This window comes from Anguilla anguilla, chromosome 5 (assembly GCF_013347855.1).
Source record: "Anguilla anguilla isolate fAngAng1 chromosome 5, fAngAng1.pri, whole genome shotgun sequence".
NCBI classification, from domain to species: domain Eukaryota; kingdom Metazoa; phylum Chordata; class Actinopteri; order Anguilliformes; family Anguillidae; genus Anguilla; species Anguilla anguilla.
This window is the reverse complement of record NC_049205.1, coordinates 409,411-518,860: the sequence shown is the minus strand read 5'-3', so window position 1 is coordinate 518,860 and position 109,450 is coordinate 409,411. Positions and strand designations below refer to the sequence as shown.

At 48.4% G+C, this 109,450-nt stretch overlaps 4 protein-coding genes across 8 annotated transcripts in view; 1 reads left to right on the top strand and 3 right to left on the bottom strand.

Moving 5' to 3' along the window:
* Window positions 1-7,918: 7,918 nt before the first annotated feature.
* chrnb5a (cholinergic receptor, nicotinic, beta 5a) lies at window positions 7,919-26,502 on the bottom strand. Its single transcript, XM_035417110.1, has 6 exons — window positions 25,554-26,502; window positions 12,917-13,062; window positions 12,022-12,066; window positions 11,285-11,394; window positions 9,982-10,954; window positions 7,919-9,623 (listed from the first exon to the last, which is right to left on the bottom strand). The coding sequence occupies exons 1-6, from the start codon at window positions 25,603-25,605 to the stop codon at window positions 9,477-9,479; spliced, it is 1,473 nt and encodes a 490-aa protein (XP_035273001.1). The 5' UTR covers window positions 25,606-26,502; the 3' UTR covers window positions 7,919-9,476.
* Window positions 26,503-47,385: 20,883 nt separating this feature from the next.
* Window positions 47,386-70,889, bottom strand: LOC118228217 (E3 ubiquitin-protein ligase RNF38-like). Its single transcript, XM_035419562.1, has 13 exons — window positions 70,375-70,889; window positions 68,713-69,301; window positions 57,810-57,865; window positions 53,738-53,943; window positions 52,984-53,287; window positions 52,023-52,199; window positions 51,435-51,602; window positions 50,951-51,112; window positions 50,595-50,698; window positions 50,314-50,398; window positions 49,081-49,202; window positions 48,372-48,471; window positions 47,386-48,160 (listed from the first exon to the last, which is right to left on the bottom strand). Exons 2-13 carry the CDS (start codon window positions 69,248-69,250, stop codon window positions 48,098-48,100), a joined length of 2,085 nt encoding a protein of 694 aa, XP_035275453.1. The 5' UTR covers window positions 69,251-69,301; window positions 70,375-70,889; the 3' UTR covers window positions 47,386-48,097.
* A 17,881-nt stretch (window positions 70,890-88,770) lies between these two features.
* Window positions 88,771-98,919, top strand: melk (maternal embryonic leucine zipper kinase). Of its 3 annotated transcripts, XM_035417159.1 has the most exons (19): window positions 88,771-88,908; window positions 89,368-89,468; window positions 89,562-89,647; window positions 89,879-89,995; window positions 90,478-90,621; window positions 91,032-91,100; window positions 91,846-91,914; window positions 92,083-92,106; window positions 93,056-93,154; window positions 94,012-94,080; window positions 94,317-94,415; window positions 94,695-94,781; window positions 95,138-95,266; window positions 95,826-95,963; window positions 96,333-96,642; window positions 97,144-97,240; window positions 97,419-97,578; window positions 97,991-98,094; window positions 98,502-98,919. In XM_035417159.1, exons 2-19 carry the CDS (start codon window positions 89,405-89,407, stop codon window positions 98,677-98,679), a joined length of 2,043 nt encoding a protein of 680 aa, XP_035273050.1. In that variant the 5' UTR covers window positions 88,771-88,908; window positions 89,368-89,404; the 3' UTR covers window positions 98,680-98,919. The 3 variants fall into 3 exon arrangements, with proteins under 3 accessions (XP_035273050.1, XP_035273047.1, XP_035273048.1); XM_035417156.1 differs by lacking the exon at window positions 92,083-92,106 and having other exon boundaries at window positions 91,846-91,938; XM_035417157.1 differs by lacking the exon at window positions 92,083-92,106 and having other exon boundaries at window positions 88,774-88,908; window positions 89,394-89,468; window positions 91,846-91,938.
* Window positions 98,920-105,973: 7,054 nt separating this feature from the next.
* The window catches only part of LOC118227625 (paired box protein Pax-5-like), a 32,410-nt gene continuing 28,933 nt past the window's right edge, over window positions 105,974-109,450 (bottom strand). For all 3 annotated transcript variants that reach the window (XM_035418292.1, XM_035418294.1, XM_035418293.1), the window contains exons 9-10: window positions 106,647-106,733; window positions 105,974-106,060 (exon numbers count right to left, since the gene is read on the bottom strand). In XM_035418292.1, the coding sequence (XP_035274183.1) occupies window positions 105,981-106,060; window positions 106,647-106,733 (167 nt within the window). In that variant the 3' untranslated portion in view covers window positions 105,974-105,980. The remainder of the gene's footprint in view (window positions 106,061-106,646; window positions 106,734-109,450) is intronic.

The window sequence follows — 109,450 nt, the reverse complement described above, 5'->3', positions numbered from 1 at the left end:
ATGCATGCATTTACAAATATATCAGTGGGGACTGGTAAACTGGTGCCATTGTTCAGTTTGCAGGAATAGAGCTCCTGCTAGGCTGGGCCCCAGAGAGTCAGAAATTATGCAATAGTTTTTGTTTGTTTGTTTATTTTTATAAATATAAAAAGAGTAATGTTTAATTTAAATGAGATGTGTGTGTGGTCTCATGCAGCACAAGCTACATTCTCACCAGTAGCCAGTCAGGACTCTAGAATGCTCAATCCACACAACTCCATACAGCCATTATGCTAAACCCCCTCATTCTGTCCTTGTTTTTTCCTTTATGTTTTTTTTTTTCTGTCATCCGAGACTTATCATCGAGACTCAGGTGATTAGTGGCCATCGCCATGGGACCCCAGGTGCAGCGTGTCTGATTGGATGATTGGCCCTGGAAAGGCCTAAAGAAGATTCAATCAGACAAGAAGCATGAAGCATTACTCCACCAAGCTCATCTTCAGCCAGCGTTAGAGACGAAGGAGAAACTGGGCTCAGGCAGTAACAATAACACAGAGTATTACACACACATGCACACATGCACACACACACACACGTGCACGCACACATGCACACACACACACACACACACATGCGCACACACACACACACATGCACACATGCACACACACACACACATGCACACACACACACACACACACACATGCGCACACACACACACACTCTCACACACACAGCCCTCATGCTTATTAAAAAAGGAAAGGTGATGTCAGTGAACATAATGTGCCGTGGCAGTGTGGCAAGGTTAGGAAAACGGACCATGTTTCACAGAGCAGGATCACTGAGTTAGCTGGATAACTGCACTGAGTAAAACCCTGTATCACAGGATTACTGAGTTAGCTGGATAACTGCACTGAGTAAAACCCTGTATCACAGAGCAGGATTACTGAGTTAGCTGGATAACTGCACTGAGTAAAACCCTGTATCACAGGATTACTGAGTTAGCTGGATGACTGCACTGAGTAAAACCCTGTATCACAGAGCAGGGTTACTGAGTTAGCTGGATAACTGCACTGAGTAAAACCCTGTATCACAGGATTACTGAGTTAGCTGGATAACAGTACTGAGTAAAACCCGCAACCCTCCCTGACCTGGAACATGGACTGAAGTAGAAAGAGCTGTTCCGGGTTTTACTCAGTAACACAGCTAACTCAGTAATCCTACTTCATGAAATACCCCCCTGGGCTCATAATTCTGAGGTTGCAGGTTTAATTCCTGGATGGGGTATGGCTGTTTTTCCCTTCAGTAGGGTACTCAGCCTGAATTGCTTTAGTAAATATCCAGCTGTATAAATGGATTAGCTGTGCAATGCGCTCTGGGTAAAAGCATCTTCTGAAAGGCCAAACATAATGTTTAGGAAACTGGTCTCTTTGCTTGTCACTGCTTAAATGGCAAATGTAATGTAATGGTGTGAATGAGCTCATGCAGAGGAGCGGTGGCAGGAGGCTCAGATGTGGGGGGAGTGTGGAGCAGGGGTCTGTCAGGGAGCCATGGGGGGGGGGGGGGGGTGCGGATCTCTTCCTGGGGTCAGTGTGGAGTAGAGGTGTGTCAGAGGTCCTTTGGGGGGGGGGGGGGGGTGTGGGAGGGGAGGCTCTTCCTGGGGGGAGTGTGGAGCAGGGCTGTGTCAGGGGGCCTTGGGGGGCATTATTAAAAACGACCCCACCCCCCGCGGGTCAAGAGTCCCGCTGCGCTTTACACACACGCCCCCCCCCCCCCCCCCACAGGGCGGGTGATTCGGTACCGGCCCACGCTCCCGTGGCGCAGGTCTGCGGTTTCGGCGAGCACGCCGGCCTTGCGTCTCCATGGCAATAATCAGCACAGACCCAGACTGCTCCGCACAGACGCGCGCTCTGCCCACTTCCTGTCGTCCCCGAGATCGGCGTGCCGAGACCGTCGCTAAGGGTCCTCACAAACCCGCTTGAGCCCGTTTTACACCCTCTACACACCTGCAGGAGAGATAGAGAGAGAGAGAGAGAGAGAGAGAGAGAGAGAGACAAAGAGAGAGAGAGAGAGAGAGACAAAGAGAGAGAGAGAGAGAGAGACAAAGAGAGAGAGAGGGAGAGAGGGAGACGGAGAGAGGGAGAGAGAGAGGGAGACGGAGAGAGGGAGAGAGAGAGGGAGAGAGAGAGGGAGACAAAGAGAGGGAGACAGAGAGAGGGAGAGCAGCAATTAATGCGTGTGTGTGTGTGTGTGTGTGTGTGAATAAACTTTTGTAAGTTCATGTAATCAGACTTACAGCACATGGACTGCAGGTGGCAGGTCTGCTACAGTGGATCACGCTCTCCAGTAGCAAAGGACACATAATGTAGTTACAGTATCTGCTTTGTCTCCAGGGCTACCGTCTGCAGGGTAGAAGTTGTCACTGTGCAGTATATATAGCTGACATAAACGTCTGTAGACCAAAGGGAGGGGAGATTAGCATGGAGATCAGCATGGAGAAAGCAGAATCCTAGGGGTCCAGTGGGGCTGGAGTCCTGTACATTATTTATTGTATTGTCCCCTTCCCCAGGGACCCTTTGTAAAAAAGATTTCATATCTCAAGACTCCTTATCCATATATATAATATATATCCATTTATATAATCTTGGCAAGGGGTTTTATTATGCTGTTTAATATATTTAACACCCAACATTAACTTGATATAAGAACATACTTACTGGCTTGTTGTGGGTCTTTGCTTGCACATGCAGCCTCCATCAGAATGAGCTGTGATTTAACTGGGACCTGATTCAATGGCTCACGTTCAGACTGCTGCTTCTGACACACAGTCCTCCAGAGTCAGTCCTCCTGTGTCAGTCATCCAGAGTCAGTCTTTCGGTCAGTGTCCAGAATCAGTCTTTCAGAGTCAGTCCTCTAGAGTCAGTCACACAGTCAGTCCTCCGCAGTCAGTCCTTCAGAGTTAGTCCTCCAGAGTCAGTCCTTCAGAGTTAGTCCTCCAGAGTCAGTCCTCTAGAGTCAATCACCCAGAGTCAGTCCTCCAGTCTGGAAACATCTCTTTAGATACTCTTTTCCAGTCCCCATTTGGAGGGGCATGATGAATGATCTATTTAAAAAAAGGGAAACCAAAAGAAATTGAGGAATCAGAGCTCTGAGTGTTTTCTTCTTTACCGTGAGACATCTTGATATCCTTGAGATCTGCTCTTTGCTTGGACATCCTGCAGGGTCTCTCTCACACATGTTTTATTCATGGTTTTATAAAAATGCGGTGCATTGAATCGGGAAGCCATTAATGCCTCTTCATCTCCCTTCCTCTCTCAAACACTTACCATTAAAGCTTTTCCTTGCTCTGGACAGCCATTCTGTCTTCTGTCTGTCTGTTCAACAGCAGAAATATTTTCCCCAATGTCATTTTTTTTTTCGTTTTAGATTATTTAAGTCCAAAGCTACATGAGCCGCCTATGGTGAAGTACTTAGTTTCACTTGCATAACCAGTGAAATGTTCCACATGAAACAGTGACTGGCAGAGTGATAGAAGGTAACAACCCCGAAGTTCAATGTTTAAATGCCTCAATTCCTGCAAAAAATATTGTCAGGCTTCTGTCACTCAGCCAACCATTGCTACATCTGCAAAGAAAAACAGAACTAATGAGTAAGAAACTCTGGATGTTGGAGCATTAGATGAGACAATTTAGCACAGTGCCAGCACTATGTTCTGGTACGTGGAGGTTAATAAAGCTGTTGAGTTTGCATTTCCAATAAAACATTGGGGCCATCTTGGTTTTATGTGGCATCTTTGGTCAGTATGTACTATAGGCCACGATAAGGCATTCAGACAGTCTAACAGCAGTGGCCTTACTCAAAACACCGGCCATCAATTCAGAAACAGTCGACTGCAGAATGCCTCAACTGACCAATCAGAATTGAGTATTGCGCAGCGTGTAATAACAGTAGATTAATAAATCCTCTGATCATAGAGCCAGATGAGTCACCCCAGCCTGGTGTCCGAAGGCCAAAAGGAGAAAGAAGAGGAAACACAAAGGGAAAGGAGCATGTGGAGCATTAAATTAAATCAGACTCAAACGGAGCTTTGAGCCGAAGCACGGAGCATGCTGCGTTCTTCTCAAAGAATGTCGCTGGCGCACAGCGGCCAGGTGGCATGAGCTGGCATGAGCTGGCATGAGCTGGCACACTGTCTGATCATCTTTCAGCAGTAAAATAAGGACACACATTTTAGCTTTACAAGCCCACTTGTAAATTTTCAGTCATGTGGAGACAGTGAGGTTGGAGGAATTCGCTCAGACAACGGAGAGCTGGGGGCAGAAAAGAAGTTTGTTGCTTGTTACTTCAGACAGTCTCTGTCCCAAAAATGGACAGTTTAGAAGATGATTTTCTCTTCTTGGTGAAACTAATGCTGTACTCATTTCAGACTGAGGACGCGCACTCAACCTGTGTTTTGCATATTTTTTAAAGGAAAGCAGGCAGCCTGCCCTTATCATATATTTTTATACTTTTCCTTAGACAATGGGAAAGCAGAGAGGGGTGGGATATCAATACAGACATGGCTGTAGCAGGGAATCGAACCCCCAACCCTAACCAGGAGCTGGCTGCCCTGCAGACTGTGCCACACGGTGTCCCCCTTTTCAGTGTCTTTTTCAAGAGGAATGTTTGTGTAAAGTGATTCTAAGTCACATCATTTTTTCCCATAATGGATTTTTTTATGTTTAAGCTTTAGTGGTTACTAGCTTTTTACTCTCTGCTCCTGGCTTTGAGCAAATGTGAGCTGGCAAGGTGTTAAATTTAACAGGCTGCTTCTGGTCCTTGTGCTTTTTATACATATTTAAATGCTTTTTTTATAGTATTCTTCTCTGAAACTGAAATGACGTTAGTGGGAAACGACTGGTGCTGTGGGGCATGAGTGCATCTGGAATACAGAGTCTCCTTAAGCCAGCGCTATTAAAAACATTATCAGATATTACAATGCCCATTTTAACAGTCAGAATGAATGAATTTTAAAAGGTAAACCATTAACAAATTTTCTTTTTAAACAAAGGCAAGGATGAACAATGGTTGCTTCCAGGCTAAGGATAAGTTCCCTAAATCCCTAAATAGGAGCATTCGATTGCAGCTGTGTCCCTGTTTCACTGCAGCGACATCCTCCATCAGTTTAGCAGGGTGCAGATATCCATGTGACCACTCTGACATGCATGCACTCAGCTGCTTCCTATAATAATAATAATAATAATAATAATAATAATAATAATAATAATAATAATAATAATAATAATAACAACAACAACAACACTGGACTGGGAAACAGGACAGATGTTGCAGTTTTAGCAGAGGGTTCTTGTCAGCTGCAGTTTTGCTGTGGTAGGTAGCAGGCAGGTGTTGGCGACAGCGTGTTCTCCCAGCATCTCATTACACCATATCGACCGCCAGGATTAAATTATTCAATCCATGACTCTCCTTCATCTCTTTACTCACCATGGCAATCCTGTTAAATCTGACAGTGAATTCTGATACGGCAGCGGCGGGACACTGAGTCGGCCATTTTGTGTGAGATGATTCAGTTTAAGCGCGAACACGCGTGGCTGAAACACGGCCCTCTGTCTGGCCGGGTTTCTCTGCCTCCCCCTCCCTCGTCTCTTTCACGACTTCAGCTCGATGAAGACATTTCTGAGGGAGTGAAAATGAGAAATTTGTTTGTCTTAAGAGAACTTTTATGACTTCTCTCTTAGATTTCTGCTGCCAGGTTGGTGCATGGCTTCCTTATTAAGCCATGGTTTCAGCAGGGCTAATGATGGACATGAATCACTGCTAATGTAATGATCCTCATCTGAGTGAACGGGGGGAAAAAAAGAGAAAAATACATACGTAAGACCCGCCCTTCGGAGGACAGGAGCTGGTTTCAGAAGAAGGGATTCACAGCCACCACAGATGAGATCATTTAAATTGGGGGGAAGGGGTCTTTTAATAGCAGCCTACAGTGAGAATATAAACCCTAAAAATGTGTGGGTGTCTGTGCTCTCATTGGGGTCTAACTGCAAATTTTCATTGCTTTTTTTTTTCCACAATAGAAAAACTTCAGAAACATCCGAATCAGAATTTCAAACATTCAGAGGTGTAGTACAGGTGTGCAGGTGCCTATGGGACATAGAGAATCAATGTTTGAGGGATTCAATGTACCTGAGAAAAGGGGGTGAAGCATCTGGGATGTAAGAAGGTCCTGGGATGACCTCACTTTAAGCCGCACAGCCAAAGCCAAGATAACGTAACTCAGGAGAGAGAGTACTGGAGAGAGCTCGACTGAGTCAGTGGATTTGTGGCAGCATTAATTACAGCAGATGTGCTGGTTCTGGTTGGTTCTCCGCATAGGAATATTTGTGTTTTAAAAAATCTATTATCTTGTAAATCAAATGCTAAATCAAATTATGACAATAATGTGCTTATTAAAACACAAGTTATTATTAGAACCCGGCATTATGGCTCAAGCATGTCTTCACAGTTATTCACCTCCTGCTTTGCACAGAAGCGTGACACATTAATTATTTTCACGAGATTTTGAATATTACAATTGTCAATATCTTTCAAAGCAATGTCCAGTATTTCAGTGTTTTGCTGATGCATGAGAATTTGACTGTGTGTCCCTCTGCAGTGGAGATAATGGCTTCTTTGTCTGCAGCAATTAAATCTCTTGCCAGGCATCCACAAGTGCATTAAAAGCTAGAGTCTACAAACATATTTGAGCAGCATATTTAGGGTATATTTGAGCTGTATATTTATACCACCATCTGCACCGACTGCCACTGTCTGCATTCACATATTTGTGAATATGAATTGAATTTTGTTCTCGTATATGAATATGACTTTTTCATATACGGAGAGACTGCTGGAAAACACAAATAAGGGAGAAATGACAGTTGACATATTACCCAGAATGCCTCTGTACATTCCTCCTGTCATCATGGGACTACCTAATTGAAACTGATGAAGTGCATACACCTTGTTATTCATGTCCATATCTAATGCGTATTAAAGAGGTGCTCCCACGGTATGTGCATAATAAGCTCAAATGGAGGGAGGGGGTGTCTTTTCCACTGTAAGACAGATTTCATCCTAACCCCCAGCAGTCCTGCAGGGACAGGAAAGCGTGCCGTGCCAGAAAAGGATAAGCAAACATGGAGAACCGCTGGACTGACACGAGTAGACATTTCTCATGTAGACATGGAACATGGAGATTACATATCCTAGCCCCATGAGGTTCAGCCACACATAACAAATCTATTCTGAAATGTTTGCACACTCTCCTACAATCGCTATACATGGGCAGGTCTCGTTCTGCGTGAGTTTTGTAATTCCTTAAATTCAATTCCACTTTTAACACCAATTATTGTAGTTAAATATATCCTGAAAATTTTTCCCACAATTACTAGTTTTTATATCTGAAGAATATTTATTGTTTTAGACCAGGCCTGTTTGTTCAGTTCCAGATCCTCAGAATATTCCAGACCGTTTTTGACTGCTCTCCTTTCATCCCTCCTCCTGCGACACAGCCGGGGATGGGAGGCTTTGGAATGCGGTGACATCACAGACGACGTCACAGAATGAGAACAGGTTTCGTTAGGGGACTGAACAGTTTCGGGAAAGGCTCAGTGAATGCAGCCCAGGACCAGAACAGAGACGGCTAACGCTAACCATGCTAACATCAGCTCGCCACACCTGCTTTCTCTTCGTCATACATTAAGGTCTTGGCTCAGAACATAACACTTAAATGTCCCTTTGCACCTGCATACTTCAATAGCTATGCAACAATGTTCTGTAATTTAATTAAAGTTTAATTTTGATTGTTCCAAGATGCAAGTGAGCTCCTGAACATCTCAGTGTCTCAGTCTGCATCAAAGACCTTCTCAAAATAAAGGCGCCTGCTCACAAACACAAGCAAATTTATATTTTCAGCCCATTTTATTTCAATAATACAAAGGATGTCTCTTTTGTTTACAGATTATATTGTTGCTTGGAGAGTTACCTGACTTGGATAATTGATACTCCATTATTTCCATTCAAGTTTATTTGTCCAATTATGCTTCTACTTTTTTTTTTCAATTAAGGCAATTTAAAAATGTTTTACTGTTACGCACGGTACATCTATTCACAGGTATTGGCAACTGTATCAAACAATTATTTATGCTTTGATGCATAAATCATAATGAAACAAAATCTCTGTACATGAAATAAATAAAGCAATGCTTCACCAGACCTCCATTCACAATATTTAATAGTGTATTCAACCGTTTAACACCATTGCTGCATAATAAAATGTTAGTTTTTTCTTTCCCGTCTATCTTTTAGTAGACAGAGAAAACGTAACATGACAGGAAACAAAAAAAAAACAATCACGTTCTTCCAAAAAGAATATATATGACATAAAATTTGATGAGAAAAAAACAATGTTTGTGAACTTTATATTTGCTTCCCAGATAATAGTACCTCTTGCAGTAGCAGTATTAATCACAGAAGTGAAAGAGTTTGTTTTGAACAAACAATTGAGCTTCACATAAAGTACATATAAATGTTTTAAAACCCCAGTTAAGCGTAGTGTAGTTGTCCAACTCTGTGAAAATCATAATCAGTAAGAGTGGGAGGCTGTACCCACAGTGTATTGTGGGGACTGTAGTTCTCATTATTCACACGGCTACTTCCCTTGTCAAGAGAGTCTTCATCCAAATGGGCTTGGATTGTGTGCTTGTGGCTTTTATATAAAACAGGTTTATTGCTACCAGCTTCGTTAAAAATGTTTTGTGCTAGTATGTCTGAAAAAGACACAGACAAAAACTCAGTAAGGGGAAAAACAATTGTGTCTGAGTCACTAAATGAAGCCTTCCTTACATAAACTGTTTAGAAAACAGTATAGAAAATGAAAATCTCACCCATAAAATGAAATAATTCTCATTGCTTCCAAGTCCAATGAGTGACTGTCCAACTGAAACCTTCACCCTGTAAAACCATTTCCACTTCATAGCCGTTACAGTACAGCTGTCATCATTTATATAAAGCAAGATCAACTGCGCTTCATCAACTGCGCTTCATCAACTGCTAACGAAAGCAGAGAATTTTGGTCTTTACCTCCGATAGTAAATGTCACTAAAGTCAGTAGGTTTCGCCCTGGAAGACAGATCTCTTCAGATCAGATCTTGACATTGTCGTGACATCATCTTATCTTCCTGCAGAACTTTGGATTCAGCAATCATTCCAAAGCACACACCACACCTTTACCTCTCAACACCCAGAATATCTTTGACTCACATATGATCACACTATTAACTGATTTAAAACTAGGATGTGGTTCCACACTTTTTAAAGGAAACCAACAAACCCAATGGAGAAAATAAGTGGTGCCCTCAAACTGAAGTCCTGAGTTGTTTGTATGTGACCGTGTGTCTGTGCTGCAGGGCGCAGCGTCAGGCCGGGTGTTTGGGCGGACGCAGGGAGCGGATCGATCACCCGTCCTCGGCGGCGGGTGTGTTGTAGCTCTGGAAGAGCGGCTGCATGAACAGCCCAACGGTCCCCACCACGCACACCAGCACGAATATCCACAGGAACAGCCGGTCGATCACCATGGCAACGTACTTCCAGTCCTCGATTACCTGTGGCAGATGACGGGCCTTGTCAATACTTTCATATCCATTCAAATTTTGTTTGATTACCTGATTGTCATTTCTCTCATCCAGTCCTGTCTCGAGTGGACATTTTCAGTCATCACATAGATTTTCTACATCAGCTAATCTACAATTCACAAAGGTGATGGGTAAAGATGAGAGCGTGCCACCCGTCTGTCAAAGAGCCCCACTCACAGCTTAATCTGACAACTCTCACTACAAATACTCTACGGATGTTCACACTCACACTCACTCTCACACTCATACTCAAACGCTCACACACTCTCACACACACTCAGGCTCATACTCACGCCCTCATCATCATCATCCTCGCTTTCGTACTCACGCCCTCGTCGTCGTCCTCGCTCTTCATGTGCTCGGCGATGAAGCGCACCCCGTCGGTCGCCTCCTCCAGGTCGGCCTCGCGCTTGCCCCGCACCCTCCGGCGGAACTCTGTGCTCTCGGGCAGGCCGCCGGCGCGCCAGCCGTACCGCCGCGCCGAGTCCTCGCTCACGTAGAAGGCCTCGGCGTCCGCCGCCCCCGGCCCGCCCCCCGGCCCGCCCGCCGCGCCCGAGAAGGACGTCCCCCGGTGCTTCCGCCGGAAGTGCTCGCGGATGTTGGACGTGCCGGGCCGGCGCATGAAGAGGAAGGAGGGCAGCCTGTGGAGGAAGACCCTCTTCACCCAGAGCGGCATGCGGTGCGTGCTGGGGGAGCGGTGGTGCACGTTCAGCACGCACACGCTGGTCACGATGGAGAAGGTCACCAGCACCATGGTGAACATCAGGTACTTCCCGATGAGGGGCACGGCCAGCGAGGTGGGGGGCACGATTTTGGAGATGAGGAGGAGGAAGACGGTGAGGGCCAGGAGCACGGAGATGCAGAGCGTCATCTTCTCCCCGCAGTCGGACGGCAGGTAGAAGACCAGGATGGCCAGGGAGGTGATGAGCACGCAGGGGATGATCAGGTTGATGGTGTAGAAGAGCGGCTTCCTCTTGATGATGAAGTTGTAGGTGATGTCCAGGTAGGTGATGTCGTCGGGGTCCTCGTTCTTGCGTCCGGGCAGGGACACGATGTCCCACTCTCCGCTGGGCGTGAAGTCGTCCCGGCTGGCGAAGTCGCTGGTGAGCACCAGGTCGATCTCCGTGTGGTCGTAGGTCCAGGACCGGAACTTCAGCGTGCAGTTCTGCTGGTCGAAGGGGAAGTTCTTCACCTCGATCTTGCAGGCACTCTTGTAGATCGCCGGGGGCAACCAGAAGATGTCCCCGGTGTAGGACACCACAGCGTTGGAGTAGAATGACACCTCGTACGTCCCGTCAGCACTAAGAAGCAGGGGGGAAGAAAAGGTTTGTACTTTGACTATTTTTATTCAGGATATTATTGCATATAATATTTAATGAGTATGCAAACAGACAGGCATTGTTTGGAAGGGGGGGTAGCGAAAGACAAATTCAACCCAGAAATAAAAGTTTTTTCAGCAGTGTGGGAGCACTCTGCATGTCCAAATGTCCCTTTTCCCCTTCCTTAGCGCTGAGTGGCACACAGGCCAGTGTGTGTGTGCAGAGGGCAGTGTGTGTGCACACAGGGCAGTGTATGTGTGCACAGGGCAGTGTGTGTGTGCAGAGGGAAGTGTGTGTGCAGAGGGGTCTCACTTGTTGTAGAGGACGATGTCCGGCAGCCAGATGTGCTGAGAGGGGATGCGCAGCTTCTTAATGCCCTCATACTCCAGAGGGTCCCACATCAGCCGATAGTCATGCCACTCCTGAGGGGACAGAGGAGTCAGTCACACACACACGCACGCGCACACACACATACATACACACACACACACACACGCATACACACACACACACACACACATACATATACTACACACACACATACACACACATACATACACACACACACACACGCATACACACACACACACACACACATACATATACTACACACACGCATACACACACACACACATACATATACACACACACATGTACATACACACACAGTCACACACACACACACACACACACATAGACACACACACACATGCACATATACATACACACATGCACACATATATACTCACACACACACATATGCATACACACACTCTCTCACACACACAGACAGGAGTACACACTGAGGGGCAGTACAGACAGTACAGACTGAGGGGTAGTACAGACAGTACAGACTGAGGGGTAGTACAGACAGTACAGACTGAGGGGTAGTATAGACAGTACAGACTGAGGGGTAGTACAGACAGGAATACAGACTGAGGGGTAGTACAGGCAGTCCAGACTGAGGGGTAGTACAGACTGAGGGGTAGTACAGACAGTACAGACTGAGGGGTAGTACAGACAGAGATAGTACCGCATGCAGTACTGGCCTGAGTGAGCCACACATTCGTGGTCATGATCTGCTCTCTTTCATTCTGCAACACAGAGAACAGAACACTGACCAAACCTGCCCACTTTTACATCTGCACATAAAATTCATTTTATTTGATACAGTGCTTAAAATAATCACCAAAGAGACCTCCACAGATTAAAAGTATCACTTTAAATGTATATAGCCACCTGTGAGACTCTACGCAATCGATTTGCGCTTGAGAGCACATTGACCTCAGCACACATACAGCTCCCTTGGGTGGTTCAATTTATCATCAGCCGAACATTTACTAAAGCAATTCATATGAAGACCCTTTGCTCAAGGGAACAGCAGCACTGTTCCCGGGATTTGCACCTGCAACCCCTCATTACTGAGGAACAAGCTTGTTTTCTGAAGTACTGTGCCACACTCCCCCTGGATTCAACCAATACTCACCACACTGATGAGCTGATGAGGTGGGGAACCTGGATGGGGAGGGGGGGGGCGGGGCGTACTCACCACGCTGATGAGCTGGGGGGGGGGGGGCTGTATGGGGGGGTACTCACCACACTGATGAGCTGGGGGGGGGGGCTGTATGGGGGGGTACTCACCACGCTGATGAGCTGGGACAGGGACACCTGGATGGGGGGGTACTCACCACGCTGATGAGCTGGGACAGGGACACCGGGATGGGGGGGTACTCACCACGCTGATGAGCTGGGACAGGGACACCTGGATTGGGGGGGGGGGGTACTCACCACGCTGATGAGCTGGGACAGGGACACCTGGATGGGGGGGGGGTACTCACCACGCTGATGAGCTGGGACAGGGACACCTGGATGGGGAGGGGGGGGGGTACTCACCACACTGATGAGCTGGGACAGGGACACCTGGATGGGGGGAGGGGTACTCACCACGCTGATGAGCTGGGACAGGGACACCTGGATGGCGATGGTGACCTGCTGGCTCTTGTTGACGGCGGGGCGGATCAGCTTGTTGTAGCGCTCGGGCCCCAGGAGCTCGGTCACCAGCCGCTCCTCCGCATCAGCAGCCCCCCCAGCTGCAAGAGCAGCGGAGCAGGGAGCAGTTACAGCAAGGGAAGAGCAATCAGAGTAAGGGAATAACCATCAGAATGAGGGAATAACCATCAGAATGAGGGAATAACCATCAGAATGAGGGAATAACCATCAGAATGAGGGAATAACCATCAGAATGAGGGAATAACCATCAGAATGAGGGAATAACCATCAGAATGAGGGAATAACCATCAGAGTAAGGGAATAACCATCAGAATGAGGGAAAAACTATCAGAATGAGGGAAAAGCAATCAGAATAAGGGAATAACTATCAGAATGAGGGAAAAACAATCAGAATGAGGGAATATCTGAATGAGGGAAAAACAATCAGGCAGGGATCTCAAACTCAAGTCCTGGAGGGCCGCTGTGTCTGCTGGTTTTTGATGTGTTCCTGCACTTAAGTGCTTAGTTTCAGTCACTGATTGGCTAAAAGGATCTGCACACCTTGTTCCCAAGGCCATGATTGGCTGCTGATTGAAAGGAAATCATGAAAACCAGCAGAGACAGCAGCCCTCTGGGACTGGAGTTTGAGACCCCTGGAATAAGGGAATATCTATCAGAATAATGGAGATATAAAGATAGATAGAGTTTCAGATAGAGCCTACAGGCTGCTGTTATTGGAGCTGGGGAATCATGTGGGCAGATTAAATAGGGGGGGGGGTTATTAACAGGGACATGTGGGCAGATTAAATAGGGGGGGGGGTTATTAACAGGGACTCACTGCTACAGAAACACGCCCCCCCCCCCCCCCCCCCCCCCCCCCCCCCCCCCCCAGCAGGTATCAGCTTTACAGTCACCTGAACTTGACCTGCTAATTCCCCACAGCTGTCCCTAAATCGGATCAAACACTAAATCAAATCAGACGGATACAGTATGTCTGATATTAGGCAATGTCTCGTGTCTGAGGACGACAGACCGCTTTCACTCCAAAATGAAAGCGGTCTCACAGCGGCGCTGTGGAATGCCAGGGTCACAGACCGAGGGTCTCCCTCTTCGCCCGTGCGGAGGCCCAGGGCTACAGGCGGTACCCCTGCCCACATGCCCCCAGCCCGAGTGCCCACAGGAGTTCAGCAAAAGCAAATCAACTGTTCATGCATATAAAAATTAATATTTTCAGCTTTCAGTATTAATTCAGAGTTCATGGTGTGGATTAAATGCAGGCTCAGTGAGGAGAGTAATCTCCGCTCCAGAGTCTGCACTGTGGCTACGCCCCTCCAAAAGAGAGAGGATTAGCAACGGCTGATTCACAAAATGGGGCAGGTTCAACTTGGGACTTGGTACTCAAACTGAACTTTTTAAAATGGGGAAAGTGCTGCCCGCACCACAGAGCCGGCCAGAGGACGGGGAATGTGCTGCCCGGACCACAGAGCCGGCCAGAGGACGGGGACTTCCGGCAGAATTCGCAGAATTGCCAGAGACACGTGGAGATTGTGCTGTCGGACTCGCTCTGAAACACGCAGTCGACGCAGCACCTGGAGGGCCGCCGTCCGGCAGGTCTTTAAAGAGCGCTCCGAGCTGGAAAGGGTACGCCGGATCGGTCGGAAACCCAAGATGATGAGCAGATCAATGAGCTGGTTAAGACCCCGAGGAGCCCCCAGGGGCTGAGTGAAGGTCCTGAAGCAGACAGCGTCCTCTCCCCATTCCTCTGCAGCCTCACGCATCACGAGCGACTGCTGGCTGATTGGTTGAGGTTTCTGCAGTATTGATTTCACCCGTCCATGCTCTGTAGATCAGCGAATGGAAGGGAGGTCCAGGGGTCTTATAACTCAGTCCTGAGGGGGCTGCAGCATCTGCAGATTTTCATAGTTTCCTTTCAATCAGCAGCTCGTTTGGGTAACGACGTGTGTGGACTCCTCAGACGTAAATTAAGCACAGAGGCACTGAGTCCTTCCTCCTGGAGAGCCACACAGCTGACTGGTTATCATTTATACTCAGCGCTCAATTGACCAATCACATCAGTGATTCCACAGCTAACTCACATCGCACGGTCCAGGGTTCTTCATGATTGGGTTTTTATGAGTAGTACATTTATTTGAGCAACTTCTGCTTAGAAATATACTTGCAACAGACAAACAAATAAATGGGCATTCTTTTAAGGTAATGCAATAAGAGCAGTTTACATTACAGTACCAGATATGTCCACCGGGAGCAACACTGAGCACAAACCCATTTCACTGTAGCCAGTTCCGTAGAGCAGGAGATAAAAAGGAATCTTGTGTTGTTCCAAGAAAAAATGAAACCCAGGTGCGTTACTTAAATCTGCAAAACCAAGAACATATAAATCTGCCTCGATGGGTCACTGGTGCTGAAAATATTATGAAATATTCAGCTAAACACTCCCTACAATCCATTTGCATTAACCTCATTTCAACTTGTGATGTAAGCATTCACTCAATGATTATAATTATTTTTAAAATATTAACCACATATGGCACACTGAAGCTACTCAATCTTGCAGTATCATTTTTTTGGTAGAATACTGCGGTCCTGTTCTGCCACTTTAACACACTAAATATTCATGGAAAAGTTAACAAGAAACAATTACATCAGGTCCAACTTTGTAAAACATCAATATGTTATTTCTAGGGGCCATAAATATAATAAAAATAAATAAAAGCATTAAAAAGTTTTCCTGGCACACAGTCAGAATTTCTCCTTTCAGAGAAGTACACTGGCGTGGGCGTGAGCAGGATTTGGGTTCAAATGAGCACCTTAATCTGAGTAATAAAATGTGACACTTTAACTAGGCTTTCAGCTCTCTGCAAAGCCAGCTAAGAAAACACAATATTTTACTGCGGAAAGACATTAACATCAATGAAAAGCCCAGAAATACACACACACAGACATACAGCTACACATAATTTCAAGTGTCAGTCAAAACCAAACTGATTAGGTCTGCTATTTAACCATTTGAAGAGTACATTTTTTTAGAATGTTTCTTCAATGTCCTAGGTCAGTGTTCTAGAACTCCATCACTTTCAGTCTCCAGTAGTGATTGTGACACCAGCATTAGAATGTTAAGTTAAAAACATTCTAATCACATATTTGTGACCTCACACATGAAGGGGTTAAGATCTAAAACTTCATTGTGCCAGTGAGAGTTCCTTTGGATGCGCCTGCCCTTCTGGGGGGGGGGGGGGGGGGGGGGGGGTTATTCAACCCCTAAAACATCTGCCATGACCAATAGGAGACAGCGACTGGCCCTCCATTTGGAGACTGCCCAAAATTCTCTGAATGTCAGATTACCTCTTCTCACATCAAACGTCACATTCGCTGACCGTGTCCATCCCCAAATTGAACTTGAGACAAGGGCTTCGGGCCTGAACATTTAATGCATTTTTAAAAACTCCTATTACTTCTGTTATCCATGACCACCTCCTCCCAACCCTGGGCATTATGGGTAATCCCACTGCAGTAAGATACAAGTGAGGAAGAAGGAGGGGTAGCTAAGATTTTCCTGGAGAGCTTCAGTTTCGGTATTTATGCAAAATCAAATGGAAAGGAAGTCAACTGTCAACTCTCAAAAAAAATCTGTAGCTTGTGAATTGTACTGCGTTTTATTTATTAAATGTGAAGTGGTGAAACTGTATGCACAGGAGCTTCATGGAACAAATTAGCTCATTTCAATACACTACAATAACACTGATGCCAGGATTAGTAATCAAATGATGATTGAATGCCCAGGCTGAATAAATTTAAACTGTTAATGATAAAGACAGGGCCCTTTGGACACATGAACCAGACAGAAACAAACGAGTCTTTCTGACAAACAAGTGGCTCACTGTTTAGATTCAGATTCAGCTCACTGTGAATCTAGATTCCAGGCAAGTTTGAGTGTCTATAAGGGGGAACTTAACGTTAGAGCCACTACACAAACTCTTATTGATGTCACTGCAGTGCTTTACTTCACACGCGGCTTTTCAAAATGATGTTGGACCGTAAGCGGCTTCGCTTCAGATAAGCAGCATTCTCCACTCTGCAGGTCAGACAGGAGAGTCTTCTCATGATTCATTCAGATTAAAAAACATAATAATATATGAGGATTTATTTACCTGTACAGGAAACTATGGTTACTCGAAGCAACAAACAGTTTTTTTCATATTTAAACAGCATTTTAAAGAAAAGAAAAACAGTATTAATTTGAAAACTTGAAAATGAATTGGGGATGAAGTTTGGCAAGCACAGGAGGGATCGGTCCACTAGTCCCTACAAATAGCTCATTTTAAATCCAGCTACAGTTGAAAGGGAGGCGACAATTATACGCACGAACAGCCATCCCTGTGTCCATGTCAAATCCAAAAAAACAGCGAAAAATAATGTGCCTGGTTTCTGTACGACAAACAGAGGGAGAAACGGTCCAGCGATTCAGAGGGCTGAAGGTAGAAGTGCAGCACAGGTGGAGCGTTAGTCCAGCCGACTTCAGCTGCTACTGCCAACTCTAAGCCCAGGTGGAGCCATTTTTACGCCAAAACTCACTGAGCCAGCTATGAGCGGGGTGGGGGGGGGGGGGGGGGTGGGGGGGGGTGGGGCAGGGGGTTTAAACAGGCCCGCCCAGAGAGAGAAGAAAGGGTGGGGGAAGCACCGGATACCCACAAAGAGGACACACTTAGACAGGGGGGTAAAACCTCCACTCTCATACCGTGCTGAGCACCCACATAATGGACACGGTGCATTCTGGGACGGTCCGACTCGTACACTTCACCCTAGTGGTGCCCAGCAGTAATCCTGTTGTGCTTTCTGTACAACTGACAAAATTGCTCTCTAAACTTACAAATGAATGTTCAAAAGTACAATATACATCCTCAAGTCTTGTTGATTTGTTTTGTTGCTGTGACCATCAATATAGGGGCAGGGGATGGACAAGATTATACTCAAATACTCACTGAAATAAATATTCACTTGTACACTTCTGGCAGAGTTTTAAAACATCTGAATACAGAAAGCCAGTTCTGAGCCGCAGGCGTTTCCTTCACACCCCAGTAGTCAGGAAGTCTCTGCTTTCTCATGCCTGACCTCAAGCATGTCTGTCGTGTGTGTCACGGAGCAAATGACACGGCATGGCAGCAGGGCTACTGCAGAGCACTTTACAGCCACTGTGACGGGGATCCAGGGCAGTCTGATGCAGAGGAGCCAGGGCTGGATGTGATATGACAGCCTGATGCAGAGGATCTAGGGCTGGATGTGATATGGCAGCCTGATGCAGAGGATCCAGGGCTGGATGTGATATGGCAGCCTGATGCATTGCTGTTAATGGTGTAGAGGATCCAGGCAGGATGTGGGTGGTGACCATTCTAGGGGCCCACAGGTTTGAAGAGGGCAGCTAAAAAAGGGGAGCTCAGAGCAATAGTCTCTCAGGCGGCCCAGAATTCCTAGCAACGCCCCTGCCAACAGACATCGAGCCATTATAGCACTTTCAGTGCTCCCGGATTCAGCCAACGGGAAACGCAACGAATGACAAGACCGACTCTGAGTCTCGGCCTGGAGGCCACGCACATTATTTATTTTTGTAAGAAAAGTTTTCGAAAAACCAACAAAACAATTACAGGGATTTTTAAGCAGATTACATTCCATGAGAGCACATCCTGTTAAAAATCTGTCTGTTTGGATTATTCCAGAAAGTGCAATGACGAATATGCTGTTTCTGACTGGAACACAACACACGCTTCTCACAAACGAGGATTTCGAGAAAATAAAAACAGAAGCAAAAGAGGGCCATCTGGATTTGGCAAATTTTAAAAAAACCTAAATTTGATCATGGATGAATTAACTCCATAAGAATTAATATAAGCAAGTTCACTGCATCCTAAGGTGAAATGAACTGAAATACACTAGTCCTTAACTTTCAGTCGAAAAGTCAATAAAATTTACAAACACATTTCAAAGACAAAGGAGCCTCCAAAGTAAATGAATAAGTTTGGCCTGGTGTCATTATTGAGCATTTAGAGAGATAGGAGGTGTGCTGAAAGCGTGCCTCAGGCTGGGCCGGTGTGGGTAACATGTGTCTCCCGATGACTTATTCATCATCTCCGCATCAGAGCTGCACCTCACTCCCCCACGGGGTTCAGTTCTGTCCCTGTCTCTAATCTGAGCTGCAGACCCCAGCAGCCCGTGGGCCTCTCAGGGGAAACGGGGGGCCTGGGGGGGGGGGGGGGGGGGTTGAGAGGCCGGGGTGCTCGTGCACCTGTCCCACCGGCGGAGCCCCCCCCGATCCCCACACTCATACCCCACACGCCACCGCTCTGCCGCGAGCGCTTGCCCCGTAGACAGGCATATTTAACCAGACAGGCGCGCACGCCTCCAGCTACCCAAAGCCTGTACCGCGCAGCGGCGTGAGCGCGGACGCTAGCACCAATATTAGCAGCTAGCGTTCGGGCACAGCGGTGTGCGCTGATATAAAATCCTGCGGGCATCAGCATGGAGTGGGCGGCGTTGGAAGTCTGCGAAAATCGTGAAAATGCCGCAACTTCTCACCCCTCCGAACTGATCAGTTTAATTGGACAGCGATCTGTCCCATTACCGCTCGGGAGAAGAGGCCTGGATGACTCTGTCACCGCACTAATGGCGGGATTAAACCCATGTGACTCAGAGCAAGCGGTGAACTCCGCAGCTGAACCCGGTTTGAGCGCAGAGCCGTCGGGTTCAGCAGAGGGGACTGTCAATGTCCCCGCTTTCACCCATAATGCATTTCACCAGGAATGCCAGTGGGACCTCAGCGCCCTGTATTACTATGAAGAGCCGTCACTCTCAGTACTGCTGATCCATGTTCAACAATAACACCGGCTTTCATCACAAAACTTAGACGGCCCCTGAGATCACTGGAGTGATATACAATCACTCAGCCGTGTATATTAACAACAGAACACTTCCTGTGGGGCACGAGTCTATTTCCCTTATTTTACTGTGTGATTTCCCATATGTCCCATATTTTACTGTGTGATTCCCCATATTTCCCATATTTTACTGTGTGATTTCACTTTCTCAGATTCACATGCCCACAATCAATCTGAGCCCACATGACCTTGTGTTCAGTGTAAGATCATCACTGTCAGATAACTATCAGCTCAATCAAATTCATTTGGTCCCTACGGAACTCATATAAACAACACATAAAGTGTTGATTTACTACCATTTTAATATGACATTCTTATGTCAGAATCGTCATGGTAATTAGAGAGAGGGGCATTTTGGGAAATAAAAATATACTTTACATTTAGTAGGCAATTATCTACAGCAACATGCACAGCATGCTTATATTTTTAACACACGTACACAGATGGATATACGACGCATTTCAGACTAAGTACCCAGCTCAAGGGTACAACAGCAGTGCACCTCCTGGGAATTAAACCTGCAAGCTCTTGAGCTACAAGCACAGCTCCTCCACAGTAATCCTTACCTACATACGCTCCTAAAAAATGAGCAGGAGGGGATTATAAAGAGACTGAATCTGGTGGTTTAATTGCAGCCCTGTCTGATGTGACCCAAATGCATCTATTCAGCTCTGCAGATCTGCTGTGGGTTTGGCCCCGCCTCTCAGCTAGCATGCGCAGAAAACAGCATGTTTGTGTGAGATGCTAACACTGATATTCCTGCTAAGGGATGACAATATGTCAGATAAAAAGTAACAGTACTGTAGAGTCATTTTTTTTCGCCAAGAAATTGCATGCGCTTTCATGTTGTGTAGTCCTCTCTGGTCTTTTAAGCACCTGGCAGGTGATGCTGGTGCACCTGCTGAAGTTAAACAGGTAAACTATCATTGCACAGGACTGCACGGGGGTAGAGTATCAAAGCAGGGCAGGAGCTTGAACTATCAGACAGAGAGAAAGATATTAAATATTGCAAGAAAATGTTTGGCACCATGGAAATGCCCTTTCCCACCTTAAAACAATTTCAGTGTGCTGACCATCATAAAATCCCTTTGAATGAGCATATAGGTCACAATAATCTATAGCGCAGCAATAAAGCAACCGTTTCAACTTTCATAATTAACCAGTAAAATTATACAAGCAGATAAAATCAAATAAAATCGGGCATCTGTGACTTTGAGAAATTAAATTCAGTTGCAGAATCAAACTGAAAAAAATGACCCCTTAATATTAACTCAGATAATCAACACTGTTCTTCAGGCAGAATGCAAAACAGACCCTTGCATCCTCTTTTATCTGCTTTATTTCTGTTGAATCAGCAGGAAACCATCACTCTGGCTCACGATTAACAATGCCTGCGTGGCAGTACCGTGTGATCAACTTTGACCAGTTGCTGTGCAGTGAAGATAATGTCTTTGGATGTTTTACAGACAAAAGTTTTATAATTGTGACCCAGAGTGATGGTTTTCATATTTCAAAAGGTCACCTTCCATGCAAACTCCTAAATTGCCCACAATACACCTGTTTAAAGTTACGGCCTGATTCTGCAGTAGCCAAAGCTGAACTCAATCAGGGAGTATGTGCCAGAGTGGTTTCTGTCATGGTGTTAAATTAAATTAAATTCTTAACCCTTTGAAGAGCACGTTTTTCACAATGATTTCCTTTTTTTTTCAAAATTCTAAGTCAGTGTTCTAGAACTTCACTGCTTTCACCAGCAGGTGATTGTGACATCAGCATTAGAATGTTCTGTTAAGAACACTCTAATCGCTCATTTGGGACCTCACACCTTTAAAGGGTTCAGTGCTTCCACTTCCCACTGTACTCATTTTCCTCGTTTTCCGTCCTTGGATGCGATGATGCTGAGATGATGCCGTTGCCGTGGAGCCATGGCGGCCGCGGGTTCTAATCGAGGTTAATAGGGGTTAAGAATATTCATCCCGTCCGCCTTCGGGCCTCCAGGCAGTCACAGCACGGCTAAGCTTTGATGTTCAAAAGAGCCGTTCGATCGCACGCCCGGGGAAAGGGCACTATAAATTATGCGGAGTCGTGCGCCGATCTGCTGTATGCTTGACATGAGACGAGAGGAACATACAGTCAGGGGTGAGAGGCTGGCAAACACAGGCCACTGAGCCGAGCGAAACGAACAAGTGCATCAGCCCTGTGGTGGGGTAAAGGGACAGAGCTGCAGATCAGCAAAAACATTAAACCCGGGGAACGCGTTCGTTTGGACAGCAAAAATATGTAAACAGTAAAATTTGCCTCTTTTAACTATATACTGTTTCTGAAACCTAGTATGCCAAATTATGTAACCCCTAAACCCTTATATAAAATACTCTACACACGCGCACAAGACTGCTAAGAATAAAATATCACCCAGGTGCACATCTAGTCTTTAATAATTCAGCCAAAGACTGCAATTTTCTCCTCTTATCTTATCTAGACTTATACAGTCACCAGACAATAAGATCTGAATATTAAAACCTCTCTTTTCAGACAAGACAAGAGGGCTCCATTTTACACCAGAAGGTGTCGCAAACACAGAAACTCCGAGATGTGTTGAGAATCTCTTAATTTCCTCCATTTTGTACAAAAACATGCGAAACAAAGATGGCCGCCGAGCCTGCAGAAATATCCACAGTGAATTATTAAGATGGCCGCCATCTGCAGCTGCCTCCTTCCCGGCCACTGTCTTTCAAGCTTCAGATGGTTCCTCACGCCACTGCACTAACCCCTTTAAGGTGTGAGGTCACATGAATGTGCTTAGATTGTTCTTAGCTGAACATTCTAATGCTGATGTCACAGTCACTACTGGTGACTGAAAGCAGTGGAGTTCTAGAACACTGACTTAGAATTTTGAAAAAAACATTTCAAAAAAACCAATTCCTCAAAGGGTTAATTCAACAAAAGCCTTTAGCCCAGTAGCTGAGGGAAGAGATGATATGCTCCTGCTATTAGTGTGACCTCACACAGCACTCAGGAATTACCCAGAACCCTTCACTGCGGTACTGGGAGCACTTGGGTAAAAACGTGTGTACTGTATTTTCCCAACCTTGCGTCATATTCTTTCTTTTTGTGGCATACTTAAGAGGTTCACAGGCATTTATTTGTTGAGAATAAGGCCTGGTGTCATCGTAAACTCTAAATATTGATCTGCTTGCTCGTCCCCGATCATACCATCTTGCCAAAGAATAGATTAGCCTGATAACACAGTCACAGTTGAGAGTTCCGTACACACACACACACACACACACATGCACAGGCTACAGTTTGAGAGTCAGTAGTAAAAGTTGTGTTCTCTTGTTTCCAGTCCTGTAAACACACTGTAGCTGTGCAGGACATGTGAAAGAGGCTGAGCATTAAGAGGGAACAGCGCATGGATCATAAGTTCTGCTGAGCAGCTCATTAACAGGACTGCAGTAAACTCACCCAACAAAACTGGGACATGCCATCCATGACTGTATCTCCAAAGGAAATAAGAACTCTGAGCAAGCAGTAGTTTAACAGCCTCTGGTCTTTAAGAGAGGCTGCTAATGTACTAGTGCATTAAATGCACAGTAACGCTCCTGCAACGATGTGCGCGCATATCTGCGCAAAAGAGAGAGCGCAAACACCCCATGCACAGAGCAACAAAAACAGGAAGTGCCACCAAGTCAGACTGCAGCCTTCCTCATGGGAAAGCAGGGCCTTACTGTGCTACAGTGCAGTTAATGGCAGTTAATAATAGAGGGTTCCTCTATAGCAGTAGTGTACTACGCGCAGTATTGCCAGTGGTAATTAACCTGCTATGCAGTCCTGGCTAGACTGACACACTGCACATGCATGTGAGAAATATGCCTTCTCTCGCCTGCAGGATCTGCTGCGCTCCGAACTGCACATGTGGGCAGCAGTAAATCGTCCCTCCGGCACTTTGAAGCACTTTTTCATAATTGAAAAAGTGAAGGTGTAACCAGTCAGCGAGAGCAGCTGCGTGCCACACGTGTGCACACACTGCGTGTGCTGACTGTGGAGCACCTTGCACTGGAAACATCAACATCAAACTTTCAATGAGAAGTCGTTCGGAGAAACAGGTTGCGTAGTTTGCCCATGAGAAGATATAATTATTTGAAATTTTGCTCTACAGGAAATCCCATAGTTTCATTCAAAGCACTTCTTAGGTCCAGTCACTGCTTTGTAGTGGGCACAGCTTTAGCACTTTAGTCCTCCAGCGGGTGGAGCTTGGAGCAAGGAAAGGAATCAAGGAAAGGAAGCAAGGAGACAAAAATAAGGGTTTGGAATAGGCCCCTGGAAGTCAATCGAGGTCCACCATCTTTAAGAAGATTCCAATCCATGAAATGGTGTCCAATGAGGAGTGCCCATTGATGATTTCCACTCCTCTGTGCAGAAATTATCACACAGCATTAAACTGCACTTGTTTTCCCTGGCCCCTGAAGATGACATCATCAGCGCATGGCAGGATTAAGTGCCATTTCCCATTACACCCAAATGATTCTCATACAGACTATTTTATATTATTTATTTTAAAAGATGTGAGGCGTTCAGAACATTATGATACTTCAAATGATACAGGCCTCGTTATGAAGGAAAGAATCATATTCAACATTCGGTTATTATTCTTCAAAGATATAGAAGGCTGGTTACTTTGTGGAAATGACTATACAGACTTTTCATAATCTCATTTTGTCGTTTAAGGTGGAATTTAGTAGTACAGGATTGAAACGATATGGCAACTGAATAAGTTCTGGTTGGAACAAGGACGAAGGGACTGTGTGTTTCAGACTGTACGCGCATTGATATAGGCTACACTATATATTACTGCATGGCCATTTTTCCCATTACAAATTGCATTGCACTTTATTCTGCTACGGCATAAAACACGTGACTATGCAATGATGACGCAACAAAATTATTATTAATTATTTGCCGTGTTACGCCATTTCGACCCAAATGACTTTGTCATCTGCGTGACGCTGTTGTTGTTTTCTTACAACATACTTGCCACATGATTGAGTTATGCATTGACCTTTCATACAAGTTCCACATAATTACCTAACTCTATAGGTACCCTCTAAAAGGTTAAAAAAAACAGACCACGTAATCCCATTGCTTTTCTTCATTTGGGCAATGGCACCGGGTTTCGAATAAAGAATTCACTACATTCCTGCTGATATAGGATAAATATTGCACGAGCCATACAACAGCAGGTAAATGCGTCACCATGCTATTATTATTCAGTGAAATTTCGTGCTATTCAATGTGGCTGGAAATTAGAATCAAACTTGCTGCAGAGTTCAAACATTGTTTATCACCCAGATTTTTGGCACATTAACCCCCTACGAGTTCTTTGTCACAAAAAAGCAGACGTTGTACACTGTCAAGGTAATGCAACACAGATAATTCAAAGCGTCATAGGTACTTCAGTCACTACAGAACTTAATACATTTATCTTTATGCCTCAACAGCGTTATATTATTTTACGCAAACGTCACACGCATGTTCTCAACATTAAACACACGCAAGAAACGCGTTTCTGTGAAATCAAGCCAATGTAACCATGACAGCACAACACATTATATTCGATTCTTCCTGTAAAACCCTGGTGTTTTACTTACTTGCCACGGTGAGGAAGAGTAGAAACAGCGATAGAGTTACGGAGGAAGCCATCAGTTAATAGCAGCTGACGCGCGAAACTTCAAGTTCAGTCGGTTTATGTCTTTAATGTATGAAATTTTAACAGAAGGGTTAATGTAGATTCGATGGTTTCTTAAGTTCCCTTCGCCCAGGTAGTCTCAGAATTTTAACTGTAACAGGTCCTAGAAAAAGCAACCCGGCTTTCCGGGTCGATCCGAAGAGGTAAGGGATGTTCGAATTCAGCGTCCAGTTTTATGGAAACCTGAATCCAAGTTCATGCCAACCATCAAGTCAATGATGACACACAGCCGCTCATCTTTCCCGGATAACACCGCTGTATTGCCGTTTCCTCCCATGTGGAAATTGCGAGTTGGATTTAAATCAAACTAAATAAATGTCCCAATGAATACTGGAAGCGATATAATAAAAAAAAACTGCGCCGCCCGCGCCTGCGTCTTCGGAGCGGTCTCGTGTGGTCCTGCCCCAGCAGCAGTCGCCGGTGTGTAACTACACAGCCGCGGTTAGCGGAGTTGACATTTGTAGAAACAAACAATATTCAAGTTTAAATCCCAAAATCCACTACTGTCAGATAGAAAGTCTGGAGGATATTTTCTGATTCATGTCCTTTCGTCCGCACTTCATCCTTAAAATATATCAAAGGTCATATGGTAAAGAAAAACTCCTCCATTGAGGAAATAAGCGGCACTCTATATACAGGAACGGTTTTTTTTTCTTCAAACTCGGCTACTGAGTTATGTAGCCCGTGATGACTTAATCTAAACAAATGCTAAATTCTCTAAATATATTTTTACAATTTTGGTTTAAACTTTGAATTCTACTCATTTTTATAAACATGTAATTATAGGCTACTTAAAGATATTAATATTACTCTCATAAAATCTTGCCTGGATCTGTATTCGGACCTCTTCGCGGTGCTTCCCTCACCGGTGCAGTCGGGACCACGTGATCGGGGCAGGGCTGAGGAGCAGAATTCGGTCGTCTGAAAGCCGCTTTACTTTTCCCGAGTAAAATTTGGTCAATTGTTTTTGCCAGCTCTAAAAATGCGGGAATTTGCGAAGTGTGTAATGTTTCGAAAATGTAACCAGGATTGCTTCTGCTCGCTAAATCTTGGATAAGACCAGAGACCTGTCGGAGTTACTTATGGGACAGGTTCAGGTAGCTGCTCTATCCAGGTGCACTGGTTGCGTAACGAGGTCACTATTTTTTACTTTTTAAATATTATGAAATTATTCAACCGTAGTTTAAATATATTTAAATGACTTTTTTTGCATTGAGTGCAGTGCATACACATCTGCGTATGTTATTACTGAAGAGATAACTCTCGTTAAAGGGAATTTATTTATGTAAATGTCAGTTTTAGTGCATTTATGAGTGGCCCAGATGGTTTTTGTTAGTGACGAAGGACATTTTAGATAAGTACAGAAGTTTCTGACTGCGGGCTTTACGATAGCTGCTATTGGGGTGTTTGGGGATTCAGGGTCTAAGACAATAAAACACAGCTCAGGTCCAGGCTGCTTATACAGTGATCTGTATAAAATATGTATGTGTCATTGGACAGACACAGGCCTTCCCATTGGCTGAAGGGCTTGGAGCAGATTCCATATTTCACACAGATGATAGAGCACACATTTCATCTTCTCCTCCAGTAATCTCCTATCACGGCACAGGCCTGACATCATCAGCATTAGCTTCTGCTTCTACCTTGCTCAGGTCTCCACACAGTAAGATGTCCGGTGTTAATACGACTCTAACGGAGCGCATCAGGGGGCATGTGTACCGTAAGAGTGAGCAGCTAATGAGCCGTCAGTCTGAGAGGAGCTCCTGCTCTTGGCTCCTGACTCTCTGTGGGCCAAAGGCACAGGGGGGTCAGTGTGGAACCCATGGGAGTGGTCTCTCTCTCCCCCCCCCAGGTGCTCAGGTGGGGCTCAGACCAGGAGCCTCGTACGGCCCCCAGTCAGGTGACTTGTGGCTGACTGAACACCCCTGTCCTGCAGGTGAGCTCCAGGGGCAGAGTTCAAGGTGCTCAGCATAGCCAATCAGTGGAGCCGTGTGGCTGTTGCTACCCTGGGGGGTCATGTGGTCGCCGGGTGGGGCTTATCCCCACTCCACGTTGGTCACAGCCGCGAACGAGTGGCTTGACATCTTGTTGCCCTGGAGACGAAGCCTGCTCCATGCACTGCAGAATTACTCAAGCAGTATAATCATTTTTCTCTGTAAGATTGTTCTTTTTGGTTTTTTTAAAACAAATATTTAGGAAACAGAGATTTATGTTTTTAATACATTTAACATTATTAAATGAACTGCTGAAATACTTTGTATTTGAAGTTTGCAACTAGAGCACATTTGCTCAATGACTGTTGTCCTGGTTTAGTCTTTCTGTTCTGATTATTGTCCCGGATCAGATTAGCTGGTCTGTGTAATCTCCTTTATCTGTAAAGTTATATTTTTAAAAATCTAAATATGAATTCACAGCGTCATCTCCGCCTGAAGGACTCTCACACTCTGCATGTATAATGAGCCCAACAGTCACATGAACACCCAGGCAGTGAAGGACTCTCACACTCCTCATCTCTCCTGCTCTCCCCCTCTCTCTCTCCTTATCTTTGCCTCTTCGTCTTTATCAGGAACACACACACACACACACACACACCTGTGGATTGCTGGATACTGTTCACTTGACATAGCTGGAAAGATCTTTGCTAAACACCACTCCCTTTGATTTTCACAAAATACCGTATATAGATGCCATATATAGATTAAATGAAATCTGACAGCCCCTCCCACACATGTCCAGTGGATTGGATTGCGTCCAATTTCTACACTTGGAGGAAATTAAGTTTATTCTTGAAGGATAAATGGAAAATCTAATAAAGCACGACAACCTTCTCTGCCACACATCAACAGGTTCAGCCTACGGCCCAACCATATCCTTTAGGCACATGACAAAACAGAAACAGAAACGTCTCCAAATGTGAAGCATCACTGCTGTGTCCCTATCTATCCCCTTGTCCTCTCTCTGCTTGTTTTTTTTTTTTAACCACATTTCAGTTTATCCTTAAGTAAAGCTCCTTACCCAGGTCTGTCTGTCTTTACGTTCAAAAGAATATTGCATGTTGGGACACAAAGAACAAGTAAAATCTGTGCAAAAGTTAAGCAAACACAAGTAATGGGTCTCCAGAAAGGTAACAAGTGCACTGAAAAGTAAGACAGAAGAAGAGTCACAGAGGAAGCAGTTTAAATGCTACCGAAGCCTTATTTAATGTTGCAGGCTGGGACACAGCCTAAGACTCGAGAAGACCACAACTTTTGTTACACAATTTGTAAAAAGATCATGCAATTAACTTTGCGTGAACTTAATTAACCAGATTTAGACGTGGTTAACCTCTAACGGATCGCAGCAAGGACACTGCCAGTGCTCCCCGCTGTGGTTTCTCCCCCTGGACGGAAACAGAACGTTTTTAATGAAGAGGAACCCTGGAGGAACCTCCCCGTTTCCGTCTCAGTGACACGGACCCCAGACGTAAGAAACCTCACAACTCTGATCGAAGGGCTTTTAGCTCAATAGACCCGCAAACAAACACGCTGAAGACCTCGACCGCTGACTCTGACCAAAGCTACATCTCTTTAGTGAGCAGACTCATCCAGCCCTGACACCATTTTAACCCTGTCAAACTCTCCCCCTGTTCCCTCCCCCACAACCTTCAGTACAGATTCACCTCAACCTCCAACCAAGCCACCCACGCACCCAGAGACCGCTTCTGACTTTACAACCGGGGATGGGGGGGGGGGGGGGTGCGAGAACAGAGATGGGTCCGACTGCCTGACTTCATCGTTTAGCATTGCTTTCGTGGCCCTGTAAAAATAACACAGCCAAGGTGGCAAACAGGATACTGTGATGCTCCGCTGGCTGACCGTAAGCAAGCAAGAAAGTCATTGCCCCAAATCTCCAAAGTTCTGCCTCTTAATCTCCATTGCATTACAAAACATTCTGCTGCCATCATAGCCCTGTCCAGTGTGCATTTATTAATGCACAGGGTCTACAATGGAAATTATTCTCCATTGAAGTTACAGCACAGTTTTAAAGACTCAAGACTCTTTTTTAAATGGCATTTTGCTCACTCCCCTCCAGGGGCCACTGTTAGCAGTGATGTAATAAATAAGCTTTTTTTTCTTTCCCAGCTCATTAAAATAATCTCACGCAGAATCAACTGAGGGAATTTAAATAGAATCCCCTCCCATTGAAGTTCAGGGCAGCAAAAGGCTATTTAATTTATAAATCACCATGAGCATGTTTTACAGTTGTCCTTCCATATGCACTTAGTTGAAGCTTGAAATTATTTCGATCTGACCTATTTGGGGATGAGTACCAGGGAAGGTGGCACAGGACATATAAAAGAAAACAGCAGTGGACTTTTCCAGGCTTTTGTACAAAATGCCCAATCACATTGGGTGGCACAGCAAGGAGGAGGCTCCGGGTTCGAGTCTCAGGCAGCTCGCTCTGACGCTGCTCCCAACAACGGCTGGCGGTTTATTGTGCGGAACAAACAAATCGACCCACATGGCGTTTATGTAATGACCTCCAGCGACCCCAAGGGCATCCGTGCCAGAATCCCGGTGACTAAATTTGGCCCCGCCCCCCTCCGGGGTCCGGAGAGGGCGATGTGGCCCGTGTCCTAGCGGCACCGCCTGTCCCGTCACGCCAAACGCGCGTGTCACTCGCGAGTCCAGACCTCCACCCCGTGGCCCGCAGCTTCAGGCCCGAACGGAGATGCAGACGGAGCACGCAGAGCTTCATATGAGAAAGCGGGAAGAATCCCAGCGATAGAAAACACAAATATGTGCACGTCACAGCGGAGAAGCAGGGAATGATTAAAGCTGAGGATGCAGGCATATGAGTGGATGCCGTTTTAAGGGGGGGGGGCTGGTAACATGGGGGGGGTGGTAACATGGGGGGGGCTGTCAGCAAGATTTTTTAAATTCTCTTCAGAGAGAAAAATGTCTAAAAACATCAGACGTGATGAGTCACGCACTGCACAGAAGACTCCCTCCGTAGATTTGGACACAGGCTGTCAGGCTTATCATGGGAAATATTAAATGCGCTGCGTTGAAATGAGGAGCGTAATTTAAACAACTGTCAATTTCTGTTCAGACGAAATCTGAAAACATGCAATCGCGGTGTAAGTCCCTTCTGCAGTAGCAACAATGTGAAAAAATGCTGTGGTGTTTTTTCAGCAAAAGCTGAAAACCAGGACGTTTCTCTGTTTTGCTCAAACTGTCACGGCAACGGAACATTTTGTGTAAAACCATGACATGCGGTCACCCTGAGCACACACCATGTGACCGATCCAGGTGAAGCGACCAGGTGAAGCGACCAGGTGTTCTGACACTAGGTGAGGGCAAGCAGGGGAATTGTGCTGGAGCGTTTATCAGATGCCGCTCTCGAACCCCGCGCTCTCAACCGCTCTTAGAGCGTCTGCCACAGAGCAGACGAGTCAGAAACCCTCCGTGCTTAAGGAGGGGTTTGATCTGTGCCTCATCTCCAGGGGGGCCATGTCCCTGAAACGGTCTCATCACCTCACAGACACCTCACAGACACCTTACAGACACCTCACAGGCACCTCACAGACACCTCACAGGCACCTCACAGGCACCTCACAGGCACCTCACAGGCACCTCACAGGCACCTCACAGGCACCTCACAGACACCTCACAGGCACCTCACAGGCACCTCACAGACACCTCACAGACACCTCACAGGCACCTCACAGACACCTCACAGGCACCTCACAGACACCTCACAGACACCTCACAGACACCTCACAGACACCTCACAGGCACCTCACAGACACCTCACAGGCACCTCACAGGCACCTCACAGACACCTCACAGGCACCTCACAGGCACCTCACAGACACCTCACAGGCACCTCACAGGCACCTCACAGACACCTCACAGACACCTCACAGGCACCTCACAGACACCTCACAGGCACCTCACAGACACCTCACAGGCACCTCACAGACACCTCACAGACACCTCACAGACACCTCACAGGCACCTCACAGGGAAACTGAATCTAACTTCAGTTTTACTTTTTTTTTTCCCTTTCACCAAAAAAGGGCTAATTTCTTCTGACAGTATTATGTGAAAGAACTATCTTTAAAGGACCGAACCGTGTTACAGCATCGAGGAGCAGAGCCTCCAGGTGCTAAAAGCAGAGTTATGTAGCTGCGCTCAGGGAAGGAAGCTTTGCGGCTCGCTAGGATAAGAGCGCAGAGATGGGCGCACGTTCCGGTGATGCTCGGCTGACCTGTACGTGCCGCACTTTAAAAAGGGCTCGGTTTGATGCCTAACTAGTGATGGGGCTATAATTTGTTACTGCAGTCAGGCAGACACATGAATGATGAGCCATGTTGTTCTTTTTGAATGACATTTAACATTTTTGGCTTTTTACCCCAAAGGGGCTCAAATTTAAGTGCACTGAGAAAGACTTAAGTCACCCCTGATCAGGACAGTTCCAAAAAGAAAAACTTAGTGATCCCCCAGTTAGAATAGTGGTGACAACAATAATAAGGAGGAAGGAGTATATTCACGCTGTCCCTCTTTGAGGGTGAGGTGTAGGATTTTAAAGGTGTAGTTCTGTATTCTTCCCGAACTGGGGAACAGACGTGGACACGGGGCTCTGGGGGGGTGTACAGTAAACTAGAGAAATCAAAGGCAGTGACTGCCCCCCCTGCGTGTGTGCTGTCAGGACAGAAAAGGCAGAGACTGCCCCCCCTGCGTGTGTGCTGTCAGGACAGAAAAGGCAGTGACTGCCCCCCCTGCGTGTGTGTGCTGTCAGGACAGAAAAGGCAGAGACTGACCCCCCCTGTGTGTGTGCTGTCAGGACAGAAAAGGCAGTGACTGCCCCCCCCCCGCGTGTGTGCTGTCAGGACAGCACTGCAAGCAGAAATGCATTTTAAATCAAACTGCTTCCTGTTCAGCGTAGCATACGCCTTACATAACTCATCGCTTCACACCCTCTGCTCTTCTAAAGCTGGATGTCGGCTGAATCAGCCTCGGCTAAGCGCTCCAGGGTGTTGACGGCTTCGCCGGGATTTGAACATGTAAACAAGCCCGACTCCTGAGCCACTGAACCACTGAGCCACTGAACCACAGCGACTGCAGAGAAAATGGAGCGCTTGCAGTAAACAACAGCATCTCTAGGCCAGCTCCTCCCTCTGTGAGCTTCAACAGCATCTCTAGACCAGCTCCTCCCTCTGTGAGCTTCAACAGCATCTCTAGACCAGCTCCTCCCTCTGTGAGCTTCAACAGCATCTCTAGACCAGCTCCTCCCTCTGTGAGGCAGCATCTCAGGGCCAGCTCCTCCCTCTGTGAGGCAGCATCTCTAGGCCAGCACCTCCCTCTGTGAGCTTCAACAGCATCTCTAGGCCAGCTCCTCCCTCTGTGAGCTTCAACAGCATCTCTAGGCCAGCACCTCCCTCTGTGAGCTTCAACAGCATCTCTAGGCCAGCACCTCCCTCTGTGAGCTTCAACAGCATCTCTAGGCCAGCTCCTCCCTCTGTGAGCTTCAACAGCAGTTACTTATTTCTGTTGGTTACTTATTTCTATTCAAATCTTTTGGAATTGAAATAATTGTGCATTTTTGTAGTTTTAGTTATTTTGTTTCTGAGATTTAGTTTCTCTCGCTATTATGTGATAATGTTACAGGTTATTGCCTGCATCTTCACCTCCAATTAGCCCCATCTACCTGAGATCATGATTCATCAGAAGAAGAAACTGACCATCAGTTTATCGGCTAAGCACTTTCCTGGAAGTTGGGTATCAACTGTCAGGCAGATGGACTGGTGTTATCGCCTATTTATCTTCCATTTTCCAGATTCAGCCGTATTGCCGAATTGTGTTAGCGTTCTGATCCATTAGGCTGAGTGTAGCAGCTCGCACGGCTGGAGCATGTGCACTCCTCCTGCGTTAGGCTGCGTGTGCACTCCTCCGGTGCATTAGGCTGCATGTAGCGGCTGGAGCGCGTGCACTCCTCCGGTGCATTAGGCTGCGCGTGCACTCCTCCGGTGCATTAGGCTGCATGTGCACTCCTCCGGTGCATTAGGCTGCGTGTTCACTCCTCCAGTGCATTAGGCTGCGTGTGCACTCCTCCGGTGCATTAGGCTGCGTGTGCACTCCTCCGGTGCATTAGACTGCGTGTGCACTCCTCCGGTGCATTAGGCTGCGTGTAGCTGGAGCGCGTGCACTCCTCCAGTGCATTAGGCTGCGTGTGCACTCCTCCGGTGCATTAGGCTGCGCGTGCACTCCTCCAGTGCATTAGGCTGCGCGTGCACTCCTCCGGTGCATTAGGCTGCAAGCCCATAAGTGAATCGCAGAGCGAGCTGAGCCGCGTGTAACTGACGGCAGTTAGGCGGTGGGTGTTGGGCCCGGACCCAGGAAACGCTAATGCAGCGGGAGCCCCGGCTGGCTATAATTAGATAACGAGCCTAACTGAGTTTCAGACCCACGACTTCCCTTCCCTCAGCCCCTTCTCCAGCCGGCCCTCCGGGGAAGTCTGCGCTCTCCTGGTATATCGCTGTTTTAGTCTTCCCATATTGAGCTGATATTTGATCCCTTTACCGAGGCTCTGGTGTTTGTTCAGCAACCTTCCTAATGTTCCTCATATTAATCTCTGCAAAATGGCTGGCCAAGATGCCTCAATCTCTCTGTCTCAGTCTGTCTGTCTCTCACTCCCTCTCTTTATCTTTCTTTCTCTCGGCTCTCTCTCTCTCTCCCTCTCTCTCTGTCTCTCTCATTCCCCTTCTCTCCCTCTCTGTCCCGCTCCCCCCCCTCCTCTTTGTTTGGTCCTGAAATGTGTGTAAGATAGAGGCACTTAGGTTATCTCTCTTAAAGACAGTAGAGTGACCCTGGCCAGTCAAGGCTATGATTCAGGAGCAGGGTGAGATGGGAATCCTGTAATATTTAGGGCTGGCTCTCCCATCAGTCACACGGGGTTAGGGGTGAACGGCCCCTCCTGGGATCAATACTCCCAGTCCCTGTGTCATAAAACGAGAAGAATCAGAGAGTGTGGGAAAGAGGTGGGGGGCTGGGAGGGAGAGAGCTCTGACTGAACATCCCTGTTGTTCTGCTGAGTGGTTATTCAGCTCTGACACACTTCAGGATTGATAGTGATTCCACCCTGATGCACTGTCTTTAAGAGGATTTAATGTGGGGTTATATGAAGTATAAGAAAGGTGAGTCTCTCTCTTATAGTTCACCCTGTGTAAGAGAGGCCAGATATATGTTTTCCAGCCGTTTGAGACGCAGGCAGTGTGCGGGATCCCGGGAGCCTGGGATCGGGATGTAGAGCGTGTTCGTTCAGTGTGACGTGCTGCACGAATGACTAAAGCATGACTACGGACTCATCACCACTGCTGGGGCTCGATAGCATTCAGCACTCGACACCCGCCCAGGGAGAACCGGGGACATGTCCCCTACCCAGCATGCCCTGCTCCTGCCACACGGACGCCCGCTGCGTATGAAGTCACGGGAGACGTCAGCTCCGTGTAGACAGAGGCCTGGACACCATCTTCTCTCCGAGGAGCGCTACGCTGCGAGTCGCTAACTTAGCATTGTCCACTGAGCCTCCTCCCATCACCCACTGAGCCACCTCCCATCGTCCACCCTCCCCCCCCCCCCGAGGAGGCTGTTCCGCAGAGCCAGCTGGTAGGCCTCCCTCGCCTGAGCACTTTCCGTTATTCTGTGCATCTGTCGCCTAGTTTCCATATCGCCACACAACCCCTCTGCTTCTGAGGCCAGTATACTGAGATGCCTCTCGATCCTGTTTAATAGGTCAGTAGAACTTTAAATCCAAGCCTGATATATAAAATTCTGCATATTTATGAGAAAAGGTGACGAGGTTTAAGTCTGTGTTATAACCAAGGGATGAGGATATACATGCACCCATCACATGTGCACTTGTCAGAATGCTGCTGAGAAACAGCGATGGGTTTTTTTAAAGGTGGCAGAGAGAGGATCACACAGGAATCCTACCTGCTGCCTGTGACTATCCTGGACAGCCCACCACTCTTTCATTTTAAATGGAAAATGAATAAATGATTGCTCTCTATGTTTTATTGAAAATGTGCTGCTGCTGTTGCACTCAGACCCTGATAGACCCTGGATCACAGCACTCCCCACCATGTGGGCCATTTCTGTTATTCCTAAATTTTATTTTTATTTTATTTTGTCCTCTTTTAATTAGTACAGCACAATACTGCCTCAATCCAAATCCCATTTTTACCCTGGCTTGCATGGCGTGGCTGAATCATCCAAAAAATAAGGCCACTGCCATTGGATGTTTTTTTGTAGTTGTTATTTTTTTGACTAATGCCACCTCATTTGCCCTACAATTGGCTTAAAAATGTGTGTGTGTGTGTGTGTGTGTGTATACTCCCTTTCTGCTTTATGGTAGTGTGGTGTGACTTTAAAATTTTCAAATACTCCAAATAAGGCTTTAAAATGGTGTTCCATTTTAAAGCTCCTTTTAAATCCAATAAGCTCAGAGGTTTTAATAATTCCCTCTCATTGGCTTTGTTCAGTTCTTTATTTTGTATGGGTGCCATTAATTCAATTAGAGAGAGCATTTTGGGTTAAATGTGACAGTGATTGAAATCCACTGTCGATATCCTTTCCAGCAGTGAAACAAAGCGGCTTTAGCTTTTAATCCTCTAGAATGGATCCAGAGGTCATCTCTCCAGAAAATTCCTCACGATACAGAAGATGGCAGCCTGTGAGTTATGTTCAGCTAGGGATGCCAGTGTGGCAGTCTGCCACTCAACCAAGTCAGCAGGAACTCCACATCCTCGCTGCTGGGGTCAGGGAGTTTCTCCATCCCATCTCCAAACAGGAAATGACAAAAGCATTACTCCTGGAAGTGCTGAGACCCTTACACCTCTGTTGTACCTTGGCAGTGAATCGGCTCACATTTGGATCAAGAAGAGCAGCCCTGGAGCATGAAAGTGGAAGTTCTGATGAGAACATGACCTTCTACTGCTGTGCATGCTGGGATACTGGCTGACCTCTCAAAGGAATTCTTCGGTCAGGGAGGGCAGTCACAGGATTTCTCTATGCTGACCAGCTAGTCAGCTTGGTCAGCCTACCAGCGAAAGTTCTGTCTCTGTTGTTGTTGAAGCTCAAAGTGTTCAGATTTGTTGGCTCATTATGAATATTCATGAAGGTGCAGAAAAAGCATCCAAAGGTGGCACAGCAGCGCATACAGCATCAGAACCTCTGGTTACATCGGCGCAGGTCAAACTGAACACAGGAAACTGCAGAAGAGTTCAGCTGTGAAACGTCCAACCTCACACTGATGAGCTTCAGGGAGAGGGTTACTAACGTCCCTGAAGGGCTTCCGGTACACCCCGACCAGGTAAAGATGCTCCTGCTGTGTGTGTTTCTTTTTTACTCAACAGGTGTGATAAATGGGGAAACGTGGGAACCAATCAGGGAGCTGTGGTTAAAACCCACCTGTTTAAATAGCAACAGCGTTTTAAAAAGCTTTTAATTTGTACAACATGCACCCGTGTGTAAACGGCCAGTCTTGCCAAAGCCGGATGGTAACAAAGGATCTAGCAATTACTGAAGGCACAACCCCAGATCTGTGGCAGTCCATTAGAACATTCTCTTTTCCATTAGAACATTCCCTCTTTCACATTCGACTCCCACAGAGGTTATTTGCATCTCATTTCGTCGTCCGCGGCAGATCCATTAACCTGACTGTCTGATCGGCAGAAGCCGTCAGAGAAGCTCACTGGCGATGGTTCCTGGTAATCTTGTGTCCTGAATGCCATTAGATGGCTTAACCTCTTAAACTGTGGAAGGCGACCGAAAACTTCTGAATTATTTAGTGATGACCTTGAGGCGAGGGGAAGGGCGGGTATTCAGAGGGGCTGAGCGGCACAGCTGTGCGGAACATTCCAGTGACTCAGGCTGACCGCCCTGTTCTGTCCACAGCACCTCACACAGCCTCAGTCACACTAACACCAAAACAATAACAATAAAATACCTTTAAATCATCAGTATGAGCCCATGACTGGCAGCTGACACACAACACCACTGGGAGGTCACACGATGACTGACTGGGGAGTTACCTGTGGCAGGTACAGCAGGTGTGTGCATCTGTATTCATCCTCTCCATCCTCTTTGGCCGACCGCGTGCTTCCCCTGACAAGCAAGTGGACACAAAATGAGAGTTGAGTGGCAGGTGAAATTAAATATAAAACATTCTCTGATGTGACAATCAACATTACCGCAAGCATGTGTCTTTAGGGTGATTATTTCAAGTGTGACAGGGTCACATAAATCGGCCTCAAAGTGATCCTGATGGGAGAGGGCCTACTTGGTTATATCTGGAGTCTAGTCTAGAACTGCCTCCACAGTATGTGCAGTTTATACTGTTTGCATTTGCCCATGCATCTTAGCTTATCATTTGGATACATAAGGAGTTATTTTGGAAAGGTCAGGAAGGTTATCTGCTTAATCACACTTTGTGAAATAAATGCTCAGCCCGTTCGTGAGTGCCGTAGTCAACACAAATCACACAAACTACGCAGACGACACAGAAGTAAAAAAAAAACAGCCTTCAGACAGAGAACAGCTTTAACGGAGCTGGCCTAGCCCCTTCCCAGCTGGAGCATGCCTCAGTGCAGTAGGAGAACAGCGCTGGAGGAACTGACCCTGAAACAGCTCCTCCTCTAGTTACTCTGAGGCTCTGTGAGTGAGGAGGCCCTGGAGGAACTGACCTGAGATCAGTCCTGCCAGCCCACTCTGAGGCTCTGTGAGTGAGGAGGCTCTGGAGGAACTGACCTGAGATCAGTCCTGCAAGCTCACTCTGAGGCTCTGTGAGTGAGGAGGCCCTGGAGGAACTGACCTGAGATCAGTCCTACCAGCCCACTCTGAGGCTCTGTGAGTGAGGAGGCCCTGGAGGAACTGACCTGAGATCAGTCCTACCAGCCCACTCTGAGGCTCTGTGAGTGAGGAGGCCCTGGAGGAACTGACCTGAGATCAGCTCCAGCAGCCCACTCTGAGGCTCTGTGAGTGAGGAGGCTCTGGAGGAACTGACCTGAGATCAGCCCTGCCAGCCCACTCTGAGGCTGAGGACAGAGCGCCTCGTTGCAGAAGCTCCACCGAGGGGACCCGCGGCACACGGTCCGCAGATCCAGCGTTGAGTCTCGTGTTGAGTCTCGCGTTGAGTCACGCGTTGAGTCTTGTGTTAAATACGATGCGCAAGGCTGACTCGGCAATCTGCAGCCGAGGTGTCTGTCCTGCGTTTACCAGCCTTTTAGCATCTCTTTAAGCGCCTGGGGGACTGACAAAAAACACAGTGTTTGTTTTTATCTGCTCATGGCAAACTATGTTGACCCAGTTGTTCTGAAAGTCTATAAATGGTTGCCAGGGGTGACATCAGAGACAGGATACCCTCCATCTGTGGCCTTCCCTTCCTGCTCTGGGCCACAGGAAGTGCTCTCCCCCCCAGACACACTGCTGAGGAAGCTCTGAACTTTCATCTTTTTCTAAATTCTATTTTTATTCTTTTTACTGCTGAAACAAAAAATTGTCTTTCTATTTCTGAGTCATTCCGAGAGACTAGGGGGACTGTCCATTACATAGTGCCCGGGCTGCGTCCAGGTCAGGTGGCAAATGGGCTCTTCAGCTGATGTTTAATGTTTTTAAACCTGATCAATTCTCTCTCAGCCTTTCTGACTCCCGGTTTGAAAGCACTTCATTAATAACCCAGCAGATTACCTGCTGGGGACTGGCTTAGGGATCAAATGAAGTCAGACACAAATGTGTGTGTGCGCACACACACAGAAATACACATGCACATGCACAGAAAAACACACACACACACACACACACACACACAAAAGCAGTGGGGCCCACACATGGGGACCAGGTCCTTAGATTTCATCTGCAGCACCTAGTTTCCTATTTGTGCTTGTCCTGTATGTGTGTGTGTGTGTGTGTGTGTCTGTCTGTGTGACCTCTAGCCTAACACTAAACAAGCCTTTTTCTCAATACAAAACGGCTTGCCAAGTCTATTTTGGATGATGTTCTTTTTTTTATTTTTAATTGTCCGACGTATCTTATGAGGGGACGGGGGGGGGGGGGTGGCTGGGGGTCACAGTAAACAGAATTTTGGGGTGTGAGGCAGCTATGCCACAGACTACGCCAGACGGTCTTCCCAGTTTTGGGTGATTTCTGAACTTACCAAACTTTATTTTCGCAGGAAGAACGGCTTTAAAAAGCGTTTAATTGTTAGCCACAGGTAGGAATAAACGCTGATTGGATCCCCGCCCCAGAGGGTTTGTTTAACAGCGACGCACCTGGGAGAGGAGGCCCTGGGGTGTGGAATGACTTCCTCTGCAGATGATGATGCTCTTATCGGGTGTTTCCATGGCGATTCCAAAAGGAAATCGCCGAGGAGCATTTATAGCCCACAGTGTATAAACGGTATCGTGTGTGAACAGGTGCAAAAGCACAGAAGAAACTCAGTTAAAAAAGGAATACCTTGTAATTACACATGTATTATGAATGGTTTTTAGACTGCACATGTGTTATTATGCTTGTTTATGTATTGCCTATGTTCAGCATTGTAATATTATGCTAAGTGTAGTTTTTAGTAGTGTTAAGGAAACATTACTGGCTATCAAACTGTCCACCAGCTGTGACATCAAAGCAAGGCACTTAACCAGATGGCCAGTGAGTGGGGAGCAACACAAACACATTCATCACAGATATCTGTCTGAGGCGCACCTCCACACTCAATCCTATTCACAGGCTTGCAAAGGAGCCATTTAGCATGGAGCAGGAGCCAGGCTGCTGAAGACAGACGTGGCCAAGATGCCAACTCCCTCATCAGAGTTCTGACAGAGGATCTGGCGTTGGGGATGAGCCGCCAGCTTCTCGTCCAATAAGCTGCTTAGAAACCGAATGATTTATGGCTTATTTACACTAATTAGCAGGAGTTACTGCTGTTCTGAGTATAATGGGTGGCATGTTTCTCTGCTCTGTGTGAAAGTGTCGTTGGCCAGCACTCAGTTCTTCTCAGACTGGTCAGGATCTAGCGTAGTCCATCAGCAATTAGCATCCATATAATTTACAATTTCCTGAACTTTGTTCATGCGTATGCAGGAGCACAAGATCCTGACATCACAACAGGGAGCGCACCCTGACCCAGCATCCCCCCTGACCCAGCATCCTCTGCTTCATCCTTACAGCATTTCCCAGCATCCTCTGCTTCATCCTTATAGCATTTCCCAGCATCCTCTGCTTTACCTGACTGCATTTCCCAGCAGACAGCAGTCATCAGTATCCAGGCTCATTATCAGGCAGCTCCTGACCACAGGAAAGCAAAGATCATGCTGTGGTACCAAGAACAGTGACTCACGGCAGGGATGCTTAATGAACCGAACAAGCCCTAAAGTCTCGCGTTTAATCACATTTCTCAGCACCAAGCTGCCATACTCTCATCCCAAACACTCAGTGGTAAATTAACAAGCGTCCAACATTGAAGGCGGTTACTGACAGTCTCATGCTACCCTCTCATTCCTTCCCTTAGTTTAGGCCATCAGTCCAATTCCAATCTGCCCGATAAAGACACAGCTCCTCAATCACAGGAGACCATTGTAGTTCCTGTAAGTTTAAATTTAACTCCATAAAATGTTATTTTTTCAGGAATATCATAACATCAGATGCAATAAAATGACCAGCTTATTTTTTCGGTTGTTTACCAATTGAAAAAGTGTGTGTGTGTATACAGTACATATACAAAAAATATGTTGGTACAGTACATCATTATAGATTTTACTGTAGCACAAGATGGGAAAAATTAGTTTGAACACTTCATATTAAATAAGACGTTTCATATTAAAACAATATGTCTATTTAATAAGAATAAAAACATGGCTGTAGACCTGGACAACGACACACTGAAGGACGACAATCTTATCCTTTCCTCAATAAAACATTTTTCCAGTGTTTTTGGTGCATTTAAGTAAAAACCCGTGTACCTGGCAGTCCACTACACATTGATTTGTTCATGATAAGAGCACGCATTGCTTTCGCACCAGAAATGCCAGCATGCATACTCTTTTATTCCTCTAGCTTCTGCATTAACTTGATTCTCTGTGGTGTCCTTTTTCTTTTTTGTCACTTTTCTCTTTTCTTGTTTCATAGAAATATGGAGTCTTAGAACACAAATAAGCTTTTAGAAACCTGAATGGAGAAACGAACGAGGTAAGAGAAGAGCAGAGAGTGGTACCTGGTGCGGATGCGGAGAGAGAGGCAAACTGCATTATCCTCCTGAATTATTCGCACCCTGATGTGATCTGACACCCCGTCCCGGGCCAGCCTGCCTCGGCCATTACGGGGAGCACAGGAAGGGGCTCTCTCCCGCCCCTCACCTCACCCTGATATTCTCTGCATCCGCTCCTGTCAGCACCTCCACCGTGGGGCTGCGTAACTGTCCTAATGTTTCAGAGAGAAGAGGAGGGAGAGACGGAGAGAGTCAACAGGCCGTTCACCACACCTCCTGACCAGCCTCCTGTTATGAGAAAGCAGCAGATTCTTTCCTTACGCAATGAACCCAAGATCCTCTTCGGTTTAACATGAGCCGTGGGTCAATCCCATGGGTCATTTTTAAACACTTACCTATTTAGCAGAAAGGGAGAGGGGTGGCACTGCTTGAGCTGAAGGTGTTAGGATTGCTAAAATGGTCCTTTCACACCTGGCAGTCTAACTATGAACAATATCAACAACTACAACATGTCTGGGTTTCCCTCTTAAAGAATTCCATTCACCTTATCTTCCAGAAAACCAGGTCTTCACACGGGTTTCTCCCAGACGCAGTGAGCTTCTCAAAACCCACTCACCAGCACCCTCCTCGGGACGTCCCACCCCGGGTTTGGAACAGGGTGCTTAAACGGGGTGCTTGATGAACGACTCCCTTGCAGGTGTGTCCACTAGGTGCTTGTTAACTTGGTGTGGCGCCCCCTGCTGCAGGCACCATGCACCAACACAGAGTCCTTCCCAGACCGGGCCTCTCACTGTGTTACTGCAGCGTTCTGTTTGCCCCTCCGGCGCACTGGGCGAGAGCTGGGGATCGTCCTGCACACTCACAGGCAGGATGCTGTCCGCTGGCCAGGGCTGGCTGGGGTTCCATTGGCTCAGGCTGTTGCCGGGGTAACCTCAGACACCCTGGCCGGCTGGGGCACTTCCTGTAGCGGGAAGAGGCCAGCTGGGTCCCGCGGTCTCCTGGTTACGGTCTGATAAAGCTCCTGGCTGAACCCTGCCGAGCCTGGGCTACAGGCATGTGGGTGGGCGGGGCCTCTACCAGCTGCGTAGAGCGTTCAGGCGTGACTGGCGCTCTGGCGCTCTGAGTGTTGGCACAGCACAGAGGGGCACACACCAGGAGAGGGAGTGCCAAGTCACCGTGGTGACGGACCGCCGGGTAAGCTGGGTAAACAGAGCACTGCTGGATCAGCTCTGTGGATGACACTGTAAGACCAGACCTGTGCACCTCTAACTATGGTTACACATGACCGTAACATCAAGCCACCCCCACCATAAAAAAGGAAAAAGATTTACACCACATTGAGCAAGGCTAACACTATACAAAACACAATTGTATATGAACTTTTCAGCTTTTTTTTTTTAGTTGTGAGTACACTTGGCTGTGTGTCATGTTGTGAGTACACTTGGCTGTGTGTCACGTTGTGTGTACTCTTGGCTGTGTGTCATGTTGTGTGTACTCTTGGCTGTGTGTCATGTTGTGAGTACTCTTGGCTGTGTGTCACGTTGTGTGTACTCTTGGCTGTGTGTCATGTTGTGAGTACTCTTGGCTGTGTGTCATGTTGTGTTAAGGGTCAGACAATCTCTCCATCAGTCAGTCCCTCCTTCCTTTCCTCTACCCAAAGATTATATTAAATTGTTAAATAATTTAATTTATTACTTTCTTCTTTTCTTTCTCCTCATTTCCAAATTCAAGAGACTCCCACGATATTATTGGATGTATTATTATTTGATTCCAGGGAAGGAAAGTTCAATTCAGGCGTTTATTAAAATTCAGAGATCTGCCTGTAAGAGCTAATGGCACTTTCAGAACTCACTGAGTGCAGCCACTACACAAAGCCAATTCAGTTTGCTTTGTTACTTCATAAAAACTGAATGCATGTTTTTATGAAGACCTAAAACTTACTTTAAATGCTTTTTAACAGAGGAGTGTTTGTTGTGCGTTATAACTTCTGCATAATTAATCTTCAAACACTTCCCCAGAAGAGCAGAGTTGCAATTGGCTGTTAAAAACACCGTTAAACTTCTGCAGTGTTTACACAGCGCTGGGCCCCACACAGAACTACACAGCGCAGGGCCCCACGCAGAACTACACAGCGCTGGGCCCCACGCAGAACTACACAGCGCTGGGCCCCACACAGAACTACACAGCGCTGGGCCCCACACAGAACTACACAGCGCTGGGCCCCACACAGAACTACACAGCGCTGGGCCCCACGCAGAACTACACAGCGCTGGGCCCCACACAGAACTACACAGCGCTGGGCCCCACACAGAACTACACAGCGCTGGGCCCCACACAGAACTACACAGCGCTGGGCCCCACACAGAACTACACAGCGCTGGGCTCCACACAGAACTACACAGCGCTGGGCCCCACACAGAACTACACAGCACTGGGCCCCACGCAGAACTACACAGCGCTGGGCCCCATACAGCGCTGGGCCCCACGCAGAACTACACAGCGCTGGGCCCCACACAGAACTACACAGCGCTGGGCCCCACACAGAACTACACAGCGCTGGGCCCCATGCAGAACTACACAGCGCTGGGCCCCACACAGAACTACACAGCGCTGGGCCCCACACAGAACTACACAGCGCTGGGCCCCACACAGAACTACACAGCGCTGGGCCCCACGCAGAACTACACAGCGCTGGGCCCCACACAGAACTACACAGCGCTGGGCCCAATACATAACTACACAGCGCTGGGCCCCACACAGAACTACACAGCGCTGGGCCCCACACAGAACTACACAGCGCTGGGCCCCATGCAGAACTACACAGCGCTGGGCCCCACACAGAACTACACAGCGCTGGGCCCCACACAGAACTACACAGCGCTGGGCCCCATGCAGAACTACACAGCGCTGGGCCCCACGCAGAACTACACAGCGCTGGGCCCAATACATAACTACACAGCGCTGGGCCCCACACAGAACTACACAGCGCAGGGCCCCACACAGAACTACACAGCGCTGGGCCCCACGCAGAACTACACAGCGCTGGGCCCCACGCAGAACTACACAGCGCTGGGCCCCACGCAGAACTACACAGCGCTGGGCCCCACGCAGAACTACACAGCGCTGGGCCCCATACAGCGCTGGGCCCCACGCAGAACTACACAGCGCTGGGCCCCACACAGAACTACACAGCGCTGGGCCCCACACAGAACTACACAGCGCTGGGCCCAATACATAACTACACAGCGCTGGGCCCCATGCAGAACTACACAGCACTGGGCCCCATGCAGAACTACACAGCGCTGGGCCCCACACAGAACTACACAGCGCTGGGCCCCACGCAGAACTACACAGCACTGGGCCCCACACAGAACTACACAGCGCTGGAACAAAGGCCCGGTCGACTCCCAGGGAAATGTGGGGCTACGCAATAGTTACTTTTTTTTTTTTTTTAAGGATGCAACGGGGGGGGGGGGGGGGGGGGGGGACAAACAGAGAGAGAGAGAGACAGAGAAAGTCTGTCGGTTACGCTGGACACAGGAAGTCTGTTTGTTTCAGCGGTGCAAGTAGAAACCTTCGGGGAGCACAAGTATTACCAGCACTCAGAGCAGATAATGGGACACCCATCCAAATCATCTCTTCAAAATCTTGCACTGAGGCACTTTTAAGATTCATTTATCTGCCATGTGATGCATCCAAACTGAACCACGGAACGAGGCCTAAGTGCTTCTGTAATGGATACATTCATTATTCAATCACACTGGTAACTACCAGCCAGCACCCCACTGCCAGTATGAATGCAAATAAATAAATAAATATATGTACAGCACATGCTCTGAAACCACAGCCAGGGAGCCTAGGTGAGTCTGGAGTGACATCTGCTGGTGACAAGAGGCATTGCATGCAAATGGAAAGGACACTCAGAGAGCTCAAACGTCAGATCTGGGAAAGGCAGACCGTTTCAAACAGAGCCTTAGAACTTTACACACAACAGGTCTTTTATACGCACTCATAGATTAGTGGTCTTTCGTCACTTTCTATAATTTATTTTGAATCAGACTCCTGTTACGCATTTAAATGCCCGCTGTTGCACAGTCTCACCACCAGGGGGCTGTACACTCGCACTGCAAACTGCAATGGAATACAAATGAACAGGGACAACGGTGGAAGTGTACATTATACATTTATTACTGAACCACCCTCTCAAATCCAGAAAACTGGGCACAGGGATTAAAAATAAAAATTCATTGCACTACTTAGTAAAGCATTACTGGTAATAACTCTCATAAAAAATGTACAAATGTCTGTTAAAAATTTTTATATCAAGCCTTCAAATGATTTTGGTTACAGTTATCATACATGTGAACCTACAACATCATGTTAATTGATACCGTTGTGTATATTTAATAGAACAAAATAAAAATAACAACAAAAAAGAACTCAAATTCAGAAGCTCTTGTATTGGTTTAGCAAATTCTGAAAATACATAAATAGTAAAAATGAGGTAACTGCAAGTGTACCAAGCAGGGGAGGAAAAAATAAACACACCAGATAATGATCCTAAAATAAGGAGAACCCAGACGGGCCGGTGGAACCCGGGTTTTGGGACGGGTAACAGGCTCGGCTATCGCTGGAGACGAGGAGAAGGCCTCTCTTTTTAAGACACTGCAGGCTCCGGGCGGAAAAATTGTTTATTCTAGTTATTCAGCGGGAAAACGGATGGATGGGAGCAGGAGGCTGTGGGGGGGGGGGGGCAGTGGCTGTGTGTGTCAGGGGGGTTAGGGTTGGGGGGGGGGTGGGGGCAGTGGCTGTGTGTGTCGGGGGGGTTAGCGTTGGGGGTGGGGGGGTACGAGAAGAGGGATGAAAGAGAATGGGAGTCAGGCTGAAGATTTCGGGTGAAAATGTGGAACTTTGGGATTGACGCATGATTTCAGCACCCTGAACCTGAAACACAGCGGGGGGGGAGGGGGACCCCACAACTGAGACTCCCCAGTTTCAGCCAAGACCCAAATCTCTCTGCTGACCTCAGTGCACACACACAGGCACACGCACACACTCACGCACACAGGCGCACACACACAGGTACACACACGCATAGGCGCGCACACACACTCATGCATACAGACAGGCACGCACTCACACACACACGTACGTGCACGCACACATGCACGCGCACACCACACCCTCGAGCTCACTACTACAGAAACCGGTCCAAACAAAACCAAAAATACGAGTGTGTGCTTCCCTTCTACCGTAAACACAATCATCTCAGTGTGATACCGCATCACGTTTATGTGCCTTTATCTGTACAACCATTAAGAAAAATAATAATAATACACAGCTAATATTGTGCACTCAACCAAAAAGAAAAAAAGGGGACCCATTTCAGAGAGAGGCAGCCTGGGATTTCTGCATCGCCGTGGCAATGACGGTGTTGCACACACACACACACACACACACACACACACACACATCTCAGAGTACTCCAGTCCTCAAATATACCCTATAACCTTGTTTTGCATTCACCCACATTTTAATATTGATCTTGTTATCTGTACGTTTTTTTTGTCCGTTTTTGTTTTAATTCCCCCTTAAACACATGGTCAGTTTGCACAGCCACACGCAAAACTGTCTGAATACCTGGGAATGTTAGAGCACACACACACACGTGCACACACCCATGCACAAGCGCGCACACACACACGGCCATACACACGCACACACGCACACACAGAGCAAGAGTTCAAAACATGGCACAGCAGAGAAAACCATCACCAGGTGAAAACACACCATCATACTGACCGTAAGAATATTCAGAACAATAACCTTTGGAGTTACAGTCACACAGTCAGTTAAAAACAACCAACCGTGTGAATGCTTCAGTCTGTTCAGGTGCAGTTTAGAAGACTGTAACATGTCAAAGGTGCACATTAACTCCCGCAGTGCAAAAGGAAATCCTGTGTGCGAGCGTGTGTGTGTTTGTGTGTGTGCCCGTGTGTGAGTATGCGTGCGCGTGTGTGCGCGAGCATGTGTGTGTGTGTGTGTTGTAATGGAGAGAGATAAGAAAGAGGGGACGAGGTGAATGAAAAGATGAAGAAAGGAGAAACAGGACCCAGGTGAGGTTGCAGATGCAGGGCAGGGGGAGGGGCTTATATACAGGTGGGCGGGGCAGAAGGGCAGAAGGGGGGGCTGGACCCGCCCCCCTCACTCGGAGTCCCGCTGCACCTCAGACGCGTCCGCTCTGCAGATGGGGCAGGTTCTGTTGGCCTGCGGGGGGGGGCAGAGAAGACGAAAATCAGCTTCAGCTACAACGGTCAACGCGTGGGGGGGGGGGGGGGCAGCTAAAATAAACAGAGTGCAGTTCTGCTGGGCTGCAGCCTCTAAAGACACACAGTGCTGCACACTGCACACCCAATGGGCCTCTGACTGCGAAAGGACACCTGCAGTACCGAGGCAGGCCACAGGAGGGCGCACTCACCTTCAGCCACTTGTCGACACACTTGGCGTGGAACTCGTGATTACAGGGCAGGACTCGCAGCAGCTGGCGAGACTCGAAATCGCACATGCAGACCACACACCTGCAGGAGCACACACCAGCATCACATTACTGCACACACCCCAACACACACACGCACAGACCACACACCTGCAGACCACACACCTGCAGGAGCACACACCAGCATCACATTAATATATACACACACACACACACACACGCGCGCAGACCACACACCTGCAGACCACACACCTGCAGGAGCACACACCAGCATCACATTAATATATACACACACACACACACACACACGCGCGCAGACCACACACCTGCAGACCACACACCTGCAGGAGCACACACCAGCATCACATTAATATATACACACACACACACACACACACATACACACACTCACAGACCACACACACACCCCAACACACACACACACAGAACACACACCTGCAGGAGCACACACCAGCATCGCATTAATATATATACACACACACACAGACCACACACACACCCCAACACACACACACACAGACCACACACCTGCAGGAGCACACACCAGCATCACATAAATATATACACCCCAACACACACACACACACACACATACACACACTCACAGGGTGTGACCCCGCCCCCCACAGGGTGAGACCCCGCCCCACTGGCTCAGGCACATGTCACTCACAGGGTCTGCTCAGACTGGTGGTTGTTGGAGTTGAATCTGTAGGATGGAAGCTGCTCGATGTCGGCCTTGGTCAGTCCGCGCGGCTTAGCCTCCCCCAGCCTCTCCGCCAAGTTCAGCAGCGCCTGAGGAACACACACACACACACACGTCACACACACGACCAACACACACTACCACGAACACAGCTCACACACACACACAGCCCCAACACCACAAATATCCAGAAAAATGCCGCATTTGTGTGCATCTGCGAACAGGATTTCACTGTGAGCGGTTTGACATTATCACTTAACGCCTCCATCTGGAGTTTGGAATGAAGTAAACTTTCGCGTTTGAAAAAACAAACCTTTCAGAATGCGTTTGGCTGCACAAAGAACTTCCAGTGCGATTATGGGCTTTGAAAACAGTCCATTTTAAATAAAGGAAAAGCTCGATACAGCATGTCTGTCCAAACAAACGTTTTCCCTGAGGTTAACTCTCAGAGACCAGAGCTTAAACAAACACAAGAGCCACGGCGGCCATCTTCCTGTCCTAGCCCAGAGCGGCTGTGGGAGAGGTCAGGAACAGCCCAGAGAGAGAGAGAGAGAGCAGCTGTGTGAAGAACAGCCCAGAGAGAGAGCATCTGTATGAGGAACAGCCCAGAGAGAGAGCAGCTGTGTGAGGAACAGCCCAGAGAGAGAGCATCTGTATGAGGAACAGCCCAGAGAGAGAGCAGCTGTGTGAGGAACAGCCCAGAGACAGAGAGCAGCTGTGTGAGGAACAGTCCAGAGAGAGAGAGAGAGAGAGCAGCGACGAGGAGAGAAACAGCCCAGAGAGCAGCTGTATGAGGAACAGCCCAGAGAGAGAGAGAGCAGCTGTGTGAGGAACAGCCCAGAGAGAGAGAGAGCAGTTGTGTGAGGAACAGCCCAGAGAGAGAGAGAGCAGCTGTGTGAGGAACAGCCCAGAGAGAGAGAGAGCAGCTGTATGAGGAACAGCCCAGAGAGAGAGAGAGCAGCTGTGTGAGGAACAGCCCAGAGAGAGAGAGAGCAGCTGTGTGAGGAACAGCCCAGAGAGAGAGAGAGCAGCTGTATGAGGAACAGCCCAGAGAGAGAGAGAGAGCAGCTGTGTGAGGAACAGCACAGAGAGATCGAGAGAGAGCAGCTGCATGGGGACACTGATCCTGGGGCTGGGGCAGGTAGCGGACAGAACAGCTGAGAGGGGCTTGTGGGGGGGGGGGGGGGGGGGGGGTCTGACCTCGTAGTTCTCCACCTCGCCGTCGTCCACGTCCAGCTCCAGACTGATGGCGGGTCCCACAGTGGGCTGGACCGGCAGCATCGAGCTGGGGGGGGGGGGGGGGGCAGGGAGAGAGGGCACGGTCACACAATGACAACTTAAGCATTTTATTTAAATGGGACTGTAAAACTAACCCACACACGCACCAACACTCTCATTCACACAAAACAACACACTCACACAGATACTAACACAATCCCACAGACACTCACACACACGCGCACGCTACGGCACTAACTCACAGGAAGTAGGGCAGGAAGCTGGGGTGGTAGGGCGGGGGGGGCACGGCCTGCTGGGAGCGGTAGCGCCTCCCTGTGACCCTCCGAGGCATGAAGTGGGGGTACGGCTGTTTGAGAGAGACACAGAGCACCGTCACCCAAACACAGATCCATTACATTACATCCCCATGGCTAACATCTCAGCGGCTTCAATCCTTTAAGGTGTGACATCACAAATATGCGATTAGAGCGCTCCAGACTGAACATTCTAACGCTGATGTCACAGCCACTGCTGGTGACTGAAAGCAGCGGAGTTCTAGAACTCTAAACCATCCCAAGATACCCACTCTTCTAATAGCGCTGAGTGGGGAGGGCCTTACCACTCCAAAGAGCTCCTGAGGTAGAGGATCATGGGAAAGGAACTGCAGAGGCGTGGAGGGGGGCATGGCACTGGCGTGGGCCGAGTGGGGGAAGCCGAAGCCGCCGCCCACCGACAGGTGCTCCCCAAGCAGCTCCACCTCATTTTCGATTCTCTGCAGCGGCTGGGGGGGGGGGGGGGGGGTCAGTGGTGGGGCAGAAAGAGTGTGAGAATCATCTGGAACGCAGACCAGCCTCGCTGACAACTACAGCAGTGCACCATCTGCATAACAATGAGAGGACGTGCTTACAGATAAGGGCCTAGGGACCACACAGGAAGTCCGTCTTAACAAGTGCATCTTAATATCCACCACCAGCCAGTGAAACAGTCCACTGGGCAGACGGCACACTCAGCTGGCCTAATCCCTGTCAGCCAGGGCAGCCATGAGAACAATGCTGCAGCCAATCAGATGAGAGCAAGTCCACTGCCCCGCCCCCTAGACTCACCGAGCGGGACTGCTGCGTCTGGAAGGGCACAAACTGCCCCGGCGGGGGCAGGTGGGGCGGGTGGTGCGGGAGATGGGGGGGGTGCAGGAGGAACGGGGGGTCGCTGGAGAGGAGGGAGGGGAAGGCGTAGGGCACCGGCAAGTGCTGGACTGAGCAGGCCTGCAGCATCTGGGGGGGAAGAGGGCAGTTAGATTTCACATTCACCCCAAAAAACAGCCACCCCCACTCCCATTCCCCCCTCCCCACTCCCACCCGGAGGACACTGCATGCATTCTGTTAATTTACCACCATTGTTTCCACTGGTGAAAATGATTTGACCTCCTTTCTCCCCAGTTCTCTAGCCCTAACTGACTCCCCCTCCTTCTTCAGGTCCATGTTGTGCTCTCCAGAGACAGAATGTATTATTTAACAAACTGGCCACAAGGGGGCAGCAAAGGCCGCCAGGAAGTGCCGGACTATTTTCCACTCTGAAACACTGGAGGTTTACTTAATGGACAAATCACACTCAACGCAGGGGTACTCACTGGGGGGCGCACACACACACACAGATACAGACACACAGACACACACAGACACAGGGGTACTCACTGGGGGGGGCACACTGCAGACGGGGTAGTGCTGGCTGCTGAAGACCACGGAGCAGCCCGGGACCTGCTGCTGGGAGGAGCAGGCGGGGAGGTGCTGTCCCGTGCAGAGGGGGGGCGGCAGCCCGTGGGGGGGCACCGGCGAAACAGTGTACGACACCGGCACCGTGCCCTGCTGCAGCTGGGGATTATTCACAAATCCATTATTCACAAATCCTCAGAGCTAGGCCCAACCCTCACAGAGCTCCATGCAGGATACAGAACGTGCTAGCGGCCGTACGTAGCGCACACACACAGAACGTGCTAGCGGCCGTACGTCACGCACACGCAGAACGTGCTAGCGGGCGTACGCAGCGCACGCGCAGAACGTGCAAGCGGCCGTACGTAGCGCACGCACAGAACGTGCTAACGGCCGTACGTAGCGCACGCGCAGAACGTGCTAGCGGCCGTACGTCACGCACGCGCAGAACGTGCTAGCGGGCGTACGTAGCGCACGCGCAGAACGTGCTAGCGGCCGTACGTAGCGCACGCGCAGAATGTGCTAGGGGCCGTACGTAGCGCACGCGCAGAACGTGCTAACGGCCGTACGTAGCGCACACGCAGAACGTGCTAGCGGTCGTACGTAGCGCACGCGCAGAACGTGCTAGCGGCCGTACGTAGCGCACGCGCAGAACGTGCTAGCGGCCGTACGTAGCGCACAAGCAGAACGTGCTAGCGGCCTTACGTAGCGCACGCGCAGAACGTGCTAGCGGTCGTACGTAGCGCACAAGCAGAACGTGCTAGCGGTCATACGTAGCGCACAAGCAGAACGTGCTAGCGGTCATACGTAGCGCACAAGCAGAACGTGCTAGCGGCCGTACGTAGCGCACAAGCAGAACGTGCTAGCGGTCATACGTAGCGCACAAGCAGAACGTGCTAGCGGCCGTACGTAGCGCACACGCAGAACAGCGGGAACAGCGCCTCACCTGCTCGTGGAGGTCCATCACCATGCTCTGCTGCTGGGGGTGGGCTGCGGGGTGCAGCAGGCGGGGGGACAGGGTGGGGGGGTGGAAGGCCCGGGGCTCCTCCAGGCCGGGCGGGGGGGGCGGCTGGCCGTACGGGTGGGTCGGGTGCGAGTGGGGCGGGTGGGGGATGTGGTGGGCGCCGTGGTGGGGGGCGAGGTGGGGGTGGTGGTAGTTCTCGTCCTGCCCCCCCCCGGGGGAGCCGTGGTGGGCGTGGTGCTGGCGGGTCAGGCGCTCACGACGACCACGCTGACGCCTGACGGGAGGGCTGGAACACGACCATCATCATCATCATCATCATCAGAATCACCAGCCTCATCATCATCACCATCATCATCATTAACCCTGTTCCTGGATCTACCCTCCTGCTCTCAGTCCAACGCTGATTGATTTTACTAATTAGCAGCTCAGAAAGATCTCTAGCTGTAGAATGAGGTGTGCTTTGTTAGGGTCGGGGTGAAACAGGACGGTAGATCTCCAGGAGCAGGTTGGGCAGCCCTGCTCTAATCCATGACCACTGATGTTCAGAAGAGATCAGCACAGTAAAGTGAACAGTGTTAAATCAGTGTTAAATTAACTCTGTGCTCCTACTGGACTCGTGTGTGCTCTGAAGGTAGCTCTGGAATATGAGAAGTGTGGCATTACCAGGGAGGCCCAGGGGGCCCATTAATAATCAGTGTGTGTACTGAGCACTGCTAACTGCCCCCCCCCCCCTCACCTGCGGCGGCTGCGGGCCGGGGTGTGGCAGCGCTCGGGGGCGTAATGCGGGTGGGCGGGGCCGTGGGGGAGGGGGTGTGGCCTGCGGCTGTGCGGGAGCTCCCAGGGGCGCATGGGGGGCGAGGGCGTGGAGGGGGGGGCGACGGCCAGCTCCAGCACTGACTGCTGGGACAGGCGCTGACGCTTCGGGCTGGGGCAGTCCTCACTCTGGGGGGGTAAGAGGGAGAAGAGAGAGGGAGGGGGGAGAGAGATCATTTATGAGAACCTTCTGTTTAACAGTTTATCATGGCTTCCCTTTTGTGTGAACATTCACCTCATCATTACATCACTGAGCAGGAACTCTTACTCAAAGTCTTACTCAGTGCTCCTCTCCGGAATAAAACATCACCAGGAAGGCACAGGTCCTGTACAGATGTGTGTAACCGGGGCGATGGGGACTGTAGCGTCCCGTACAGATGTGTGTAACCGGGGCGATGGGGACTGTAATCCTGTTTCCCACGTCACCCCTCCCTGACTCTCAGGCTGTGGAATGTGTGAGCCGCTCGAACACGCGGAGTGAGTCAGATCCCATTCGCCCACAGGCCAGTGATGTCACAGGCTCAGGATGTGGGACCCCTGCCACACCCTAACCCACCTCCTGACCAATCACAAGCCCTGCGATCGCCCACCTCCTGACCAATCACAAGCCCTGCGATCATCCACCTCCTGACCAATCACAAGCCCTGCGATCGCCCACCTCCTGACCAATCACAAACCCTACCTGCTCCACAGTTTCCAGGGAGGGAAATGGAAAAGCCAGGAGAACTGGCATGTTAGAAAGTAAACAGGAAGCACTGTTTGATTAAACCTGTAAAGAGCAGGTCAGAATGTTTTTGGGGATTCTTTTTGGGAATTCTGTTTTCAGGAAAATTGGAATTGTTTTCAGAGAAATGGAAATTCTGTTTTCAGAAAGACGGGAATTCTGTTTTCAGAAAGACGGGAATTCTGTTTTCAGAAAGACGGGAATTCTGTTTTCAGAAAGACGGGAATTCTGTTTTCAGAAAGACGGGAATTCTGTTTTCTGTCTCTGTTCTCGGTGGTCCACCATGTTCCCATATCTTCGATGTCCAGTTGTCTGCACGGTAAGTTGTCAATATTAGTGAAAAGGCAAGATGGTGTGAAGCACAAATTACACTGAAGGTAACTTTTGTCAGAAATTAACAAGATAATTCAGACTAAAATGTATCAGCCAAATAGATTTCAAATTGTGTTTTAAGTAAATTATGTTTGAAAAGATCGACCAAATAATCCATAGTATGTGAAATGGATTCACTAAATGCACGTCTCCTCTTATTCAGGCTCAGAAAACACGGCTGGCACCGAGCTGTGTGTGACCTCAGCTGAGAGAGAGAGAGCCAGAGACCCTGTTCAACACCACAGACACACACACACACACACACACACACACTCATGACTCACTGTGTTACTCACAGGTACGCTCACTCACACACGCTCATACAGACACTCTTACTGAATATAAACACACATGTCGCCTGCTGGGAACAGGCAGAGACAGACACACACACACACACACACACGGGCTCTTAGTCATGAACACCCAGGGACATGAACTCATTCAGTCAGTCAGTCTCACAGAGCACAGCTTTAACACAAACACACACACACATACATGCAAGCATGGACGCACACGCACGCACGCACGCACGCACGCGGGCACACACGCACACGCACACTAGACAGAGAACTGCCACACCTTCCCACTAACTGTAATCACCTTTAAATCAGGGTTATGAGGTAAAGGCAGCTGTTGATTGACCATCCTGCGGCTTTACATGCAAAAAACATCATTTTAACCAACTGGCTCAGAATGAGCTGGAGACAGAGGCGGGACCACAGCCAATTAACAACACGGACACACGGCAACAAACGACTAATATGGGCTAGCCAATGAGAAAGCTTTAGAACTGAGGCTAGCCAATGAGAAAGCTTCAGAACTGAGGCTAGCCAATGAGAACGCTACAGAACTTAGGCTACGGGGAAGAAACGGAGCAGCCTGGCCTTACGGGGGCTTCATTCCGGGGGTTTTTACGGTTTCACTGGGGGGGGGGGGGGTTTCCAGGCACCTCTAAGGGCAGGCTCAGCCGCCCACACCCTCACTCTAAACACACACAGACAGGAGCGCCCATTAGCATCAAACATTCATGGGCCTGTCTGTCTGTGTGAGGGGGAGGGAGAGAGAGAGGGAGGGAGGGAGAGAGAGATGGAAGAAGGGAGGAAGGGAGAGAGAGAGGGAGGGAGGGAGGGAGAGAGAGAGATGGAAGAAGGGAGGAAGGGAGAAAGGGAGGGTGTATAGGCCAAAAGGTCAGGATGGCTGGTTTGACTCACAGCCCACAAAGAGCAGAATTAATTCATAAGCACTACATGCGTGTGCGTGCGGTGATGAGTGCTCACTGGCTGTTCAGCGTGCTCACTGGGCTGTTCAGCGTGCTCATTGGCTGTTCAGCGAGCTCACTGGGCTGTTCAGCGTGCTGATTGGCTGTTCAGCGTGCTCATTGGCTGTTCAGCGTGCTGATTGGCTGTTCAGCGTGCTGATTGGGCGTACATGCTGGTTTAATCAGGACCAGCGCTGCTAAACTTCCAGGAAGCAGTGCAGAGCAGAGCTCCGGTCTGACTGGCAGACTGAGTCACACAGGAAGTGCTGCATGTCCACCACACTCCGACTCCCAACTGCTCACACAGGACATGACCTCATATCCCAATCCCTGTGTGAGCCGTCCAGCGCTACGCACACACACTCACTCAGCAACTCACTTTAACTGGGAGTCTTTTTTCCCTTTACTAAATATTATTATCGCTACACCCTCAACATAATGACAAAACATGTAAACACACAGTTCATCCCATAAAGATCCCATATGTTAAACCTAACCCCCCTCCCCCAACGCAGGGGTACAGACCAAAATAAAGAGGTAACTCTGGAGGAGATCACACACACACTCACTCACAGGTTCAAACTCAGATTCACACACACACACACGGTCCTCAATTTCAAAAGCGGTTTTCTCCCTCTCCCTCTCTCTCTCTGTCTCTCCCCCTCCTCTCCCCCTTCCACCCACTCACACCCCCACAGCTGAGCAGAAGTCAGCTGCTGACCCCGCCCCCTCTCCCACATTCCACCCCTCCCCCTCAGCAGAGCTCAACCAGCAGCCCCTCCCCCCTGAGCCCGGCTCCAGCCAATCAGGCGGCAGGACACGCCTACCCCTCCCCCCTCCTCACAATGTAAACACGGTAGTGTGAGAGCTCGGGTCTGGGCTGCTTTTGTTATACGGGGGGAGCAAACGACACAGCAGGAACTCAAAAATAATACGACACTTAAACAGTCTGCAAAGTTTTCACCGCTAATATGAACAAACAACATGAATACATAATGATGCCTCGGACCAATAATTAAATTTACAGTTTCGCTACAGTTATCTCACAAAATTAGGGATTAGGTTTCAGGATGCAGGCCTGGGTGAGAGTGCACAAATCTCACTAAAAAACAACACTGCAACACAAACATAAAAACGACAGCCACAGATTTCAACTGACTGACTACAGTTCTTTTCAGGCCTTCTGGTATTTAAACTTACTTAATGTTGGCTAATTGCACGGTCAACTGCGTTTCAAGCAACCAATCAAACCAATGCTTATAGGAACAGCAGATTTATTTGGACTATTTTTCTCATTTACTATGCAACTCTGAAGCAGCCAAAGCAAAACCAAGTCATTATTCACAGAGAACAGCCTGCAGTCCAAAGGGCTGGACTGTGCAATACTCCAGCAAACCTGCACCCCCTCTGGACCTGCACAACTGCACCTTCCTCTATTCCATCAGCACAGCTGGGGCTAATAATGTCCCCTGCAGTGGACACTTTCCCCATGTTACATTAGCACAGCTGGGGCTAATAATGTCCCCTGCAGTGGACACTTTCCCCATGTTACATTAGCACAGCTGGGGCTGATAATGTCCACTGCAGGGGACACTCACATTCACTTCACACAGCAGAGCAGAAGCTAACAGGCAGACTCACCTTGTCACTCTCTTCTCCATAGGCAGGGTCCGGGTGGCAGTGGAAGGCGATTCCTCCTATAGGGAGACAGAGAGGGCGGTTACCTCATACAGCATTCTTAACCCTTTAAGGTGTGAGGTCACAAACATGTGATTAGAACTGAACATTCTACTGCTGATGTCACAATCACTGCTGGTGACTGAAAGCAGTGGAGTTCTAGAACACTGCTTTTGAATAAACATTCCAAAAAAAACAAAAAAAACCTGCTCTTCAAAACTGTCATACTTTATTTCCTCATAAGCACACAAGGTACCCATTATAACCGGGGCAAGGTTTTTTATTTTTATAATGACTGCACAGCCTGCGTAGGCAAATTCAAACAAATTAATTACTGCTTGGGCCTATCGATTTTCCTAATACTAACAGAGAACGAACACCGTTCTGTAGTAAACCCTCAGCCTGCCGAATGGTTTCACATTAACCCTACTATGGAATGTGCGTGGGCAGACGTGTACTTTTTAGCCTTTTTGCCATGATACTGCAATAACATTCTCAGACAATTCTACACTGCAATGCCACAACTAAGCCCATCACAATGCATGTGCCAAATACACACACACACGCACGCACACACACACACACACGCACACACACGAGCAGTAACACACTGAACAGAAACTGCCCACAGACACCAGCTTATCACGCTGCCAGTAACTGAGCCAGCAGAGAGGCCTGCAGACTCACACAGTGCATGAGCTCCCGTCAGCGAGCTGCTGAGCCTGACTGTTAGACCTACTTCAGCCTCCAGGCCTGGGGGGGGGGAGCAGAGGGAAGGCCAAATAATCTTCCCCAGAAAAACACCAAAGAACAAAAACAAAAACAACACCCTTTAATGTGAGTGTTTTCTGTGAGGGGAGAGCATGAGGAACGTAAGCAGTAATCCAGGATTAAGGCCTTCCCGGATGCTGATGCTGTCCTTGTTGTTGTTTGTCATTTTTTACTCTGTCTTTTCCGAGAGCGTTTTTGACAAACCCGCCCATCCGACGCAGCGAGGAGCCGTCCCAAAGCCCCCCCCCCCCCCAGTGATGATGAAACCTGGTGAAAAACACCCAGCCAACCCGCCACTCTTCCCACTGTGGCTCCAGCTCTCTCCCGTGTCTGTCTGTCTGCCTGTCAGTCTGTCAGTCTGTCAGTCAGGAATAAAGGGGCTCTCTAGCCCCATGAGCTCCAGTGAGGCCGGCTCACAGGCACAGCCAGCGACAGCTCCACAGGAGACCGCGGCTCGTGTCACTTCCTGCCGCGGCTCGTGTCACTTCCTGCCACTCTCTCGCAGCCGACACACAGGGTGCTGTATCGGGGACTGCACTCTCTTCCCTCTGTCCCTCCATCCCCCTCTCCCTCTCTGACCATCCCTTTTATTTACCCCGGTCAACTGACACCAAAATCGAATCGGGCAGCTCCCCCAGCCCCCCCCCACGCTGGTCAGGAGGGGTCAGAAGCTACAGCTCTCTCTGTACAGGGCTGATCAGAAACAGGGTTTCATTCCAGTCGGGATTCAGACTAAACAAAAATATATAAGCTGTATTCTGCTCACAGCAGGCTGAGTGAGAACAGCTGAAATGCTGAACTGCACCAGAGCAAGTGTGCACGAGAGTAGTACACTGCACTGCACTAGAATAGTACACTGGTAGTATACTCTGGTGAGCTGTAGTGTGAGCTGCAGTACAGACTGGTTGCCGTGGGGGATGGGAGGTGTTTCTGCAGCCAGATGAGTAGTGAAGGGGAGAGCTGGGGGGAGGGGGGCTGTGTGGCGGCGATGGGGGACGAGACACGGGGGGGTGGGGGTTGGGGTGGGGGTGGGGGGGTCATGGCTTACCCTCTTTACTGCTATTGATTCTCTAAGCAGCATGCAGAAGCCATTTCTGCACATTTCCTTCCAGCCCCCAGCCCCCCTGCTCTCCCTCTGCAGTCCATCCTCTACATCCCTCCATCTTAACCCCAGTCACTGACCTGCAGTCTCTCCATCCCTCTCATTCATCACTGTTCACCCTGCCCCTTCTCTCTCTCCCCCTCTCATTCCTCCCCTTCTCTCTCTCTCCGTCTACCCCCCATCATGGTGGTGACCGTTAATCTTGCAGTCCCTGTTCCTTTAAACACCACACACATGTGCAGCATCATCTCACTGGACCCAAATTTCAAAGACGGTGCAACACAGCCCAACACAGCATAACACAGAGCGCTCTGATCTACACTGATCCACAGACGGACGGTAGGCCCCTTATCACAGACGGAAGGTAGGCCCCTTATCACAGACGGACGGTAGGCCCCTTATCACAGACGGAAGGTAGGGCCCTTTCCACAGACGGAAGGTAGGGCCCCTTCCACAGACGGAAGGTAGGCCCCTTTCCACAGACGAAAGGTAGGCCCCTTCCACAGACGGAAGGTAGGCCCCTTTCCACAGACGGAAGGTAGGGCCCTTTCCACAGACGGAAGGTAGGGCCCTTTCCACAGACGGAAGGTAGGGCCCTTTCCACAGACGGAAGGTAGGGCCCTTTCCACAGACGGAAGGTAGGGCCCTTTCCACAGACGGAAGGTAGGGCCCTTTCCACAGACGGAGGGTAGGCCCCTTTCCACAGAAAGAGCAGGAGACCCCCGGGCGAATGGGGCCCGCCGGTCTGCAGGCAGACACTGTGCTGGAACCCGGACGTCCCGTCAAGAGATGCGCACAGTTTGGGGTGCATAAGGAGAACACAAAACCCAGTAGCGCCCTGTAAACAAGGACTGTCCCGCATGCAGGATGCCCCCTCCCGCATTAGGAACTCTCCCATCAGGGCTAAAGCAGCGGGACTGTCAGTCATGAGACTGACCACGTCCCGTTCTCTAGAAGCTTCCATCGGGCGAGCGGAGCTCTTTACGATAGGGACCCACCGGATGAACGAGGAGCTGTCTGTCTGCACCCAGAGCAGTCCGCCTGCGAGCGCTAACGGGCTAACGGGCTCCACATCGCCAGCTCTGCCTGAGCACGCATTAATAAGCTTAAATGCACATGCATTTAGCAAGTCAACTATGCCCAGGAAGTACAAGTGGATCGAAAGATGTCAACTCTTACAAGAGTTAAAGGAGGACTATCCCATGTTTCCACTGAGCGTATTGATCGAGAGACTATTCTCGTGCCACTAATGGAAACAGTAATAGCTACCGTCATAAACACAGTCAATGCCACCTCCAGGGTATTCCTGGCTTTAAATATTTCTTTTTAAAGAGGGTTTCCATTTACAAGCCTAAAATGAACCAAAAAAACCTCAAAACCCGCATTGATATCATTCTGGTGAACATGTGAAGTGCTGGCTCCTGAAATGAAGCAGGCAGATCTGTGAAGCTCTTGACCTCACAGGCTGGAGGATCATTCAGTAGGAGCAGCAGTAAAATGGCCGAAAAGCTGCTCTGTGCTCGTTTCCCTGCGACCGTGAGCAGGGCGGGGGGGGGGGGGGGGGGGGGGGGCACAGCCCAACAGGAAACGGTAGGTGCCGGAAAGAGAGGGAAATGAAAAAGGAGAAAGAGGAGGATCAGGAGGGATAAAGGGAGGAACGGGAGGGGAGGATTCCAGATGTGCATCCACCAGCAGCTGGGCCCCGGGGTCATGGAGGTCATTCACCCTCTCCAGCAGATTCCCTCCATCCCCTGCGGCCTACAGTCTGATCTACACACCACGCCCCTCAGCATACGGGCTGCCAGGTGCACGCAAAGTCCCCACAGAACACCTAACCTTAACCCCCCCTCCCATCGTCCGACACTCCTACACAAACGCAAACCCAAAGCTTCCTTTTAAAATCCCTTATTCTGCCAATGACTCCCATATGCATTCACACCAAAGCTTCCTCCCCCGTACATTTTTCACAAATCCCCACGCACCCCCCCCAACCAGGCGCCCCAGCGGAACGTAAGCCAGTGCTCGTGAGGGGGGAGAGGGACAGGAAGTGGTTTCAGAGGAAGTGAGGGGAGGGGAGAGTGGGAGGACACGGGACCGAGCTCCTCCTGATCCCTTTGGGGAGAACAGCAGGCAGGGGGCCGATAATCAGCACACTGCCTCCCGTCCTTCCTGTCTGAGCACAGGCCCCCAGCAGATCCCATTGGCTGCGGGGGAGCACATGACCTCCGTGTCACTGGGCGGGTGTGTAAGTCTCAGACGCATGTGTGGAGCTGCACAGTCCAGCAGAAGAGGCCGGACATGTTCCTTTCCCAGGCGTGTGAGGAGAGCCTTTATGTGGATCACCACCGCTCAGCACACGGGTCAAAGGGACAGCACTTAAAGCAGGACAGCCAGACGGCAAGAGGAACTGTTACCCACAATGCCACAGCACCGCCATCACACTTCCTCAAACATCACCGCAAATCTCACCAGGGCACCTGACTTACTAGTTTACCGCACAGGGCCGGCCGAAGTGGAGCCGGATCAGAGCCAAAGCAGAGAAGAGGGAAGGAGGGAGGGAGGGAGAGAAGAGGGAGGGAGAGAAGAGGGAAGGAGGGAGGGAGGGAGGGAGAGGGAGTGCTGAGGGAGGGAGTGCTGAGGGAGGGAGTACTGAGGGAGGGAGGGAGGGAGTGCTGAGGGAGGGAGTACTGAGGGAAGGAGGGAGGGAGTACTGAGGGAAGGAGGGAGGGAGAGAAGAGGGAAGGAGGGAGGGAGAGAAGAGGGAGGGAGGGAGGGAGTGAAGAGGGAGAGGTTGAGCCGCCAGCGGCTGTGTTTGGCTCAGCAGCCTCATGGGTTCAGCTCGTCTCAGAGCTCCAGAACGCACGCCAAGAACCGCCACGGCCTCCCTCCCTCTCTCCCTCTCTCCCTCTCTCCCTCCCTTTAACCCACCTTCTCTCCCCCTCTCCATCCCACCCTCCCTCCTTTTAACCCACCTTCTCTCCCTCTCTCCCTCATCCACCCTTCACTCTCCGCCTCTAGGCGAACACGTTTTGTTTTGTTTGAGGAGTCTCACGCTCCAGCTCAACCTCCCCATCCAGCTCTCCTGCTCATTTACCCCTCCCTCTTCCTCCCTCTTCCTCCCTCTCTCCCTCCCTCCCTCCCACAGCTCACAGTCACAGAGCTCGAGCGGGGTTCTGTGAGTTCCAGCAGACGGCCATGCGGCTCACGTTTCTCCGGGGGGAGGGATTCCACAGGCGACTGTAACTCTATCAGGAGCGACCGGCCCCATTTCGGCTCTGCGCAGACCCAGCTCCACCTGCGCACTTGACCACTGGACTCTTTTACCATCTCCGGACAAAATGAGCTCCAAACAGGCAGTTCCCCGGTTCAATAGCGGAGTCCCGGGACAGATGCGCTCCCTTTCTGTGCCTTTGTGTTCGCCTGAGTGCGCTCGCAGGTGGAGAGCCGCCGCCGCCGCCGCCGCCCCCGAGCCGCCCCAGCACCGCGGCGCCCGGGGAGCGAGTTGGGGGGTGAAAGCAGCGCCCCCTTCTCTCCGGGCGGCGGACGTGTGGGGGGGGGGGGGGGGGGGGGGCTGCTCGCCTCTTCAAACGCTCTTCAGACGGGTGTGAGAGGAGCACGCTGTGGGACGGGGGGGCATTCAGGAGCGATACGGGGCGGGGTCCTGACCTGGGGGAGCGGCGTGTGTTTGGGGGGTTTGAGTGCCACATCCCCGCGCCTCCATTCCACCCCCGAGGGCCCTTCTGGCCCCACCTGGACCTGGGGGGGCGGGGGGGGCAGCCGCCGGGGCCCACGGGCCTGACAATGCTGAGTGCCGCCAGCCGCAGAGGCCGCCATTGTCCCGCCCCGCGCCCTAATTGGGAGCGGCCCTTTAGACCCCCCAGGGCTGGATGAGCCCAGGACAGCACACACAGCGCACACAGCACAGACAGCGCAGACAGCGCAGACAGCACAGACAGCACACACAGCGCAGACAGCGCAGACAGCACACACAGCGCAGACAGCACACACAGCGCAGACAGCGCAGACAGCACACACAGCGCAGACTGCACACACAGCGCAGACAGCACACACAGCGCAGACTGCACACACAGCGCAGACAGCACAGACAGCACACACAGCGCAGACTGCACACACAGCGCAGACAGCACACACAGCGCAGACTGCACACACAGCGCAGACTGCACACACAGCGCAGACTGCACACACAGCGCAGACAGCGCAGACAGCACACACAGCGCAGACAGCGCTTTGATAAGTGATATATTCTGAAGGCATTTTCACCAGGAAGCTACATATATTTTAGGAAGTGGGAATCACCAAACCCACCAATCAAAGCGGGCGATTCCAACCTCTGCCACAACTGGGCAACGGCAGCCCGCAGGCTGCAGGCCGAGCAGTCAGTATTCTCACAGGATATAATGGTGCCGAGAAAACTTCCACCATCTTCAGAAAATGTGAACAGGCTGGTTGTCTGAGCAACCGGCTCAATACAAAGGGCTTTGGCAGAAGAGAAGAACCAGCTCAAGCACTTGTTCATCTGATGAAAGCGCAGAAACGCAGAAACGCAGAGCTTATGGTGTTTGTGCTCGTCACAGCGCAACTTAAAAAGGAGCGCCTCGCGTTCTTTCATCCTGCAAAGGCCTCCTGCGAGCACACGGGCAGAAGAACTCCTTCTGCTCTGTTCTGGAGTCCGATCACTTTGTGGGAGCGCATGTTCTGCAGAATTTTCATTTACTCTGTGTTTGGCGACAGTGAGCAGAGGAACCAGACTGAACAGCGTAACGCTGGCCGAGAGAAGCGGGGTTACTTCACGCTGGAAACGCTGATTAGCAGGAGCTGATTAGCCAGCATTCTGCGCTCTCAAACTGCACTTTTAAAGGGGAAAAAGCATCTTATACGACCAAGTCCAGCATCAGGAACCAGAACTTTACTACAAGAACGGTTTTGGCTGTGAGTATTTTTTACCTACTCCAGAACATCATAACAAAAATAATCAGGATATATTTTTAAAACTTTATTTACACTTACACTCATTTGATTACATTTAAAAGCTGGATTAAGAGCAGACTCAGGCCCAGCCCTCCCTCTCTCTCTCTCTGTCTCTGCGTGCGTGCGTGCGTGCGGTGGTACAGCTGTCGGAGACGCAGGTCTGGGGAAGAACCATGCGGGACCAGGGAGCTGGAGCCCATCGCCACGGCAACCCGACATCTGTCCCAAAGCCTAAGCCCACGCTTTCAAGAGCCGGTGACCCTTCAGCGACCCCCCCGAGCCGCAGCTAATGCCCCACCCTCCACAGACCCCACTGCAGCCACACCTTCAACAGCAGGCTAATGCCAGCACCTTCCCTTTAAGCCTCGCACTTTACAGCATTACCCTACATTACCCCACACTACCCAACACCTCCTCGTACAAACCTTTCGACAAGCGCCAAAAATAAGTGTGGCACGACGGTACGCATTTATCCCTCGGCAGAGGGCGGTGGAGAGGGTTCGGCTGTCTCTATGGTAACGAGACGCCAAACTGCTGATGTTTACATCTGTGAGAACATTGTGCCACCCGATGGAATTACTGAGAAAAGGGGGAGGAATACATTTAATATCTACTTTCGTCTAAAAAATGGTGCAAAAGGAAAAAAGGAGTTGATCTGTCACTCAGATAAATCGAAAACAATGATGCATCCATGACAATGAATTTCGGTGTCCCACCTGGCTGTCCAATCAACACTGCGTGACAAAGTATGTTCTTTGATATAACAAAATTATAGAGGTGTGCAACACTGAAAAAAAGTGTGTCGTGGGACTCTTTTTTCCTGTTGAAAATACGTCATTTTTTTCACGCGACACTTCGAAAGGGTCGTGCACCAAAGTATAAATCAGGCTTTGGGGTGCAAGATCGCAGATGCCGGATTAAAATGCTAACCCACTGAAGAGCAGGTTTTTTGGAATGTTTTTTCTTTTTTCAAATTATAAGCTTTCAGTCACCAGCAGTGATTGTGACATCAGCATTAGAACATTCAGTTAAGAACATTCTGATCATGTATTTGTGACCTCACACCTTGAAGGATCAACTGAACATTTGAATGTTGATGCGAGTGGCTTAGAATTTTTAAAAAAACATTCTTTAAAAAAAACCTACTCTTCAGCGATGATGGAGCGCACATCGGTACGCGTGAAGGGGGGGGTGCTGAGGGAGGGGGGGGGGGTGCTGAGGGAAGGAGGCGCTTACACCGTGTCCAGGCACGGGTGGGGACCCGGTCTCGTTCCGGGGAAAGCGACGAACGCCGCGGGCACGTTGTGAAATCGCTCGGCCTCTGAGCGTGCGTCAGAGGAAGTGATCACAGCCGCTGACGCTCACACTCCCAGACAGGTATTTCCAGTCCCAGCTCTACTCAGCCCTCAGTCACTGACTTCCTTTCAAAAGGCACAACACACCTTACATAAGCAGCAGGTACAAAACAATCTCCTCACAAGTACACTAATAAGCACACTCACAAGCACACTCACAAGCGCACCAATAAGACCACATGGCACTGGGACTCAGAGTAACTAGGAGGAGGGGGTTCAGGAGAGAGTAGATCTTGAGTGGCCATTACCTCTGAACCTACAAGATTCCATTTTGGTTTACTGGTGTCAGGGACAGTTCAGGGACTATGTTTCAGAAAACTTTTACGAAGTTATTAAGTTCAAGCTAAGCAGTTGAGAATGACTATTTATGAGGGAATGGCATTATGAAGCAAAACGGGACAGATGAGACACAGTTAAGAAGGGAAAACTGCAACACTGGCATCGGACGCTTATTCAGAAGTGCAGGACAGAGAGCAGCGGGCAGAGGGAGGAGAGGCCAAAGTGAGAGAGATCTGAATCATTTCACGCAGCCGGTAATGACTGCGCGTCAGGAGCAGGCGGCAGCAAGCGCACGCAAAGATGGAGGGTCTGTCGCTAATCTGAAACTGCGCTGTTCATCTGCGCACGATCTGACAGGAACGAAGCCACCACTCACCGCACCACACCTTCAGCAGCTTTACAGCGAGGCACAGTCCTAACCGCACATATAACAGGCTGCGTGAGGACACCCGTCTGCCCCCCCCTCATTAAAATGACCCCCCACAACAGAAACTTAAGCACCTGTACAGCACGCAGACACTGGGAATATGATGCCCGGTTTTCAGTCCCAGGAGAGCGGGAAGCGTTGTCTCGCATCTCATTGGAACAAACTCAACCGCGCAGAGAACAGTGAGGTGGAAAGTTTACTGGGTTCATTTGACCCCCCCCCCCCCCCCCCCCATCTCACTCTACACGCCAGCTACGCTCTGCACAGAGTGCGTAAAGACTCACAGCGTCACCACAGCGTAGGGCACGCGCTGCCGCACACGCGGTCTCACACGCTGCCGCACACACTGCCGCACAGCCTCTCTCCCATAATGCAGCTGGACACTCACTGAAGCTGCTCAGGTTGAGAGCCTCGCCCGAGGGGACCGTGGAAGCACCCGATGGAGGATGTGAACCCGCAGCACCCCGTCTGCAGGCACAGTTTCTGACACAGCCTGCCACAGCCACGTTTCCTTACCACAGTCTGCAGTACAACTAACTCTGACCCAGCACTCCAAAGCACGACCCACTGTTTTTACAAAAAAACTCTGCTGTCCATTTTAATCAATTTTTGGCTGGACCGCAACAGCGGGGCCAGCCCTACAAACGCGAATGTCTGTGACTGAGCGACTGAGTGATGAAGTTACGCCATTGGTTGGCCAGTTCGGTCCAGCCATATACTAGGTTTTGACCTGGTCTTGTTTTAGAAAACATTACTTCTGCCACAACACATTTACAGCAGCATAAACAACACAGTTTATTGCTAGGCAGTAGGAAACACTTAGATACACCTGCCAATACTCATTTCTGGTTGACAGTAATGTTTTGCTGCTAATGTTAAAATGATACAGAAACAGTGAATCAGGGTAACGCATTACAGTTAACTGGTCACATTTTGAATGTGACTATGACACTTCCCATTTTTCCAAGTTATCTTGGATGTGACAAAGTAACCAATACACCAAGATAAATATCTGACTGTCCAACCAGCCAAGTGAGAAACAACACTACAGTCAAATAGTCCACCTGGGCCTTAAGAAGGGTAAAAAGTGCAAGTAAATTGCCAAGAATGAATAATCACAAAAAACAATCAAGTCATTTTATATGAAGAGGCAGCAACTGGCCACTTCCATAACACAAATTCCACTGTAAAAATTCCTAGCTATAGGACTTAAACATTTTCATTGGACTATAAATATCCCATACGTTTTATTCCAGGTTTGACTCGCAGTGGACGCGGGTAAAGTTAACGTCAGTTACAATAAAAACGTGTACAGGAGGAACTGAACTCCAGTCCCTCCCACACGGCCACACGTGTCAAGTCCGGCGGCGAGACAGCCAACAACGGTCGGAAAAACAGAAACTCAGGAAATGCGATTGCACATGGCATCTTTTCGAAAGACTTATTGCGTAGTCATTTTCCCTTCCCATCCGCTACTCTAAAAAAAACCCTCGCTGGTTTTATAATTAAAACGGTAACTTAACCTTATACCACAACTAAAGCTGATTTTCATAAAGCTTTGAGTAGACCAACAAGGTGAAGACGTCGTTTTGAGTAGCAGAAAGTAACCTACATCTCACCAAGGATAACGTAAGTGTATTTTTATTTGTAAGCCGGCTAACTTTCAGTGCGGTATAACACGCTGGTTTAGTAAGCCACATCAAGCCATGAGCTAGCATCATGCTAGCTAATAAGAAACGAACACAAATGTATTGCCATGCCAACGCAGTCGCCCATCCCCCTGCTCCATTAAAACCCAAATGCTGGCCGCCTCACCATCACACATTCAGGAGACTGCCGCTGGCAGCTGATCTGCCCGGCCATATTTCTCTAAAACCGAGCTAGCTACCCAACTAATATGGGCTTGTTAAGCAGTACCATAAAAGTAATAGGAAAATCGCTTACCTGCCCCGGCGTTTCGGTGTGCGCCGGGCCCTGCGTGTCTCTGTGCGCTGGGCGGCAGGTTACTTCCTGGGGTACGCTGGATTTCTGAGGGGCTGGGTCCCCCGCGGGGCATGCACCCAGAGTTGTGCTGTTGTGGATGAGGGACGCCGAAGCCGGCGCTGGCATTAACGGCGTTGTTGCCGTTAGCCCCGCTGCTCATGTTGTACTGGTAGAATCCAGACCGCGACCGCGACCGAGTCCTCGGGGGCTCCATGGCCGGGGAATGGGGGTGGTGTTGGGGGTAGGAGGTGGCGAAGGGGGAGGGGGTAGGAGGAGACTGCGACTGAGAGGAGGATCCGGGCTCTGGAAAAACCCTGCTGCTGTGGCCCCCGGGTCCTCTGCCCCCCTCCGCTCCCGCGTAGTCAATGTGCTCCTGAGGCTGCACCCCCGTGTCCGCGCGAAGATGACCCCGTTTTGGGATGGGATCGGGAGTAGCGGGCAGCCGGGAGTAAACGCAAGGCTCTTGTGTCGTCGGTTGACCAGCGGCAGCGATTGGCATTTCCTTTCAGATTTCCCGAGCCTTTTTGTCTTCCTCTAGTGTACCGAATCACTTCAAAGACAGTTCAAGAAACAAAAAAAACGTGTGAGGTTGATTTAAACGTAGCTAGCTGGCTTAACAATCCTATCAATTATCCATCACATCAAATATATATGTATAATACTGAAAACTCTTTACACACAAAATGTAAAGAAATCCCTTCACAACACATATATGGTCTTTCTACTTTAGGATCTGTTGTTTTGGTGCTCTCAAAGACGGTGAAGCCAACCAACCCTTCTCAATATGTTGCGAAAAGCTGAACCGTACTTAGGTAAAATTCCTCCTGCGTCCCAGTTGTATGTTGGTATTATTAGTAACCTTAACCCCTCATTTCCCCCCAAATGTTATCTTGCGTTTACCATAAACGATCGTGGTTTTATTCATTTAGAATTGTAATCCACGGGTAAACTCCTCCTTTCATGGAGTAAAATTAATCGCACAGCCAGCTAGCACTTCCGTAAAGCCTCGTCCATGGCTCCGGATGCTCGATAGCTCGTTAGCATCGGCACACACACACCAAGAAAAACCCGGTTCGCGTTTACTAGCTCACCGCTTGCTAATGTTTGCCCCGCAACTCCTTTTTAGCAAGCTAAAGTGGGCACCCAAACAACACAACTCAAACCAGCCAGATATGCTACTACATAAGCCCGCAGGTAAACGAAATGTTAGCTAGCTAGCTACAGCGTCACTTTTTGTTCTTTAGCCACTAGCTAAGCTATAGCGTGCTGTTCTTTGCCAGCCTTTGCGTCTGTTCCTTCCCCTTTGCCGTACGTTCTGGTAAAACTAGTTAGTTATCTCTTCTCTAAAGGCTAGACGAGTAGACCGGACAGGCCAACAAGCTTAAAAGCTTGAGACCTTTCCCATTTCCCATCTTTTTAAAAAGCTAGCGAAAACTAAATCAATTCGTTTGGGCGTGCGTTCCTCAGAAAAATCTTTGCTCACAAGCCTGCTTGGCTAGATAGGCTTGGGAGGTAAGGTTAATAGCAAACAGAAAAGTAGCTAACCTCGCACAAAGTATACCCCAGATGGAAATAGCTAGTTAATCGGAGTAATATAAAAGTGGGTTCCGTTTTACAACCAACCTTGAGTAGAGCGTATCCGCAGAATTCGTGTTGTTTTCTTCCGATTTAAATCCCCGACTGGAGGAGGGACCCTTCTCCGGACTCCGCAGTGCCGAGCGCGCGCTCCCTACTCGGTCTGTGTCAATGTGAAATGTGACTGAGGTCGGGATCAATGAGATTTCACATCTCCATAAAGACCAAACTCGTCGAAACCAGAGAAGTATTAAACTCATTCAGAGTTGATAACACGTTTTCCCAGATCGCTGTATACCAAAGTTCCGATAGTGTAACGTAATTATTTTCAAGTTTTTAGAAACAGATAGTCATCTATTTAGCCAGATAACTATCTTACCTATGTTACTTCAAGAACTCCAAGGTACGATATCAAGTGGGTAACATCAGTACATAGCTGATTCGTTAACTTTTGTTAATATAATTTCTACTCAATTAAAAAAATGCCTAGCAGCAGTTATTGCTGATCATCGCGCACTGTTTTGCTGCTACGGTGTTTCTCATCGATTGGTTAGGTCTTGCGAAGAGCACGCAGTGGCTAAGAGGCGAAGGGAGGGGTGCTGTGAATTATTTACAAACAAGGAGTTTTGTGGATTAATAGCTGCCGTAGCTACACGTGACAGTTTGTTGTCTGCGGCGTTACCTGTGCCTAACTTGCGACACCTAAGGTCCTGCTAGCTATTTTAATACTAATATTATTGGATTAATAATGTGTTGGACGTCTACACTTCAATTCACTTTACCGAACAGCTATGTCGTGTGGTGACGTGACGTAGTTGAGATAGTCAGCCAATTATCTCGTTAGCCAGTTAGCACGCTGTATTTGATAAGGAACTGCACTGTAGGGCAGGTAGTCATGTCGCTGGTTTATGTCCAGTAAAATATTGCATATTCCAACCGTAACTGATAAAATTAGGTAGGCGATAATAGCAGGCTTGCAAACTGTGACTAGCGTTTATTGTTTTGGTATTTCCATGGTTGCATGTTATAGAACTATCTGTGCAGCTACCAAATAGAGGAGCTGCATAAAATAGCTTAGATAGAAATAATATCTAGCATAATAGTTAGTATGATGAAAAACTGCTGTTGTCGTACCATTCTAAATAGTGAATTGCTCTGCAGTGTTTGATTGATTTGAAGTTCGTTAAAGTTATCGCAAATTTGCTAATAAAATAAAATAATTACTACAATAAAATATGAATAGAAGTTTTATTTCATAAACTAAATTAAATGAACAAAGACTAAAAATATAAATAGAATTATGAAGTTAAGTCCTCTAAATAATAAAAATAGAGATATGCAATTGCAATATAGTCTGCATTTGCAGATATGCATTTGCAATATGTTTGCATTTTTTCAAGGTGGGGTGGGGTAGGGTGGGCAGGGATTGGTTGCGGTCGGCAGGGATTGGGTGTGGTGGGCAGGGTTTGGGTGGGGTGGGCAGGGTTTTTGGGTGGGGTGGCAGGAACCTGCGTGAGATCTATTCCTGGGCCCAAAACTTCCTGGCAGCAGCCCTGCGTCCAGGCATCACTATCATAAGGACAACCCCATCTTTTTTATCTATTTATTTATTCATCACTGCAGTTAAAAATCAGCTACAGTTACATATGACCCACGTGTCTCCCTGGTGTGTGTTTCTGTCTGTTTTAAAAAAATAATAAAGATAATTTCATTTCAAACTGGCCAAATTTAACTCTGGCTTTCCCTTATCTACCTCCTTCCTGCTTATTGTTCTCCATCTCTCTCTGAGACTGTCACACACAGACACACAGACACACTTTCTACACTTTGATGGTATGCAAATTACAGTGCCCCCCCCCCCCCCCCCTCCCCAAGCCTTCACACTCACACACATGCAGTGGCAGCCAGCGAATTAACATGGGCAGGCGAGGAAGATCAATTTTTAACCCAGTGTGCCACTGATATTCATGATAAGGCTGCAGATGCAGTGGGAGGAGCAGAGGGGGGTGAGAAAGAGAGGGGTGGGGGGATGGGGAGCTTCGAGGGGGAGGGGGTGTGTGTGCTGCTGCTCAGGGGGAGTGGGGGGGGGGGGGTCTGCTGACATGTTCTCTTATTGGTTTGTTCAAACAGCAGGGGGAGGGGCTCCTCACACACACACACACACACATAGACACACCAGCTGCACTGTTGGAGTGGGAGAGGCAGAAACAAAGAAGACCCAAAGAGAGGGAATCCCATTGGAGGGAGATACACAGACAGACCCAGAGAGAGGGAATCCCATTGGAGGGAGATACACAGACAGACCCAGAGAGAGGGAATCCCATTGGAGGGAGATACACAGACAGACCCAGAGAGAGGGAATCCCATTGGGGGGAGATACACAGACAGACCCAAAGAGAGGGAATCCCATTGGGGGGAGATACACAGACAGACCCAGGGAGAGGGAATCCCATTGGAGGGAGATACACAGACAGACCCAGAGAGAGGGAATCCCATTGGAGGGAGATACACAGACAGACCCAGAGAGAGGGAATCCCATTGGAGGGAGATACACAGACAGACCCAGAGAGAGGGAATCCCATTGGGGGGAGATACACAGACAGACCCAGAAAGAGGGAATCTCATTGGAGGGAGATACACAGACAGACCCAGAGAGAGGGAATCCCATTGGGGGGAGATACACAGACAGACCCAGAAAGAGGGAATCTCATTGGAGGGAGATACACAGACAGACCCAGAGAGAGGGAATCCCATTGGAGGGAGATACACAGACAGACCCAGAGAGAGGGAATCCCATTGGAGGGAGATACACAGACAGACCCAGAGAGAGGGAATCCCATTGGAGGGAGATACACAGACAGACCCAGAGAGAGGGAATCCCATTGGAGGGAGACACACAGACAGACCCAGAGAGAGGGAATCCCATTGGAGGGAGATACACAGACAGACCCAGAGAGAGGGAATCCCATTGGAGGGAGACACACAGACAGACCCAGAGAGAGGGAATCCCATTGGAGGGAGACACACAGACAGACCCAAAGAGAGGGAATCCCATTGGAGGGAGATACACAGACAGACCCAGAGAGAGGGAATCCCATTGGAGGGAGATACACAGACAGACCCAGAAAGAGGGAATCCCATTGGAGGGAGATACACAGACAGACCCAGAAAGAGGGAATCCCATTGGAGGGAGATACACAGACAGACCCAGAAAGAGGGAATCCCATTGGAGGGAGATACGCAGACAGACCCAGAGAGAGGGAATCCCATTGGAGGGAGATACACAGACAGACCCAGAGAGAGGGAATCCCATTGGAGGAGATATGCAGACAGACCCAGCATCAGTAGAGCCAATAGCGGTGGCCCTGCGTTGTGTGAGCACAGAGTCAGGAAGTACGAGATAAACGAGCCCCCATCCTTATATCAACACACACACGCAGCTGATCCAGGTCTAGAGTCTTATTTTTAAATGAACTTTCTATTGACCAGTGGATGGTAGCATTTAACGCAAACATATGCTAATACCTATTTTGATTTAAGTATGCAATGTAAATGCATGCAATGCATACATATTTTGTGTATCAAGCTCTTGCAGTATAACCAGATGGATATCTTACATTTCAACTTCGCTCAGGATCCATGGTCTGTCATAAATAAAAAAAGACAATCTACTACTACTATTATTATTATTATTATTATTATTATTATTATTATTATTATTATTATTATTATAGTGCTCTGTGCAATACATCTCAAAGTGCTTGCTACATATTACAATTAGGCAATAAAAGCAAAAGAGGAGGAATGCTTACAAAGATCAGATAAATGGAAAGCCCTATCTGTTCCTATCTTTCCAGTTTTACATGTTAAAAATAAATAAAATCATTCATTTATGTTGCTGTAACATGTGGCTCGCAAAATATTAGATGGATTTAGAGCAGCAAAACATAATGTGATCATGCTTTTGTCTGCATGCTTTTTTTGTTCGTTGTCACCCAACATTAAATATTGTACGGGTCTTTATTCACAGCTCAAGTAAATACCATGAGTGCTTATTGTCTACTGTAAAAAAAGCACTATGGATCTGGAAAGATATTGCACCCATTGCAGCATGTCAGGGAGACCTGCCTCCCTCCCATTCTCCGTGGAAGTTAACACAAGCAGGCCAGCTGGGGGCCAGCTGGGGGCCCGGCTGAGCTGTGTGTATTACAGTCGAGTGCATGCAAGTCCTGTGAGGATCTGTGCTGCATCAGCAGAGGGGACATCCCAAACACTATGACAGCATTAGGGTCAGGGTTCCCCTGGAAACAAGGCCCGGTTTATTGGCGATTACTCGCACACACAGAAAATGCGAGGACATGTTTAAATATGAGTCCTGACTGAACATAATTATTCTGTAAAATCCATGGATTTTAAATCTGCTTCCCGGAACGTTTGCTCCTCATGCTGATCAGTCCTCTCTGTGTGTTAAAGTTTGACAGCAAGGCTGAAAGTGTGCAAATGTGTAATGTAGGGGACGTTCTTCCAGATATCGCATTTCTTTAAAAAATACACGTTTGGCCCTTGTAGAATTTCAACTCAGTACATTTTATTTTGATGGTGCAGCCCATAATATTTTCTCTGTCATCTTCCTGCAATGCCATCAGTTATGAATGTGAATGGGCAAATGAGCATGATTGTGAAAACCCAAGATAAGAATGAATATGTCATGGCTGTGGTAGAGCTAAAATATTCAGCTTCATTAATAACAAATAAAAGAGTCCAGATTCCTGGGGAACATAATTCACAGGCCCAATGCAATATTTCCTTAGAAGCATTGATCTTAGCTGCAGCGGAAAACACGAGCTATTCGCGTAGATATGCCTGTGTGCAGTCTCAGCTCCTGAGAGCAAACCCGTTTCCAGCATTCCCATTTTGTTACTTTTATAATTCTGAGCATATTTCGAAATGTGCTAATTTAGTAATCTGAATTCTGATCATATCCTTCTACATCAAACCCATAAATCCCAAATAAGAATTTTTAATGAAATAAATTTCTCAGTGGTTTTTATTTAATTGTGTTTTCAGTTTTTTTGTTAAATAAAAAACTGTTTCCACCCATGACCCACCGGCATGGCACCCCTGCTGGATCCCGTGAGCCCGCTGTCACCCCAGCGATATTCGGGTGGAAGTGTAGCAGCTCTGAGAGAGACTCGCGGTGAGAGCAGAACGAGGCCTCAGGAGACACCAGCACAGGTGAAGGGAGTGAGAGAGGGAAGAGAAATTAGAGAGAATTAGAAAGGTAAAAGACAGAGCGAGAAACACTGAAAAGCTTAAAAAAAATGAATAGAGAGAAGGAGGGGGGGTTTGGGGTGTTTCAGTGTCAGCCAAACTAAAACTGGGGGGATTGGTGCCTTTAAAATAAATAAATGAATTAAAAACAGAAAAAAGCAAAGTAAAATAAAAATGAAAAGCAGTGAAGATATGCCAGGAATGGAAGACAAGGACAAGCACATCTAGGGCATTTTCCTCAGTGGGGGTGGGATTTTTTCTGAATGAATGATCAATAAAATAATAAATAAATAAATAAATCCATGATACAAATAAAACAGCTTGTGATGACAGACTCGCACATTGGAGAGCACAGCAAGAACCTGCCAAGTTTTTTTCTTCTTTGGAAAAATCTGTTTCCTCCCCTCAGCAGTACAGACAAAATGGCCGACCGTTCCTGCTGGTTTGAGACCCTGTGCAAAGCCTGAGCAGGGTATGTGAGCACAGGGAGTGTGCAGGGTGTGTACAGGGAGTGTGCAGGGTGTGTACAGGGAGTGTGCAGGGTGTGTACAGGTAGTGTGCAGGGAGTGTGTAGGGTGTTTGCAGGTAGTGCGCAGGGTGTTTACAGGGAGTGTGTAGGGTGTGTACAGGTAGTGTGCAGGGAGTGTGTAGGGTGTGTAGAGGTAGTGTGCAGGGTGTGTACAGGGAGTGTGTAGGGTGTTTGCAGGTAGTGTGCAGGGTGTTTACAGGGAGTGTGCAGGTAGTGTGCAGTCTGTGTGCTGTGTGTGAGATGTCCCAGTCAGACAGGCTGTATGTGAGTTTTTGCCAGAGAAAAACCCGGCCTTTTTTTAAAAGCAGACAGTCCTCTTAAAGCACAGTGTGTGTAGAGAGTGTATAGTGTGTGTGTAGGGAGTGAACAGTGTGTGTGCAGAGTGTGTGCAGTCCTCTTAAAGCACAGTGTGTGAGCAGGGTGTGTGCAGTGTGAGCAGGTTTGTGTGCAGTGTGTGCAGAGTGTGTACAGTGTGTAGGGAGTGTGCAGTGTGTGAGCAGTGTGTGTACAGTGTGTAGGGAGTGTGCAGTGTGTGTGCAGTGTGTAGGGAGTGTGCAGTGAGCAGGTTTGTGTGCAGTGTGTGTGCAGTGTGTAGGGAGTGTGCAGTGTGTGCGCAGTGTGTAGGGAGTGTGCAGTGAGCAGGTTTGTGTGCAGTGTGTGCGCAGTGTGTGTGTGTGCAGTGTGTAGGGAGTGTGCAGTGTGTGCGCAGAGTGTGTGTGTGCAGTGTGTAGGGAGTGTGCAGTGTGTGCGCAGAGTGTGTGTATGCAGTGTGTAGGGAGTGTGCAGTGTGTGCGCAGAGTGTGTGTGTGCAGTGTGTAGGGAGTGTGCAGTGTGTGCGCAGAGTGTGTGTGTGCAGTGTGTAGGGAGTGTGCAGTGTGTGCGCAGAGTGTGTGTGTGCAGTCCTCTTAAAGCACAGGGTGACGCAGGCACACCCAGCAGTGCCTCGGGTGCACAGTAAAGGAAAACAGGCCTTAAGATGGCGGCTATGAGCTGAAAGCGCTTCCCTGGCCGTTGGTTTTTAATATAATAAAAGCACAGGTTTCCACTGCTGTGGCCTCAGTCAGGACAGCAGGACAGGGGCTAAGGGGCTGAGTCACACTTTCTGCTTTCAGATCCAAAGACAAACTGTCAGCAGTATATTTACTAAATATTAAATAATATATATTAAATGTATTGAAAAAAATGTATTAAATAATGCATTATCCTGATTTTTTTATTTTTACTAGAATTTCGTTTTTTGTTCTGTCCAACGTTCATTCATGTGTCTTTGCTGCTCTTGCATGTGTGTGACAGTTAAAGAGTGTGGATGGCTTGACAGAGGATTGATGGGATGCCTTCCTCATCTCTGATAACATGACACACGGATGTTCACACGTGTGACTCTGTGAAGACACTAAAATCAGAATGTAATTAGATAATCACATTCCACACGGTTTACCGTGGTCCGCAGCGATCGACAGCCCTACGAAGCGTAGACCTCCTACCTCAGCTGAGAGCAGTGCCCACGCCTCTGGCGACAAACTGTGGAGAACGTTTTACAGTTTATTAATTTCAGACGTTCCCTTTTCCTTTCTGTTATGTCAGTGCTTGTGGACGCAACCCGAACGTTGTTCTGCAGGTTTGGGTTTCCGGTGGAAGGATGCAGGCAGACAGTGCGGTACGAGAACCTGATGAGACACAGCCCAGCTGATAACGGCACCATTCCGGCGTGGACCTGAATTAGCGCGTCTGACGGACCGGTGGGGGGGGGGGCTCGTGAGAAAAGTCTATAAATAAGCGTCAGCGACAATGGCAGCCTGCCCCAGAGGAGCATGGGAACATTCGCGCGTTCAGGTGGAGGGTCTTACGCCTCTCCCAGGGTACGCAAACAAAGCCGAGGGGTTCAGGGAGGGGGGGCCGCAGGGGGGGGTTCTTTGAAGTTGGACGGCTCACTGCAAATTATACTGATTAGTCGCACATCTCCCCAAAGAGACAGTTCTAATCACTCTTTCGGTGTACCCCCCTCGTCTCTCACTTCCCCCATCTCTCTATCGCTCTTCTCTATTCCTCCTTCCCTCCTGACATCCCAGTCTCACTCCTTCATCCCCTCCCTCCCTTCTTTCCTCTTTTTCACCATGAGTGCTCGCCCTCATAGAAGCAGAATGACTTGCAGTGAGAAGTTTCGGTTGCTGTTGATCAGTAGTCAGTGACCTTCGCTTGTGAAAACAGCTCTTTGTCAGGACCGTCAGATCCACGATCACAGTGAGATGCAGCCGTGGTGCTGCTCCACTCTCAGACAGAAACGAAATACGCAGCGAGGCATTAAAATAAACTACTGAGACGTAGTAGCATTTCACAAGTTTCCCTTCAAAAAGGACACATATACGGATCGAAAATAACCTATCCAATGCCACTCCACGATTGGAGACAAAATCTGCCCCCTCAAAACACAAACTGAGGGCCCTAACTGTGAGCCCAAACTGTGAGCCCGGGGGGGGGGTTGGTGGTGGCAGGGGTCATGTGCTAAATGAGATGAGTTTCTCTGTGGAGTCAGTCAGTGTTCTCATTGAGTCTGTTTTAGGCTCTCCTTTTCCAATCTCCCGTGTTGAACAGGGATTAAACAGCCTTCTGCAGACCAGACAAAAACTCTCCTTTCACCCTGTGTGTGTGTGAGAGAGAGAGAGAGAGGGAGAGGGGTGGAGGGAGGGATAGAGAGGGAGAGATACAGAGAGAGATAGAGGGAGACAGAGGGAGACAGAGGGAGCAAGGGAGAGAGAGAGACAGAGAGGTAGAGGGTGAGAGAGGAGAGAGAGACAGAGGGAGACAGAGGGAGAGAGACAGAGGGAGACAGAGGGAGAGAGAGATAGAGGGAGACAGAGGGGTAGAGTGGGAGGGGTTTGGCAGCTATCTTGGTGAAGTGCCAGTGTGGGTCTTCTGGGAGCTGTGGTTTCAGTTCTCCTCGACTGCATTTGTAAATGTGCCACCATGCCAGTCTGCTTGCCAGTGTGGCAGTCAGCATGCCAGTGTGGCAGTCAGCATGCCAGTCAGTGTGCAGGAACGGGGTGGGGCCAGTCTGGGGCAGGACCCCACATGTCAGGGTGGGCCCCCGTGAGCCAGGAACTCCAGATATTCAATATGATGTTAGCATGTGCCACTGATGTCAGGAGGAGAAGACAGATTACCCAAACCATGAGAACTACACACAATCTAAACAGAATCTATAAGCCCCCGATGAACTGCATTGATTGGCTGTGTGAACGCGGCTCGGCACAAAGACCAGCAGGCCAAGCGAGCGCACATTCAGGCACAAAGACCAGCAGGCCAAGCGAGCGCACATTCAGGCACAAAGACCAGCAGGCCAAGCGAGCGCACATTCAGGCAAAAGGCTGTACTGGCCTGACCTCAGAGCTGGAACAGCACTAAGAGAGAATGTGAAACGTGAAGCTGCGAAGAGAAAAAAAAAGCTCGTTATTTATTTTTCCTGTCGGGTGTGACTGACAGTCTCAAAATACAAGAGAGGAGCAGGGGAATGTGTGTGTATGTGTGTGTGTGTGTGTGTGCGTGTGTGGTATGTGTGTGTGTGTACGCATGTGTGTGTGTGTGTGTGTGTGTGTAGTATGTGTGTGTGTGTGTGTGTTGTATGTGTGTCTGTGTGTGTGTGTGTGTGTATGTGTGTGTGTCTGCATGTGTGTCTATATTTGTGTGTGTGTGTGTGTGTAAAGAGGGATAGACAGGCACAGCAAGATCACAATTGATAATGAAGAACCAGAAGGTATCTAAGTGTGGCAGGTAAGCAATTAAACAGTTAATACATAAAAATAAAAAAAATTTAACAAGACATGCGACCACACCCAAGAGTTTCATGGCAAGAACTGAAAACAGTGTGTCTACCAGTTTATTGCCTAAATAGAATGCATATGTGTTTGTTTAGGAAGGGGGTGGGTACAATCAAATTTAGATGTGATTTTGTATTCCAGGGCCACACAAGCTGAGCGGGACAGGCGCAGGGGAGGTGTAAACCAGGCTCCCGCATAATGTCTCTTTTTTAAAGACGTTTTGGGGCCGTTTGAAGTTTAGCAGCTCATAAAGTTTAAAAGGAGAGGCAGGAAAGGGCCTTGCTGATCTCCAGAAGAGCTCTTCGCTGCCTCAGCGTTTTAAACGCCATCGCTGGGTTTCATACCCACGCCAGCGGCGGGGTCCCCTCTGGAGGCACACAGCCTGCCGCACGCATCGCCCTGCACATGGGGGTGCAGGAGAACACTGTTTGGGGTTTTTTAGAACCAATTTTAATCTCAAATTTTTCCTTCTCTCCTACTTACACACTCTTATGGAATGGTGTATGAGCTGTATGTAGTTTTTTTGGAATGTTTTTCCAAAATTCTACGTCAGTGTTCTAGAACTCCACTGCTTTCAGACACCAGTGGTGATTGAGACATCAGCATTACAATGTTCAGTTCTAGAACATTCTAATCACATATTTGTGACCTCACACCTTTCAGGGTTAAGATGGAAACATGCCACTCTTCCAGTCACAGAGTCACTGCAGATGCACTGGCAGTGCTGACACAGGACAGTGATGGCAGCTAGCTTTGGAAGGACAGGGCGTAGAGACGCCTGTGGGAGAGCACGCAGCAGAAATAAAGGCAGATCACAGTTCCTGTTGCTATTTTATTCTTTTTTTGTGTCTTCAGCTAGCAGGCGGAGTGTGTGAGAAGGAGAGAGGGAGTGTGAGGTGTGGTGTAAGATCTGTTGAACGAGCGGGAACTCAGTACGAAGCGTGAAGCAGATCATCTCTACGATACTCAACCTGCATACTGAGCAGGGAGGTTAACTTTGGCATGACCTCAGTCACGGTTAAGGGCACTACTGGCTGCTTCTATGCAGCAGAACCATGTTTTCAAAGCTCATTGAGTTATAATAGCATGGGAGGCTATTGAAATAGGGTCTGACTCTTTGACCTCTGTCAGGTTTCAGCTGTCCATCACATTGTCCTTTTCTCTCCATCCTTATCTTTCACTCACAATCTCTCTCTTTTAGCTCTCTTCCTCTTGTGAAAAACCTTTTATTTTCATCTTCTCTTTCTCTTCCTGCCATTGCCCAATCACTCACAGTAATCTAGGATCATGTAGAGTGCTCTCCATCCAAACAGAAATTAATTTGATCTTTTATCACCCCAGAAAACACATGGAAGCAGAATGCTACTCAGCACTTCACTATGTAATTAACAATGGATAAATTAACAAATGTTTCAGCTGAGTAGGAAACAACTTCTATATTTATCGATGTTCCAACTTGATGAAGATACTAAGAGGGATATCAATTCAAAATAAACAGAAATAGCTTTAAAACTTTCAGCATTTTGTATTTACTGTGCATGTAGTAATAAGTCTAGTCTCATGGCAATCATTTACTTTACAGATCATGTGAATTTCTCTAACTATGAAGTGTATATATGTGTGAACAATCAAGTTCGTTTTAGATCGGCTGCAGACAGAAACAGAAGAGTGTGGTTCACACACACCACACAGGGCTTCTCTTACTGACTGTCAGCAGGTCAGCAGGTCCCTGATGTTTCTCTCTGTCAGTCACCTTCAGCAGCTGAGTCACGCAGGACCGCCCCGTCGTTTCACAGGTTTGAGCAGACGCCTTCGCCACCCTTCAGTTCTTCAAAACAAACCGAAATTCGTTCACGACAAATGTGTGGGGACGTGCACACAGTACAGTCATATCCGATAAGGATATCACGATTCAGGTGTTAGAACGCACAATAAAACAATAAAGGAAGTAGTAAGACTTTCCACGAGGTTCGCCAACAGTCATGTGCGATTCTTTCAACACACTCCTCATGGATTTTGACTCTCTTTTTGAATCTCCCACTCAACAAGTTACACCTGATTAGATGAGAGTGATTTATATCATTAGCCAATAGAATCGGAGTACAGAAGGAATGGCTTTAAACATCACACTATTGATGACATGCAGGGTCTGGATCAGCAGTTCCCTTACTCTGTGTCATGAAGGGAGAACTCAGCGAGGGTTGGGGATCCACAGAGCACAAACTCTGAGTTTGGGATCTGAGCGCAGCTCTGTAGAGGCAGAAACAGCCGGAGAGAGGAATGTGCGTCTGTTCTCAGCCACTACCCGAGTGCAAAGTGACTCACAGCAAAACAGGAAGTGGGTTAGGCAAGAGGAAGAGCCTGTTCACCCAGGCAGGAAAAGCGTGAGGTAGAGCAGGACTGTGGCTCCGGCGACAGAGCAGCTGTCAGTCAGACGTCCTGCAGATGCACCGGGGGGGCTCAGGGGGGGGACGCAGCTACGGGGGGGGCGGGGGGGGGGGGGGGTTTATTTTTCATGTTGACACAACTCCCCGGCATGATAAAGCAGCCCAGCTCAGTCTGAGCACTAACCCTCTCTGGATTGACAGCATGGTTTGCCACAGCCCAAGTCCGCGGTTAGGAGCAGGACGACGCAGGACCCTAACCCTAACCCTAACCCCAGCTTCCACTGGGAGGGGCGCTGCGTCTCCCCCTGTGAGCTGGCGAAGAGAGAGAGGAGATCTGGGTTAGCGATTAAATTACTTCTGACTGGTGAGCTTCTGACTGGTGATTAAGCACATTTAATCCTCAGTGGAAAAACTCTGCAGGTATTTGAACATGAGCCCCAGGTAAAGTGTGCAGTCAGGTGCTCTGTTAAATAGCGCTCCCAACCTGAACATTGAACAAAGCGTTTTTCCTGGCTTTTCATTCTTAATGGAACAGCCCCAGTAGGCATATTTTTAAAATCGGTTTGCAGTTTGTCACTGACATATTTTATTTCATTATCTTGTCTCTCACTCTTTCACTCCCTCTCTTGCTCCCTCACTCCCTCTCTCTCTCTCTTTCTCACTCCCTCCCTCTCTCCCTTGCTCTCTATCTCTCTCTCTCTCCCACCCTCTCCCTCCCCAGGTGAGAATAAGCCCTCTCTAATCCGAGAGCTCGGCCAGCTCTTTCTGAAATACCAGAAGCACAAGAGTCGCCTGACCACCATGCAGCAGGCTGAGAAACTGAATATCTGCACGCACACACACACTCATCCACACACACACACACACATATACACACACATACAAACACACACACCCTCACAGACACACACACACACATACAAACACATACACCCTCACAGACACACACACACACACATACAAACACAGACACACACACATACAAACACATACACCCTCACAGACACACACACCGTACTGCTTCTCACACACGGTATAAAAAGCCAGGAAAAACACCAAAAGATGTTTGTGTGAAAGCATATTTTGGTCGCTCTGAATTTGCACATTGGGCGCTATAAATATTCCCCCTCACAGATGTCTAATTAACACGTCTCTAATTACATTCACAGTAGCAATCATTTAATTGTGTCTAGTGGACTTGAGCTGGAGAATTTTAAATTTAGATCGTATTGTTCTGTGCAGGCCTGTCTTGTGGCCTGTCACTTGAACTGTAAGAAAAGAATTCCACTCTGAAACGGGGAGAAAAACAACTTTAGCTTCACTGGACTGCTTTCTGCTTTTTTAATGAGCTTGTGGTAAATAAATAAGTGCAGGTTATCTTGTACTCATAAAAGCGAGTTCTGAAATGATGAGGATATTAATAAATGCATAATTCATAAGACAAAGCATTAAAAAAATCTCGGTGATAAAAGCTCCACAATTATACCAACAAACACAGAACAGCTCCAGACTTGATATAAAGTCACAAGTTAGAAAATCTATTGATAATATGTTAGTGCTGATGATATTATTTTTGTGAATATTAAAAGGAGCGTAGTGACTGCTCTGTTGGGGGTCAGAGGTCAGATAGGTCTGTGTATGTTTTGGGAAAATTATGATTTTCTGCCTTTGTCCCCGTATTGGCCAGAGAGCTCTGTGTGAATATGACGCATATTCATAAAGCCTCTGTGTGAATATGACGCATATTCATAAAGCCTCCGTGTGAATATGACGCATATTCATAAAGCCTCTGTGTGAATATGACGCATATTCATAAAGCCTCCGTGTGAATATGACGCATATTCATAAAGCCTCCGTGTGAATATGACGCATATTCATAAAGCATGTCAGAGAGGGAGCAGCAGTCTATGATCACATTCCTATTCTTTATATCCAGGTCTTGTCCATTATGAGCAGATCTGCCCATCTGACCATATATTAATGAGGGACTAATGATGCATAATGCTTCATAGCCAGAATGTACGCGTTCGCACCAAATTTACAGATTTGAAATTACGCCTCAGCTGACTGGGTCTTATAAAGCCACTTCTGGTCACTGTTTTACAAGTTTAGTAAAAAAAATTAAACGGTATATAAAGTTTTTATAAATACAGTTATTTGTTTTCAATACTGGCAGTTTACATATTGTATTTTAACAACATGAATATATCTTTATCGAATAAAAACAAATTGAAACATACTAAGTGTTATTTTATTCAGATTCTGTCTGAAGTTTCCTATAATTCCTAATACAGCGTATACAGTACAAATTATAGAATTATTTTGATGTGAATCTACAAAGCAAAAGCTTAAATTCATAAATGAATCAAAAGCAGGCCGGTTCTCTCTTTTCTCAGTGCATTGTTACTCCTGACTAATTTGTAAGGATTGAGGATGTGTTGATGTTCTTTAATTCCTCAGTGTGTTTTATCAAAAAGCGTCAGTGCACAGGTACGCAGGCATTAAAGGCCCACGCAACAATTAAAAATGAAAAATTAGGAATAACGCAGAGGATTACTTTGTTTACCCACAGGAATCTCCTTCACAAAACGTCTAATACAGAGAAATTAATTCAGCAATGTGAATAAGACTTTTCATGAATATCACCCAACCACCACAAACATATGCGAGCATCAAGGTCTCAGATAAAGGGCGAATTGCACAAGCAGATGAACACACAAAATTGTCTTCAAAGGGACGCGGACAATAATTAATCATCATAGAGATCTACTTAAAAACAGCACTCGCGGCTTCATTTCCAGAAGAATAGCCAGAATAGCCCTTTGCTTAACGTTTCGTTTCCAAATCGAACATGTGCTGGTTCTCTAGCGCTTCATCTGTTGTGTCTGCAATTTTGTATTTTAATGAGCCACGAACAGAACATGACTTGAAAACACAGAAGAGCTGAGAATGTCTTTTCCCAGCTTTAACTGGAGCCATTTTGCACGTGTGTAAGGAAGACGCTTATTTTCTTCGCCGTAAATTAATTTGCGCACAGCGCAAGGTCACAGCAATCACAATGGCAGACAGCTGGTGCGCTAAAGATGGCTTCTCCCCTCCGAGGCCTCGACTGCGCTGACAATCCTGTTAGCGAACAGTGAACCCAATCTGCATTTCAGCCTGCCACTGTATTACTGAATTCAGCGGTATACCCGTCCATATCCGCTCACATTTCAGCGATCATGTGACCAGCACGCGTCCTTCCCTGTGTCTAGGGGGCGCTGTCTGGGATTTATCCGCGGCAGCCTTCCTGGTGATGAGCCTGTCAGTGGACATTTGCTGGGAGTGGTGGACAGGCCACTCCCACTTCCTGCATTCCAGCAGGATAATGAGGACAGAGTATGCTAATGTGCACTAACACAACAGACATACACTATTCTGTATGCTCTACCACTGTGAGTATGTTCACTAAACATACGCACAGTGCAGTGGTAGAGAGAGAGAGACAGAGAGAGAGGGCAAGGGAGGGGAGAGAGAGAGGAGACACAGAGACAGAGAGAACGAGGAGGATACACAGCCGGAGAAAGAGAGGGGGGAGACAGAGACAGAGAGAGGGAGGACACAGAGAGAGGGAGGGGGGGCAAACAGAGGGAGAGAGAGAGAGGGGGGAGACAGACGGAGAGAGGGAGGGAGGGGGAGACACAGAGAGAGGGAGGGGGACACACAGAGAGGGAGCTGGCCCAGTCAGAGCCAGCGGGAGGAAGCTCCCTGGCAACCCTGCCCTGCTCTGGAGTCAGTGCAGCCTGCTGGAGTCTGCCTGTGAGTGAGAGAGGCAGACCTGGCAGCCTGCTGGAGTCTGCATGTGAGTGAGAGAGGCAGACCTGGCAGCCTGCTGGAGTCTGCATGTGAGTGAGAGAGGCAGACCTGGCAGCCTGCTGGAGTCTGCATGTGAGAGAGAGAGGCAGACCTGGCAGCCTGCTGGAGTCTGCATGTGAGTGAGAGAGGCAGACCTGGCAGCCTGCTGGAGTCTGCATGTGAGTGAGAGAGGCAGACCTGGCAGCCTGCTGGAGTCTGCATGTGAGAGAGAGAGGCAGACCTGGCAGCCTGCTGGAGTCTGCATGTGAGTGAGAGAGGCAGACCCGGCAGCCTGCTGGAGTCTGCATGTGAGAGAGAGAGGCAGACCTGGCAGCCTGCTGGAGTCTGCATGTGAGTGAGAGAGGCAGACCCGGCAGCCTGCTGGAGTCTGCATGTGAGTGAGAGAGGCAGACCTGGCAGCCCCTCACTGGCTGGCTGCGGCATACCTGCTGCTGCTGGGGTCGTCACCAGCCTACAGACCCGGGGAGGGAGGGGGCGCGTATTTTTAAATGATGAACCAGGTATTTTTGCCTTCAGGGGTTTTAATGTACAAAGGGAAGGATGGAAGGGGAGACTGGGAGGGAAGGATGGAAGGGGAGACTGGGAGGGAAGGATGGAAGGGGAGACTGGGAGGGAAGGATGGAAGGGGAGACTGGGAGGGAAGGATGGAAGGGGAGACTGGGAGGGAAGGGAGGGCCAAAGGGGATTCTCTCCAGAGGAGAGGAAGCGCTGCTGGGGGTGTTACATGCCTCTGAACACCCCCCACCCACCCCCCGCAACTCCCCCAACCCCCACCCAACGGCACGTGAGCCCAGTGATGCCAGCTGTCTCCATCTCATTTGCATGTGTTTTAACAGCGCCACAGACTGATCATTAAAGAGAGAGAGAGAGAGAGAGAGAGAGAGAGCCAGAGACAAGACAGAGAGAGAGAGAGACAAGACAGAGAGAACAGCTCCATTGATTGGGCCAATGCACAATCTTATCCTCAGCCTGTAAATATCAGATTCAGGTCAGAACAATGCAAAGATTATTTCCCCCCCATTTGCATGTTCTTCTTCCGTTGTGCAGGAGCTGATTTGACATTCCACGTCGCTCAGGTGCACACGTGTGCGTGAGCATGTGCGTGTGCATGAGCATGTCCGTGTGCATGAGCATGTCCGTGTGCTTGTGCATGTGCGTGTGTGTGTGCATGAGCATGTGCGTGTGCGTGTGCATGTGTGTGTGCATGAGCGTGTGCGTGTGCATAAGCATGTGCGTGTGCTTGTGCATGAGCATGTCTGTGTGCGTGTGCATGTGCGTGAGCATGTGCGTGTGCGTGAGCATGTGCGTGTGCATGAGCGTGTGCATGAGTGTGTGCGTGTGCGTGAGCATGTGCGTGTGCATGAGCGTGAGCATGTGCGTGTGCATGAGCATGTGCGTGAGCATGTGCGTGTGCATGCTAATAAAGAACAAAAAACACGGACACACAAGACCAGGAACTGAAACTCATAAATGGCCACGCATCATGATCTATGATGACAGAACACGTAACCCAGGCTGTGCACAGGGTGTGATGGGTTCTCTGATTATAAATACACCTCAGAAATACAACTGGAATATTGTATTGTGTGTGTGCGTGTGTGCGTGTGTGTGTGTGTGTGTGTGTATGTGCATGTTTGCATGAATAAAAAATTAGCGTAATATAAACTTTAAAACAAGAACACCAATGAAAAGAACTGTATATCAAATGGCATGCATATATACTCTATTTATAAATATCTTGAAAAATAGATGTAATAAATATTCAGAAACAGGTATGCTTACCAGACTTGGTCATTAAAACAGTTATTCATAGTTATATAAAAAATATTGAAAACAAACAGTTGTGCACTGCAGTCTACCAAACACAGAGCTAAATAATAATACATGTGCCAGACATATGTATTATTATTATTATTATTATTATTATTAGTTGCCGGAGATCAAAGGAATGTAACTGAGGTTGAATTGCGTCCAATTGTACACAATGTATCATCAACGACCTCCGACATTTATTTTTTTTTACAGATTATTTGAAAGCGGCTTCATGTTTTTACTGTATTCTATGTTTTTTTTTCTTTTTTACTGCATTTTATGTTTTTACTTGTATTCTATGTTTTTTTTTTTCTTTTTTTACTGCATTTTATGTTTTTACTGTATTCTATGTTTTTTTCTTTTCTTTTTTACTGCATTTTATGTTTTTACTTGTATTCTATGTTTTTACTTTTTATTATATGTTGTATTTAATTCCCTTGACACTGTTCTCACTGCTGCACAACCAATTGCCCCACTGGGGACAAATAAAGTTCTACTTGACTTGACTACTTGACTTTAACCTAAACAAGCTTCTGTTTTAAAAATTTTTTATCCTTTGATGTTTAATCGCCCTGTTTTACTGCTGATACAAAGTTAAATATACAAATAATCTGATTAAAGCTTCCGTTATAGTGGCAGACAATCTTCAAAGCAGCTATTCGCTACAGTGAAGCCATCTGAAGTAAGTCTATATCAGTCTGTCCATGGAATGTTTAATTTTTTAGCCCCGCCCACGTATTTTAGGATTGGTCACGGTGAACCGGAAACCGGAATTAAGTCATTCGGGGGAAATTCAAACTTTTGTAGTTGACTAACTTCTCAGTTACGGATAGCTAACTCATTCCGGTGTTTATAAAAAATACCTGAAAAGCACTGATTTTCGCTGGAGAACATATTTAGCTACAAGAAACAGGTAATTTGTCTGTTCCTGGCTACAAACACATAATACGATTCTTTCCACTGTGTTTGAAAGCTGAGATAGACTAGATGGTTAGATTTTTCGGAAAAGAGTAAGCAAGCCTTGTTAACGTTCATTGATGACGACTAGTGATTGCAATAGCTGGCTTACAAATGGAAGCCAGTTGGCTTAAAAAATGCTCATTTTAAGAGCGAGTTAACCAATTTAACGAGAATTCGCGATTCCTTGTTATAAACTAACTAACGTGCGGCTAGCGATAGTTAAACCACAGAGTATCTGGCAGTATCGAGCCTAGTCTTTTCTTTGTTAGCTAGGAAGCTAGTGAAGAGAACGCACGTTAAATTATCTGCACATTAGAAAATACGAGGAAACATTAATTAAGATGCCATCAATGCTGCGCTAATGCAATTAGAGACTGCTAACTTACGGTAGGTTTCGACGTTTTGTTTCAAGTCCCATTGCTAAATTGGGGGTTGCAGGATCCGGAAAGATGCCTGTGGACAATGCTGCAGAACTTCTCAAGTATTATGAAGTGTACGAGACAATAGGCTCCGGTAAGATATGACAGCTACATCTATATGACACGCTAATGAAATGCATTTACGGCTTTATGTGTTGCTAACCGTTTAAAATACGGTTGTATGCAGGTGGATTTGCCAAGGTGAAACTGGGGCGACACATCCTGACGGGGGAAAAGGTTGCTATAAAAATAATGGATAAAAAAGACCTTGGGGTACGTTGTTCTGCCTGTTGTGCAATGTCTGTAACCTGTCAAATGTCTGTTTACAGTGGAATGGCGCAAGTTGCTATGGAGGTACATTGCTTTGAATATGCTTTATTCCAGTCTCCGAATGACTTAATGAAGAAATTATTTTTGCCGTTTGGCCCCGGGATTTTGATTACTTTGAAGCACACTCTTTAAATGTACAACAGGCCTGTGCACCGCCTTGTTCCGTCTTTACAGAATGACTTACCCCGAGTTAAGATCGAGATCGAGGCCATGAAGAACTTGAGCCACCAGCACGTGTGCCGGCTCTATCACGTCATCGAGACCTCCACCAAGATCTTCATGGTGCTGGAGGTGAGGCCTCGCTTGGCAGTGTGTCTGTCAGGCTGTGTGACAAAAGCCCGTTTTGTTACCACCAAAGGTTGCCTCTGCGGTTGGTTTATAAAAGAATGACGCAGACTGGAGTTTCATACGAGCCAAGGTTCCATGCGTATGCTGCCAACCACCGCCAGAAAATGGAGTACCTTTACGTTGTTTCGTGTCTGTTTATGGGAGGGCGGTTCCAATAGCTTGTTCTGCCTTCTGGCACATTCCAGCTCTTTTGTCCTCTGATAAATTAAGAACAAAATGGTGAAAATTTAAAATGTTGGACTCCGTTACACGTCTCTGCGGCACGTGGTACAGTAGTGTGTGACCCGGTTGAGTAGACTTCTCCAGCCCTGTCATATCCACGAACTCACACCTCTGTCGTTTCTCTTAGTTTTCAATAAACCAACTCTGGCTTGGGCTTAAATAGTCACTTTTAATATGTCCCCACTCCCCACCGCTGCGTGCAGCACTGTCCCGGTGGAGAGCTGTTTGACTACATCATCGCCAAGGCTCGTCTGTCGGAGGAGGAAACGCGGGTGTTTTTCCGGCAGATAGTGTCCGCGCTGGCCTACGTGCACAGCCAGGGCTACGCCCACAGGGATCTGAAGCCGGTGAGTGTCTTGGACCAATCAGGAGCTGGGTTTCTGGAACAATGTGTTGTTAAAAGCACCCGGTCTTTTCCTGAACGTACAGTGGCAACATAGCCAAAATATTTAGATGGAATTTCACCTTCCATTTCATGTCGCTGTTAGAGTCCAAACATATTTGATAAATCTCGATTCTATGGCATGCTTTTGATTATGGTGAAAACATCTGAATCTTCCTTTTTGACGGCCTGTTCAAAGCTAGATGATAAATGTACCTGATTTACCCAGTCATTTTAAGGGAGGCTTTCTTGGTGGTCTTTGGAGGCTTTGAATATGTATTGTAAAGATATTTCTCCTCATGTTTGTAAAGCTATTTCCTGAGGTTTTTTGCATTAATATTTAGTACTTTTATTCCGGTCTCCTCTACCCCTCAGGAAAATCTGCTGATCGATGAGAATCACAACCTGAAGCTGATTGACTTCGGTCTATGTGCCAAACCCAAGGTACGCGGCAGTCCACACCGCCTAACGTTCGTCATCCTTCCCGCCATTTTCCCATTGGCACGGTCGCCGGTGACTGTGCTCAAGCTGTCTGACTCAACTTGAAAATCAAGTTCTTCTTTTTCTCTCTCCAAATGATCATTTTCAATTGACTCTCTATTACATTTTCTGTTCTATCCAAAATGTTTCTGACTCCCTGTTTAGCTTTGGGCAGCTGTGCAATCTCGAATGATCTTTCATAGTTTAGCGCAGTAACAGCTAGATCTAATTACTCTGAATCCTTGGAGATTTGACGTTTGGTTGTGTTAAGTTTCAGTGTCTATTTCATCAGGCTGAGTTGCAGTCTAGCTGAGTGTGTGTGCACTTTTCAAGCTTTAACACTGACCACGTTTCCCCAGTCTCGTAGGACATTAGACCCTGCAATGCAATAATGCTTCATATGCGCTTGTAAATGTGGGCCACGCCTACTACCGAATATGTCTTACTCAAACACGTCACATTACTCATACATGTAAGGTTTTACCACTGAAAGTTACCCACGCGGTGGTTCTGTTTGTTTTTGTTTTCGGTTGGGGGGGTTATGTGTCTCCTCATGTTAGAAAGTTATCCGTCTGTCAGACATTTGACTCGTTTTGGAGCTGAATGGGCTTCGGGCATACACCACCCCCACCGCTCCAACGCCCCCCAGGCCGGGTGCAGCTGCTCTAACCATAACCCCCCCCCCCCCCCCCCCCCCCCCCCCCCACAGGGCGGTCTGGGCTACGAGCTGAAGACCTGCTGTGGAAGCCCCGCCTACGCAGCTCCTGAGCTCATCCAGGGCAGGGCCTACATCGGCTCCGAGGTGTGTGTGTGTGTGTGTGTGTGTGAGAGAGAGAGAGAGAGAGAGAGTGTCCAGGGCAGGGCCTACATCGGCTCCGAGGTGAGAGAGAGAGATAGAGAGAGAGAGATGGATAGATAGATAGATAGATAGATAGATAGTGTCCAGGGCAGGGCCTACATCGGCTCCGAGGTGAGAGAGAGAGATAGAGATAGAGAGATGGATAGATAGATAGAGAGAGAGATAGATAGAGAGAGAGAGAGAGAGTCCAGGGCAGGGCTCCGAGGTGTGAGAGAGAGCGAGAGAGTGAGCGAGCGAGTGCCCCCTTCGCCTGCTGGGTTAGAGAGAGAGAGAGAGAGAGCGCCCCCTTCGCCTGCTGGGTTAGAGAGAGAGAGAGAGAGCGCCCCCTTCGCCTGCTGGGTTAGAGAAAGAGAGAGAGAGAGAGAGAGAGCGCCCCCTTTGCCTGCTGGGTTAGAGCATGTCCTGCGTGTTCAGTAGATTAGTGTGTGAAAGCACACGGCTGCTGGCGTGTGTTGAGCTGGTTCTGAGCCCAGAGAACCATGGGGATGGAATCCAGACCTGCGCTCAGGTGTGTTCTCCTCCCCGTCACTCAAACAGGTGAGAAGATGAGTTGGGTGGAAAATGCATCAAAGTGCAGGTCTGAGTCCAGCCCGGCGGCTGCGCAGTCACACAGTCACAATCCAGCCCGGCGGCTGCACAGTCACACAGTCACAATCCAGCCCGGCGGCTGCACAGTCGCTCTGCAGGTTTCAGTTCAGTGTGTTGTGCAGTGTGTGTGTGCTGAATTAGGGTGTTGTGTGTCTGTGTCTGTGCTGAATTAGGGTGTTGTGTGTCTGTGCTGGAATGTGCTCTAAATGCTGGTGTGGTGTGTCTGTGCTGAATTATGCTTGAGCGGGTGTTGTATGTCTGTGCTGGACTGTGCTCTGGCGTGTGTTTGTGCTAGACTATGCTGGACTGTGCTCTAAATGTGGGTGTTGTGTGTCTGTGCTGTAAATGCTGCTGTTATGTGTGCGTGCGTGTGTGTGTGTGTCTGTGCTGTAAATGCTGCTGTTATGTGTGTGTGTGCGTGCGTGCGTGCGTGCGTGCGTGCTCTAAACGCGGGTGTTGGCTGCTGTACCAGGCTGATGTCTGGAGCATGGGGGTTCTGCTCTACGCCCTGCTGTGTGGCTTCCTGCCCTTCGACGACGACAACTGCATGGTCCTGTACCGGAAAATCACCGTAAGCCTCCCGCCCCTTTCAAATGTACAACTCGGCCATCTTGGTTTGCTGCACAGTACGTGTGACCTCTGGTCAGAGCGACTCTGAGAAGCACATTGAAGCCCTAACTAGTCAAAGTTTAAAAATTTGGCCCGTGTATCTAAGGACCTGTTTCACAATTGTTTTATAGCCTATAATTCAGTCCTTAATGTCAAGACGCCTGTTAAGCAATCATCAAGAAGCGTCACACTTCAGGCTACTTGAATCATCTCTAGTAGTCATTTATAATGAATATCAATTGAGTACTGTGGCACCAGCTAGATATTCTACCCTAATTGGTTCCTGCATGCATAAATGATCTAGTACAGTATAATGTGTTGGGTTAAAGCGGTGTCAGTGATATGCTGGATCCTCCCAAGCTTCGTATGTTTGATCTCTCTTATAGCTGCTCACAGAAACTTCTCTGATTTGCTCCGGGTCAGTAAAAATGTACATACAATGAAGTGAACTACCGCTGTAAATAGACTGAGCTGTGTGGACGCACCAGTGTCTTTACTGAATGCTGGTTTGGCTATAGTGACACACAGTGGACTCCAACTGAACTGCAAGATAAAAAATAAATAAAAAACTCCAGTTAAAGCAAGGCCTTCTCCACCAGGTCCGCTGACTGGAGAGAGTGCTCAAGAAAAGCACACACTTTTCTATGTCTATGTGCAGCTTTTAGTCTCTAAATGCTTCCTATTTCTGAGTATTTAAAGCAGATTTTCTGCTCCAGCTAGATGCACACATTGGTATTATTAAGCTGTGGGTACTTTTCAGATTACAGACCCTTTCCACTGCATGGCAGTTTAAGCTCTGTGTTTGTCCCCCCCCCCCAGAGAGGCCACTATGACCACCCCCACTGGCTGTCTCCTGGCAGTATCCTGCTCCTCAATCAGATGATGCAGGTACTGTGTCTGGATCCACCAATCAGCATACTCTCTGCTTTTGAACAACTGTGATTGGACAGTTTTTGTTGCTGCTCTTGCTGTTGATATGTCTCCTGCTGTCACTCTAAGTCCCATCGGATGCTTCTGTTCATTATTCCATTGGTCAAACCCCCCCCCCCCCCCCCCCCGCCCAGGCCTGTTCTCACAGGCTGCCACTGTTAAAGTGAAATTCAGTTCTGCCATCTGTCCTGCAGGTGGAGCCAAAGCTGCGTGTGACGGTGCGGCAGCTGCTGGATCACCCCTGGGTAATGGAGGGGTACAGCAGCCCGGTGGAGTGGCGCAGCAAACAGCCCGTGAGTTCCCCGTCCTCCTGGAGCCCTGCACCCCAAACCTGCCGCTGGGGACCTGCCCCCCCAAACCTGCCGCTGGGAACCTGCACCCCAAACCTGCTGCTGGGAACCTGCCCCCCAAACCTGCTGCTGGGGACCTAACCCTATCCTAACCCTGGGGGGGGTGCAGTGTTCAGGGGGCTGGGTTTTTTGTTGAACATTATTCCTCTCCAGTACTCCGGCTTGTGTCACACTCTCCTCCTCTCATCCCTCCTTTCTTGCGGGGCTGTTCTCTCTGTCCAGCTGGGGCACGTCGATGAAGACTGCATCACTGAGATGGCCGTCCACCTGAAGCGCTCGAGGAAGAGCACCGTCCAGCTCGTCTCGCAGGTGAGACTCCGCCGTCCCGCTTCCTCGCTGTGCTCTCCTGTGAGGAACGAGTCCTCGCCTGTTCTCATTACTGTAAAGTTCAGTGAATACTAGGCCCGAAGTATTTTATTCAATGTGAACTACCGAGGCGGCCAGTAGAGTACAGGTCATAGGGGTGGATGCCCACTTCAAAAATTCTGTGACTGCTGTTGTATTATCAAACAAATGAAAAGCATTAATGTAATCCCTTATGTCCTCTAGAGGGGACACAGCCAGGCTGTAATACTTTCTACTGTATTCACACATCACTGAGTCTGAAGGGGGCCCCTGTAGAGGATGCTGATTGGGGTTTTAAGGCCTAAACGCTGTCCTTGCAGTGGAAGTACGATCAGACGACGGCCACTTACCTTCTGCTCCTGGCCAAGAAACAGCGGGGCAAACCAGTGCGTCTCCGGCCCGAGCCACCTGCGCAGGACCTCACCTGCTCCCCCCTGCAGGAGCCCAGGGTGAGAGCCAATCACAGCAGGCCTCAGTGCAGCTGCAGTTCTGGAGATGTGACCACATCCTCTGGTTTCTGTAGTAGTGAAATGTAGTGAAATATCCCTTTAAACCTTTTGAAGGCTAGCTTTTTTGGAATGACTGTTTTTCAAAATTCTAAGTCAGTGTTCTAGAAGTGGTTGTGACATCAGCATTAGAATGTTCAGTTACGAACATTCTAATCACGTTTTAGCCAGTCAGTGACTTCAGTGCTGACTTGTGCCATATCCCAGCAGACACTGGGGTACGCCAGGGCTGAAGTCTGGCACCCCAGATCACGGGAGATCCAGACACTGTTTAATGACTTTTTGGGTGAACAGGAACAGAGATGACCTTTTTCTGCTGCAGGTGCAGTGTTGAACGTTGTATTGGTGCTTATCTCTCTCTAATGGCTATACCTGCGGCTGTCTTATCTGTGTCTGAGCCTTCAGCTGGTGCGCTCACAGTCACACAGCGTACCGCCCGTCTCCACAGCCGTTTCCCCAACGCCTCGGCTGTGATTGACTGTTTCTCTGCTTCTGCTCTCAGTACAAGACAACCCTGCACTTCTGTGAGGATGAGGACGAGGACGAAGATGCAGAGCCCCCGGTGATCCTGGGCCCCCTGGAGGTCCCCTCGGGCGGCCCCTGGGTCCGACGTTCGCCCCGAACGCAGGAGGAGAACCCAGTTAGTTTGGGGGCCGTGTGCCTGTCTTTGGTCTGCTTCTCCCTCGGGCTGTTTGTGATCGTGAGCAGCGGTTAGGGTTCGGGACTCCTGGGTTTGCGGGTTTGAATCCATCAGCGTTCACTGCTGCTGGGACGCCTGCCTGAGGCAAAGCAGTCAGAATGGCGGCTTAAGGTCCGCTCCGCTTCTGAAATTCCTCCAAACTTAACATAACGATCAGTGTTTAAATACTATTTAATAATATTTCATATCCATCTGTGCTCAGTGTGACGGATGTACCTGTCTGTGCTCAGTGTGTGATGGTGTACCTGTGTGTGCTCAGTGTGTGATGGTGTACCTGTGTGTTCTGTGCCTCTGCTTCTCCTTTAAAAGAGGCGGGCCTGCACGCCGGGGAGGAAGAGGGCGGAGCCAGCCAGCGCGTATGCCATCGACCGCGAGCGCATCCACCCCCGCAAGCAGGCCAACGTGGAGAACAAGGAGAACGTGGGCGGAGCCACGCCCGAGCCGCGGGGGGGGGACACGTTCGCCCTCCCCGCCCCCCGCACTCCGGTCAGCAGCAGGAGGCACGGGCGCCCCCCCAAGACCACCCTCACCACCCCCAACAACAACAGCCAGCGTCACAGCCACAACGACAGCAGCAGCAGCAACAACAACAGCGGGCACGTCGCCGACACGCGCAGGGGTGAGTTTACTGCCTGCGCTGCCTGTGCTGCTGCCTGCGCTGCTGCCTGCGCTCTCACTGCGTCTACCGTCTCCTCTCCAATTCTCTTTAGGATATTAGGGTTCTGCTGACATTGTGGGTAGAGCTTTGAGATGTCCAACTGATGACCACCTAACCTGTGTAATATGACCATTTAACGTGGTTTAAGCTTGTTAGCCATTAGATCGGGCCTTAGTGAAGTCTCCTGCCCCAGTGCAGTCCTGCTGCTAGGAGTCCTGAGCCCAACCGCTGCTTTCCTCTCAAATATAAAACCCATCAGCTGTGGACAGGGAGGCAGCAGGCAGGGGAGAGGGCTTCCTGAGGAAGCTGCTCTGTAAAAATGTAAAAATGGCTGCTTTTCCCCCATTTGTGCCTCAGAACCACAGCAGTGCTGCTTTGCTTCTTCATTATTCAGCACTACTCTTATTCCCCTGGTGTCCCTGTGTCTGTGTGTCCGTGTGTCTGTCTGTCTGTCTGTCACAGCGGCCGGTAGCAGTTCTGAGCAGCCCCCAGAGAAGCAGTGCGTTGAGCAGCCAGTGGAGGGCGAGCTGGAGGTGCTGCCTTTCAGCCCCGATAGGAGGTACGGTGTCCCATTTGGGAGGGGGTGCGGGGGCGTGTAGTAAATGGGTTGTGGGGAATGTAGTTCTTTCTCTCACTCTGCTCAGTGCCACATTCCACATTGTTCTGTCAGGACTGTGGGACCCCCAGGTTATTGCAGTAGCTGTCAGTCACTCGGTGTGCCCCCCCCCGCCCCCCAGGTCGCGGTCCCTGGACATAGCCACGCCCCAGAGCGACAGTGCCCAGAAGCGGAAGGCGGGGAAGGTTTTCGGGAGTCTGGAGAGGGGGCTGGACAAGGTGATCACCATGCTGACGCCCAGCAAGAAGAAAGCCCTACGGGACGGCCCCCGCAGGATCAAGGTGAGGCTGTCGCCCCGCCCCTCACCTGTCTGCTCCGCCCTTTCCTTACGCGGTATCACGGCAACAGTTTGAACTAATAAACTATCCATCACTAATGCTCAAATGAACCGACAGAACTGTATGAGTATGGGTTTCACTGGAGGTGAGGCTTTGTGTGCAGTTTCAGTAGCAGAGCCTGCCTTCTGCTCTTCCATTTTTACTCGTGCTTATTTAGTGCTAGTTTTCCTGTATATAAAGAGCAGAATGAATGGCTAATACTTCCCAATGCTTAATTTTTCTGTTGTAAACTTTATGAAGAATGTAAATCTGAGCTCTACTCTGCTCTGTGGGTCCTCTGCCTTCTGGGAGTTTCTGATTGGCTCTACCCTTCTGGGAGTTTCTGATTGGCTCTACCCTGTCGCTTTGTGTCCAGGCTCAGTATAACGTGACTTTAACCAGCCAGACCAACGCAGAGCAGGTGCTCAACCAGATCCTCAGCGTCCTGCCCGAGAAGAACGTGGACTTCGTACAGAAAGGGTGAGTCTGTCTCCTGCACACCTGTGTGTCGTTTCAGAGCCCTTACCTGAGTCGGAATTTCAGTGTTTCTCTCACTGAAACACTGGTGCAGTCCAGTCATGTAAAATCTATGAGACGTGAATCCACTGATGTTCTGCTCTGAGAACTGCAGTGTTGGAACAGGCTGGCAGGGGGTGCTTTGCAGGAGAGGCTGGTTAGGCTTGCCAGGTTGGGGTATGGATAGGTGTTCTTATATAGCAGAAGCTGATACTCACTCTGTATTTCTGAGGCTGGTAGCTGATATTCTGTAGTCTGTACAGGTCTGTTTGCTCTCAGTGATCAGCCCCGGTGTGGTCTCTAAGATGTGTCCTGTGTCCTGTGTCCCTCCCCCTCTGGGACGTCCCGGCTCTTCCTCTCCTGGGGCGCAGGTACACGCTGAAGTGCCGGACGCGGTCGGATTTCGGGAAGGTGACCCTGCAGTTTGAGCTGGAGGTGTGTGTGCTGTGCCGCCCCCCGGTGGTGGGGGTCCGCAGGCAGAGGCTGAAGGGGGACGCCTGGGTGTACAAGCACCTGGTGGAGGACATCCTGTCCACGTCCCGAGTGTGAGCATCGCCAGGGAGACGGCGTGCGGTCTGGCCCCGCCCGGCCCCGCCCGTCTGTATTTCACTACCCCCCCACCCCCCCAAAACCCTGTGTCTTAATTTGTCTGTCTTGGTTGTTGCGTACTGTCCTTTTTAGTTTTCTATTCTGTCTGGTTTTGAGTCACTTATGAATGTTTTCTTCTTTTTTATTCTGTAAGATAAATATTAATAATAATTAAGTAATAAAGAAAAAAAGCCTTCTCCAGCTGAACTGGCATTGGTGTTTGTATGAAGTGAACTCGGGGCTTTGAGGAAGTGGTGTAGTTTTTTAGTGATGTTGCTTGATGCTGCTTTGTAACGCAATAGAAACCATAGAGTTCATCTGCACACTAGAGTAATGCCTTAATAGGATGAAGCACCCTGCTGCTGCAACTCTCCATTTTTGCTCTTTTTCAGTCGTATCCCATGGGCGTCAGAAAGTATATCCTGAGACTTTGACAGGTTGTGGGTTTCAGACTGTCCTAGTGCCCTGTCTCTCTGTCTGTTTTTTCTGGTTGTTTGAGAAAGTCCAGAAATCCCCGAAATGTCCACATGGTGGCACCATTTAGCTGTTTCTCACCATTTGCTACTGGAAGCTTTCTCTAATCCTGCAACGCTTTGAGCTTTCAGCTCTTAAGATGAGCTATTCCTTTTCTTCGTCTGCAACTTAAAAAAAAATACTAATAATTTGAGCAAACCCTCAGTAACTTCAGTTTGTTCACCAATCAGCTGGGCTTTTGCCTTGTGTATTCTGATGGAATATGAATTCAGTTTTTGCATTTGACAGGAAAGGGAAAAAAAAAGAGAGAGAGAGAGAGACAGGGAGGAATAGGGAAAGAGAGAAAAGAGAGGGAGAGAGAGAGACAGGGAGGAATAGGAAAAGAGAGGGAGAGAGAGAGACAGGGAGGAATAGGGAAAGAGAGAAAAGAGAGGGAGAGAGAGAAAGCATGAGTGAGAGTTTTTCCCCGCTGTGTGACAGTTCCAGTTGGCTCACGCGTGTTTTAATTGGGCTCGGGACGAGCTCCTGCAGACAGGGCCATTTATCATGGGGCATCGCGGAGAGACAACCCCACAGGGAGGGAACGAGAGACGTGGGGGCTGGGGGGGGGTGTCAATTTAGCCTCCCCCCCCTTCATCCTGTAAATGATGTCATGATGTCAGTTTTGTTAAACGCTGGGGAGAAGAGCTGGTTTCACACGTCAGAACATTAGTGTGGACATCAGTCCAACAAGCCGGCGCTGCTAGCTATACACACAGACTCCTGCCATTATCTGGCATGCAGAGAGAGGGTGGAGAGGGGGGGCCGATATAGAAGCACAAACAGCCTGATGCTATGTCTTATTCAGTCTTATTAAGTCTTATTAAGACACCCCAGCTGCTAAACCTGCAGTAAGGTATTTTGTGAGTATGGACTGGGTCCAGGCTGGTATACTGACTGGCTGCAGGCTGGTATATGGACTGGGTGCAGGCTGGTATACTGACTGGGTCCAGGCTGGTATACTGACTGGGTGCAGGCTGGTATATGGACTGGGTCCAGGCTGGTATATGGACTGGGTCCAGGCTGGTATATGGACTGGGTCCAGGCTGGTATACTGACTGGGTCCAGGCTGGTATACTGACTGGGTGCAGGCTGGTATATGGACTGGGTGCAGGCTGGTACACTGACTGGGTCCAGGCTGGTATATGGACTGGGTCCAGGCTGGTATACTGACTGGGTGCAGGCTGGTATATGGACTGGGTCCAGGCTGGTATATGGACTGGATGCAGGCTGGTATATGGACTGGGTCCAGGCTGGTATATGGACTGGGTGCAGGCTGGTATACGGACTGGGTCCAGGCTGGTATACTGACTGGGTGCAGGCTGGTATTCTCTGGGCACAGACCCAAGCTGTGGGTAGGGTGTGCCAGGGCTCAAGCTGGGCTGGCTCTGTTCAGCAGATGTGCAGCATGTTGTTGTGCGTGTGTCCCATTATGCCCCCCCCCACACCCCCGGCCCCCCATCCCCAATCCCCGTCCCCATCTCTGGGCCTGCCGCCAGGTCCGCTGCCGTCGCGTTTGGGGCTCATTCTTCCCGGGGACACCAGCCCCACTCTTCAGCTGGCATGGGGGGGGTAGAGGCACTCAGCTCACTGATTGGCTCTACCTCCCGGCTGGAGAATTGAGCTATTCAGCAAATTTAGGTGATTAGAACAAAGTACTGGGGAGGACTTTTACTTTGCGAACATGGAGTTTCCAGCTCTGTGTGCTGTAGGATCAGGTGTGCATAGTCAGCCAGGTGTGGAGGAGATCTCAGGTATTCAGGGTTCGCCTGCGTTAACAGGTTTTCAGCTGTAACAATCAGCACCAGGTACTAACTCCAGGAGCCTGTATTTCCATATTTACACTGAGAGGCAGAAATTAAACTGCACTATTCGTGTAAATGTTGTTGCTTATTTTAATTGTACGAAAATTATGGTTTATGAGGACTGTGGCTTGGAAGATGACAAATACACTGAATCTTTGAACTTAAAAAAAATTACCTTTATTTTTTTAAGAACCAATAAAATTATAGCAAATATTTACAAATAATAATTACTTTTTGTTTCACAGTACAGGTACATAAATCAATAATTCACAAACGACACTCAGTCAGGTGACCGGACGCACACACACTGATTAGCCTACAATCCCAAATCATTGCAGGAGATACCTGTGCTGCAGGGACACCCAGAAAACTGCAATTCACCATTTCACTTAGAAAAACCGGAATGAACATAGGAACCAATAAAAATAGCAAGAACAATAATAATTATAATAATAATAACAATACCAATATAAAAATAATGATATTAAAGTCACTATTTCCAGCGTGGACAATTTCAAAAAGTAAATTATAAAGGAGGAAAAGGAAGCCGTATGATATCTTTGGCAAATTGGCACTGCTGTTATTCCAACACACAACACTGAGAAAGAACACCAACATCTGTCTTTAACTACTAGAAAATTGAATAAAAAACATACACATTTCTTAAAGAACCACTTAGTTTGTGAAGTATGTAACTGTCTCCATCCTTCTGAAGGCATTTTTAAACATCTTTTTATGTGATTTGTTTTGTACCCTTTTGATTTTTATTTATTTGTTTTTTATTTGTTTTTATTTTTTTACAACGGAAGCTTTTTTAAACTGGCATCTCAAACTTTGGTGGATGCTATAGATAAATATAGATATGTGTTATTATTAATGCATGTCTTGATTTGTGTGTTTTTTTAAATATATTTAGTGAATGAATTTACTTATCCTCTCATTCATCACAGCATTTAATTTTATTTTTTACCAAAACAGTAAAAATACTTTCAAACCCTCGGGTAACAAGCAGAGGCCATGGATAAGCAGTCCCAGGACACACTGCAAGGCCACTGTTAGGTGAGTGACCAAGGTTTCTGTGGAGCATTGGTCACATGAATTCCCTGCCCCCCTCTTAATGAATGGAATGCAGTGGTGATGAATGCTGCAGCATTGCTGGTGGAATCACTGAACCATAGAGGTGTGTTTCAACCCCGCTACACAGCTTAGCCAAATGCAGTTTGTCTACAAGAGCAGATCACTGCAGGTTTGAATCAATGTGGACACTGTATGCAGGAGTTATTATGCACGATTCCCTTCATCATTAAACGGCTTGTAACTGTCTTCTGTTCGGTTTTAAAAACAGGTGTGTGCGTGCTCGCGTGCACGTGCTTATGAATGGACACGCCTGTGTGTGATATGTGACAGAAAGAGGGAAAGAGTAATTATGATGATTATGGAAGACAAAGAAACTTAACTTCAATATCCAGTTACCCAGGAAATGTGCTGTTTATGAATGGTTTTAAGATGACAGTGACTGTCATAAAGACCTCATTTGATGACAGCATGAACCTGTCTGCACATGCTTTTCAGCTGTAAACTTTAACAGGAATAGGCAGCATGGAATTATTAATGATTTTCGAACATGAACACCGTTTTTGTATAACACTGATTCAGAGATCAAACACGTTAATACAAAAACGTATTGTGGCATGTAATGCTGTATGATTGGTTGTCATATAATACTGTATGTTTGGTTGTCATATAATACTGTATGATTGGCAGATCTCACTTGCTCCATGACCCCTCTTTCTGGCTAGTAACAATTCAAAATATATATGACAGATGATGTGAGAGGGCAGTCCTCTGATAAACCGCAAAATAAAACCTGCATCGTGATATAATTGCCAAAAATAGTCATTTCAAGAGTTCGCTTGCTGTATTAACAGGGCATCTTCTAGTCGGACTATTGATTGGTCGTTAATTTGTATTCAGGGATTGATTGGTTTGCCTGCCCGATCCATTCTGTTGAACTATAAGATTATTTAGCCTCGCGAACTCCTTGGCAATGGTAAAGATTGCTTCTCTTGTTTGGTCTGTTCCGTGTTCAGAGATCAATGTGTTGGCCTGGCCAACCTCTGGGCAGTGTAAGAGTTTCACATCTCTTGTTTGGTCTACTCTGTTTTGGTGAAAGACTGGGTAAGGCTGGCCAGCTCCCCGTGAGTCGCGCAGCTTACCGCTTGTGATTGTTAGAAGTTGCGCAGTGCCGTAACATCCTCCCCTCACCGACACTGACACTGCAGGACGAAAAGGGTCTACAGTTGTTTTTATCGACTCGTGGTCAGAACGAAAGAGTATAAAAGGTATAAAAGGCACGGTCCTTGTGTTCAGCTGGTGTAGCTCAGGTTCATAATGCCTCCGAGAAACGGTTTAAGGACTAATTCACCCGCTGCAGCGCAGCGGAGTTTTTATGTGTTTTTTTCCCTTTGTTAAGTTCTTTTAGAGTTGCATCTGTGCAACTGTAAGTTATAAACATAGCAATCAGTGATACAACATTAAAATACAGACAGCAAAGAAGACGGAACATCCTTCGATTATTCTCCGTTGCAGTTCTAGAAGTTTGGACGCAGTGTCGAGACTGAGCGACTGTCCTGTCGTAAGAACTGCAAGTTTATAATAATAAAATGTGTCAGGCCAGCAGAACTTTCACAAGTAATATGCGAAAAAGGACAACTGTCTTCTTTTTTTTCGAAACCATCGTTTCGGCAATTACGAGACCTCGCACTGGTGATCAGAATGCCCCGTTAAGTACTGTAAGCCTGTAACAACAAAGATGCGTGGCGATCAATTAAGGTAAGGCTGTTTCGTGTTGTCTAGACAACGGTCCAAGTATTGTCACAGCGCACTGCACGGGTTTTCCCGCGTATGAGAACCTATCTACTCAAATCACAAAATTCTCTGAATGCACGAATGTCTCGCTGTTTCTCCGTACATGGAAATAGTTTGGAGACGACAAGAAGTAATTATTTCAGCCACGTCCTAGGCAGCTGTGTTCTGTTGAGAGTGGTTCTAACACTAGCACTTCTAAGTGCTCTACTTTCTACTGAGCCGAAATAATAGTCAAGGCCTGTCATTGGGAAAATCAGGACTTAGAATGAAACTATAAACTGTAAACATGCTTCGCTTTCCACTGTACACATGCTATTATAGTCATTTACTTATTGTTCGTATTACCATTGTTAATCTATTTGTAGTAAACATTTAAATATATTAATCTCATAAATAATTTTGTCTCAATTTCCCAAACACAAAGTTGAATATTAGCTTCTTTACAGCAGTCCACTGTGTGATACGCAGGGAAATGTTCGGTGTTAAATTAGCTCTAATAGAGTACTTTTATGGAATACATATTGTCCCCTCTGGACTCGTATTAACACTATTAGAGTTAATTTAACACCGGGGCTTTCTCAGCATCTATATACTGTAGAGAGACACTCTGTTTTTAGCCACATTCCAGTGGTCTGTGCTTTGCAATGGGTGGCTGTGAACCACATCACAATACGTTTGCCTCATTTACAGTGGTGGAATTACATTAACATCTATACATACTTTTTATACATATATGTATACGTGACTGTACATATAATCTCCATATACCTCCTCAGCCTAGTTCGGGTTAAAGTTACGAATGGGCTGTGGTAAATCTTTGTATTTTTACAGTTATTTCACTACAAATCCCAGAAAGCATCAGACCCGGGACTGAGAGCCTCCCTGGAGCCTCCACATCCCCTTCGGTGTGGACATTGTGCTTTTGTCTCGCTCGCCTGTGGCAGTTACAAAGTTAACCACCGTCGCTGAGCTGTTTTAAAACTATAGGTTTCAGACGTACCTTGTGTCACGTGCAACCTTTCTCTTGCTTTCATTTCCTTAAACGAGTGGATCTGGAATACTGCCAGCATTCCAACCTGAGTTAAAAATGGTTTTGAAGTGTCCGATATGAAACCGAATGGGGAAATCCCAGTATTTCCCCGCTTAAAGCAATTTGGCAATTTGTTCTGAATGGCTTTTCACTGTGCTGTTATTTCAATGTACGATAGTCTGATTTGCCATTTAACCGTTTGGCCACTGGCTAGCCGGTTGTCGAGGAAACGGAATGGGCAGGGCCGCATGGGAAGGGACACGCCCATCCTGTTGGATAAAATGTAAATATATACTTAGATGTAAAAACCAAGATACGAGGAGTATATTTTTAAGAGATGACGTAATTCGGCTATATATCTGTTATTGTCACTTTCAAAAATCATCAATTCATGCTTTTACCTTGAACTTAGTCTTCATATTATGCACTTGAACAATGTTTTCCGCAGTATTCAAATGTAATTACACAGATAAAAGTGGTAAAAAGTGATATACGCCGATTATTTTGACATATATTAAAATATATTCCTCATAATACGAGAGTTAGAAAGTAGAAACACACAGCTTGCATTGTCTTTCAGTACTATCAGAACAAGATTGTCTACTCCCAGCTTCTCTTTCTATTCCTGAAAATAACTCCAGTGCTGCTGAATATTAAAGTAAAAAAAACCTCCGTATTTCATGTTGAAAAAAGTCTCTTACTCCTCAGGCAAATAAATACACAAGATATCTGCAAACTTGATTAGAAACCTCCTTGCACCAAGCACCACATACGCGGGCAGGCAGAGCGCCCCCCAGTGGAGAATGATGGTACCCTGTATATAGCATCATTCTAACAATGACATTTCACCTATGATTGAACTTCTTGCAGCCATTGCTTTTTTTAAAATAAACTTCTCTCTCTCCCCCCCCCCCTTCCTCTCTCTTCCCCATCTCTCTCTCTCCCCCTCCCTCTCTCCCCTTCTCTCTCTCTCCCCCCTCCTCCCCCCCCCCTCACCCTCATCCTCTCCCTCAATCCCCCCCCCCCCCCCCCCCTCCGGGCGTGTGTCAGTGGCGATCGTAGGCGGTGGTGGTGGCGCTGGCTGAGCCTGCCCCCCGCGTAGCCGTGCTGTAGTAGTATGGAGATCCTGCAGGGAAGGAGAGAGATGGAACAGCACAGTCAGGGAGAGAGAGGACAACCCCCTCTATCCCACCCTGCCCCACAGAGCCCCCGTCTACCACAAACTGCCCCCTTCTACCCCACACTGCGCACTTCTACCCCACCCTGCCCCACAGAGCCCCCGTCTACCCCAAACTGCCCCCTTCTACCCCACACTGCGCACTTCTACCCCACCCTGCCCCACAGAGCCCCCCTCTACCCCACACTGCGCACTTCTACCCCACCCTGCCCCACAGAGCCCCCGTCTACCCCAAACTGCCCCCTTCTACCCCACACTGCGCACTTCTACCCCACCCTGCCCCACAGAGCCCCCCTCTACCCCACACTGCCCCCTTCTACCCCACACTGCTCCCCTCTACCCCACCCTGCCCCATAGAGCCCCCCTCTACCCCACCCTTCTCCACAGAGCCCCCCTCTACCCCACACTACCCCCCTCTACCCCATAGAACCCCCTTCTAACCCCGCCCTGCCCCCCTGTAATCCCCCCCCCCCCCCCCCCCCCCGCCCCACCCCACCCCTCTCTCGGGAGCAGAGTGCAGTTTCCCGCTGCTCACCCAGCAGGCCGGGGCTGGGGAACCTCCAGGACTCATTGTAGGAGGAGTACTGAGGGTGGGAGTATGGGCTGCTGGAGAAGTCCCCCCCTGCAGCGGAGCAAACACACACACACACACACACACACAGCGCGTTAACACACACACACACACACAGCGCGTTAACAGAGCGAGCTGTACGACATGTCTCCTGTTCGCTCAGAGGAAGTCACTCCCTCTGTCTCCTCCTCCCCTCTCCCTCTCTCCCTTAGTCTCCTCCTCCTCTCCTTCCTTCCCCTCTCCCTTTCTTCCTCTCTCCCCAGCTCCTCCTCCCTCTCTCCCTCAGTCTCCTCCTCCTCTCCTTCCTTTCCCTCTCCCTCTCTCTCTCTCCCACTCCTCCTTCTCTCCTCCTTCCCCTCTCTCTGTCTCATCCTCCTCCTTCCCCTCTCCCTCGGACGTCCCGTTGCTTCACCTCCCCAAACGTCGCTCCTTCGCCTGTGTTTCTCTGCTGTTGTAAGTGCTTCTCCCTTCTGCTGTCGCTGACAGAGATCATCTCTCTCTTTCTCCCTCTCTTTCTCCCTCTCCCCCAATCCTCCTCTCTCTCTCTGGGGACTTCTGTTCCCTGGCTGACAGTCGCAATCACAAGTCCCATCCCTCTCTCCCTCTCTCCCTTCCTCCCTCCCCCCCCCCACTCTGTTCTGCCTCAGTGGCTCTGAACAGCCTCTGTTTGTCGAGCCCCCCCCCCCCCCCCCCCAATGAGAGGGAGGTGCGTGGAGGAGATGCACCTGATAATCATGCCGCTGGCTGGGAGGGATGCTGGAGAAAGGAAGTTGAAAGAGGGATGAAAAGAGGAGGAGGAGTGAAATGGGGAGATGGGCGTTTGTGCACTTTAACGGGCTTCCGTTACAGAGGCGCACCAGCAGGGGGCGCTGTCCCGCAGACGTTTGTGGCTGCTGAGTTGTGTACCGGTTGAAGGATACCCACTCCACTGCTTTCAGTCACCAGTAGTGATTGTGACATCAGCATTAGAATGTTCAGTTAGGAACATTCTAATCCCATATTTGTGACCTCACACCTTAAAGGGTTAAGGATATGTGCATTCCATAAAGTAACACCGCCATTCAGACAAATTCTCTAAAATTTGTGAAAATTCATAGAATTGAGAAAAATAATCATGATAGTAGTGAATATCTCATATACCCTTCTTGATGTTAAATGAGTCTGTGTTTGGCCAGCACTCTATTGTGATTTCTATTGTGTTTGTTCTATTCTACCCAACTATTCTATTCCATTCTATTTTATCACATTAACATATTTGCGGAAAGAGCATTGACTGAGCAGCCTTGATAATCAAATATGATTTTACATTCTCCAGATAACAGAAAATGAATATGAATTTCCAATATGCGTGTGTGTGCGTGTGTGTATTGGGGGGGGGGGGGGTGCTTGCAAGTTTGTGAGCATGTGTGGATGCCTATGTGTGATGTATAGGTATAAATGTCCTGTGTGCATGTGTCTGTGTGTGTGTGTATGTCTGAGATACAGTATATGTGGTGCGTATGTGTGCGTGTGTGTGCATGTGTGTGCATGACGTGTGCATCTGTATGTAATGTGTGCGTGTGTACATAGTGTGTGCGTCTGCATCTGTACGTAGTGTGTGCATCTGTACATAGTGTGTGCGTGTGCATGTGTACATAGTGTGTGCGTCTGCATCTGTACGTAGTGTGTGCATGTGGCATGTGCATGTGGAGGATTGAAACACAAACCCTAAAAAAGCAGGGAAAGGGTGAAGATGGAAAGGGTGAGTATGAATGAATTAGTCAGGGGTCAGTGGTGATTTTCATTAAAAACAAATTAACTGATGTCAAGGAGGGACAGCTGCTGCTGCTGCGATTGGACTCTAATGACTGTATTCACAGCCCCCCCCCCCCCCCCCCCCCCCCCCCCCCAAAGCCCCAAAACCCCCCTGCACCACATTTCCTGCCCCCCTGGGACTGCTGTCATCCTGGCAGACAGGGAGAAAGAGGAAGTGCCTAAGACAGCCCCCCCCCGCTATCCCTGGGGTGTCCACATAAATAAGGCAGAGGTAAAGAGGTTCATTATCACAATGGTTCACACAAAGGAACGCTGGCGGTTATCTGCACCACTCAAAAATTCAAACATTCGAATGCCTTTCGCGCGGTACATATCGCGTGATTTACGCGGTGGTTCGGCGTTAAAACTGTGCCCAGTAAAAGCCTGGACAAATGAGGCGCTCTGTTTTTTAAAAAGCGGCAGCGGAGGTCCGTACACTTCATCTGTACGTATAATAGGATTCCCTACTGGCCCGCCGGTATTACGCGCGTGGTAGCTTTTCAGTTCAGGTGAATCAGATCGGAACAAACGGACCAGTTAAAGTCGCGCGGCGCGCGCTCTTTTCTTCGAGCGAGCGAGCCGTGATTGACAGAAACAGCGAGGGAGAGACAGCGGGAGCGACCTCATCTCGCACTCTCCTCGCCGGCACCTCCAAATCTGTTTCTCTGCCGTGACCTTTTAAACCGCTCACGGAAAAAAAAAAAAAAAAGAAAGGAAGAAAGAAAAAAACGAGCACTGATCCAGCTGAAGGGACAGGACAGCTCCGGTCCGCTGTCGGTGTGAAAGACACACCAGAAACGCGGGGAACTCCCGCGGGATCCCAGGCTTCCCAGAAGCTTTCTTTCTAAAGCGTGAAGTACAGTGGCAGGCAGAAGCGTTTAAGCAGCCCTGTGTGACATGCCTCCTCATCCTTAAGCTCTTCCCTCAAGCCCGACTGGGTGCCGACAGAGCAGGGATTCCAGAACCTTCTGAGC

Excerpts from the sequence above, each read along its gene's own strand:
- chrnb5a (XM_035417110.1), bottom strand. The coding sequence starts at position 25,605 with ATGGCTTCCTCCGTAACTCTATCGCTGTTTCTACTCTTCCTCACCGTG. Across the intron at positions 10,955-11,284 it reads GACATCGTCCTCTACAACAA|TGCTGACGGGACGTACGAGG; the intron begins GTGAGACCCCTC and ends CCTGCTTCTTAG. Across the intron at positions 9,624-9,981 it reads GCGAGGACGACGACGAGGGC|GTAATCGAGGACTGGAAGTA; the intron begins GTGAGTACGAAA and ends CATCTGCCACAG.
- LOC118228217 (XM_035419562.1), bottom strand. The coding sequence starts at position 69,250 with ATGCCAATCGCTGCCGCTGGTCAACCGACGACACAAGAGCCTTGCGTT. Across the intron at positions 53,288-53,737 it reads CCGGCCCGCAGCCGCCGCAG|CCCTCCCGTCAGGCGTCAGC; the intron begins GTGAGGGGGGGG and ends GTCGTGTTCCAG. Across the intron at positions 49,203-50,313 it reads GCGAGGTGGAGAACTACGAG|GCGCTGCTGAACTTGGCGGA; the intron begins GTCAGACCCCCC and ends TGTGTTCCTCAG.
- melk (XM_035417159.1), top strand. The coding sequence starts at position 89,405 with ATGCCTGTGGACAATGCTGCAGAACTTCTCAAGTATTATGAAGTGTAC. Across the intron at positions 90,622-91,031 it reads CCCACAGGGATCTGAAGCCG|GAAAATCTGCTGATCGATGA; the intron begins GTGAGTGTCTTG and ends TCTACCCCTCAG. Across the intron at positions 97,241-97,418 it reads CCTTTCAGCCCCGATAGGAG|GTCGCGGTCCCTGGACATAG; the intron begins GTACGGTGTCCC and ends CCCGCCCCCCAG.